Source organism: Danio aesculapii, chromosome 16 (assembly GCF_903798145.1).
Source record: "Danio aesculapii chromosome 16, fDanAes4.1, whole genome shotgun sequence".
NCBI lineage: Eukaryota > Metazoa > Chordata > Actinopteri > Cypriniformes > Danionidae > Danio > Danio aesculapii.
The window spans coordinates 35,557,462-35,680,081 of record NC_079450.1 but is presented as its reverse complement, the minus strand read 5'-3'; the positions used below and the strand labels follow the sequence as shown (position 1 = coordinate 35,680,081).

Here is a 122,620-nt window from a genome sequence, read left to right as displayed (position 1 = left end):
CAAAGGTTATTAAGGGTATGGTTAGCGAATTTTAGCCATTGTTGTAAATCATAATTATCTGTCATAGTTTCTCAGTTATGGTTGGTATTGTCTTCTAATCTCTAGCCTTTTTGACTTCAGGTGTTCTCAATATTGTGCCCTGTTTTATTTTCATAATACATATTATTGCAGTTAGGGTCTATCATGTTGAATGATGCTGTTGGACTTGTGTTTGTCTCTTTTCATCACAATAAATTATATTTTTTAACTGATTAACATGTTTTAAACTATTTAATTTAGGCAGATTTGGGAAAAGAGTTGAGTTCAGGTTAGAGCCCCACAAGATCTATTTTCCTGTTTTCAAAAATGTTTCCCTTATTTTAATACAGCATTTATACAATGGTTTCTTGTCAGACCTGCATGTCTTTACAGTTTATTGAATCTGAGTGAATACAGGGTTGATTATGGGGTACATGCTTGATATCTTTTAGCTGGTAAGGAATTTCTTTTAAGGGTTCACGAGTTGTTCATCAAATGTGACTCAGACCTCCAGGTGCTTGTTCACAAGAACATCCATCATGTTTCTTCCATGACAAAATTGCAGCATAATATGTTATTAGATGTAAGAATGGATGATTTATTTCTTTTAAGGTCTAGTGAAATCTGATCTTTCGGATTCATGTGGAACGTTTGGTCTTGGACCAAATATCTGCGCTTTGAACTGAAGTGAATTGTAAATGTGATACGTTAAAAGTAAGGATGAATTGTGTGAGGGCTTACCACAGTTTGAATTACAAAAGTGACATTGAAATTCAGTAAAATAATCTCTTTCTTTTTCCCAAATTGCACGCAGCCCTTATCACAGATCTTGACAGTTCTCAGCAAATGAGAAATACTGTCAACATTTCTTTTACACTTCATTTCTAAAAGTCTGTCCGGCAAGTTGAGGCATTATCAGACGTGACTTTAGAGACTCAGATATCAGAGCTTTGTCATATAAATACTGAAACTCTACATCTGAACACCACTTAAAAGCCTACTTTTCGACAGTGTTTCTCATTTTGATTCTGAGTGTCGCTGAAAATCATGAACTTCCAGATACTGGTGCTGGCTTTTGCTGTGGTGACTGTCACTAACCTCCAGTGTCAAGGTAAATATTTTTGCTGAATTTATATGAATTTTATGTCATACTGTGTGCATTTTTAATGTAAAAGTTTGGAAAAAAATATTATTATGTAATAAATGTTAATAAATAAATAAATAAATGTTTTTAAAGAAGTCCCTCTGCTTATCAAGGATACATTTATGTGATAAAACATTATTGTGAAATATTATTTCAGTTTAAAATAACTCAAAACTGATTAAAAATGAAAATTTGTGCATCAATAATCGAGTGTTTAGTGTCAGATAAGTATTCAGAAAATGCTCAATAAACAAATAAAATAATTTAAATAAATTAAAAATAGATTTTTTGTACGTAGATTATAAGATTATAATATTGACTATATATGTGTTTAGTCAACATTCAGAATGTGACAAATGTTAATGAGAAAAAAACAAACATTTTGAAAGTATATTTTTTGCTTCAGCTTTCTTACATGCTAAAACAAGAAAAATTTTATTTAACTTTATAATTTATATAAATCATATATTTGTAGTATACTTTGCATATTTTACATTATATTATATATCTATTTATGTATATCTATCTATGTTCTATATCTATTTACTTTTTCAAGACACTTCTATACTACTTAAGTGACATTTAAAGGCTTAACTAGGTTAATTAGGTTAACTAGGCAGGTTAGGGTAATTAGGCAAGTTATTGTATTATTATGGTTTGTTCTGTAGACTATCGAAAAAATATATAGCTTATAGGGGCTAATAATTTGCTCTTTTCCAGCTGATATTTGTGCTCTTCCAGAATTTTAAGAGAATTATTATTGAAGATTTAGGACCAGTAAAAACAAAATAGCAGCAAATCAGCATATTACAATGAATTCTGAAGGAGCATATCATAATCATATTGGGTTATGCACAGTTATTAGTTAACGTAAACGTTGTACAAAAATAATCTGAAATAAGGTTGAAATATGTGAGCAACTTAAGTTTCTTTTTGTTTTTTACAGTGCTCAGCATAGTGGAGTAGACCTCATATTGAAAGTGAATATTTTTATCAATTTTTCAGTGAATATAGGCAATGTATTTTGTTGCATTTAAGCAGAACAGATTTATTGAACAGATAAATTTATTCAAATAATATTTTAGTCACCAAACATATTTAGAAATGGAAAAATAATACAATTTAATTCAAGAAAATTTCCTTTTTTTTATTTTGTTTTAAATATTTTTCTTTAACATATAAATTTGATTGTATAAGTTTTTGGACTGTTATTGTAAGTTACTTTGTTAGATATGCTCCAGATTTGGCTTTAGTACTGACTAATCTAATGTATATGCACAATTATAATATTGTATAATTTCCTATTAAAAATATGAATCTAAAAGAGAGATTTGTGAGGGGTGTACTTATATATGCTCAGCACTGTATTGTAGATACCAAAGAAATATTTCCAATTTTCAGAATATTCATATTAATCATAATTCATTATTATTTTTATTTTTTCTAATACAATTACTGAATGTTTTTTGCAGCACGACCCCAAGTAGAAAACTCAGACAAATCTGCAGAGGTCAAAGGCCATGCCACGCCCAGGAAATGCAACTGCCGAGGTACGTGGTGAAGTACTTTCTCCCGTCATCAAAAAAGAAAACAAGAAGCCCTAATGTGCTGCTTAAAGTGTTGTGAGATGTTCAAGTGCTTATAATGTAAAATGAAAGAGTCCTTTCTTTCTGATTGATGTATTGTTTTGTGTAGGGAGGGGAACGGCTCTGGATCAGAACTGTGTCTGTGAGATGCCACCAAAATCTAGTGAGTCAAATCTTTAACAAGATATCTGTCTGTTTGGTGTGTAAATGCACAACAAACAGCCTTTTAAAAATATGTGTAAAAGCAGGCCTGTGAAAATCTTTTTTTTTCTTAAAAAGTGGACTTTTTTTGCAGTTATTCGCATCATTTTGTATGTAATTCATTCATTCATTTAATTTCTTTTCGGCTTAGTCCCTTTAATAATCCGGGGTTGCCACAGCGGAATGAACCACCAACTTATCCAGCACGTTTTTACGCACCAGATGGCCTTTCAGCCGTAACCCATCTCTGGGAAACATCCACACACACTCATTCACTACGGACAATTAAGCCTACCCAATTCACCTGTACCTGCATGTCTTTGGACTGTGGGGGAAACTGACCCAGCCGAGGCTCGAACCAGCGACCTTCTTGCTGTGAGGCGACAGCACTACCTAGTGTGCCACTGCATCACCCCTTGTATGTAATTATGAGGTTTAAATACTCTATTTAGTAACATTTTAAGCACTATTTTTAGCTAGATTATCTTGTTGGATGGTCATCAAACCAAACCAGAAAGATTTAGAATCAAGAAAAATGAAAAAAAAAAAAAAAGTAAATACATATTACATCATTTATCATTCAGGCTCCGGTTTCCCCCACAGTCCAAAGACATGCGCTAAAGGTGAACTGAATAAGCTAAATCGGCCGTAGTGTATGTATGTGAAAGAGTGTGTATGGTTGTTTCCTAGTGTTGAGTTGCGGCTGGAAGGGCATGAGCCACACCTGTCAACCCTCCCGTTTTTCCCGGGATTCTCCCGTATTTTACAGTTCTATCCCGCTATCATCCCGTAAAGGTATTTTCCCGTATCTCTCCCGTATTTTCAGTCTTTTTTGAAGGGTGGCAAATAAACATTAAAGAGCCAAGCCACCCTATACGCAACCCATACCGCCGAACCACTAGGGGCCGTCCTTGATTTATAATAGACTAAGCTGAAAAGAAAATGAATGAATGAATGTATTATATCATTCAGAAAAAACAATTGTATGTATTGCCATTTATTAGGCAAATAACAAACTGGCCAGCACAATCAGCTTTCCTCAGTCAGAATTTGTCCAGTTGAATAAGAATAAAAATTTAAATCATAATATTAATAATGTAGAACTTCATGATTTTTTCTAGATTCTCTTGTAAAAAAGTACATTTGAAAATTCATGGAGAACAACCAAAGCCTAATTAGTATTAACATTAACTTTAATATAGGCCGCTTTTGGTGCTTTGCATCTTTTCACTGATCTTTTTTTTTGTCTTTTAAGAATAAGGTCCAAGATTTTGAACAAAAGTTCCTTGTAAAATGTTTTCTGTATTTAACAATACAGTAGGTCAGTAGTGAAAGTTGACTTCACTTACATCTAATTATGCATGGTCTTAAAGCCTTTGATAGGTTTTTCCACAATTGATTAAGGCATAGCAGTCAAAATAGGACAAATGAGCTCATGTATGGGGCAAAATCTTGGACCTTTGTCAGTGCGAGGTGGGTCTTTTGAACCACCCGAAACCCACTGGCTATGGGCCTGAAAAGGAAAATGATGCATTAAATGGTCACTTGCTTTCCTGGTTATGTTTACTATGATGCTTTAAGGTCACGTATAAATAATCATTATTTATTATACAGACAAATGTGATTTGTGAATATTTTGATGATTGATTTTTTACCCAGTTGAAAGCAGGTTAGTCATTTTACTATTCTCATTGAATAAAGGTCAGTATAACTAAAACTGATATTTCTGTTAAGTCACATTGAGTTGTACCTTTTAGTACAGCTCAGTAATAAGGACTGAACAAGTGATTTTTGATTTCTAATTCAAGTTTTTGGCCTATAATAACCTGTATTTTAATAAATAAGGTTACCATTACCAAAAATAAATTAAATTCACAATTCTCAATTAGTTTTCCAATTCAACACTACTTGCCTAACTAATACAGTTTTCACATTTTATTAAACAATTATTGGGAGAATAAGAATAAATAAACCAGTTGCAAATGATGCTATATTAATAATAAAGGTTCCGTCTTTGCTCTGTTAAAACTTTTAATTGCAAAAAAAGGTTCTTTATAATAAAAAAGGGCATAGGTTATTCAAATCTTCACATATTTTTGAATCCACACGGATAAGCTGAGAGTTCTTCTATTGCGACATTGCAATAAATAAATCCGTTTATCTTTGTGTTTATGGGTGTTATTATGAAATAACCAGCCAATATTCAAATAAGATTTTTATTTATTAATTTATCTTTATTTTCAGGACAAACCCTCAGCCCAGAGCAGAAAAACATGTGCTTAAAGAAGAGGACTAGGACATTCAGAAAATGCCAACAGCTGATTGGTGCAAACAAGAAGAGCGCCAAAGCCATTAGTATGCCGATATAAAACCCTCTGGCATTCACTGTCACAAAGAAAGTTATATATTTTTTACACAGTATCTACAGCAGAGTATACTGATGTAGTGTATACTCAACTATTTTTGTATCTGTATTATTATGTAACATTTATTCAGTCCAGTTTTCTAAGTTCAGATTTTAAAAAGTTATATATTGGATGAAAATGATCAAGTCAATTAACAATAAAACATGCTGGTAAAAAAAGAGCAGTTCATTTGAATAATGTGCTTTTATTTATTTATTAATGAAAATATATGACATTTCACATGTGATCTTCGGAATAATCATTTACATTTTGCATATACTCACACACTTTGCATTATATTTCTTTGAGGAAAGATTTTTTGATTTCAAGATATGAGAAACAACTGTGAAGCAGAAAGGTAGTTTGGATAGTTGCTCATTCAGATAAGTCATTTGCCTGTATTTGCTTAAATCAGATGGCAGCTTTTCTAAACAAAAAACTACAAACTGAAATAAGCCAGCCTCTCTAAAGTTCAGCTTTGCACAAGTAAATAAAATTAGAATAGCAAGTTAAATAACTGATCATATATAAAGTTCTTAGAACTAAATAAATAGAAAAATAGCAGTATGTTGGTTCATAGTTGCCCAATGTGTTCAGTAATAATGACTCTGCATGTCTGTAAATAATGTTAAATTTTTTGGAATTAAGATGCAGTTCAGCTAATCTGAACTATGATTGCCTCATAGGTTAGGGTAATTAATTTATTTTTCCACTGTTAAGGGATAAATGTACCTACAAGCCTCATTCAGACAGTTAGTCCTCATATATAGGCCTGGAAGCAGTCTTAGAATTACAGCCATTCCTGTAGTAAAGAGAACAGCAGAACGAGGAGGGCAATCAGCATATCACTGGCCTGGAATCTGACAGCAAGCGTTGGGATCTGCGGTAAAGACAGAGAACATTGTGATTCATTACCATATCTGACAGAAGTTTCATTTTTCAAGTTCAAGTTTTCATCTCTGAATGATTGCAAACAATGGACACTGTAAGCATTGTGTTCATTATACCATGTCATTTCGAGACTGAATCGGATTGAAAGACTTGGTCCGTCTTAGACAAGTTGAAAAGTAAACATGCAGCTTGTTTATAAATTGTAAATTTTATTTATTAATTATAAACCAAGGGGCCTCATAGCAAGAAGGTCGCTGGTTCAAGCCCCGGTTGGGTCAGTTGGCAAAGACATGCGCTATAGGTGAATTGAATAAGCTAAATTGGCTGGTGTAAGTGTGTAAAAGAGTGTGTATGGGTGTTTCCCAGTGTTGGATGCGGCTGGAAACACATCCTCTGCATAAATCATATGCTGGATAAATGGCGGTTCATTCAGCTGTGGCGACCCCTGATTGAAGCTGCGGTCACTCTGGGCTTTTCCTCCCATAGACTTCCATTCATACGCACGCGAATGCATCAGACCGGAAACGCAGGGTCATGCGTCCAGTTTCGCAGGTTGCTGCGGTGCGAAGTTCAAGCTTGGTGAACTCTGACCTGCGAAATCTCATCACTTGACTGCGTGAGACCAATCGAGGATCAAAACAGGACCTCTCTGGACAGAAATTTAAAGCATGGAGCAATCGCTCGCTTTTTTAAATGTCTAATCATCTTGTTTAATCCCGCCCCTTTTCGCAGCGCCGCATGACAGAATTTCGCACACACAAAGCCCAGTGTGACCGCACCTTAATAAAGTAACTAAGCCGAAAATAAAATGAATGAATGAAATTACTGTATAACCAGCTTTATCTTTACGTGTGATCTCCTCTGAGTAATCTATGGACTTCGCCTTCTTCTTATCCTTTTTTGTAAACGTTTAGCAAAGCGATTGATGATGGTTCCTTTCATTTTTCTGCTTTTGATCCTGGCATGCAATCTGTGCTCAGATTTAACTTTACAAGCTAACAGAAAAGTCAACAGCGGAATCGATTAGTTTTATATATGAAAGGAACATCCCAGAAAGAGTGTGCAAACTGCTTTGTAAGCAGCAGCTCATTAGCATATAAAGAGACATGACGCAAAATGGCTCACTGTGGTCTGGGGTGTTTTTGACTGTAAAGCTGTTTATTTATAAGGTAGTTATATACTTTTTTATTAAGACCCTAAAAAAATATTTTAACTTGTGAAAAATGGACATCCAATGTGACTTTTAAAGGTGCAGTAATTGTATTCAGAAACATTTTTTGTTGCGCTGGTTGAAAGTTTCTTCACATTCCATAGTAATGATTAAAGTAAAGTATCTAAATGTATTTATATGCATTTTTATATTCTGGGTAAAGCATAAAACTAAAAAATGTTTATCCACTTAAAATTTGTCTGGCTGATAATCTGTCAACAAATGTAGATTTGTACATCTGCGCAGCCCTGTTCACACAGATCCACCGTTTGCACATGCACCACATTCACGAGAGAGAGAGAGAGAGAGAGAGAGAGAGAGAGAGAGAGGGAGAGGGAGAGGGAGAGGGAGAGGGAGAGAGAGAGAGAGAGAGAGAGAGAGAGAGAGAGGAGAGAGAGAGAGAGAGAGAGAGAGAGAGAGAGAGAGAGGAGAGAGAGAGAGAGAGAGAGAGATGCTGAACCAAAACTTTTTAAAATCCTGAATCAATATTGGAGTTAGTTTTGCACGCTGGAGGAAAGATGACACCATTGCTGAAGTATTTATTTTAGACAGGTAATCTTCTGTTTTAAAAGTATTTAGTCACACAAAGCTTATAGATTTTGTTGTTAAGATTGGGCTATATGCAAAGACGTGTTGTTCAGCCAATAAAATCTTTAACTGAAAAACTAATGTGACTATTTTCTATTTCATAAGGTACGCTTTACAGCATCAATAATGTAGATTTGTATTTAGTTTAACAACAAAACAGCAGGAAATAGTGCTATTTCGCCTAGCCTGCTTTACTGAGGTGAAGTTAGTTTTCATATCACATTGGTTCATTTTTAAACAATGACAACCTGTGATGCGCTCCCTATATTGTTTACCATGCTACTTTAAATTTTCAGTCTGAAATAGCATGCAAGTATGGCTCAGTAATAAGTGTAATTCCTGCATGTCGCCGGCCTAGCACTAAGCATTTACTAGCCGCTTTAGGACAGCGCCTAGACCAGCGATCCTTGCATGAAATATTGCTCATTATGACAAGTTTCGCTTGCTACAGACAACTGAAAACATTCTAGATATAATGCAGTTTTTTATTCAGAACTGTAGTATTATAAAGTACTATAAAGATTTCAAACTGGCGAATCACATGATCTAATGGGATGTCTACTGTCATCTTCAAGGTGCGTGTTCTTGATTTGAGGAGGTGTGGCTTTGGATGGCAGGCGAGGGACTGTGTTTTCAAAGCTATTATGCTAACGGTTAGCATTTTGGCAGATCACTACTGCAACTTTAAGCTCTAAATGGTGCATATTTAAAGTTTAAAAATCATTCAAGTAGAAGATTGACTTCGCATCTACAGTAACTATATAGTTTTTAGTCTCGTGTCTTGACAATGAATGCAACCGTAAAAAGGACAGGCTGACATTACACACGTGTTTTGGATTTACATAGATACATTACACTAATGATACTGGAATCCCTGACGACTCGTTTCAGAATCAATTCAACTTTACATCAACTCTTTTTACCATGCCTTTTGCACACCTTACATGCATAACCTATGGAAGGTAATATCTGAAAGGCATCAAATGAGCACTTTAAAAACTATTTGGCATGTTAACTGCTGTATGTGTATGTGGGGTAATGCTCACAGCTGACGACTTGGCTGATGGAGAGTGTCAAGTTGGTCAGAGGGTTTTTGGCCACACAGGTGTAGTTGCTGCCCAGGACAGATGTGATAGGAATCGTAATGGTAGCTTGATCCCCCACAACTGTGTTGTTGTCGAGTATCCAGTAATACACAGAGGGTGGCTGAGACACCGCTAGACATGTCAGGACTGGAGGAATCCCAGGATGCAAAGTGATCTGCACGCTCTGTGGTCCATCTGCAAACACACACAGGTTGAGGTTAGGCAAAATAACAGCTCGTTTGAAGTCAGATTTATTTCAAAGAAATTAAAATATGGCTTATGTTACTCACAGATGACCATAAGATCATATGGATTACTGACGTGATGTCTTATTGCATTGGCGGCGACACACTGGTAACTCCCATCATCAGTGGTTTGCAAAGAACTGAAGGTTACTGTGGTGTTGTCTGCAGAAAACGTAATTCTGTTTGATGGCAAGAAATTCTTGTTGTTTCGAAGCCAGTGAAGACTGATGTAGGGTCCATTCACATTACAGGTGAGCTGCAGGCTTTTAGAAACCAGAGGAATGAGGTGACTGGCCGTCACGTCCACTGTGGTAATGGCGTCTGTGGAGGGGACAGAGTTTTTGTTTAGTTCAGGTTGCTTTGTGCTGATTGTGAATCAGAAACATACAACATGAGTAATTTAGTCTGATTGCCACAACAAATGATTCCCATAAGCTGAATCTTTTTGGTCAATCAGAAATGTAATGTGTGACAAACGTAGACTGATTTCCAGATATAATTTTTTTAGTAAATCAAAGACTCACATAAGGCGATTCTTGTTGAATTCAAAACATGCTGTATAATTCAACACAAATCAGCGTTGTCTGATTCACAGAACTTTATTACCTCTACTACAAGTGTAGTCTGATTACTTATTTCTGTACTCCATTATTTTTGTGGATTAGGATTTTTTTAAAGGTACAGGAAATATTCCTTAGAGATTTTGGTCTATATTGAAATGATAGCATCACACAGTTGCTGCAGATTTGTCGGCTGCACATCCATTATGCAAATTTCCCATTTCACCACATCCCAAAGATGCTCTATTGGATTGAGGTCTGGTGACTGTGGAGGCCATTTGAGTACAGTGAATTGCCATGCTCAAAAAACAGTCTGAGATGATTTGCGCTATATGACATGGCTAGTTATCCTGCTGGAAGTAGCCATCAGAAAATGGATATACTGTGGTCATATAGGGATGGACATGGTCAGATACAATACTCAGGTAGGCTGTAGCATTGACACAATGCTCAATTGGTAGTAATGGGCCCAAAGTGTGCCAAGAAACACCATTACACTACCACCAGCAGCCTAAACCCATGATACAAGGTAGGATGGATCCATACTTTCATGTTGTTGACGCCAAATTCTGACCCTACCCTCTGAATGTCGCAGCAGAAATCGAAACTCATCAAACCAGGTAACGTTTTTCCAATCTTCTATTGTTCTATTTTAGTGAACCTGTGCAAACTGTAGCCTCCGTTTCCTGTTCTTAGCTGACAGGAGTGGCACCCACTGTGATTTTCTGCTGCTGTAGTCCATCTGACTCAAGGTTGGATGTGTTGTGCATTCAGAGATGCTCTTCTGCATACCTCAGGTGTAACAAGTGGTTATTTGAGTTACTGTTGCCTTTCTATCAGTTCGAACCAGTCTGGCCATTTTCCTCTGACCTCTGGCATTAACAAGGCGTTTGCGCCTACAGAACTGCCCCTCACAGGATATTTTCTCTTTTTCAGACTATTCTCTGTAAAGCCTAGAGATGGTTGTGCATGAAAATCCCAGTAGATCAGCAGTTTTTGAAATACTCAGACCAGCCCATTTTGCACCAACAACTATGAAACGACCTTTCTTCCCCATTCTGATGGTCGGTTTGAACTGCAGCAGATCATCTTGACCATGTCTACATGCCTAAATGCATTAAGTTGCTGCCATGTGATTGGCTGATTAAAATTTGCATTAACGAGCAGTTGGAAAGGTGTACCTAATAAAGTGACCGGTGTATATATGTAGGGATAACCAATTATACACTAATGTAAAAGTAATTATACATTTTAATTTTATGCAAAAAAAACATTAGAATATTAAAGACAATTTCTGAATTTTCCCCCATAATTTTATCAAAACTTAATTTTTATGTAGTAAAATGTATTGCTAAGAAGCTAATTTGGACAATATGCTTAATATTTAGATTTTTTTCAAACCATGAGTAGAAAACCTTATCGAACCTTATGGTTTTGTGGTCCTGGGTCACATTTATCTCACAAGTAAAATTATGTCATTCTTAGATTTATTTATACACTTAAAGCTATAATTTTACTCTTGGCAGCATATGGTCCGAGATGTAGAAATGATGCTTACCAATTACAGTTAACTGCACAGCTGAAGAGCTGCTGTTGATGCCTGTTATGGCATTGAAGGCCATGCAAGTGTACTGTCCAGTACTGTTGTGTGACAGAGGTGCAGTCACATACACTGGACCTTTTCCCACCCATGAGCTGTTAAAGAACCAGCTGAACTGACTTGCAGGAAGAGAATCAGCAGTGCAGCTGAAAGTCACACTGGATCCTGTTTCTCCCATGCTTGGGCCATTAATTGTTACCTTCCATGGACCATCTGAAAGATACCATATTCAGTACAAATGATTTCTATGAAAACTGATTAAAAAAAACAATTTACTCACAGTTGACCATCAGGTCATATGTAGAGCTGGTCATATTGCTGATATCGTTACTTGCTTCACACTGATAATGTCCGTTATCACTGAGAGTGAGATTATTGAAGCTCAAGGTTGAGTTGTCACTAGAGAAAGTGATTCCATCGTGTGGAAGAAGGCCTGTGCCGTTCAACATCCAATGAATGTAATCAACATTTCCACTGGCAGTGCAGGTTAGTGTGAATGGTTGATTATAGATTGGTTGCTGATTGCTCACATTCACAACAACATTACTAACTGGATCTGTAATTTAGACAAAAAGAAATTACTTTATTTAAACAAGTAATCTGCCAAAAATAGATATTTAATCATTGTTTATTCACCCTTATGTCATTCAAAACAACTACAGTATTGGATTTTCATTTTTAATTTATTATCTGTAGTGCGCAAAACAAGTTATTTAGAAAAGAAAAAAATATTTTGTGCACACATTGAAAGTCAGTGTGGTCTAATGTTCAATTCCGAATTTCACTGTATGTAAAAAATGCCCTTTTTACAAAAAACATACAATCCAACCAGTGTAATCAAATTCGCCGAGCTAATGATTCTTATTTAATGGTTTTTTTTAGTTAATCAAACATATAAACTAGCAAAGTCTCATTTGCGTAATTAATTACTCTTGCAAACTGGTTGTGTAATTTAAATTTGAACTAATACACAGTTAGCATAAAGGGTTAGTTCAGCCCAAAATGAAAAGCATGTTATAAATTGCTTAGCCTCATGTTGTTACAAATCCTTGAGACCTTTGTTCTTTTTCTGAATACAAATGATTATATTTTTCATTAAACTTGAGAGCTCCCTCAGCCTCCACAAAGAGCAATGGTCCAGACTCGATAAAAGTGCAGAAGTATACCAAAAAACCTCCTCAAAACAGACCATATACAATGGTTCGGAGTGTGGTTCCATGACCAATATCAGTGGTTCAGAATATTATCAAGCTATGAGAATACTTTTGTTCACACATAAAATAAAACTAAAAACAATTCAACAGTTTCTTCTCCTCCGTGTCAGTAGAGGGTGCATGTTCACTAGTGTTGTGCTGCTAATGTACACTACCTGGAAAAAGTGTTGTTGCCTATCCATGTTTTAGGAACAACAAATATTAACTTGACTTCTAGTTGATCATTGGGTATCAGAAGTGGCTTATTTGAAAGGCAAAGACCTCTAGATTACGCTTATTTTACTAACAAAATATGATCATGCCTTTTAAATTATTTAATTAAGACAGTAAGGTCTGACTTTGCTTAGACACACGTCTTCTCACTTAACAGAAATAATATACAGTATAGAATATAAAGTCATGGTGCAGTGGAAAAAGAATTAATATTGTGTATGACTCCAATGAGCTTGGAGGACTGCATCCATACATCTCTGCAATGACTCTTTTTTAAAAAAGTTATCTGGAATAGCAAAGAAAGCGTTCTTGCAGGACTCCCAGAGTTCATCAAGATTCTTTGGATTCATCTTCAATGCCTCCTCCATCTTACCCCAGATGCTCAATAATGTTCATGTCTGGTGACTGGGCTGGCCAATCCTGGAGCACCTTGACCTTCTTTGCTTTCACGACCTTTGATGTGGAGGCTGAAGTATGAGAAAAGGAGCGCTATCCTGCTGAAGAATTTGCCCTCTCCTGTGGTTTGTAATGTATTGGGCAGCACAAATGTCCTGATACCTCAGGCTGTTGATCTTGCCATTCACTCAGCCGATCTCTCGCACGCCCACATACTGAATGTAACTCCAAACCATGATTTTTTCGTTACCAAACTGATTTGTGTGAGAATCTTGGGTCCATGTGGGTTCCAATAAGTTTTCTGCAGTATTTGTGATGATTGGGATGCAGTTCAACAGATGATTCATCTGAAAAATCTACCTTCTGCCACTTTTTTCAAATGATCAACTAAAAGTCAAGTTATTCGTTGTAGCCCTTACAACTGGGATCGACGACAAGACTTTTGTCAAGTAGTGTATACCTTAGACGCACATGTGCTTCATTTTAAACATAAGAAGTTCTGCACGGGCATCTGGGCTGTACATCAGTGCACAGTAATTGTGAATGCACCCTGTACTGACACTGAGAAGAAACTATTGAATTAAATAGTTTTTTGTTTTATGTGCACACAAAAGTATTCTTGTAGCTTGATAATATTCCCATTGAACCACTGAAGACACGTACTGTTTGAGAATGTTTTTTTAAATACTTTTCTGGACTTTTTTTAAGTAGTCGGACAGTTGCTGCCTTTCAAGTTAGATTTCAAGTTAGAGTTAGATTTCAAGAAATCTAAAATATCTTATTTTTGTTTCAAAGATCAACAAAGGTCTCATGGGTTTCGGAAGGACACGAGGGTGAGTAATTAATCATTTTATTATTGAGTGAACCAACCGTTTTTAGAAAAAGAGAGAATTTCTTAATTAAGAAAAATATACAATTACTTTAAATATGAATATTTAAAAGACAATTTTGCCGCAGAGATTCATCTTACCAATTACAGTTAACTGCACAGCTGAAGAGCTGCTGTTGATGCCTGTTATGGCATTGAAGGCCATGCAAGTGTACTGTCCACTGCTGTTGTGTGACAGAGGTGCAGTCACATACACTTGACCATTTCCCACCCAGGAGCTGTTGAAGAACCAGCTGAACTGACTTGCTGGATAAGAATCCGCAGTGCAGCTGAAAGTCACACTGGATCCAGCTTTTGCCATGTGTGGGCCATTAACTGTTACGTTCCATGGACCATCTGAAAGATACCATATGTGCAGTATATTGAAAATGGTTTCAATGAACAGTGATTCAAATGGACATGGATGAAAATGTTACTTACAGTTGACCATCAAGTCATAGGCTGTGCTGGTCATATTGCTGATATCGTTACTTGCTTCACACTGATAATTTCCGTTATCACTGAGTGTGAGATTATTGAATCTTAAGGTTGAGTTGTCACTAGAGAAAGTGATTCCATCTTGAGGATAAAGGACTGCACCATTCAACATCCACTGAGTGTAAGCGACATTTCCACTGGCAGTGCAGGTTAATGTAAATGGGTTACTGAAGATTGGTTGCTGTCCATCGCTTATATTCACCATAACATTGCTCACAGGAACTACATTTCATACCAAAACAAAAACCATAATCACAACAATTTCAGATTTAAAAAGAAAATTGTTAAGTGATGTACTGATTTGAATGTCTTACCGAGGACGGTTAACGTCATTGAATTGTTGTTGGTTTTGCCTGTGATACTATTAAAGGCCATGCAGGTGTACGGTCCACTTTGGTTTTGTAGGAGAGCTGCAGTTACGTACACTGGGCCGTTGAACACATTAAAGCCATTGAAATACCAGCTGTACTGACTTTGGGGACGAGAGTCAGAGGAACAGCCGAAGGTCACGCTATCTCCCACTGCTGCTACAAATGGACCAGAGACCGCTGTGTTGATTGGGCCATCTACAAAATACAGAAACTCTGTTATAATTGTATGATTCATGTTATACTAGTGCACTCCTATTTTTTAACAGACAATGTACAAGACAAACAGATTTGACCATCCCTTGCCATTCATATATAGGCAAGACCTGTCCAGCATAAAATTAGTAAAGCAGAGTTCATAAAAACATGTTATCATAACACTAATTAATAATTAAAAAATTAGTATTATTAATAATAAATAAATGTAAAATAATTATTATAAATGTCTCAGGAATTTTAAATGTCTCAGGGCTTAGTAACATATATTGCAATATTATTATTATTAATTATTATTATTATTATTATTGTTATTATTATTATTATCATTATTATTGTTATTATTATAATTAATAATATTATAATAATTATTATTATTAGTATTATTATTCATGTATTGTAGTTGTAGGTGTAATAAGTGTTGGGGAAAGTTACTTTTGAAAGTCGATACATTACAATATTGAGTTACTTCCCCAAGAAAGTAACTAATTACGTTACTTTCTTTACATTTTATGGAAAATAATGCGTTATATTACTTTTGGATTACTTTTGTGTTACTTTTCCTTACCTGGCTGAGGTTTGATCTCTTTCAGAACTTGCAGTTGTTTTTTCATCTTTTTTATAGAATAGCTCTGCATTTAACAACCACCAACACCTTGATTTTCCTTTAAAAATGTTGGATAAAATTATATTTTGAGAACTTTCTGAGCCCACAGCTATACATGCTGTAAATACAGAGTAATGACAGCATGTAAAGTAATGTGTTTGCTACTTTTGTACGTTTTGTGCTATTATTCAGGTAAATTCACTGTCAATTGAGATAAAGATTGAGAAGTACTAACATAAGAAATAATTTATTAAGGCAAAAACAGATTTTAAACCTTTAAAATGTTTAATAACAAAATTCATGATAAAAACATCCCCAAATCTAAATAAATATTTGAGCTTTATACATTGAATAAATAGCTTCACGTTAACAAATGTGTAAATCATTTTTCAAAAGAGAAAAAAGCTTACTATGTTACAAAACGTAGTTGCTTTAGACAGTGGCAGTATCTCCTCAACAATAAAAGCAACAACTATTTTTTAGTTTAGTCGAATTCATTGTTTTACCTGGAGACCGTGAACTGCTGTTAATCATAGCTGAAGGTGAGGTATATAATACAGATCAATAGTATTGTAGTTAAAAATTAGCATAAAACACTCTCAAAAATAAAGGTACAAAATCTGCCAGTGGGGTGGTACCTTTTCAAACGGTGAATCTCATTAAATAATAATGATCAAATATTAAACAGAATTTCAATTAAATTGGAATTATATCCATTTTCTTATACACGACCAATCTGTTCTTCATCCACTGAATGGAGTCCGTGGCTCCCACAACATTACATCTTAGATTAAAAGAAACATTTAAAATGTAAATCTGATTAAATAATAATAATGATCAAATATTAATTAGATTGGAATTATATGCAGTTTTATTATATCAATTTGTTCTGCCTGTTGTTAATGAAGTAACGCACATGCACTTTTATGGCAAATAAAGTGATTCTTTAAAAGAGTACTAGAATAAGAAGCCTCCTGGATCACAAGTACCAACTAGATTAATATGTCATATGCGTCTAATATCTATTAAATCTTTTATTATTGTGAATTATTTATACAAATCTTATTTATTTGTTCAGTTCTATTTAGTTCAGCATCTGAACCAATACTGGTTTTGCATATTCCTAGAGCATCATTCCTGGGAAGTGACAGGCGAAATATATATATATTTTTAAAAGGTGAATAATCATACACTCTGGATGTGACAGAAAATGACAGAATTTTTAGTTTAGAATGTCCAAGAAAAAAAATCATACAGTATTTTTTATAAGGGGAAAAAGCATGTCCAGGTCATTTCAATTATACTTACAGTTGACAGTCAGGTTATAGGCCTGGGTCATGTTGCTCACTGCATTACTAGCTGTGCACTGGTACAGTCCGTCATCACTAAGAACGAGTTGTTTAAAGCTTAGGGTTGAGTTGTCACTAGAGAGAGTGGTTGTGTTGTCAGTATACAGGTACAGTCCGTCCTTCATCCACTGAATGGAGTCCACTGGTCCCACAACATTACATCTTAGATTAAAAGGTAAATTTTCAACTGGGAAGCTTGTTGAATTCACTACCACTTCTGCTATTGGATCTAAATAAACAAACAAAAATGTATTTAGAGATAAAAATTATATGTATAATCAGAAGGAAATTTAGAAGACCATATTTTGAGTGTGTTCTTACCAACTATACGAATAGTTTTTGTCACTGCAGCATATCTGAGTGTTACTGCGTTTTGGGCACCGCAGGTGTACACTCCCGACTGGTTTTGAGTAGCCTTTGTAAATACGTAACTCGGACCATTGACATTCAGAAGATTGCCATTCAACATCCAGTTGAAAGTAGCTGTCGGTTTGGAGTCAGCAGAGCATGACAGAGAAAAGTTTGAACCAGAAATGTATACTGTTTTCTCTGGCAAGGCAGTAAGTGTCAGGTTTCCAGGCCCATCTAAACACACAAAAACAATTCATTTATGACCACTGAGCTTTTGAAGCACGGACTGCCCACTTATTGTCAGCTGCTCATCCTTCACCATGCTTCTTTGAAAGGATCAAAATGGGACAATTGTAACATTTTTTCCCCATTTTCTTTCATAACCAACAGGTTACTTAAAATATAATAATGATCTTTGTATAGAATATGCTAAATTAATATGCTATAATTAATAAAAGAACTGTATTAAACAAAAGACCCATCTCATTTTATAGATCTTTACAGATCTTAACATCTACATTTACATTTACATTTAGTCATTTAGCAGACGCTTTTATCCAAAGCAACTTACAAATGAGGACAAGGAAGCAATTTACACTATAAGAGCAACAGTGAATACGTGCTATAGGCAAGTTTCAGGTGTGTAAAGTCTAAGAAGCAAAGCATTAGTAATGTAAGTTTTTTTTTTTGAGAGAGAGAGTATAGTTAGTGGTATAGCCAGAGAGGCAATTGCAGATTAGGAAGGAAAGTGGAGACTAAATAGTTGAGTTTTTAGTCGTTTCTTGAAGACAGCAAGTGACTCTGCCATTCTGATGCAGTTAGGCAGTTCATTCCACCAACTGGGCAGATTGAATGCGAGAGTTCGGGAAAGTGATTTCTTCCCTCTTAGGGATGGAACCACAAGGCAACGTTCATTCACAGAACGCAAGTTTCTGGAGGGCACATAAATCTGCAGAAGTGAGAGCAGATAAGAAGGAGCAAAGCCAGAGGTTGCTTTGTAAGCAAACATCAGAGCAGTTCTAGAAATGTGGTCAGAGAATTTTAGTTGGTCATCAATCGTTACTTCAAGGCTTTTTACCATTTTGGATACATCTAATCATTTTACTGCTGCATGCTAGTGTCTATTAATGTTACTTGATTTTTTATAATTTTTGTAAATGGGGAATATGCACATTGACTTCTAATTTCAGTCAGCCAGCCCCAGGGCTTCCGGTGAATTGTCGCCCCATACAAAATCACTGCGTTCAAGATCTTCACTGCCTGGCTGAGATACGTGGGGTATCAGACCAAACAAGAAGCACTGCATTAAATTATATTTTTCCGTGCCATGTCTTTAAAATATGGAAATTAATTTTACCCCAGTGTTTTCAATGGAATTTCTGCACTTTTCTGCTGTCTTTCATCTCTTTTTATGCTTTAACAACCAAATGGATGCTTAAGTCTATTTAACAGATTATATTTGAACTACATTACAACATCAATGCTGCAAAAGGAACCTTATGAAATTGAAAATAGTCACATAAAGCATTCACCGGAAGTTTATCATTGGCTAAGAAACACTAGCGGTGCTTATTGTCCATTGTTTAAGTTCTTTCAGATCTCAGGCATGCACTTAAGAAGCAAAAGTCTCTATTTAGTGCTATTTTGATTTTAATCGTATATACTGTATATATATATATATATATATATATATATATATATATATATATATATATATATATATATATATATATATATATATATATATATATATATATATATTCCATTAATCAGCTCAGTTAATCAGAGTCAGTTTTTAACCAAAAGTTAAAGATGTTTATGTTTTGTCTGTAGCCTACAATAGCCACTCGGTTTCCCCAACAGCATGTATTGAAACATTTATTTCGTGTCATACTTACAGCTTATATTGAGTTTCATTTCAACACTCTGCTGGCTGCTGATGTTGTTTACCACAACACACTTGAACGGTCCTTCATCGTATCGCGTCACTCCGTTGATGACAAGATTTTGTCCACTGTTTTGGAGTTGAACTCTCCCGCCATCTTTGACCGCAGAGCTGCCGTTTAGCCACGAAAACCACACCGGCGAAGTTGTAACCGAGCAGGTGAAGAACACGGTGTCGTTCAGCTCCACCAGGTTTGTTGCATTTACGGTTGTAGATACGTTACCGACGGGTTCTATAAATTAAAAGAAGATTAAGTTTTCACAGGGGTAGAGATTGAGTTTTACAAATGCCAGGTAACTATTTACATCAGATTATTCTTTGGCATTGATTGATTAATAGATCTTCACTGACCAATAGCCTACATATTGTGTGTTGACACCATGTCCTAGACATGGGTAATGCTGGTTAATGTTAAATGTAATTGTAGCCTACTAAAGATTTTATATATGAAGAGTTCAGATGCAAATGGTCTGAAATTTTCTTTTAAAATGAGCATTTTCTCAGCCTCCTGTGTTTATCTTCAGTTATTTTACCACAAAGGCAATGCAATTAATCTCTCCTTTGTCATAAAATTAAAATGACTGAAACTACACACAGGAGCCTAAGAATAATGCTCATTTTAGAAGGAAAATTCAGATGGCATTTAGGTTTTTTGCATTTGAACTCTTCATATACAGGTTTTTATGTTTAAATTCCTGTAATTATTATTATTATTATTATTTTTATTATTTGTCTGCTCGATGAAGTAATTACATAGAAAATATTAAGTGTTACTTTTTTTTCCCACAGAAATGCACTATGCACTTGGCTATACAGAAACTGACTTGTATTGTGCTGTATTTTGCAAGCGTGAACTAGATCAGGATTAAGTAAACAGTCATACCATCCATATCAAACAACTCAGCATCAGCACCAGGGACAGCATCATGCAACGTTGTAAGTAAAAAAGTATATGAGCAGCCTCTAGGTATAGTTTGAGAAACACACCTAGAAATGGTATACCTTTACTTAAGATGTACATTTAAAGTCTTAGTATAGCCTACTAAAAGTCAGCTACTGTATATTGGGAATTGTAGCCCTGGTTACTTTTGCTTCTGGAAGCTGATTCCAGCAGGGTGGAATAGTATCTGAAAGCAGAATCGCCAGGCGTTGAGTAAATTTCTTATTTATGCAATCATAATGATCTGAGTGATCTCTTAGATTTGTATAAACAAGCAAAGATACTTTAAAATCTATCCTGAATGTAACTGATTGTAATCTTCACTAAAATAACCTAAAACATCAAAATCAATGGATAATTTAAATAACTTTTTAAAAAATAATTCAGTGAATACATAAAATTAACCCTTTTACAATACATAAAACATAGATTAGTGAAGTATTTTGTACATGAAAATATCAGTCTATTCAGTCAATTTTAGTCTACTGCTTTTACCTGCTTTGATGTGTAATTAATTAAGAAACTCACTTGCAATATCTGTATGAAAATTATATCTATTCAATAATTTTTTCTGTGTGTGGATGAATTCTTCCAATATTTCATTTAGTCTACTACTGTACAGTAAGAAACTCCACTTACCTTGGACTTCTAATGTAATCTCTGATCTGATCCGATTGGGTTTATATACATCCAGCACATACACGCCAGAACTCTGCAGGGTTACCGCCGATAAGGTGAGCTGATATGTAGAGCTGTTAAAATATACTCCCGGTTGGAGGCTATTACCCGGCATAATGTCCCCCATGTACCACATGAACAATGTACTAGGCCCAAACAACCAGAGCCCAACTGTAATGGGCATGGATGAATTCACATTTAGGGTGACATTGCTCCCGACTGCCACTGGGTTTTTTGATGGAACCACATTCAGTTGACAAAGACCTAAGGGGAGGCAGAAGAGCCGGTCAGAGCCATACTGCAGATATGAAAGTAAGAAACTCTTAAATGGAAATAGGTCTACTGATTTACATGTGGCTTTTGCATTGCATATTCGTTGCTTGTTTTCAGTAGTTGTATTTATATATTTTTTTCTTTATATGTAGTGTGTTTGATCTTGAAGAAGTTAAAAAGACAAAGAAGAATAGCAAAGTGATCATCCATTCAGGTGAGTACAGACTATTATAATGAACAGCATATATTAAATTATATTAAAAGTTATTGTTAACTTTAGGAGTAATCTGGACACTGTATATACAGTTGAAGTTAGAGTTATTAGTCCCGCTGTTTATTTTTTCCCCCATTTTCTGTTTAAAAGAGAGAAGATTTTTTCAACACATTTCTAAACATAATAGTTTGAATAACTCGTTTCTAATAACTGATTCATTTTATCTTTGCCAATACAGTAAATAATATTTGACTAGATATTTTTCAAGACACTTCTACACAGCGTAAAGTGACATTCAAAGGCTTAACTAGGTTAATTAGGTTAACTAGGCAGGTTAGGGTAATTAGGCAAGTTATTATATAGTGATGGTTTGTTCTGTAGACAATCGAAAAAATATATAGCTTAAAGGGGCTAATAATTTTAAAAACTGCTTAAATAAAATAATAAAGTCAAATAACTGTTATTATACAATATTAATTTCATAATATTTTTTTAAAATATGTATAAAAACATGAAAACATGCAACGTAAAAAGCTATTTGTTACTAAATATTGCTAATATCATACAGTAGTAATATTGATCTAATCCTATGTCATAGATGGAACATTACAAGTAAAATCTGTGCCATAATCCAGACTGATATATTTAGACATGGACAAAATGAATCCATTGAAGAAAAAAATTACAGTGGTCACTGAAATGCCAACTGAAAAATCAACTAACTAATGAATAAACTAATGAAAATCAGATATTGCTTTAGAATTTTGATTCAACAGAAGCGTTAAAAAGGCAAAGTAATGAAATTGGCCTGGACTAAATATTTATATATGAAATTACAATCTTCTAAATGTCCAGCAACATTCAAACAGTTCTCCCCTCTACATTGTTGTTCATAAAAAAAGAATACAAAGTTTGAAATAGTTGAAAAAACAATTAAATGAAAGGAAAATAAATACCTGGTGTACAGAATAAGACGAAGAAGGCAAGTACTTTATATCCCATTTTGGAAATCCTAACTAGAGTATCCCTGACTTCTTCCTCAGACCTCAGACGTGTCCGAAACTAATCATCGCTATACTTTCATACTGCTAATATTTACCTTGCTATACCGATGACAAGGATCTCCAATGAGTAAGCTCAAAAAAAGGTGCACCTTTTGTCCTCATCACACACACATTCACATTGAGTGAAGGGTGTGTTTGTTGTGGTTGGCTGTAATCTGGAAGCGGACTGCTGGTACCCAGTTGACATGCTATAGTCAAACTGAAGGTCAAGCAATACCTATTTCAGTAGATCCTGTTGTGGTAGGAAAAGAGCTGTGGTTAGTAAAAACTGTGGACTATCAACACTAAGAGTTGATATTACCATGGAGTGACGTATGATGATGGTTCATGATTGATGTTTTCTTTCACAGCATTTAGCGTCACTCCTGGTTTCGGGCTGTGGATGTTATAGTGTCTTTTCATAGTATATTGAGTGGTTTTATCTTAGGATGTAAACCGAACATGGGTTTGATGTCTTTGAAAACCATGTTTGACATCGTTTTATTTGCCTTCTGAAAGATTACTTCAGATTGACATCATTTTTAATGGAAGTGTTTTATGAATCACTGTTTGTTTTCTGATTACTTAAAGGTATATATAGAGACTTTTGTCTGGCTTTTATCGTCAGCGCTGACGCACAAAAGAATGACTTTTTTTACACTTTAATAAAGATGTTTAAAAATGACAAATGAAATGTACTCATTCGTTTGATCCAAAATGAATCATAATCAGACATAATCAAGAAAGACACTGGACAAAACTTTAGTGACGTAAGATATCTACAGTATTAATCCACTATATTGTCCTTTGCTGGGTCACACACATCTCAGGATTTTATTATGAGGTGACACTAATAAACCCCATTAATAATCATTAGTATATCTTTGAAGAGACATCAATTTACAGTTGTCATATATTTGTGATGAAAATATGCCCCCAGGCTGATACAGTATGCATGTTTGTTTATACTTTGTTCTTTAGCATAAGACAGGGTAAGATGACCCCCAAGATCATGCCACAACATTCTTTTTTCTAGTGTTGCCATTTCATGTCATTCATTGTTTTTGAGGTATTGTTAGTCAAAACTGTTTTGATTAGTCGAATTTTCTTCATCTGGAAGCTAGTATTATATGACAAGTTATTATTTTGATTATTCAAATATTTAGAGATCGGAATAAGAATAAATAATTAAATTTAGCACAAATAAATATAACAATGCAACTTTATTTAGGTTTATGCTATCAAAAATTAGGAAACTTATGGTTAACCATACATTTCTTACCATAAAAAAAGATTCTTATCAAATTTAGATCAGGAATCAGAAACGGCTTTACCTGTTTTGCTGGGGCTTATTGTCCTGCATGAAAATAACTGGGTGATAGGGTGCAATGAATGTGGCTGAAGAAGAATCTAATAGTTTACCAAAATATTTTAAATGTACTCATCATTTAACTTAGGTTCCGACCCTTCATGAGTTTCCTTCTTCTGTTGAACACAAAAGAAGATATTTTGAAAAATGTTGAAAACTATTAACTATTTACCTCCATTAAAAGGTTAGTTAACCCAAAAATCTAATTTCTGTCATTAATTATTCACCCACATATCCTTCCAAACCTGCAACATCTTTGTTCACCTTCAGAACAGAAATCAAAACATTTTTGATGAAATCTGAGAGCTCGCTGGCCATCATTAGACAGCAAGGGTCCTGATTCAATCAAATCCCAGTAAGTCAAGCCATCTTTATTTATATGAACCCTTTTTACAAGATTGTTAAGACACATTTAACGACCATCAGCATCTTAAATCTTTAAAAAAGTTTTTAATATTTTAATTTAAAAAATTATATTTACATGTTTTTACAAATGTATTAAATCATCTTTGTATCAAATTACAAAAGATGGATTACCGCTATTACCAGCATTTCTAATGCAGCGTCATATGGGTGGAACAAAAAATTTGATGTTGTTCTCTATTCTGGGTGCTGTTATCAGTCTCACACATTTTTTTCTGAAAGTCTTGATAACACTATATTGTGGAGTTTTTCTTTATTAATTTAAGCAAATAGGATACTAAAAAGATATTTGTTGTACTCTCCTATTCACTGCGTTCTAAGTTTACTCAACTATGACACCTTCCACTGCTGAGAAACCTGGAAATGTAAAAAGGCGGGTCCATAGAACTTTTAATGTAGATTGTGTCAAAGCAGCTTAGATAAAGAGATGAGAATAAAAGGGCATACCATATTTCTTCTGGATAACAGCTGTCAGAAACTTTCAATCAATTTAACATGGCTCACCATCTTACAGATTCAGTAAAACTGGAAAGTATAGCTGCCGGTTCAGTAGGATTTGTCAGATAATTAAAGAAATGACCACCAGCTGCAGATTAACACTTAAAATGAGAGGATCTGAAAATATTCTGTTATTTTGATCAGTGTTTTTTTTTTCCAGATATCTTATTTTGTATTACACTGTGCTTCAGAATATACTGTATGTGACTGATTAAACATGCTTAAAACTATGTTTTACTTTTATGCTCTTAATAGTGGCATCTTACATATACAGTTGAAGTCAGAATTATTAGCCCTCCTTTGATTTTTTTTTTTCTTTGTTAAATATTTCCCAAATCATGTTTAACAGAGCAAGAAAATTTTCACAGTATGTCTGATAATATTTTTTCTTCTGGAAAAAGTCTTATTTGTTTTATTTCGGCTAGAATAAAAGCAGTTTTTAATTTTTCAAAACCCATTTTAGGGTCAAAATTATTAGCCCCTTTAAGCTATATTTATAAGCTATATATAAAAGCATCATTATGCAATAACTTGCCTAATTACCCTAACTTGCCCGGTTAACCTAATTAAGCCTTTAAATGTCACTTTAAGCTGTATAGAAGTATCTTGAAAAATATCTAGTAGAACATTATTTACTGTCATCATGGCAAAGATAAAATAAATCAGTTATTAGAAATGAGTTATTAAAACTATTATGTTTTGCTCTGTTAAACAGAAATTAGGGGATGGTAATAATTCAGGGGGGCTAATAATTCTGACTTCAACTGTATATCCCTATAAACTTACATATATATAACAATAACTTACATCTATAGATATGTTACATTTCAAAAGTACAAACACTGTTCTTAATTGTGGAATTTCCCCCACCTTGTACTTCAGATCTTAGCTGTAAATTCTCAGAAAAAAATGGTAGTTGTTGGGGCAATATTGTCCAAATAAACCTCTTACAGTACATACAGTAGAGGTTGCATATCAACATTTATACTATGGGGCTGTTGAATGTTTGATCAGTGGATTGATAAGATAATGTTAATTATTAATTAATAAGATAAATATGGAAGATTTTTACCCTGTTTCTCTTTGAAATTGCTTTATTTATGAAAAGCACACATACACTGAAAAAATACTAATTTACCCTTCACTTGTTTCAAATCATTTTGAGTTTCTTTCTGCTATTAAAAATGTTAGAAACTTGTAACCGTTGACTTTCATAGTAGGTGTTTTTCCCACTTTGGAAGTCAGTGGTTACAGGTTTTCAGCTTTCCTCAGAATACGTTCTTTTGTTTTCAACAGAAGAAAGAAACTACCAATGGATCCATTTGAGCATGAGTAAATGGTGAGTAAATTTCCATTTTTGGGTGAACTATTGCTTTAAGTAAATTCTGTTATGCAAAGATAACATTGTTTGTTGAGTAATTTGACTTGCTTATTAGAAATTTACTTTGCGATACTCTGTATCAGCTACTAGATACTTTCTCTTTGTAAGTATGTTTTTCTCAACGTAGCACTGAAGTAAACCATGCTTTTATACTAAAACATTTTAGCAGTCTTAACTGTAACATAGCTACACAACCACAACTGTCTTATAAAGGCATACTGTACAGACACCTCAATGCTTGGTAGACAGTATACATTGTATACATTGTGTAGAAAACAAAATGTTGTCAAATGACCCAGAGTATGATGAAAGCGCCATTAAAAATTGTTAAATTGACAAAGAATAATTGCGTACAAATATGAAAATTCACATCATTGAAAGGCTGTGTAGAAATCAGCTGTAGAAGGGAAGTGGAACAAGTGTATGATAAAACTCTGTCACATGATCTTGCCGTCTAGACAGGGGAGGACTCGCAACAGAGAAACTTGCAACAGAGATTTTAATCATAAAACTGATGGGATTTAAGCATTTCTTAGGTGTGCTTGTGTGTTAAATACTTGGTTGTTGAATTTTTCAACTGTGCCTACCTTGGTAACTCAAGGTAACTCATGTCAGATACCCTGATTTGAGATTAAGCAAACATCATGTATCTGGTGCACCTAGGTCAGGTTATTAAAATACATTTCTGTTTTTAAAAAAAATCAGTTTTCTGATGGGATAAAATGGGATATTTGGGAACAGAACCAAAAATAACTACTGTTAAACAACTATTTAGGTAGTGCTGTCACCTAACAGCAAGAAGGTTGCTGGTTCGAGCCTTGGCTCGGTCAGAACATGCAGTTCTGTGTGAAGTTTGCATGTTCTCCCTGCGTTCGCGTGGGTTTCCTCCGAGTGTTCCGGTTTCCCCCACAGTCCAAAGACATGCGGTACAGGTGAATTGGGTAGGCTAAATTGTTAGTGTATGGATGTTTCCCAGAGATGTGTTGCAGCTGGAAGGGCATTAGCTGCACAAAACATGTGCTGGATAAGTTGGTGGTTCATTCCCCTGTGGCAACCCCGGATTAATAAAGGGACTAAGCTGAAAAAAAAAGGTGAATGAATGAATGACTAAGAATATAAGAACTAGTTAGGTAAGTCATCCCTCCTGCTATACACCTTGGGTAAATATCTGATATTTTCTCAGACAAGTGTTTTGGTGTTCTTGTGTTTTATCTGGTCTTCTCTCATATTTTACTAGTGTTAAACCAATAATTAAAGTTTTAATTACTGTAATATTTGTAAATAGTGTAATAAGCAAGAAATTAATATAGTAACATTTACATGAAATTGTGTTTTTAATGTCATTCCTGAAAAAAACACTGGGAAAATTTGTTGATTTAAAAGATATCCCCCCAAAATTAAACACATCTGTTAAATCAAATAAAATCATTCTCTCACCATCAATCCAATCATTTTTTTTTTTTTTGTCTTTTGTAAAATCAACTGTATGGTGAGTACCCTATTTAGGTCTGTAAAATATATATATATATATTTTTTAATTATTAAAGATTAAAGATTTTTAAACATAATTACAAACAATCAGTATAGAAAATATATAACGCTGGCTACTGCACTTTGAGTATGGGGACCTGTAAAAAGTCAGTAATAAAGCCAGTAATAAGACACCAAAAGAGGTACAATTATATCTTCAACGAGTGATCAGAAAACAAATAATACACCAAAGCCTCGTTATTCTGACTGAGGTGGAATAACCTTTAATGTTACAATGCACTTGTCTGGAAATATTTGTCTGGTGATGTATGTTTGCGTTTATGTCGCAAGACTGCATCTGAGACAAAGGCAAATGTTGGTTTTATTAATCTGTAGGCCAAACCTCAGGACAGACGCACAGAATGTGATGCTGTCTGTGTGGAGGGTAAAATGTTTGCTCTGTAATGCAAATACAAGCAACCGTGCAAACGAACACAATGATGGATAAGTATGTGGTGTCTGACTGGCTTCTGGATTTCTCGATAGTGATTGAATCACTCAATCGGGAAATCTGAAACCGCTGCTTTCACATTCATACAAACGCAACTGGCGCCATCTTGCGCCTGATTGACAAAAATCTTGAGGAAAATGTTAGTAAAATATCACAGTAGATATTAGCCTGTACAGTGTTCACATTCTTAAACTGATTTTCTTACACAGATGATTTAATTAAATAATAATATTTTAATACTTCCTATATGAAAAATAAAAATAAAAGGTAGTAAAATGTAGTTGTTTTGGAACCATACTGTGGTAGTAAAGTAGCATACTTGAATTATTCTGTAAGCAATTCTATAATTGCTGTGGTAGCCTAATGCAACAACTATAAAAATAAACAAATTACCCAGTACTGTGTTTTCTACAACTATACAATACAATATACCATATTTTACTGCAGTAAAAAAGCAAATAGTTTATCAGTTCACTATAGTGAATACTACAGTATGCTGTAGAATTTATTAAAGAGTTGTTAATTCTGTAATATATAATCCATATTATTTAGGGTTTAAAAACATACAGTCACTATAAATTACTATAGTATATTTATGTGATTAAAAAGAAAAAGGACTGAATTATGTCAAAAGTTTCCACAACATGTCATTTTTTTGCCTCTGCACTACTGTAAATTGTAATTTTGACAGTCAAAAGCAGGCAACGGTGTGCAGAATTTATGTAAAAATCCTCTCGCAGGGTGGGGTTATTAGTTAAAATCATAATTATTCAACGCCCTTTAAAATATTTTTTCTTTTTAAAATATTTTCCCAAATGATGTTTAACAGAGCTAGAAAATTTTCACAGTATGTCTGATAATATTTTTTCTTCTGGAGAAAGTCTTATTTGTTTTATTTTGGCTATTATAAAAGCAGTTTTTAAATTTTGTAGGTCAAAATGATTAGCCCCTGTAAGCTATATTTTTTTCAATAGTCTACAGAAGAAACCATCATTATACAGTAACTTGCCTAATTACCCTAACCTGCCTAGTTAACCTAATTAACATAGTTAAGCTTTTGAATGTCACTCTAAGCTGTATAGAAGTGTCTTGAAAAATATCTAGTCAAATATTATTTACTGTCATCATGACAAAGATAAAATAAATCAGTTATTAGAAATGAGTTATTAAAACTATTATGATTGGAAATGTGTTGAAAACATCTTCTGTTAAACAGAAATTGGGGAAAAAAAAATAATCAGGGGGCTAATAATTCAGGGGATTTAATAATTCTGACTTTAACTGTAGGTGTACATACTTAGCTTAGTAATGAAATTAGATACTAGAATGTCATAATATTCGAATGATAGAAAAATATCAGATATTAATATCATAAAGATAAAAAGCAAGACAACATGCTTTTTAAAACATACTTTAATATGTTAAATTCAACTTTGTTTTTTAGGTTACATAAATTTGAAATTGTTTAATGTCTGCTTAATGTAAGTTGAAGTGACTTATAAGGTTACTTTGATTCAACTTTAAAAATTCAGGGCAGCAACAATTTTTTAAAGTGTAGTTGCTGTCTTAAATTTTAGTTGACCTAAGTTAACAGTTAAAGTCATTTTAACAGATTAACCTGACAAGCCTGTCTTGAATATTTAATTAAATAAAATAATTCTATTGACTTGATTCATCACATAAATTCACAGTGTTGCAACTTGCTTCTATGGATTTTGTGATCAGGGGCGGACTAAGTGATTTAGGGGCCCTAAGCAATACCAGGTATGGGGCCCTAACATTGAAACTCAAAACACTCTCTTTCTATATATTTTTTCTCTCTAGATTACAGTAAATTGCATGTTAAAAATACAATTTAATTGGAACCTTTATCTTCTTAATGTAAAATTAAATACAATAAATGCACGAATAAAAAGCTGCACAAACTATGTTCAGTTCATTAGCCATATTTGTGATTAGATTTTAATATTTGCATGTGCAGTACGGAAGGAACATTCCACTATTCCACTGATTTTGAAAAGAAGTAATAATGCTAAACTCTTCATGGTTATAGACAGATTTTACAACATATGATAGAAAATTTATAAAAGAGCTATATGATTAAAATAGGCTACTTGGCATTGTCGGGGACCCCTTATTCCCCGAAGCTTTCTTTATTTACAAATAGGTAGATTAATATTGGAATTATTGTGATAGTAGCTGTTTTTTATGCCTAAAATGTTATCATTTTGTCTTCAAAGGCAACAGGTAAACTTTAACAGAAAATGTTTGTTGTATTCGTAAACGTGCAGTCGTCATTAAACATATACTCTTAATAAACAACAGGGGGCAGCAGACGAGAATCTGTCCTGCAGCTCAAAGACTCAAAATAGTCTTTAATTCAAAGCAATTTGTCTGTGTCCTTGTACCAGGGCACCAGCAATAAAACAACACCCTATCAGTTTGATTTATAGGAACTCTATAATAATCACATCATTGTTGTTTATCTATGTTTATAGGCTAGTGCAGACACAGGGAATGCAAGTTCCTTAAAAGATAGCAATGAATTTAGAAGAAATGAGAATATAAAATGAACATTTTTCATGGTTAAAGGAAGGAAGATTCTATCACATATTTCTCATGGGGGAAAAAGAGGAAGAAACAAATGTGGTCAGAGCATATGTCAACATTTCCATTTTTTTAAGATTACAGAATTTGAAAAACGTTCACAATGTCCTTATATGAAAATTACTTTCTTAATCGACCTTCCTTCCTTCCTTCCTTTTTTAGTCTTAATGTGAAACATAGACTCACTAAAAACGTATAAGTATTATGTTTATTTTTTTTTTTTTGCCCATTGTGCACATTGTTTTTAGGTCACTTGGCATCATAAAACCCACCATTAAAGTTAAAGTTTAACTCATTACATCTGCCTTGATAAAAGCTTATCAGCTGTGGTTCTGTGTTATCACACCATGAAGAAAAAATACAGTATGTGACCTAATAAAAACACAAACGAGTTGAAAAAAGAAGAAGCAGAAGCTGGACTGAACAACAAATGAACTCTTTATTTAGAGCAGATAAAATTCTTATGACAAAGTCACCATGAATCATAAATAACAATCAGATAGAAACAACATCCACATAAAATTGTCCAGAAAAACATACTGTTTACGACCAGAACAGAATGCTGCTTCCTTATTTCATCTCCGTGAGTGATGTGTTCAGGTCTAAAGGTGATTTTAGACATGAATGTAAACTATTTTTCATTACCAGCTATCACACATTTATCTTCTTTTACTTGCCCATGCGGGAAGGAAAGAATGAAAATCGATCTGATGATTTCCGACAATCTGTTTGATGTACTGTATCAGTCTATAAATATTACACATTATTTGGTAAACAAATTGTCTAAAGATAAGAATGAACTATTACATTTGATTTTGAAATGTGGAAAATAAGAGAAATAATTAGATAAACAGTACATCAGGATGCAGATAATAGATATTTAAAACATTTAATACACACATGCTGTATACACATTTGTTGCAGTTTCATTCTGAATGATCTGATAATGAAAACTGTCCAGTGTGAAACAAGTTACAATTAAAAGCTTGTGGTTATGTAGAACAAATGATGGATATTTTATAAAGGAATGTGTGATAAAAATATGCTAGAAGGGAGACCAGAGACTTCATTTATAAAACATGTATGCCCAAATATAATCCTAAAGTGTGCATATACTAAGTTCCATACCAACAGTTTGTTTTTAAACAAGTACCCCACATTTTCCTAATGCTGTATACAATATCACATACATCCCTGACATATTGTGTGTGCAAAACAGTATATTAGTTTGTTAGTATATATAAATTCTTAATATTTATGTAAAAAAGTAACCGGATGATCTACTAAAGCCAAGTTTCTAAAATTGCATTAAACAGAGATTTCGCTAACTCAACTTCGCTGATTAGGCTATTATTGTTTATGAATAGAAGTGAAAACAATGCAAATAGCAACAACATGGGACATAAAGTACATTCATTCCATATATACTATTTTACTGATCATGAATTAAGTTAAGACCTAATGAAGTATCTAACCAGACATTTTGGTTGCACTGTAAGCAATTCTTGCTGCTCACTATCCTTAAGCAAAGGATTTGCATGCTAACCCGCTGAGTAAGTTTGAAATTAAACTTTATTTTATTATTATGTAAATTTTACATGCATAAATCAAAGTTTGACAAAAGCAAACCTTTCTTCATGGTGCTAGAAAAAGAGATTCAAATGTATATAAAAGTGATTTCTAAGTCTAAAAATAGAAAAGCTATTAAAACAGTTAATATTTGCTCCTCCTTTAACATTTTTGCATAAAAGCGTATATGCATTTCCTGTAGTAAAAGTGCATTTAATAACTCTTGTTAATAACTAAAATTGTAAAAATGTGTGTAATATATTTTTATGTAATTTGATAAACCCTCTCCTCTGTTTTTATTATTTATTTTTAATTTAATTTCTTCTTCTCATTTAAAAGGAATGTGAAGTGATTTTGTTGTATTATAAAACTGTACATGCTGGTTCTCGTTAATAAAGAAAAAAAAGTTTGAGATTAAAACCATTTGCTTAACAAAATTTCAAGATCATTTGGATTTTACCTCTGGCATACTCATGTATTTTTGTGCATACACTTTCAGTAATAAAGGTACGCGAGTTGTCACTGGGGTGGTACCTTTTCAAGGTACACATTTGTACGTATAGGGTCTATATTCGTACCTCCAAAGTATATATTACTAACTAAAAGAGGAACACTTGTATTTTTTATGCACTAATATGTACCCTTGAGGTATTAATATGGACCTTTAAGGTACAAATGTGTAGCTTTTGAAAAGGTACCACCCCAATGACAACTCGCAAATTATTTCTGAGAGTGTACTTTAGTTTATCTAAACCATGTTTGCACATTCGAGAAGAGATCTTAGATCAAATGAAGGATTTTTAGGCAACATTTTATAAATGAGGCCTCAATGGTTGTATCAAGGTGTGGGTTGTAATACAGTAATTTTATGTGCTCATAAATGGAGTAGAGGGATGAAATCATACATGAGCACCATCCTCTTGAGGTGACAGTAGAGGTCTGTGTGAAAATATAAAGAATTTATAGGACAAAAAACAGATTTGAGAGATTTGAAAAATCAACATTTTGTTTCTGAGTTCCATTGTTGTTTCAGTTTTATGTATGTACACTGACAGGTTCAGTTTCATCTTAATCAGCTGAACAGGATTTAAAACTTGGTTCAAAGTTGCCATTAATATAACAACAAAAATTTATATCATCTCTGAGTAGGGAAGGGTTGTAAAAAGCTGAGGTTGGAGAGCGAAAGGCTGTTTTTTCCAGTTAATTTTATTAAAAATAAATGCATCCGCAGAATTTATAAATAATTCTATAAGGTTTTTAATGTTGTTGATACCTTATCTACTGTTACTCGAGTAGGTGATATGTTGTAACAACAGTTTGTGTTCATCATCATTCTTTTACACTACAGATTTCAAAATATCATCAGTTCCTATCAGATAAACGTGGGAGAATTGTTTCAAAATGTTAAATAAATAGCACTGAGCAATAGCGGTTAAAGCAAAAAGTTACAACCCTTCCTGTTTCTTACTTGTGAAAAATGACAAGCCTGAATCTTTCATTCCAAACCATAATTAATTAATGATTTACATTTCATTTACACAAATATATTCAGAGAAATAAACAAGATTCAATAGAACACAAAATGTGTGAAATGTGCAATGTGCAGGAAGACTCAGTGCAGTAGAAGTTTCATTGTCTTCACTTCCTCACCTGCGCACAGGAGGAGGGTTCGATACCTGAATGAAGACATTATACAAACATGTCATAAAAGAAACCAACCAAAGAACCTATTGTTTTACTGCAGGACAGAATAAATAGCAGTTACGCTATTCTGTGATGCAGTAAAATTTTACTGCAGCCAAAGTGCACATATGGTAGGTTGTGCTACATTTACTATATGAAACGACTAACCTGACTTCCATAAGGAGGTGGAGCAGCCCTCAACTTTGATCCACGTTTTACTTCTGCATACTCTGTCCTTGGTTCATTCATGTCTCCCAGAACCACTCTCTCTCCACTATTCTTCTGGAAATGGCTGATGTCTGCATAGTTCAGCTCCTACAGATAATTATTTGTTTTTATTAAATTATAATAACATTTTTAGACACAATGATAATGTCATGAGTAAAAATGTTAATTTTTTTTTTGCATAAATTGGTAAAAAAAAAAAGCTTACTTAATAAACCGTAATTAAAAATGTTTATAATGAATGATTATATGTTGATAGCTATAGTTTAGTTTCTATTTTCATAGCATGTCTTTGTGGAGTAATATGTGAAAGATTAAAGTCCATTTGAGCTGATGGTAAAATAAACTCATTTGTCCTGCTATAAAAAAGTCATAAACTGAATTACTTCTATGAGATAAAAGATTCAAGAGACAGAAGAGAGTGAAGAACTGAATCTAATTTAATATATCACTCAAAATGCTTTTCCTGTGTGTTTTGTAATGTGTGATTTGACATCATATTTACAGTTTTTAGTTAGGTATTCATATAATAAAAGGCTAAATTGGTTGTGTGGAGAAGAAAATTAACAGGAGACTCACAGCATCTTGTCCTCTTTGTGCTGCTGTTTAAACAAAGAAACAAATATATCATACTGTATGTACACATGAAAACTATCATAGAATGATTATTTTAACTCTTGCTATGTAAGCAGTAATTTGGAATCAACTTGATCATTCTCATGCTAATATTATAAATAACTAATAGCAATAAAATAAAGAAGACATACCTCCACTTGCTTGACCATTTGAGCGGTGGCTTAGTTTTGGGCTGTAGCATAAAGACAAACATTTTGTCACAAACAGTTGGTCACCACATTTGTGTCCTGCCAATAGGTATTTCATTAGTTTTTTTTTTGTCTACAATCATTTTGTTCTGACATTCTGGCTACATACTAATTAAAAGAACAAGCTACTTATTAGTGGTGCCAGATTAGAAGACAAGGAATAAGGACAAGCCAATGATAGACTTTAAACCAAACACTTTATCTTGAAAATAAATGTGTCACAAAATATTGCATCCTGCAGCAGTCTACTATTTAGGAACCAAAAAAAGATGTTGAGGAGGTTGTGAAAGTGACTAGAACTAGGCTATATGGACAACATAGCCCCTTCGGAAAAAAAAATCGATCTTTGTGCATGTTGTTGAATTCACATTCATTAAAAGGCCTAAATAAATGTCTATCCCAGCTAGCAATATTCATGTGGCTCACATCCGGCCCACACCAGACACTTGCATCCGGCCCACATACCGCATGGAATGATGGCACTTGGGCGGTCCACTACTGTTTGCCAGATCTGGGCCACAATTAAGCCAGAGCAATATATCAGCCAGAATTCAACCAAATGAACCAGACCTGACCCTATTCTGGGCCACAATTTGCTTTTATTCTGGCCCAGATCTGACCTACACCTTACACTTGCTGGTTGTGGCAAAGTACAGAAATCCCATCATGCATTGCAGTATGAATACATTCTATAGCTTATTGATGCTGCAGTTTTCATTATTTGCTTTTGATTCTGCTGTTTATGTTGACGTTGTTGATTTTGTCACTTTTAGTCTCCTGTTTGTGATGTTTGTGAGTTTTGTTCATTTTGTTACATACTAATTGAGTACTAATTGACAATAAATCACTGATTATTGTCTCTGTGAGCAGAAGTTGAACCATAGAATCTTTTTTAGCTTTTAAACCTTCATAATTCTGTGGCATGTGCAAGCATGTTGTTACATTACCTCTAATAATGGATTGAAAATAGGTTAACATCAGTGAATTATATGATTTCATCACAGGTTATAACTAACCTAATTATATTGTTTTTTTTATTGTTTTTTTTTTTACTTGCCTTGTTTGCTGTAATGAATAAACTTTTCAAGCAAAGTTCTTAAAAGTTACAGCAGCCCAAAAGAAAATTTATATTAAGAGGTTCAGGGCTATGAGCCCAACTAAAGCAAACACTTTTCTCCATGATGGTGAATTAGTCTATGTGGCCCACATATGTTTTAAGATAACTGGGCCACATTTGCCATATCTTCACTGGGCCGCTTTAGGCTCACAGCCACATTAGCCAGAGCTAACTGTGCCAAAAATCTGCCAAAAGTGGCCCACGTTTGTTTTAGGATAACTGGGCCACATTTTCCATATCTTCTCTGGGCCACTATAGGCTTATGGCTGCATTAGCCAGAGTTTACTGTGCTGGATATTTGCCAAAAGTGGCCCACATATGTTTTAAAATAACTGGGCCACATTTGCCATATTTTCTCTGGGCCACATTAGGCTCACAGCTGCAATAGCCAGAGCTTACTGCGCCAAATATTTGCCAAAAGTAGCCCACATATGTCTTAAGATAACTGAGCCACATTTACACATGTGAGCCACTTTAGGTTTAGACCCAGATTACTCTTAAATGACTGTGCCACAATTTTGCCAACTGTGACCCACGTTTGTCCTCCATCATCTAGGCCAAATTGATCATTTTTTACATGGGCCACATTAGGCTCACATTCAGATTACATTTTGCCATAAGTGCCAAATCTTTGCCTTAACTCTCCTGTCGTGTTCACATCCTGCCCCTTACTTTAGTGTTCCCGGTCAAAATCGACTGGTCTGTTTTAACTGCTCTTATATTAGCACAAAAATCAATTTTCCCCACTAAATTTTTATTTAACATTCTTTAGCTGTGAATAAATGTCTCAAAGTAGTGTTTAACATGAATTTACATAATTAGACATGATATAACTGCAATAAAAATAAAAATAGGCATGAAAATATATTACAAAATGAACAATAGATGACAGAAATCAAAATACTTTGTTTCATTACTAATAAACAGCTGGCTAAAATAACTATCACAGGTCTGACCAAAGAAATTGAAATTTTAATCCATCTGAATGATTTATCAACCAGCAAAGCACAAACAAAATGCTATCCTTTCCTGTGTTCAGAGTGATTAAATTTTCAGTCCTTCAAGGTGTACTAATATAGGGAATAATGACTGAGGGTATATAGGGTTAGCATAGACACAGAACTAGCACTAGTTATACTTTGGTCATTTTTGAGCGAGATAATAATGGTCTAATATAATAAAATAATTGTTGCTAAGCTAAGCTAAAAGTGCTCCTGCTAGACTCAGAGATTGGCTGAACAAAGAAGAAAGAAAGGAAAGAAAGAAAGAAAGAAAGAAAGAATTGGAAGAAAGAAAGAAAGAAAGAAAAAAAGAAAGACACACACAGATGGATTCACATATGAATATGGATATATATGCATCAAAATATGATACACTGTTTTATCAGGAAGTTGATTCACGTTGGAGGATCCAACACTTTATGGCAATTCATAACTTATTGGTTAACTTATTAAAAATCATACAATTTTGTATGACTGAACTCGTATGAATTAGCCACTAAACTGACAAGACGTAAAATAGTTTTGTTTCCTTGTGAGATCAGGCTAGAGGGTCAGCACAGAAGCGCGTAAAAGAGATACGTACCTGCAAAAGATATTGTTCCGTCTGAAATGAGGGAGTGAGTGAGTGAGTGAGTGAGTGAGTGAGTGAGTGAGTGAGTGGGAGAGTGAGTGAGTTGGGATAGTGTGTGTGGGGATGTTCTCTGTCTGATGAATAATTATAAGCTGGATACTCATTCATTTCCTATGGCGGTCACTTTTGAGCGGAAACACCACAGGTGTAACAAGGTTGATTAAAACACTCAAAATTCAATGAAAGAGGTGATCATCACTTTTATTTGTTCAAATGCATAGTGTGGAGGATCAGGCCTTGAGTCAATCACATGTAAAACACAATATTTATGAGTGATTTAAGGTGTAAATCGGTCAGATTTGACCCGAACACGACAGGAAGGTTAAATGGCCCATATATGAATTTGAATCTTTGGCCCCCCTTTGCCATGGTACAGGTGGGCCACTTCAGCCTCACATTTATTTTGTCTGGGCCAAAGGAATACCAACAGTGCCGCGTAACTGCCTAAAGTGGCCCACATTCGTAAGCTATCTGGGATTACTCATTCTGTAAGCTCACATAATCAACAAAGAAAATGTAAGTGAAAACAAAGCTTATTTATTGGCTTTTTAGTCCTATAACTTTAAAATAACAAATCATGTGCACATCTCTCTATATTTAGGCTAAAACACTGCTTTATTCATTTATGATTGTTCTTTCATTTTAGTTGTGTTTTATGTGTTTTGTTTTGATTTCCAACATTAATCCTCAGTGCAATTAACATGTTTATAATAATATTAAATCTTGTTAAAAAGTTTTTAATGATTTATGAATTATAATGCTTTATTGTTTCATTATTTCAGCCTCTTTTATTGAGGGCTATTTTTCTGTCCGTTAACATCCTTTCGTTTTGTGCCCACAAGCGGCAGTGTTGTAAACGGCTGATACACTTAAAACCCTTTTTATTAATCCCTTTGTCTCATGGTGATGGCCAGGGGTGTTACATTACAAATTACAAATACTCAAATTACTGTAATTGAGTAGTTTTATCAGGAATTGCAAATTACTAAGTAGTTTTAAAAATGTGTACTTTGACTTTCTCTTGAGTACATTTTTAGTGCAATATCTGTACTTTTACTCCAATACTTTTCTTCAATCACTACATTATTTTTTCCTGTCCATGGGGATTTGAAAAATCAGTCCTGTGATTCATCCAATCAAATTGCACACTGAAGGAAAATTGCAACTGAACTACCTCAAGACATGGGCAATTTATAAATGCAGCAAACGTTTGGAAGCATTAAAAGTGTCCCAAAAAGATGTCCAAAATCTTTACACGCATTGACCCAGAGATTGTTTAGATGCATGTCACTGATGAGAAGAGGAAGGATGCTTACTGCATAATGACCTTAAACACCCAGCAGGCACAGAAGTCAACATGACGTCAGATTGAAGTTGTACCCCAACGTCATGGGGACATTGCATTTTTTTGTAAATGAAAATAGAGTTGATGTCAGAACTCAATGTCAGGCCGTCGAAGTCAATTTCCAACATCAAACCTAAAATCAATCAAATGTCAATGTCTAATGATGTTACAGCTTGACGTTTTGTGGACGTTATTACTATGATGTCTATCAGACGTTGGATTTTGGTTGTCATAACTGATGAATAAAAGTCAGTATTTGAAGTCAATATGACGCTAGTTTAAGATGTTGGATCAATATTGGATTTGGATCACTTTCCAACACAACCTAAAATTAACCAAAAATCAACATCATTTGACGCCATTATTGAACATCAAAATAACATTGTCCTTAGACGCTGACTAGACATTGAATTTTGGTCACCGGACGTCACGACCTACATCTAACCTAATATAAACGTCTTATGAAGTTGTGTGCCTGCTAGGCAATAACTAAAGGCAAAAACGTTTACACACATCCACAAATTACATGTACTGTAAACACATCAGCTTTTTACAGCGTAATACTCACTACTGACTACTTAGTACACTCAGTAATACTAATAATACGTAGTACGAACTCATAATACTCAGTACTCACAGTTTTTTTAAATGGCCTACTTTTCACTCATACTTTGAGTAATATTTTTATACTTTGAGTAATAATAGTAATAAAACAGATACTTTTACTTGCACTACATTTTTAGGCAAGTAATGGGGCTTTTACTTATGATTTTTCAGTACTCTTTCCACCACTGGTGATGGCACATGCTGCGGTAATGGTCATTTTGAACTATGACATACTTTACATAAGTTTAGTCAGTACCGAAGTCCAAACTGAAAAAAAAAAAAAATGTTAATATCACAATGTAGTATACCCAAATTATTATATTAAGTAAAAATATAAAAATACAAAATTTCTTTGAAATTGTGTTGTTTGTAATTTTACTTTAATAACGTTTTTACAATTTGAATCTTGTTGTAATGTAATGTTTTATTACCAAACTCTTATTTTAATGCCTATAACTGCACTGTAAATATGTACTTTCTGAAAAATTGTGGAAACTGAAAATAAAATATTAACACATTACTTTCCAATAATTAGCTCCAAACAAAAAACATTTGTGTATATGCTTATTCCATATCAGTCTCAAATTCTGCTTGCTCTAATATAACTTAAGGAAGTAACTTTATGTAGTAGCTTTATTGAGTGCTGCCATGTGCCGCGGCCATGCTGTCAGTTAACCCATGAAGAGTTTCTCAAGTTCACATTGTTTTATGTTCCCAGTAAGTTAGTTATCAGTTCTACTGTAGATTTATACATTTACTATAACATAAACAATTATGTTTATGTTATAGTAAATACACTGCTTCCTGCTTCGCTACTGTTCGGACGTCTTTGCCTACTGCTCCGCTCTCTGCTCACTTGCTTTTATATCTTAAACCCTAATTTTAACTTGAGCCTATCAGCACAGTGCTCAAACGACACAACTTGATGATCAGCATCGATTCTACAAACTTTCTGGAATATAGCTTTACTAACAAGAGGGGAATTATCGTCTAAACAATCCTCCCGCTACCAGCTATCAGCTGCTCACATTCCTGAGACGGGAAAACACGGCTGTGAAAATGCCTCTGGATCGGATTAATTCAGATTCTCACTGCTGTACAAACTGCCACAAACTTCTACAAAAGATTGCAGTTCTTGAAACAAAGTTACTTGCGATCCAACCAGAACTGCAGCGTCATTGTGGACGCTCACAGCAAATAGCCGGTGAGTCCCATAAATCTATTCCTACCACTATTCCGAGCACTGAAAAACAGATTAAAGCTGTTGAAAATGAGCATTGGCATAAACAAGGTGCGAGACCAAAGGGTACTCACGGGGTCAGATCATACGCTGCCGCATTAGCGTCCTCTACCCCAAATACAGCTCGGACTCAAATACAGCTTCAGAACAGATATGAAGTATTGAGTAATATGGGTGAAGAATCCCCAAATGCAGTCAGACAGAGATCGCATGACTCAGCAGCTAACTCTGCATGGAACAGAGGCTCAAGGCCGACTAGACAGCGGCATTCTGCTCCGATCGCACCTGAGATAAGAACACTAGTTGTAGGAGATTCAATAATCAGGAATTTTAGGAGCAAATCTACAATGACATACTGCTTCCCTCATGCAACAGTTTCTGATGTAAACAAAGAACTTAAGGAAATTCTGAAGAAGCACAAGACTGCAAAACGGATTATCATCCATGTGGGGAAGAATGATATTCGAAAGGAACAGTCAGAACTGCTCAAGAGAGATTTCTGTGAGCTCTTGGAAACAGTTGAAAGAGTGAAAATTCAGCCGTTCATCAGTGGACCACTCCCTGCAAGAGGGACAAACATGTTTTCACGGCTGCTTGGTCTAAATGTATGGCTGCAGAAAGCATGTAACAGGAAAGGACTGAATTTTATTGACAACTTCAATCTCTTCTGGAACCAAAGACAACTGTTGACATCAGAGGGTTGTTCTTAAAGGGATAGTTCACAAAAAAAAAAATACTATTAATTACTCAGCCTCTCTTGTTCCAAACCTGTTTGACTTTCTTTCTTCTGTTGAACACAAAAGAATATATTTTGAAGAAAGCTGGAAACCTGTAAACATTTACTTTCACAGTACTAAAATCAAATAATTGAGGTCATTGGTTACAGGTTTCCAGCTTTCTTCAGAATATCATTCATTCATTTTCTTTTCGGCTTAGTCACTTTATTAATCCGGGGTCGCCACAGCGGAATGAACCACCAACTTATCCAGCACATGTTTTACGCAGCGGGTGCCCTTCCAGCTGCAACCCATCTCTGGAAAACATCCATACACACTCATTCACACTCACCATACACTATGGACAATTTAGCCTACCCAATTCACCTATACCACATGTCTTTGGACAGTGGGGGAAACCGGAGGACCCGGAGAAAACCCACGCGGACGCGGGGAGAACATGCAAACTCCACACAGAAACGCCAACTGACCCAGCCAGGGATCGAACCAGCGACCTTCTTAATTACTATACTGTTACTATGCTAATAATTATGTGAACATTCACATTCTGTATATTAATGGTATGGAGACATTGAAGGTTTTGATATATGTAGACTTAGTATTGACATTGTTATTTTATATTTTATTCACAGGGCCACTGGAAACCAACTACAATGAAGATGCAAATTTCTTCACTGTACAATTTTGCTTGAAAAAACAGCTTGATTGTACAGTAAAATTCTGGGTTTTTTTTTTCCCACTAAAACAGTGATATTCTGTAATAAGGCCTTGTTCACTATTGCACACACTAGTTCACTGATATACTAGTGAGGGAATTCAGACACCGATGAACGCCTGCTGTTAATAATTACAATAACTAAAGGAAAGAGAAACAAGAAACACAAGCAGTTACTTAAGTTACAGCATTAAATAAAATCAACTAAAATAAAACACCTTCAGTCTCAGAAGAGGATCATTAAATAACTCCACAAACAGCTTCAGCAGATTCACTTATTACTGACCACTTTAATTTCTATCCAGTTCTCATTGAGAATTTATTGAGAACAGAGGTTTAGGTGTTATTTTGTTTGGTGTCACCATATTGGAGGTCAGTGCCTGCTTTAATAGGTCTCTTCACCCTTGCCTTACTAACTTTTGAATTTCTCTGGGTGTTATTACTCAGAGTTTATAAAATAATTTTCTAATAATGTGTGTTAATAAGTCTTGCACTGACTGGGCTAGGATTATTAAATGCCTAGTTGTGGCATTGATTATATGAAATATTTAGCTGTTTTTCACTGTTTCATATCTTTATATCATCAACTTCATGTAGACGTAAAAAGCATCCAGTGCATATTCCAGTTAACAGAGTAAAAAAAAAGCTGCTATGAAGACAAACTCAGACCTCAAAAATCCAATTAAAATTAGAACACTTATAAATAAATAAAAAAAGCTAATTTTTTTGCTTATAAATCTTTATAATTCTGTGGCACATGAAAACGTGTTATGTTACTTTTAATAATAGATTAAACATTGGATAACATCGGTGAATTATATAATTTCAGGACAGGTTCTGCCAAACTAAAAACAAAATCAGCTTCTCCAGATACTTTATTGTTAATTTTTATTTGATTTTGCTTGGCTTGTTTGCCGTAACAAATTAACTTTTCAAAAAAAGCAGTTTAGCTTAGTTTAGTTGAGCTCTTAAACCTTTACTCTTCGATCTTAATGTTTCTCTGGCTGTTATAACTGTGTTTCTGAAACTCATCAGTTATAGTAAGAAATACAATGAGAAACTATACTGTGTCTACTTGATCATTACAGATATAGTTCCTAGTATTTTATAAGTTAAGCCATAGACAATAGTTTCATTTAATATTGTTTGGGGTATGTTACAGCTTCTCATGGAGGATCAACAAACAATTATCAAAGAATTGTTAAGTAATTTGAATTTAATTAATCTCATGCATAAAGCACAAACCCTAGAGATCTCCAGATGCATATGAAGACACACAGACATCAATAATCAGGATATGAAACTCAACCAGGGTTGCTAAAAAAAAAAAGCACATCCAGCACGTTTTACGCAGCGGGTGCCCTTCCAGCTGCAACCCATCTCTGGGAAACATCCATACACACTCATTCACACTCACCATACACTATGGACAATTTAGCCTAGCCAATTCACCTATACCACATGTCTTTGGACAGTGGGGGAAACCGGAGGACCCGGAGAAAACCCACGCGGACGCAGGGAGAACATGCAAACTCCACACAGAAACGCCAACTGACCCAGCCAGGGATCGAACCAGCGAACTTCTTAATTACTATACTGTTACACAAACTGAAAAATCACATGTGCATAAGTATTCACTCAATACTTGCTCAATATTGCTCAATACTTTGTTGATGCACCTTTGGCAGCAATTACAGCCTCAAGTATTTTTGAATATGATGCCACAAGCTTGGCACACCTGTCTTTGCCCATTCCTCTTTGCAGTACCTCTCAAGCTCTATCAGGTTGGATGGAAAGTGACGGTGTACAGCTATTTTCAGATCTCTCCAGAGATGTTCAATATGATTTAGGTCTGGGCTCTGGCTGGGCCACTCAAGGACATCCACTGAGTTGTTGTGAAGCCACTCCATTGATATTTTGGTGGTTTGGGTCATTGTCCTGCTGGAAGATGAACTGTCAGCCCAGTCTGAGGTCAAGAGCACTCTGAAGCAGGTTTTCATTCAGGATGTCTCTGTACATTGCTGAATTCATCTTTCCCTCTATCCTCACTAGTCTTCCAGTTCCTGCTGCTGAAAAACATCCCCACAGCATGATGCTGCCACCACCATGCTTCACTGTAGGGATGGTATTAGCCTGGTGATGTGCGGAGCCTGGTTTTCTCAAAACATAGCGCCTGGCATTCAGTCCAAAGAGTTCAATTTTAGTCTCATCAGACCAGAGAATTTTGTTTCTTATGGTCTGAGAGTCCTTCAGATGTCTTTTGGCAAATTCCAGGCGGGGAGTGGCTTCCGTCTGGCCACTCTACCATACAGGCCTGATTGGTGGATTGCTGCACAGATCGTTGTCCTTCTGTAAGAGTGACCATCGGGTTATTAATCACCTCCCTGACTAAGGCCCTTCTCCCCCGATCACTCAGCTTAGATGGCCGGCCAAGAGGAATCTTGGTGGTTCCAAACATCTTCCACTTACGGATGATGGAGGCCACTGTGCTCATTGGAACTTTCAGACCCTGAAACTTTCAGACTCATGGGAACCTTCCCCAGCCCTGTGCCTCGAGACAATCCTGTCTTGGAGGTCTACAGACAATTCCTTTGTCTTCATGCTTGGTTTGTGCTTTGACATGCACTGTCAACCCTGGGGCCTTATATAGACAGGTGTATGCCTTTTCAAATCATGTCCAATCAACTGAATTTACCACAGGTGAACTCCAATTAAGCTGCTGAAACATCTCAAAAATGATCAGTGGAAACAATGTACCTGAGCTCAATATAGAGCTTCACGGCAAAGGCTGTGAATACTTATGCTCTTTTTTTAAAACGTTTTTTTTAATACTTTTTTTATAAATTTGCAACAATTTAATTTTTTTTTCCACATTGTCATTATGGGTTATTGTGTGTAGAATTTTGAGGAAATAAATGAATTTAATTCATTTTGGAATAAGGCTGTAACATTAAAAAAATGTGAAAAAGGTGAAGCGCTACGAATACTTTCCGGATGCACTGTACATGATCATTTCCATCACTTTCAATTAGTTTTTTTTGTTTCTAACGATATATGTATATACATGTATGTATGTTTATACAGTGCTCAACATAAATGAGCACACACCCTTTTGAAAAGGAATATTTTTATCTACAGTGAATATAAACAATATATTTTGGTGTATTTAAACAAAAGAGTTTTATTAAACAGTTATATCCATTAAAATAAAAGTTTAGTCATTGAATATCTTTAGGAATAGACAGATAATACATTTAAATTCAAATTAGTTATTGAAAAAAGAAATTTAAAAACTAAAATTCCAACTAACTTTTAGATTTTTATGTTTCTTTTGACTTATTCTGTTTATTAATATTTTATTAAATATTTTTCCTTAACATTGGTGTACTAATTTTTGGACTCTGATCTTAAGTTGCTGTTGTTGTTGTTGTTGTTGTTTTTAAAGATTAGTTCAAGTTTTATCTGACTAATCTACGTATATACACCTGATATACACATGTATTATTGTAAAGCATCCTATATAAAATATATATTTAAAAGACATGTCTGTGAGGGGTGTAGTCATTTATGCTAAGCACTGTATATATATTTTTTTCTCTAATCATTTATCTATTTTATATATATATATATATATATATATATATATATATATATATATATATATATATATATATATATATATATATATATATATATATATATATATCCCTATCCCTATTAGGCCATGCATTCAAATATTCTTCTCTCTTGTTTTCCTATGATCATGACAATAGTTTACAGAGTATTTTTTTTCTGCTTATTTTAGGATGTTAGACATGCATTTTGCATAATTTGCAGCTTTCACTTTTCCAAGTTATTGTAAATAACTTATGTAAAAGACGCATTATAGCAAAATCAAAATGGAACATAAAACAAAAACTTATTATAATCTAATTCATACATGCAACAATTTATTTTGCGAAATCAATTCATACAGACAACAACTTATTTTGAAAAGCCCAGCTTAATCTCTTATCTTGCTTTTGTGCAATACCCTTCAGTGTCTGAATTCACTCGTTGTGTTAATTAACTGTCAAGTGAACTATATTAGTGAACTATTGTACATAGTAGTGAATGAGGGCACAAAGTGTGATTTCAAACGCAGACTTTAAATATCGATTCTGAGCTCTGTCCATTCAGAGTTTACTCCTGTTGGTTATTTTCAAGAAAATGAAAATATTATCCAGAATGCACATTAGTGAAAAAAACTGTATTTACAGTAAAATGTGATCTTTTTTTAACAGCAATCTCTTTACAGTGTCGAACTGCTGCATCAATATTGACATTTTCAAGGAAAGTCACAATAATTGCACATAATTCAAAAATAGGTTGATTTACTTACATTTTCTTGGTTTTTGTTAAATAGACAATAAGACCACAGATTCCTCCAACTGCCACTAAAACCCCAATGACAATCCCAGCTATTGCTCCTGCTGACAGTCCTCCTCCTCCTCTGCCATCAGCCTCTATGACAAATATACAAGACAACAGATCATATAGTGTGCACAGCACAAACTGTACTGCATTTAAACCTATATCAATTTTTAAATGTCATTGTAAAAGATGTATTTTATTCAAAACGCTATGCTGTAACAGACAATAAAACCACTTTTATAAAATAAAACCACAATAAAACCACATTTTATAAAGTAACATAACATGTAACAGGGCTGATATAAAAAAACAAACATGGATTTTTGAAATTATTAATTATTTTCAAGGATAGATCTGCAGGTTGTGCTGGTGGATCACAATTACTGTAATATTACATTTTCATCTTTTGTCATTTTTTTGTCTGTTTACTGTTCCATGTACACTGGTGTGTAACTGTGTTTACAAAATAAAAGTTTAGTTTAGTTTAGTTAGCTGTAACTGCTTACCTTGAACTATTAAAGCATGTGTTTTAAATTCTTTTTTGTTTGTGACTCTATTAAAGGCTGTACAGATGTATTCTCCACTGTCTGTGAAATCAGTCTTATCAATGGTGAATTTGTCTGTGGTCACACCAGTGTCTGACCCATTAAACATCCAGCTGAATGAAGCAACAGGTTCAGAATTTGCAGAGCAAGACAGAGACACTTGAACCCCTAAATTCACCACATCTGGAGCCCTAATAGAAACACCATCTGGTCCATCTAGAACACAGACAAGAGACTCACTGTTAAGAGGAACAAACTGAGAGCTGAAGAATGTCTAGAATTTATCAGGTCACATGTTGAAATGTTTCACACTCACAGTTGATGGTCAGGGTGAGTTTTGCCGTCTCAGAGCTGACAGGGTTACTGTATGTACACTGATATTCTCCAGCGTCTGATCTCTGCACTGGACTGATGGACACTGATCTGTTATCAGATGAAAAGATGATGCTGCCGCTAGGAGACAGAGGACTGTTATCTTTCATCCACTGCACAGAGGTGATGGTGCCGCTTCCCTCAGATGTGATGTTAGCAGATGTTTCACCCTCGATTAATGATTCTTCTGGTTCAATGAGCCTCACATTATTTATGCCATCTGAGTGAATAAAAAAAGTGAACAAAAAGGGGTTTTCTAATTTAGCAAAAACAATAATAAAACAATGCTCTGTCAACTCTTATTAACCCAGAAGTGCAGAAAGTATGGTACAGCAAAACCCATTGAAAATGGAGCTTGCTGCTCACAACCAGGTCCACAAGATGGCCATCTTCAGTCTATCAGCTCACCAAATAGCAGCCTTCAGTTTTTCAATGCACAAGATGGCCACCGCCAGTCCATTCGCTCACAAAATGGGCATAGCCAGTTCACCAGCTTACAAGATGATCACAGCCAGTTAGCGCCAGCTCAAAAGATCAAAAGTCTCTTCCTGTTGAAAGTCTCTTCCTGTCATGGTTTCCGATGCGGAGTCGCTGTCGACTGAGCTTCAAGAATGGCTGTCACCACCTGAGTTGCCAAAGCTGCTGCCACCACCAGAGCTATTACTGCCAGAGATGCCACCACCACTGTCAAGCCTGGTTTATACTTCTGCGTCAAGTGATCGGCGTGACCTACGGCGCAAGTCTTGCACGTAGCTGCTGCGTGCTGTTTCTGTTGCTCTGCAATAACACTTCCGAAACGCTAGCGGCAGTAGGTGTCTATGTTTCTCTATGTCAAGTTCCTTCGCAAGTGTTTTGTTTATTCTGAATGCTTCCTTAATGTACAAGTGGCTCAAATTCGCTTATGTTGAGGTGGGAATCGATGGATGTGTAACAACTTTAATCATAAGGGGAACACAAAACAGCAGTCTCCATCCGGAGCTCCTTCACGGGACTCCACACTTGTAAACATTCGCTGCATCAGGCTTGCGTGGCTCTCACCGGCGCCCACACTCATCAGTGCAACCAAGCCAACCAATCACAGAGCTTGAGCTAAGCGTATGCGTTACATTTTTTGAGAGGTGTGCGTCAGCGACACCGACGGCCACAGTGAGGGGCTTTGCATCCACGCGTAGGCTGCGCCGTAGCATACGGGTGCACTTGACGCAGAAGTATAAATCAGCCTTCAGAGGCAGAATTGTCACAACTGACAGAACCACCACTACCAGAACCGCCAAAGCCGCCGCCACTCCTAGAGCTACCACTGTTGCCAGAGCTACCACCTTCACTGCTACCACTGCCAGAGACACCGTTGTGCCCAGAGCTGCCATCATTGCCAGACCTGCCACAATCTTTGATGCTACAGCCTGATCCAACAGTGCCTGCTGGCTGCCTTTTTGGATTACTCGATTTCTTCTTTTGTACCATTTGCTCCTGTTAACCATGCCTGTCTTACCATTGCTTTGTTTTAATCAAGATGCATTTAGAACATACTTCATTGTCAGCACACTTCTTTATATGTTGATGGCAAGCATGAAGTCTTTATTGAGCTTGTGTCTGTAAAATGTTGGTCTGTGTAAGAAAAATGTAATTTATGTATATTATTAATTTCTACACATATCTAACAAGATATTCAAGGAGTGTGGTTAAATGGTTTTAACAATATGAACACACAATTAACCTAGTTTGACTAATCCTTTTGTTTAATTTTGTTTTTCATGCTACAAAAACAGTGGAAGTAATTATAGCAATTAAAAACTAATGTTAAAGGGCACATAGGTTACCCCTTTTTTCATATTTAATATGAAGTCTTTTGTGTCCCCAGAATGTGTCTGTAAACTTTCAGCTCAAAACACCCATCAGATTATTTATTATAGCTGTTTGAAGTGTCTATATTATAGCTGGAAAAAAGTTGTAGCTGTTTTTTTGTACTGGGTCTTTAAGGCTAGTCCTCCCCGCCCACCGTTCCCACATGCCTGTCAGCAATTGTCGCCCTTGGCTGCCTCAGGAAGCAGATCTCACGTAACGTGTGTGAGAAATACTACAGTAAGAACTTTAACAATCAGTATTTGATGCATTTTTTTCGTGTAGTTGCAACAATGAGTCACACACAATGTCATTACAAAGTTCACGCACACAGACAGCGAGGACACACACACATAGCGCAGACACATGCACACACACGCACACACACACACACATAGCGTAGACACACACACATAGCGCAGACACACACACACACACACACACACACACACACACACACACACACACACACACAGAGACAGCATGTTAAGCTTTGCATTCGTTTTGCACGTAAATGTGACATGATACTGGTAATCTCCACTGCTGTATGGATATCTGTTATGTTAATGTATAAAATAAACCTGATTTAACGTCCACAAACCGGGATTGAAGCGTCTTCTGTTATAATTGTTCTGACACGTGGCTGTGCTAATTAAGTGAATCGCTGTACTTCATTACACACATGCTCTGTTTTAAAACATTTTAAACATGTAAATCTCACTCTTGATCCCGTTTGATGATGATTGATGATCCTAGCGCGAACTGAACAGATCTTTTATTCCCGGTTGCTTTGCACAAGTGCTGTCTTGTTGATATGATTTTACACGTGACTAGCGGACATGTAATTTGCGCTCAGCTGTCAATCAATGTAGGTAAAGTTGCGTTCGATCTGAAAACCGATCCAATTGGTCCACCGTTTTTATGTTGTTAAATTTGAAAAAAAAGGATTGGGTGTGTTTATACACTATACTTACACACATTTCTGTCCAAACAGCTTGTAAAGTAGATTTTTCACCATAGGTGCCCTTTAAAATAAGCAGTTGAAGAGCCCAAACAAAAGCAGACACTGATCTTCATCATGGTGAATGAGCAAAAAAAAAATAAATAGTTGAAATACTTTTGTTTACATAACAGAAACAAAGTCAAAGGTTAGAAATAAGTGAAGCTGCTGATGTTTGTATAGTTGTTTAATGATCCTCTGCTGCGATCTTGAGAGATTAAATGTGTTTTATATTTAGTTGATATTTAGTTTGACTATAAATTGGATTATTCATTGATTCATTCATTCATTCATTTTCTTTTCGGCTTAGTCCCTTTATTAATCTGGGGTTGCCACACCGAATGAACCGCCAACTTTTCCAGCATATGTTTCACGCAGCAGATGCCCTTCCAGCTGCAACTCATCACTGGGAAACATCCATACACACTCATTCACACACATACACTACAGTCAATTTTAGCATACCCAATTCACAATTCAAAATATGCAACCATCGCTCGCTTTTTTAATGTCTAATCATCTTGTTTATTCCCACTCCTTTTCGCAGCACTGTATGACAGAATTTCGCATGCTCCAAATAGTGTGACCGCGGCATTAGTGTTCAACCCTCTGTAGTGAGGACCATAGTGAGGATTTTGCTCAGGGATTTAATGGGTTAAATGTGTTCAATGTATTTTTTACTGAAAGAGTCAGGGTGCATGTGAAGCAGTCAGTGAGTAGTGTCTGTGTGCGGACTGCGGCGTAACATGAAGGGACCTTAGAGACGTAACTTGTAGTACGTTAGAGGCGTAACTTGAAGTTATGAAGACATGTCAAAACTTTGTTGCTGGAAAGATGGCGCTGTACATCAGTTATTAACATCTACACCTACTCCACACCTGAACCCAAACATCACAGTTATTAACGTCTACACCTACACAAACCCTCAACCCAACCATCACAGTTTTTAACAGTTACGCCCCTTTATGTTACGCCCCCGGCTTGCAGTATGCAGACACACACACACACACACTGGGCTCTATTTTAACAGTCTAGGCGCAAAGTCCAAAGCGCAGGGCGCAAAAGCTTTAATAATACCAATCAGAGTCTCATCTCCTATTCCCTTTAAGAGTCGGTTGCGTTGCGCCATAGCGCATTTGCTATTTACATGGCAGACTTTGTAAGTGTAAAAACTAAACCCTTTACCAGAGAGAAAACAGTTAAACAGAGCACAAGAATGAGAGATGAGCCTCCTCATTCTTTACTTTCACATTCACTCTGATGGATAAAGAAATGTGTTGTACGCACAGACATCCATTACCCTGTCCATACTTAAATTTGTTTGTTAAGCGCAAAGATTTGTTTCAAAACTCAAATTCTAAATTCAGTTCTAATTTCCAGCAAATGAATAAATGAACAATAATAACGATGTGTGTTCAAAAAACTTATATCCAAATACACATGTTTTGCCCCATATGGTCTAAATCCTGCAATCTAAATTTGTTTTAAATAAAAATGCAAATAAAAATATGCAAATAACAAATAATACTAGGCAAGGCAAGTTTATTTATATAGCACATTTCATACACAGTGGCAATTCAAAGTGCTTTACATAAACAAGAATAAAAAAAGACAATTATAAGAGAAAAAATAAATAAATAAATAAAATGATTAAAAACAGATTAAAATGTGTTAAAGCAAGTTATAAAAGAATTTTTTTTAAAAAGAAAAGAAAGACATAATAGTGCGAACTGTCGGACATAGAACAGTGCTCATTCAGTAAAGGCACAGCTAAACAGATGTGTTTTCAGTCTTGATTTGAATGTGCCTAATGTTGGAGCACATCTGATCATTTCTGGAAGCTGATTCCAGCAGTGAGGGGCGTAGTAGCTGAAAGCCGATTCACCCTGCTTTGATGGAACTCTTGGAATTTCTAGTTTATTTGATCCTAAAGATCTGAGTGATCTATTAGGTGTGTATTCAGTGATATCTGTAACATATTAAGCTCCTAGGCCATTTAGTGATTTATAGACAAGTAATAATCCTTTAAAATCTATTCTGAATGTAATTGGGAGCCAGTGTAAAGACCTGAGGACAGGTGTGATGTGCTCTGATTTTCTGGTTCTGGTCAGAAATCTGGCCGCAGCGTTCTGGATGAGCTGTAACTGTCTGACTGTCTTTTTGAGAAGGCCAGTGAGGAGGCCGTTACAGTAATCCACCCTGCTGCTGATAAAAGCATGAATAAGTTTCTCTAAGTCTTCACAAAGCATCTGATTCTTGCAATGTTTTTGAGATTATAGTGTGCTGATTTACTGACTGCTCTGACATGACTATTGAAACTCAGATCTGACTCCAGAGTCACACCAAGATTCTTGACCTTATTTTTTGTTGTTTGACCCTTAGAGCCAAGGTATGCATTTACCTTAAGAACCTCATTTCTGTTCCCATACGCAATGACTTCAGTTTTCTCTTTGTTTAACTGAAGAAAGTTTTGGCACATCCAATTGTTAATTTCATCAATGCATTGGCAGAGAGTGTCAATGGGGCTGTAGTCAATAGGTAGTAAGGCTAAGTAGATCTGAGTGTCATCAGCATAGCTGTGGTAAGAAATTTGGTTCTTTCTCGTTATTTGGCATCATTAGGTACACTGTAAAATAATTCTGTAAAATTTACGGAAAAATACTGGCAGCTGTGGTTGTCAGAACTTTTTTTGGAAAAAATACAGAATTTTTCAGAAAAATTGTTTTTACAGAAAAATTTTGTATTTTTAAGAGAAAAAATGTATTCATTAACCGATGCAATGATAATTTACAAACCTTTGAGTTAATAATTTATATTTGCAGAAAGCAACTACATTCTAATTGGCATTTAGTGGCATTAAAATCAATATTTTAATTGTCTGAGTAACATATCTGAGCATATTGATATTGAGAACCATTGTACATCAGTTCACTACAAAAACTTTCAAACAACGTAAAGTCATTAAATACATTATTGTGTGACTGAAACTAACAAACAGACATTCACTTCATTAGTTACTACACAGTTACATTTAAACAAAAGAAGATTTAGCATAACATCTGATTCTCTTTGTCATTCATCTTGGACTTGCTCACAGACGCTACTATCCTCCACAATGGTGACACAAAAATGATTAACTGTAACAAACAGGACTGACAACCACTCATCCAGCCAGCAGAGGGAGCCCTCACCTGAATTCTGACTGCCAGTTCTTCATTGGTTACTTCCTGTTTGGCGGCCATATTAACCTGGCCATACCAAACACTAGGTGCAAAGTATTGCCATTATCTGCTGCCTTACCTAGCGGTTTCTTACTGTTTTGTTCTGCCTTTTTGTTATGACCTTTGAGCCTGTTTTTGTTGACTACTGATTTTTGGATTACTGTTTTTGCCTTGGTTCCCTTGAAGGACTTTCTGTTTGTTACTCTGAACTTGCATGCTTACTGACTCCGATTTAGCCTGGTGATTTGGATTTGTTTGCTGAGAGCTATTTAAACTTCTTGCACTTGGATCTAATCTGTTTCCATGTTGTCACCACCGCCATTGTCACAGAATACTTCGCCTAACATGGATCCAGCAGAAGTTTCTCAGATGCAAGCTGCATTTGCTCATCAAAGTGATGTACTAAGGGGATATCAGGATCAACTGCAGCAATTGTCGAACATCAACGATCATCTCACTCAATACATCCGTTCACTTCCTGCTCCTCAAAGCTCTTCGGTAAGACTAGCTTTGCATAACAAATTTGATGGCTCGCCTGAGCAATGTCGTGGGTTTGTTCGCCAATGTAAGATATTCTTTTCTAGCCAACCTGACACTTATGCACTAGATACTCAGAAGTGTGCAGTGTTAATGTCGTTGCTAACCGGACGAGCCCTAGATTGGGCTTCGGCGGTTTGGGAAAGCGATTCTGCAATACAAACGTCCTTTAATCATTTCACATCCCAACTGCATGAAGTGTTTGCTTCTCCTGAAGGGGGACAGGATATTTCTGAACAACTCTTAAATTTAAAGCAAGGATCACGCACGGCAGCTGATTATGCTATTGAATTTAGAACACTTGCAGACCAGAGTGGATGGAATGACGTTGTACTCAAAGCAGCATTCAAACAAGGATTAAATACAAGAATTCAAACTGAACTAGCCTGCAAAGCAGTGGATTTGACGTACAGTGAATTCATAACCCTGGCCATTAAGATAGATAACTTACTACGTAGCAACCCACGCCTTTCTAAACAACGAGCAACCAACCTGGAACAAGCCCAGACATGCCCGGACACTCCAGAACCCATGCAAATAGCTGCCACTCGTCTCTCTACTGAGGAAAGAGATCGTCGTCAACGTGAAAACCTGTGCTTCTACTGTGGAGAAGAGGATCATCACACAACTTCCTGTCTCCACAAAGCCAAGAAATCTTCCCGAACCAAATACAGTGTGAGTACCATTGAATTTCCCACCTTTTCTAACCACAGTTTCCTTCTGAATTGTGAGTTAAGTTACGATACTGCTACTCAATGTGTTTCAGCGATAGTGGATTCTGGATCAGCAGTTAATGTTATTAGCCAGGAACTCACTGACATATTAAAAATCCCAACATCCCCTTGTATTCCAGTCATCAATATAACCACAATTGACAATGGTATCATCGGCTCAGGGATAAAAGCCATCACACCACCTGTATCACTTTGCATTGAACTGTTCCATAAGGAAACCATCACATTCTATGTGGTCCCATCATGTAAATATGAAGTTATCTTGGGTCACCCATGGCTTACCATCCACGACCCAACCATTTCCTGGAATCAAGGTGAACTTGCACACTGGTCTACTCAGTGTCAGCAACGCTGCTTTTCCAATATATTGTCTCTACCATGCTCATCCACCAGCATTGAAAGCCCAGAAATCCATTCACAAGTAACAGCCCTATATGGAATTTGCAGAGGTGTTCAACAAATCTAACGCAGCCCAACTACCGCCTCAACATACATCGAGGAGGCCCTATCTTCTGGTTACATTCGACCCTCTACTTCCCCAGCAGCAGCAGGATTTTTCTTCATAGAGAAGAAGGATGGAGGCCTCCGTCCATGTATTGACTACCAAGGATTGAATAACATCACTGTCAAGTATCGCTACCCTCTTCCCTTGGTTCCTCCTGCCCTTGAACAATTACGTGAAGCCCGTATCTACACTAAACTTGACCTCCGAAGTGCTTATAAGCTTATCCGTATTCGGGAGGGTGACAAGTGGAAAACAGCATTCCTGACCACTAGAGGGCACTATGAATACCTAGTTATGCCTTAAGGCCTTGCTAACTCACCGGCGGTCTTCCAGTCATTCATAAATTACATATTCAAAGACTTGCTAAACAAATGTGTCATTGCTTATATGGACGACATTTTGATTATTTTGATTTCAGCCCCCCTCACATCACTGCTAAAGGGTAAGCCATCTAAACTGAAATGGAATCCAGAGACAGTAAAGTCGTTTGAAAAACTTAAGACCAGCTTCACCACTGCACTGATTCTGAAACACCCCAACCCAGAGCTACCGACTGGATTACTTCAACCTCTACCCATCCCTCATCGCCCATGGTCACACTTATCGGTAGATTTTGTCACTGATCTACCCAACTCCAATAACTACACCACAATACTCGTCATCATAGACCGCTTTTCTAAAGACTGCAGACTAATTCCACTCAAGGGACCACCCACAGCCATGGAAACTGCCCTTGAATTATTCCAACACGTATTCAGAGTGTATGGTATCCCAGAAGACATAGTATCTGACAGAGGCCCCCAGTTCACTTCCAAAGTATGGAAAGCATTTTGCAAACAACTCGACATCAACGTCAGCCTCACTTCAGGTTATCATCCTGAATCTAATGGCCAAGTGGAGAGATTAAACCAGGAAATTGGATGCTACCTCAGAACCTACTGCAGAGAGCAAAACAAATGGAGCAACTTCCTCCCTTGGGCAGAATATGCTCAAAACTCCCTCACACATTCATCCACGGGACTGACTCCGTTTCAATGCATCCTAGGCTACCAACCCTGGTCTGGTGAACCCTCTATGGTGCCATCAGTGGACGACTGGGTCAAACGTAGTGAAGGAGTATGGAACAACGCTCATGTGAGACTTCAAAGAGCTATTCGAACCCAAAGAATCAACGCAGACCAAAGACGACGTCCACACCCCAACTATCAACCTGCCCAGAGAGTCTGGCTATCAACCCAAAACCTCAGACTACAACTACCTTGCAGGAAGCTCTCACCAAGGTATGTAGGACCCTTCAAAATTCTAAAGCAAATTAACAATGTTACATACCGTTTAGAGCTTCCTGCTGATTACCGCATCTCCCCTTCCTTTCATGTTTCCCTCCTAAAACCGGTCCACCCAACGTTTGACCCCGGCACATCGAACCCTGAACCCCCTCTGCCTTTGGAAATTGATGGAGCACCTGCATATGCCGTCAACAAGATTTTGGACTCTCGCCGCAGAAGGGGTCAGTTGCAATACTTGTTGGACTGGGAAGGCTATGGACCAGAGGAGAGGTCTTGGGTTCCGTCAAGGGATATACTGGACCCATCTCTCACCCAGGACTTTCACCGGAGGTACCCCAATCGCCCAGCACCACGACCCAGAGGTAGACCTAGAAGAAGTAAACCCGGAGGTGTTCCTAGAGGAGGGGAATCTGTAACAAACAGGACTGACAACCACTCATCCAGCCAGCAGAGGGAGCCCTCACCTGAATTCTGACTGCCAGTTCTTCGTTGATTACTTCCTGTTTGGTGGCCATATTAACCTGGGCACACCAAACACTCGGTGCGAAGTATTGCCATTATCTGCTGCCTTACCGAGCGTTTTTCTCACTGTTTTGTTCTGCCTTTCTGTTATCACATTTGAGCCTGTTTTTGTTGACTACTGATTTTTGGATTACTGTTTTTGCCTTGGTTGCCTTGGAGGACTTTCTGTTTGTTACTCTGAACTTGCATGCTTACCGACTTCGATTTAGCCTGGTGATTTGGATTTGTTTGCTGAGAGCTATTAAACTTCTTGCACTTGGATCTAATCTGTTTCCATGTCGTCACCACCGCCATTGTCACATTAACAGTATTTTGCTGTTGTTTTTCTTGATTTTACAAAAAAATACTGGCAGCTGTGGTCGTCATTAATGTACTGTTTTTAACATTTCACATTCGTAAATTCAGTTTACAGAATATTTCTGTTAAAAATACATTCCACAGTCTGTATTTTTCATCAAACACATTTAACCCCTCAAATCCCAGAGCAAAATCCTCACTAGTGTCCTCACTACAGAGGGTTGAACACTCAGACAGGGATGAAGTTAATGAGATAATTAAGTGTCTAATTAAAGGAGTATTGAGAATTATTGATAAACAACTGTTAACAAACAGAATCACTGACGGAAAGAACAACAAGACCAAATAACACAAATTACAGCCAAAACGAAGATAAAATCAACTGAGAATAAAACTCTAAAACTTTTATTTCTCAAGATCTCAGCAGAGCTCATTAAACAACTCCACAAACATCAGGAGCGTCACTTATTACTGACCTTTGACTTATTTGTCACATGAACAAAAGCTCTTAATGAAAATTCTGTTGTTAATTTAAAGTCACCACGATGGAGGACAGAGTCTGCTTTAGTCGGGATCTTGAACCTCTTTCTTCAAGGAGGTCTTTGAATTGGTTGCTGATATTAATTGTGTTAATTACATTATTTGAATAGCATGAAAAGCTAAAATAAAAAGTAAGATTACTTGTGGAGAGTTTAACTATCATATCAAAGCCATCCTTGCCTTTTTGTTGAATATCATGTTAAGTGTGAGAATTGAATAATATGTGTAAGTGAAACCACTGAAGATTCAGCAATCAATGACAGTTTAACAGCTCTAAATACACTATTCACAATGAGAATGTTTGACCTATGGCAGAACTTGAAAACACAGACTTCAACAATTAGTCTTTGAATCTCAATAATGGTGACAAATAAAAAACAACCCAGAACAATACAAAACACTCTACTAAAATATTAAACCCCAAAAACAAAAATAAAGGCAAAGAAAGAAATGTTAAGAGCATAAAGCTGCATAATTTATTCATGCTGGGAGTTTTGTACTATGCTGGTACCCAGCATGCATTGCAGAATGAATGAATAAAGCTTCGGTCACACAGGGTTTTTCCTCCCATAGACTTCCATTCATACGCACGCGAATGCGTCAGACCGGAAACGAAGGGTCATGCGTCAAGTTTCGCATGTTGCTGCAGTGCAGTTCAAGCTTGGTGAACTCTGACCTGCGAAATCGCATCACTTGACTGCGTGAGACCAATCGAGGATCAAAACATGACCTCTCTGGACAGAAATTTAAAACATGGAGCAATCGCTCGCTTTTTTTAATGTCTAATAATCTTATTTAATCCCGCCCCTTTTCGCAGCGACGTTCGATAGAATTTCGCACACACAAACTCCAGTGTGACCGTAGCTTTATGCAGCTTTTTTTTTTTTTTAGCAACCATGGTTGAGGTTCATATCCTGATTCTTGATGTCTGTGTGTCTTAAGTGAGGTTAAATTGCTAGGTTTTCTGCATAAAACTCTAATTATTAATTCCTTTATAATTGTTTGTTGACCCTTCTGGAAATGATACTACTGTCCCAAAAAACATCACTTCAATAAAATAATGTGCAATTATTTGTGACTTATAAGAGAAATTCTGTAATAAGTACACAAAGGTTTTCATTTTCTTTCTTGCTATAATTGATGAGTTCCAGAAATACAGTTATAACAACCAGAGGAAGATTAAAGTGTTAAGGTTCAAGACCTCAACTAAAACTGCCTCTGATCTCCATGATGGTGAGGTCAAATCAAACATTTGAAATAAAATTATAAACCTCTGTTAATTATTATCAAATATTCTTGCAGATATGAGAGCATTTAAGTCAAACTGTAATCAGTGAAGCTGCTAATGCTGTTATTTAATGGAGTTGTTTAATTCTCGGTTTTAATTCAGTTGGTTTGGTGCGAGGCTGTGTCTGTAGTTTTATTTCTTGTTCTTTCCTTCAGTGATTGTGCGTGTTAACAGCAGGTGTTCATCATTCAGTTATTTGTGGTTATAAAAGCTGCAGTCACACTTGACTTTTCTTCCCATAGACTTCCATTCATACGCAAGCGAATGCGTCAGACCGGAAACGCAGGGTCATGCGTCAAGTTACGCATGTAGTTGTGGTGCAAAGTTCAAGCTTGGTGAACTCTGACCTGCAAAATTGCATCACTTGACTGCGTGAGACCAATCGAGGATCAAAACAGGACCTCTCTGGACAGAAATTTAAAACATGGAGCAATCGCTCGCTTTTTTGAAATATCTAATAAACTTGTTTAATCCCGCCCCTTTTCGCAGCGCAATACGACAGAATTTCGCACACACAAAGCCCAGTGTGACCATAGCTTCACTCTGTCTAGTGGACTAAACTAATTGACTAATTTAGGGACTAGTGAATGAGGGTGTATGGTGAGATTTCAGACACTCTGATTAGTTTCTTGAAAACAAAGGTTAGATCTGTTACAGTTATTTTCCGTATTTTGTACTGAAATGAGCTGTTAATCATTTAACAGGTTTTCACTGTAGATTGTACAGACTTTTACTGTTAAAATCACAGACATTTTTTACAGTGTAGCATATAAAGGTTGAACAGGAGAGGTGCCAGAATCGAGCCTTGTGGGACTCCACATGTCATGGGTGTCCATCTTGACCTATGGTCACCTATACTGACATAGTAACCTCTCCCTTCAAGGTAAGATCTGAACCATTTGAGGACCGTGCCAGACAGTCCAACCCAGTTTTCCAGCCTATCCAGAAGTATGCTGTGATCGACAGTGTCAAATGCGGCACTGAGCTCGAGCAGTACCAGCACTGTTAGTTTGCCTGAATCTGTATTTAGGCGGATGTCATTGATTATCTTTATAAAGGCGCTCTCTGTACTGTGATGTGGTCTGAAACCAGATTGAAAATTGTCTAAACACCCCTTAAGTTTAAGAACTCGTTAACCTGGTTAAAAACAACTTTTACATTGATTTTGCCAAAGAAGGGGAGATTTGAGATTGGCCTGTAATTGCTCAATAGGGTGTTATCCAGGTTGCTTTTTCAAGAGGGGTTTAACAATTGCAGTTTTAAGTGAGTTAGGAAAAATCCCAGAGAGAAGCATTTACCACTTTTAGAAGATCAGTTTCTAAACAGGTAAACACAGTTTTGAAGAATGATGTGGGGAGCGTGTCAAGACTGCAGGTTGATGTTTTCATAACTTGCACGATCTCTTCTAAGACTTTACCATTAATTGCCATAAAATCAGACATAATGTCTGATTTCTTAAGTTGTGGATGAGCTTGTCTATAGTCGACACAACTTGGCTGATTGTATGAGATGATTGTCTTTCTGATATTATTGAACTTGTCAGTAAAGAAATGAGCAAACTCATTACATTTGCTTTCAGAGAGTAGCTCACTGCAAATCCTACTGGGGGGGGGGGGGGTGTGAGTCTTTCTACTGTTGCAAAGAGTGTACAAGCATTATTTAAGTTGCTGTATATAAGATTTGAAAAGAAAGTCTGCCTAGCACTCTTTAGTTCCACATTAAAATCATGAAGACTGTCTTTAAGGATAGACTTATAGACTACTAGTTTCGTCTTCCTCCACATACGCTCAGTTTTTCTGCACTGACTTTTCATCATTTGAATTGCTGTTGCGTTTCTCCAAGGGGCTCTCTGTCTGCTAGTCATCTTCCTGACTTCAACAGGAGCAATGGCATCTATGACATTCTTAATTTTAGAGTTAAACAAATCAAGGAGAGAATCAGCAGAGTCTGCAGATATACTTGGTGCTAGCGATATGGCCTTCATAAACAGCTCATTAGTGTTCTCATTTATGCATCTCTTTCTGACAGAGACAGATCTGTCTTTAATAGCTGGAGTGATCAATATATCAAAGAAAATACAGAAATGATCAGATAGTGCAACATCCTTAACAACAGTTGATGAAATGTGTAAACCCTTAGTTATAAGTAGATCAAGAGTGTGTCCACGATTCTGTGTGGGTCCTTGAATATGCTGAGTCAGATCAAAAGTGTTGAAAACAGTCATGAGTTCTTTTTCACCATTGATTTCTGGATTATCAATGTGAATATTAAAATCCCCAGCGATGGTAAAATAGTCAAATTCATAGGTTACTATTGATAACAGCTCTTTAAAATCATCAATAAAAGTTGGAGAATATTTTGGAGGTCTGTAGATAATGATCAGTAAGATACGTGGAGGACCTTTCAGTGCTATACTCAGATATTCAAAAGACAAATAGTCACCAAATGACACTTGTTTACACTCATAGACATTTTTAAACAGGGCAGCGATGCCTCCACCTCTCCTATTAACCCTGCAAACACTCAAAAAATCAAAATTTTAAAGGAGCTGTTTTAATTAGAACTGCTGCGCTACAGCTGTCATCTAGCCAAGTTTCATTTTAAAGCATAAAATTAAGGCAACTTGTATTGATAAAATCATTGACTAAAACTGACTTATTATTAAGTGATCGGATGTTTAAAAGTGCTAACTTAACAGTTTTAACAGTTTTCTCTACAGTAGTCTCACGTTTATATTTAATAGTCAACAGATTTGAATGATTTGCTATACGGCTTGAAGAAGTCTTTGATTTTCTGTCAAGTAATAAGACACATATCTGCGTAGAGAAAGGTTCCTCTCTTCCTCTCCACTAGGTTCCTGCTTGTTCTGTAAACATCTGATAAAGACACTGTCATCTAAGCAGGCACCCGAGCCACATCAATGGCAGTTTTTAAGTTTACCAGTTAAAGATTAGGTGTTTTTTGAGACCTGGCGCTGTCGCAAAGACCTGAGGCCTCTCCTAGGTGTAGGGCGAGGTGGGCTCAGAGATGGGTGTGAGGCTTGCTGATTTTTGGTTGCAAACTGGGGGCTAGCAGCAATAGAGTGTAAGAGTTTAGTTCCAGCAAACACCAGTTTGAAAAAAAAAAACTTTTTGAAAAATCCAAGAGAGGCAAGCAAGGTGACAATGAGAACGTGTCTGGTGGAAGAGGCTGTGGGTCTGGGGTTTCTGGCTGTTGAGATATGTCTACCTGGCTGTTTTCCTGGAGATCATCCATGAGTGCTGAGACTTGACGCTGTTCTGATGCATCACAGTCTGCCTGTGTTGAGCTCAGTGTGCAGGGCACAGACTGCAGTTTGTCCGTTATCAGTGGTTGTTGTGACTGCGTGGTGTTATCGCTGTCCTTGTAGGATGCATCAGTCACATTACCCACTCAGGAGCTGATTTGAAGTCCTGTGGTCATTCGGGCATTTTGATAGGTGTGTGTGTGCGTGCCAATCAGTTCAGTGGCATACACAGCTGATGGATGATGGAGGGAGAAGTAGATGTTGGCTTTTAGCACTTTTGCACCAAGCTTGTTTGGATGAAGACCGTCTGATGTCAACAGTTGTCTTTGGTTCCAGAAGAGATTGAAGTTGTCGATGAAATTCAGTCCTTTCATGTTACATGTTATCTGCAGCCATGCATTTAGACCAAGGAGCCTTGAAAACATATTTGTCCCTCTTGCAGGGAGCGGGCCACTGATGAACGGCTGAATTTTCAATCTTTTAAATGTTTCCAATAGCAGTCAGCAGTTCTGACTTCTCCTTCCGAATATTATTCTTCCCCACATGGATGATAATCCATTTTGCAGTCTCATGTTTCCTTAATATGTTCTCAAGTTCTTTGTTTATATCAGAAACTGTTCCATGAGGGAAGCAGTATGTCTTGGTAGCTCTGCTTCTAAAATTTTTGATTATTGAATCTCCAACAATCAATGTTCTTATCTCGGCTGCGATCGGAGCAGAATGCCGTTGTCTAGTCGGCCTTGAGCCTCTGTTCCGTGCAGAGTTAGCTGCTGAGTCATGCGATCTCTGTCTGACTGTATTTGGGGATTCTTCACCCATATTACTGAAAACTTCATATCTGTTCTGAAGCTGTATTTGAGTCTGAGCTGTATTTGGGGTAGAGAATGCTAATGCAGCAGAATATGATCTTCGTGATCTGACCCCGCAAGTACCCTTTGGTCTCGCACCTTGTTTATGCCATTGTTCACGCTGATTTTCAACAGTTTCATTCTGTTTTTCTGTTTTAAAAACAGTAGCTGGAGTAGATTTATAGGACTCACCAGCTGTGTGCTTTGAGGGTCCACAATAAACCGGGCCTGTGTAATTTGGCAGTTCTGGTCGGATCGCAAGTAACTTTGTTTCAAGAACTGCAATCTTTTGTAGAAGGGAGATTCCAAATCAATATGATCCAGAGCCATTTTCACAGCCGTGTTTTCCCATCTCAGGAATGTAGGCAGCTGGTAGCGGGAGAATTGTTTAAACCATGATTCCCCTCTTGTTGGTTGAGCTGTATTCCAGAAAGTTTGTAGATTCAATGTTGATTTTCAAGCTGTGTTATTTGAGCACTGTGCTGATAGGCTCATTTAAATTAGAGTATAAAATATAAAAGCAAGAGTGAGAGGAGCGGAGCAGTGGCAAAGACTTACGAACAGTAGCACAGCAGTAAGTAGTATGCTTTTTTGAATTTACCAGTAAGGTCGTTCCGGTACTAATGATAATAATAACATTATACAAAAGCATATTGTCATGAACTGAAAAAGCCCCCCGAGATGAAGAAGGCATGAAAGCAGTGGTTTTTATATTTATGTAGGCTAGAAAACAATCCTTTTTGTAATATTTTAATCCTTTAATTCTTTTTCATTTGTAAAGATATTTATGTATTGCTGTACATCCTGTGTGTATTAAGCAACGTTTAAGCGAGGCGCACAACTAACGGGCTCTGCGCTAGACTTTAGACCTCTCAGCTGGTCTGTTGAACAGTCTTTTTTAGTTCCTCAAATTGCGCCTTAACACGCCTCCTTTTTAAGACCAGAACGCCTATGGGCGCAAAACTTTAAAATTACATCTTGCATTGAGCTGAAACTAGCAAACAACAATTGCGTCGCGCCTTGCACCGCATTGCGCCGGGTGTATTATAGGGCCCACTATGTACATCGACATGTGAAAGAGTCCCTCCATATGTTTTCATCGAAGTTGTTCATAATACTTATCCATCCACAGATTCATAATGTAGTTAAATGTTTAAATTTTGCTGTGGTTCGCGCTTCTGCCTTTAGGTGTCTCTGGGACAAAAGCATGAATGCTAAAGCATTAAATAAATGCAAAGCCATGAACAAAAGCCCGACCCCTTCTATGAGTACAAATACAAGCGTAGCCGTTTGTAGGGCATTTCTGGTTAATGATGTCAGAATTTACCGGTATTCTGATTGAATACCGGTATCCATTTTGAAATGGATGTGTGAATGGTCTTTTCTGGAAAAATTCCAGAACGTCCTCGCCTGTGTGTCCTTGTTTTTTTAATTTACCAGTAAAGTCGTTCCGGAAATTTTTCGGATATTTACCATTATTGCTGCGTGAAAAGGGGTTGTTGTAAAAGCAAATGACAGTTTGTTAATTTAGGTGTAGTCAGTTTTAGCCAATATCTTAAATTTTAGTAAATTACATTGTATCAGTAATCAGTTAATGAAATACAGTTATTGTCTGTAAATTCAAACAGTTCTATAAATGTTCCATATTTTTTTACAGTAAACTTCTGGCAGCCATAGCTGCCAGTATTTTTCCGTAACAGATTTCTTTTAACTATATATGGGCAGCACGGTGGCTGGGTCAGCTGGCGTTTCTGTGTGGAGTTTGCATGTTCTCCCCATGTTTGCATGGGTTTCCACCGGGTGCTCCGGTTTCTCCCACAGTCCAAAGACATGTGCTACAGGTAAATTAAGCTAAATTGGCCATAGTTTATGTGTGTGAATGAGAGAATGTGTGGGTATTTCCTAGTGCTGGGTTGGGGCTGGAAGGACATCTGCTATGTAAAAAATAAGTTGGTGGTTCATTCCACTGTGACGACATCTTATTAATAAAGGGATTAAGCCGAAGGAAAATGAAATGAAATATGTATAAAGCTAATATGTCCTTGATGGTCTTTGTGTAATTTGTGGGAGTTTCAGTGGAAAGTCATTGAGACATTCTAGAATAAATGCACACCAGTTTGTTGTGGGGAAATTCCAAACATTGCTGACAATGAAAATTGATAAAATTGACTTAGCACTGGCTTTCTAAGCACACACACTGATGCATTTTGAAATCTGCATGTTGAAACGGTCTTAAAAGTGTAGACAGGTAAACACTGAGCATTGTTTTTTAACACTGGTGATTTTGTTGGGTTTCTAAGTAAAAATAATAATAGTAATAATAATAAAAATTTTATAGAAAGTTTTATAAGGTATGTTTGGGTATATTTCATATTGGCCAGCTTATGTTTTGCTATTGCATGTTTACTCCGTGTCCACAAGTGTTTCCTCCGCGTGCTCCGGTTTCCACCAGTTCAAAGACATGCAGTATAAGAATGATTATTAATATTATAATAATAATAGTAATAATAATAATAATAATAATAATAATAATAATAATAATGTTATATTTAATTAATTATTTCATTATATAATGATTATTTGCCCACTGGCCTCTGTCCATCATGGCCTCCTAACCATCTCCATGTCATAATTGAGTTCATTACTCTGTCTCCTCTACACTAATCAGCTGGTGTGTGGTGTGCGGTCTGGCGCAATATGGCTGGCGCCAACTGCACTGTAAAAAAAATCTGTAAAAAAACGAAGAATGTACTGGCAGAAAATTAGCAGCTAATTCTCTGTTTTATTTACGGAATTTCCTTCTTTTAGTAAACGGAAAATTCTGTAAAACTTCTGTACAAAAGCAGAAAAATGTACTGGTAATTTTCTGCCAGTACATTCTCAGTTTTTTTAACAGAATTTCCTTCTTTAAAAAAAAATGAAAATTCCAGTAATTTACAGTAAATCCTCAGTACAATTTACTTTTTTGTTAAATGATTATAGAGAAACTTCAGTAAACTTTAGTAATCTTTACATAGCTTTAAATATTAAACATACATTTGTAAAAACACTTTAGCCATAAAAATTTGCTAAAGAACATTAAAATATCATTATAAGGCCAATTTAGCTTTCCAAACATACACTGTAAAAAATGTCTGTGATTTTAACAGTAAAAGCCTGTACAATCTACAGTGAAAACCTGTTAAATGATTAACAGCTCATTTCAGAACAAAATACGGAAAAAACTGTAACAGATCTAACCTTTGTTTTCGAGAAACTAATCAGAGTGTCTGAAATCTCACCATACACCCTCATTCACTACTCCCTAAATTAGTCAATTAGTTTAGTCCACTAGACAGAGTGACTGACCACAAATAACTGAATGATGAACACCTGCTGTTAACAAGCACAATCACTGAAGGGAAGAACAAGAAATAAAACTACAGACACAGCCTCACACCAAACCAACTGAATTAAAACCGAGAATTAAACAACTCCATTAAATAACAGCATTAGCAGCTTCACTGATTACAGTTTGACTTAAATTCTTTCATATCTGCAAGAATATTTGATAATTAACAGAGGTTTATATTTTTATTGAAAATGTTTGATTTGACCTCACCATCATGGAGATCAGAGGCTGCATTTGTTGGGGTCTTGAACCTTTACTCTTCTATCATAATGTTTCTCTGGCTTATTTGATTTTTATTTGTCACCATTATTGAGATTCAAAGACTAATTAGTGATTTCTGTGTGTTTTTGATTTCTGCCATAGATCACATAGATGTTCTCATAATGACTGGTGTATTTAGATCTGTTAAACTGTCTTTGATTGCTGTAGCTTCAGTGGTTTCGTTTACGTACTTTATTCAATTCTCACACTAAAGATAATATTCAACAAGAATGCAAAGGTGGCTTTGACATGATAGTTATTCACATCACTCTTAATTTTATATTTATTTTGGCTTTTCATGCTATACAATTAGTGAGTTTAACACAATTAATTACAACAACTAAAATAAAAACTACTTAAAAACAAAAAAGTTGAAGATCCCGACTAAAACAGGCTCTGTTCTCCATCATGGTGACTTCAAATGAACAACAGAAATTTCTTTGAGCTTTTGTTCATGTGACAGAAATAAAGTCAAAGGTCAGTAATAAGCGAAGCTCCTGATGTTTGTAGAGTTGGTTAATGATCTCTGCTGAGATCTTGAGAAATAAAAGTTTTATTGTGTAATTATTTTTATTAATTATTATTTTTATAATTATTTTAGTTTTATTTTCAGTTGATTTCATCTTTGATTTTGGCTGTAATTTGTGTTATTTGGTCTTGTTGTTCTTTCCTTCAGTGATTCTGTTTGTTAACACTTGTTAATCAATAATTATTAATCCTCCTTTAATTAGACACTTAATTATCTCATTAACTTCATCCCTGTCTGAGTGTTCAACCCTCTGTAGTGAGGACACTAGTGAGGATTTTGCTCTGGGATTTGAGGGGTTAAATATGTTAGATGAAAAATACAGACTGTGGAATGTATTTTTAACAGAAAAATTCTGTAGATTGAATTTACGAATGTAAAATGTTAAAAACAGTAGATTACTGGCAACCACAGCTGCCAGAATTTTTTTGTAAAATCAAGAAAAACAACAGCAAAATACTGTAAAACATGTTTTCTCCTGTGGAGGATAGTAGCATCTGTGTGCAAGGTCAAGATGAAATAAACGAAGCTGTTGTTATTCTGCATCATCTTTTGTTTAAATGTAGTTGTGTAGTTACTAATGCAGTGAAAGTCTGTTTGTTAATTAGTCACGCATAAACACAATAATGCATTTAATGACTTTATTAAAAAAGTTTTTTGTAGTGAACTGATGTACAATGGTGCTCAATATCAATATGCTCAGATATATTACTTAGACATTTAAAATGTTGATATTAATGCCAGTAAATGCCAATTAAAATGTAGTTGCTTTCTGCAAATATAAATAATTAACTCAAAGGTTTGTAAATGATCATTGCATCAGTTGCATCAGTAAAATTTTCTCTTGTTAAAAATACAAAATTTTTCTGTAAAAACAATTTTACAGAAAAATTCTGTATTTTTTACAAAAAAGTTCTGGCAACCATAGCTGCCAGTATTTTTCCGTAAATTTTACAGAATTTTTTTTACAGTGTAGTACAACAAATGAAGCACATTGTACACAAAACTATTTATTTTTTTTAACATTGCATTCAGTAATTTATTACAAAAGAAGAAAACTATAAGCACTGAAAATGAAACAAATTACACAATAAAAATGTAATTTCTCAAGATCTCAGCAGAGATCATTAAACAACACAATAATCAGGAGCTTCCCTTATCACTGACCTTTGACTTTATTTCTGTCACATGAACAAAAGCTCTTAATGACATTTTTGTTGTTCATTTGAAGTCACCATGATGGAGGACAGAGCCTGCTTTAGTGGGGATCTTGACCCAGCATGCATTGCAGCATGAATTAATTAAACAGCTTTTTTTTTTTAGCAACCATGGTTGAGGTTCATATCCTGATTCTTGATGTCTGTGTGTCTTAAAGAGCAGTTGGAGATAACAAGGTTTTGTACATGAAATTAATTAACTTATTTATTACTTACTATACTTTGGTAATTGTTTAATTAATAATATTTGACATACTGACGTATTTTTTAATGTTTTTACCCTTTTAATAATACTCACCAAACACCTGTAGTGAAGTTTCTGCTGTAAATATCATACCAGGACCAGGTACTACCTCCAGTTTGTATATTCCAGAATCACTCTGTTTCAGGTTCCAGAGCTCCAGCGCAAGAGTGTTTGAGTCGAACCTGACTCTTCCTTCATAGTCAGGGTGTACTATAACTGCACCAGAGGCTGCTGTAATTATAGAAGGACCTGTGTTGTAAATCCATGTAGTTTGACGCCATGTCAATGGTGGGTTTACTGGGGTGAAAGTCACGCTTTGGCCTTCTACTAATGGAGGCAGCTCAGGAAGCTGTAGATCTTGACCAAAATATTGTCCTATGAGAAAATAAAAATAGAGTTCTAGATTAAACGACTTGCATGTTTCTGCAGATCAAATGTCTAACTAGCATTAAACAGTAAAGTTTCAGCACTGTTTACTTAAAAAGTCTCACCAAAACACACAAATATACACAGGGTCCTGTATAAACCATGAGAAACCATCTTGATTGAGCTTTCATCTGTCAGCAGCTCGAATTGTTTAAACTATTAAAATGAAATATCAGTTAATGAGAAACATGTTGTTACAGAAAGAAGAGCTCATTGCGCCAAGTAGTGCTCCATCGAGTGTTTAAACTGTACTGTGGTCTTCTGAGGAGCCCACTTTTTGGGATTTGTGGTTGTTTGGAGTTTGGGGTTGTACTGTACCGTGGGGGGCACTTTGGCCTTGAGCATCCCTTGCCACAATGATGTAGGCTATAACACACTTACGAGATTCCTGTCCATAAATGGCAAAATATAAACCAAAAATATTAATATAAAACAAATATTCATTTTATTGTAACTAATATTACAAAATAGGCTAAATGAATAAAACACCAGGGTGACAGGGTGGCACAGTGAATAGTGCTCTCGCCTCACAGCAAGAAGGTCGCTGGTTCGAGCCTCGGCTGGGTCAATTGGCATTTCTGTGTGGAGTTTGCATGTTCTCCCCGTGATCGTGTGGTTTCTTATGGGTGCTCCAGTTTCCCCCACAAGTCCATAGACATGTTCTATAATGGATAGGTGGTACAGGTGAATTGGGTAAGCTAAATTGTATGTGTGTGAATGAGAATATATGGGTGTTTCCCAGTGATGGGTTGCAGCTGGAAGGGCATCCGCTGCATAAAACTTATGCTGGATAAGTTGGTGGTTCATTCTGCTGTGGCGACCCCAGATTAATAAAGGGACTAAGCCGAAAAGGAAATGAATGATGAACAAAACACCTCAGAAATTTCAGATCACTTTCTCTATAAAAGCGCTTGTTCTCACATGAATGACATTCTTTAACCCTTGAAAATATCTTTTGAGGGATTTATTTTTACATGCACAAAAACAGCAGCCTAAACAACAGAACATTGTTGGCTAATTTTACCTGAAGTTAGGCCTTTCACAATAATCAATATATCGACTTATCGCACAAAACATAGACATGACCTCGATAATTTTTGGTGATGCAATATATATTTCCCATACATAAAAAACAATTGTGCAACATCTCTATCTTTTCTGGAGGTGTCAGTGTCAGTATGGTTAAAACAACACTACACTGAGGGTGCTTTCACACCTAGACTTTTGTTTTGGAACATGTCTCGTTTGCCCAGTTAGCGCGATTCAGATCAATCGGTCAGAGATCACCTGAATGAGGTGGTCTCGGCTCAATTGAAACAAACTCTGGTGTGGATTGATTGTAGCTAGAAAGCAAAATGATCCGAGTTCGGCTAAAACACAGTGTATTATGGATATGTAATATATGGCTATAAGAAGAGAGAATTATGAGTAGGGCGGGATGTATGAAAGTGAAAGCATGCTAAACTATTAACGAGAGCTGTTTATCCGTTAGGAACATTAACCAAACAATTTAGCCAAGAGCTATGCATGAGAGAGTCTTACTCAAAATTAAAGCTCAGCTTTCCACTTATAATGTCTTATTGCTCATCGCCATAAATTAAAATAAGAACGCATGACAGCCGAGCAAGACTCTGCAAAATAAACCATGAAACTCTGACCAATGTAAGGAGAGTTTACTCACACGTGACTTGTTTTAGCTCTTTTGGTCCGTTTAGAAACTTTGCCATGGAAAGCGAACCGCACCAAGAACAAAGAGCAACATTGTAACAATTTTAATCCCTGTTTCGGAACAACTGAATCGATTCACAGGTGTGAAAGCACCCTAAAAATTGCTCTTTAAACTAACAGTAAACTATTCATTCATTTGTTTTCGGCTTAGTCCCTTTATTAATCTGGGGTCGCCACAGCGGAATGAACCGCCAACTTATTCCAATAGTAATGGTTAAAGTAAATGATCTAAATATGTATTTTTATATTCTGGGTAAGGCATAAAACAAAAAAAGTTCATCCAATTAAAAACTGTCGAGCTGGCAATTTCCATAACTCTGATAAGTAGCTGTTTGTCAACAAATGCAGATTTGTACAACTGCTCATCTTCTGTAACAGCAATATAGGTGTCAACAGTAGATGTTATCAATCTCACTTGACGTTCACTTGTTGGAGACAGCAATTCCTGGAGTTTTCCGGGAGATGGGTCTGAAATACGGGAGACTCCCGGGAAAAACAGGAGTGTTGGCAGGTATAAGTATGAAGGACTCGAAGACTCATAAGGAACATCCATGGAAGAAGGGGAAAAGACAAAGGAGTGAAGATGAGGACAACCATCCGACTTCAATACCAGCCTGAGACTGAGAGGACAAGGTGGGTCCTTATAGTGACCTTGATTAGGAGGAACAGGTGCAGATGATTGGAGAGGGAGAACGGTGATTGGGAGAGTATGAACGAGCCGTGGGTGTGAAACACTACACAGTTTCCATTTAAATAAAAGAAGATACAGCATAACATCAGACATTCTCAGTTCATCTTGGACTTGCACACAGACACTACTATCTTGCTCATGGCTGATGTACAAAGCTTTTACAGTATTTTGGTGTTTTTTTTATTTTATAGAAAAATGTCAGCAGCTGTGGTTTGCAGTAATCTAAACTACTTTTTAACATATTACATTCGTAAGTTCAACTCTTCAACTATTTTATACTGTCTTTTGTTTTGGTTCTTGAATCTACAACAATCAATGACTGTTTAACAAGCCTACACCATTAATACTGAAAATGTTTGAACAACAGTACAAGTTAAAAATATACAGACATCAACAATTAGTCTTTTATTCTCAACATTGGTGACAATCAAAAAATCAACCCATAATAATACAAAACAATCTACTGAAATATTAACCCCAAGAACAACTTAAAATAAAGAAAAAGAAAAAATTGTAGAAACATTAAGCTGCATAATTTAATCATGCTGTAATGCATGCTGGGAGTTGTGTATTATGCTGGCACCCAGCATGAATACATTTTGCAGCTTTTTTTTTTTAGCAACCCTGGTTTAGGTTCATATCCTCATTCTTGATGTCTTTGTGATTGAAATGGGCTGCCAGAGCTCTCAACATTTATTACATGAAATTTTAATTAGAAACTTTTATTAATTCCTTTGTAATTATTTGTTGACATCCTGTTGAAAAGCTGTAGTATTGTCCCATACAACTCACGTTGAATAATTTAGCAATTTTTTATGACTTAACCAGAAATTATATCTGTAATAATAAAGTACACAAATTCTCTGTGCATTTCTTGTCATAATTGATGAGCTTTATAAAAACACTTATAACAGTCAGAGAAACATTAAGGTAAAGGATCAAGAATTCAACTAAAGCTGCCTCTGATTAAATGAAACATTTTTAATAAGAAATATAAACCTCTGTAAATATTTAAGTTGAAATTATTTAATTCTGTTTTAATTCAGTTGTTTCGTTGTAAAGCTGCGGTCACACTGGGCTTTTCTCCCCATAGACTTCCATTCATACACACGCGTCAGACCGGAAATGCAGGGTCATGCTTCAAGTTTCGCATGTTGCTGTGGTGCAAAGTTCAAGCTTGGTGAACTCTGACATGCGAAATCGCATCACTTGACTGCATGAGACCAATCAAGGATCAAAACAGGACCTCTCTAGGCAAAAATGTAAAACATGGAGCAATCGCTCGCTTTTTTAATGTCTAATCATCTTGTTTAATCCCGCCCCTGTTCGCAGCGCCGCACAACAGCATTTCGCACACACAAAGCCCAGTGTGACTGTAGCTTAAAGCTGCGGTCACACTTGACTTTTCCTCCCATAGACTTCCATTCATACGCACGCGAATGCGTCAGACCGGAAATGCAAGGTCATGCGTTAAGTTTCGCAGATTGCTGCGGTGCAAAGTTCAAGCTTGGTGAACTCTAACCTGCTAAATCGCATCACTTGACTGCATGAGACCAATCGAGGATCAAAAAAGGACCTCTCTGGGCAAAAATGTAAAATATGGAGCAATCGCTCGCTTTTTTAAATGTCTAATCATCTTGTTTAATCCCGCCCCTTTTCGCAGCGCCGCACGACAGAGTTTTCACACACAAAGCCCGGTGTGACCGTAGCTTTATGCTGTTGCTGTATAGTTTTATTTCTTGTTCTGTCCTTCAGTGATTGTGCTTGTTAGCTGCAGGTGTTCACCAATTCACTCACTTGTGGTCATTCACTCTGTCTCAAGCTGCGGAGTTTTACTTTTAGTTGATTTCATCTTTGGTTTTGGCTGTTTTTTTGTGTTTTTCTTTCCTTCAGTGATTCTGCTTGTTAACAGTTGTTCATCAATAATTAATAATCCTCCTTTAAGCTACGGTCACACTGGAGTTTGTGTGTGCGAAATTCTGTCGTACGGCGCTCCGAAAAGGGGCGGGATTAAATAAGATTATTAGACATTAAAAAAAGCGATTGCTCCATGTTTTAAATTTTTGTCCAGAGAGGTCCTGTTTTGATCCTCGATTGGTCTCATGCAGTCAAGTGATGCGATTTCGCAGGTCAGAGTTCACCAAGCTTGAACTTTGAACCACAGCTACATGCGAAAATTGACGCATGACCCTGCGTTTACGGTCTGACGCATTCGCGTGCGTATGAATGGAAGTCTATGGGAGGAAAAGCCCAGTGTGACCGCAGCTTCATTTAGACACTTATTTATCTCATTAACTTCATCACTGTCTGAGTGTTCAACCCTCTGTAGTGAGGACACTAGTGAGGATTTTGCTCTGCAATTTAAGGGGTTAAATGTGTTCGATGAACAATACAGACTGTGGAATGTATTTTTAACAGAAATATTCTGTAGATTGAATTTACGAATGTAAAATGTTAAAAACAGTAGATTACTGGCAACCACAGCTGCCAGAATTTTTTTGTAAAATCAAGAAAAACAACAGCAAAATACTGTAAAACATTTTTGTGTCACCATTGTGGAGGATAGTAGCATCTGTGTGCAAGGTCAAGACGAACTTATGGAACTTAATAATATGATGCATCTTCTTTTGTTTAAAGGTAATTGTGTAGTTACTAATGCAGTGAAAGTCTGTTTGTTAATTACAGTCACACATGAACACAATAATGCATTTAATAACTTCACTTTATTAAAAAAGTTTTTTGTAGTGAACTGATGTACAATGGTGCTCAATATCAATATGCTCAGATATATTACTTAGACATTTAAAATATTGATTTTAATGCCAGTAAATGCCAATTAAAATGTAGTTGCTTTCTGCAAATATAAATAATTAACTCAAAGGTTTGTAAATGATCATTGCATCAGTTGCATCAGTAAAATTTTCTCTTGTTAAAAATACAACATTTTTCTGTAAAAACAATTTTACAGAAAAATTCTGTATTTTTTACAAAAAAGTTCTGGCAACCATTCCGCAAATTTTACAGAATTTTTTTTACAGTGATATATATATATATATATATATATATATATATATATATATATATATATATATATATATATATATATATATATATATATATTTATATATATATATATATATATATATATATATATATATATATATATATATATATATATATATATATATATATATAAAATGATGGTATTTTTTAATAAAATATTTTATCGGTCACTTAATATTGGTCACAGATTATTTATAATGTTGTGGTACTGCTTTTCACTTTACTGTTCAATCACAGTTTAATCACAGATATTTTTCTATTTTTCACAGTGTATAATTATATATATATATATATATATATATATATATATATATATATATATATATATATATATATATATATATATATAATAATGGTATTTTTCAATGATATATGTTATCGGTCACTTAATATCGGTCACAGGTTATTTATAATGTTGTGGTACTGCTTTTCACTTTACTGATAATAAATGTCCTGTTGTTGGAAAAGTAAAGGAAAAACCTGCAGAGCTTTGAAACACATTGATCATCTCAACCATCTTACTCTACATCTGAACACAAACATATTTAGTCAATTTTAATCAAAGCGTTTGAATCACCTTATTCTGGCAAAATAATACAAATATATATGTTATTATGTCTTTAATGGCGACCTGGATAATTAATCGTTTGCTAAAAAACGTTGAGAGCAACTGTTCAGCAGTAACAAAACGACTATAAAAATGCACCTATCCACCATATGAATAGTTATTTTTATTTCAAATTCAATAATTAGATGAACAAGAAAAAGACTCACCAAAACAGGCCAACATCCAGAGACTCCCTAATATACCACGAGAAGCCATCATGATTAAGCCTCATCTGTTAGAAACCGCAGCTCAAGTCCTCTGAACTATTTACATCAGTTTCAGTTAATGATAAACTGCTAATACAGAATGAAGACAGAAAAATCACTGCGCCATCTAGCGCTGATGTAAAGAAATTATTTTTATCCATTAATTTTTTTGGATCACGAAATACTAATATAGTATTAGTATTAAATATTTAAATAACTAAAATTATTTATTAACTATTCCTGCATTCGCCTGTTTATTTTGTCAGAAAATCCCTTCAACAGTTAAAAATGAATTTATTCAGATTCACAATAAAACCAATGTTCATTCATTTTCTTTTAGGTTTAGTCCCTTTATTAATCTGGGGTTGCCACAGCGGAATGAACCTCCAGTAAAACCAATGTCAAAATCCAAAATATATTTTCATTATTTTAAACTGTTTTAAACTATGCTTGAATAAGTTTAAAGTGCACTGAGTTAAACATAGACAAGTGAGTGAATATTTCAGCAATAACAGCAAACAACAATTATGTCTTCCTAATTATTGTATTCAGATTTTAATAATTAAGCATACACTGTAAAACCCAATAAGTTAAGTTAACTCAAACCATTTGAGGGAACCAATTGCGACAAACCTATTAAGTTCAAAAACTAATCCTAATGAGTACTGTGAACTTAATCCATTTGAGTACACAAAACAATTTGCGCACAGTAAAACCCTATAAATAAAGAGAACTCAATTGTACTGTACTGTAAAACTCAATAAGTTAAGGCAACTCAAATAGTTTGAAGAAACTGATGCCTACAAACTATTTTAGTTAAAACACTAATCTATATGAGTACTGTGAACTTACTCCATTTAAATTGAAGTAATGAGGTTTTTAAGGGATTAAGTGTTGATTTGAGTATTAATGATGAATACCTGCTGTTAACAAGCAGAATCATTTAAGAGAAACACAAAACTACAGCTCACTTCAGTAGAAATAATTCATAAGAAATAATTTTCTTAGACATCAACACTGATGGTCATGGTCATGAGCTTTGGGTCATGACCGAAAGGAAAAGATCTCGGATACAAGCGGCCAAAATTAGTTTCCTTCGAAGGGTAGCAGCTAGGGCGCACTCTTATGGATAGGGTGAGGAGCTCTGACACCCGGGAGGGAGAAGCTGGAGGAAGTGTCTGGGGAGAGGGAAGTTTGGGGTTCTCTCCTGAGACTGCTGCCCCCGCGACCCGGCCCCGGAAAAGCGGCAGAAAATGAATGAATGAATTTTTTTGAATTTGCTCTTTGATTTCATTCCTGATGTTAGTTTTTCTTTGGCTTAACGTGACGTAACTGTGTTGTGTCATGGTGGTGCAAGTAGCACGATTGCCTCACAGCAAGAAGGTCGCTGATTTGAGCCCCGGCTGGGTCAGTTGGCATTTCTGTGTGGAGTTTGCATGTTCTCCCTGTGTTAGCGTGGGCTGCTCCTCACCGACAGTGTTCTTTCTGCAGTTTTAAGATCTGCTCCACTGCCACAGCCTATACCACTGATTGCACCAAGCCCCCTGAAGCCCCTGCTCCGGTTTTCCCCACAGGCCAAAGACATGCACTATATAGGTGAATTGAATAAGCTAAATTGGCCGTAGTGTATGTGTGTGAATGCAAAAGTGTATGGGTGTTTTCCAGTGATGGGTTGTGGCTGGAAGGGCATCCGCTGAGTAAAACATATGGCGGATAAGTTGATGCTTCATTCCGCTGTGGCGACCCCTGATTAATAAAGGGACTAAGCTGAAAAAAAAATGTATATATATATATATATATATATATATATATATATGTTATATGCACACACACGGCTTGATTTGTGCCGGAACACCACTGAAATCTGATCCGGCACCTCATTTTACTGATCCCCCTTCTCAATGTAAACAGCTTATTGCTTGAGGAAGAGCATAACTTTATGTTCACACTCTGATGAATATTAAAGACATTTCTGTGCAGCACAAATGAATATATTATATGATTCATAATGTAGAATAAAAACACTGCTTTGTAACAAACAATTGTTGACGTATTTTGGAATTTGAAATTTGATGTGGATATGGATTCAGGTTCAAAAAGCTTTACTAAACCTTGTGTTTTTTTGTAGTTAATGATTTTTTTTAAAAATGTTAAAATATTTGGCATTTTAAATTCATGTGCATGTGAATTCATGTGAATTGTTTAAAATATTTTACCTTGAGGTAATTTGGAGAAACTTAAAACCTCAGGCAACCCATGTACATGAAACAAATAGTTTTGGATGCAGATTATTTGTATTTAGTTTTGTATGATCTCTTGAAATTTTAGTTTAGGTAAAGTGTATTTACAAAGTGTAATGTGCTGAACAATTTTAATGGAACAAAAAATAAAGCTAATACAACATTGACCTGTTTGTTTTTATGTGGTTAATGATTTTAAAAGAAAGCTAAAAATTACATTTGAAAATATAACCTATTTATTAAATCAAATTAACCTACTATTTAAGTAAAAATAACCAAATATTGGGTAGAAAAAACAACCCATTTGTGGGGTTAAAAATAATAACCCAATTACTTGGGTTAATTTAACTCATGGTGTGTTCTGTCCTATATTTACCCAGCAGTAGGGTTAAAAACAACCCAATTTGGGTAGTTTTAACCCTGTTTTTTTGTTTTGTTTTTTGCTTGACATTATTTTTTTTAAGTGGTTAAAATGTGTAGCCAAGAAACATTTAGTTATTTGTTTATTTATTTTTGGTCTGGCCAGAGAAAAATTTGTTAAATCCTTAAGTTGAGTACTGAAAAGTCATTTGAAATAAAAACTAATTCCAATGCAACACCGTGAAAACACAACCCATTTGCTCATGCTCATTGTCAAGCTCATACACAACACACACAAAAAAAAGTTAAATGAATGAGGAGGGATGTTTAAGTTTAAATCAAGCAATTTTAACATGCCTAAGTCAAATTTATGCATATAAAACATACTTTCCCAACAACAAAATTGTGGCTAGTGAAAATAGCGAGTGGCAAGTTGAGTTGAAAAACTACTAGTGGTGGGTGATTAAAAAGTTAATGTCAAGCCCTGTATGTGTGTGTCTGTATATATAATCTTATGGTACAACTTTTCAACTGTTAATAATTCCCCATGTTGTTTAACAAAAGAAAATTCAGCAGATCTTTGTAAAACGTTAAATCTTTACATTAATATAAACACACATACATCAAGAATCAGTCTGAATCTCAACAATGGTAACATATTTCTTGCTGCAGTGCATGCTGGGAGCCATGGAGGAGTTTTTAATTATTCTCCCAGCATGCACTGCTGCATGAAATGTGTCTCCATCAATGAGACTAATTTTTTGATTCTTGATGTCTGTCTCTCGAAAGGAATTGATATAAAGATATATTTATGTCTGTGTGTTTAGAAATCCTTATTGAAGTATAAACTAAGTATTTACTTTGTTCAACATCCAAAACCACATCATCAACTTGAAACATTGATTGTGATTCTGCAGTTTTGTTATTTCACCTGATTACATTTGTACTCTTATCTTTTAATGACATTCTTTTTTTATAATGTTAAATATTATTAAACATTTAAAGAGAAACTAACATGAACAATGAAGTCAAAGAGCCCTAGTAAAGCAACTGCTGTTATTTCCAGTAAATCTTGATAAGGGCTTTTGTTGACAACTGACAGTAATAGATGAAGCTCTTGATACTGTTTGTGGAGTTGTTTAATGATCCTCTGTTTAGATTTTAAGAGATTGAATGGTTTATTTCTGTTAAAGCTGCGGTCACACTGGGCTTTTCTCCCCATAGACTTCCATTCATACGCACGCAAATGCGTCAGACCGGAAACGCAAGGTCATGCGTCAAGTTTCGCAGGTTGCTGCGATGCAAAATTCAAGCTTGGTGAACTCTGACCTGCGAAACCGTGTCACTTGACAGCGTGAGACAAATCAAGAATCAAAACAGGACCTCTCTGGACAGAAATTTTTAAAACATGGAACAATCGCTCGCTTTTTTAATGTCTAAAGCCCTGGTCACACTAGAGTTTGTTTGTGCGAAATGTCGTATGGCGCTGTGAAATGGGGCGGGATTAAACAAGATGATTAGACATTAAAAAACCGAGCGATTGCGCCATGCTTTAAATTTCTGTCCAGAGAGGTCATGTTTTGATCCTCGATTGGTCTCACGCAGTTAAGTGATGCGATTTTGCAAGTCAGAGTTCACCAAGCTTGAACTTTGCACCGCAGCAACCTGCGAAACTGGACGCATGACCTTGTGTTTCCAGTCTGACGCATTTGTGTGCGTATGAATGAAAGTCTATTGGTAGAAAAGTCCAGTTTGACCGCAGCTTAATCATCTTGTTTAATCCTTTTCGCAGCACCGTACGACAGAATTTCACAAGCTCAAACTCTAGTGTGACCGCAGCTTAAAGCGATTTCGCAGGTCAGAGTTCACCAAGCTTGAACTTTGCACCACAGCAACATGCGAAACTTGATGCATGACCTTGCTTTTCCGGTCTGACGCATTCTTGTGCGTATGAATGGAAGTCTATGGAGAAAAAAGCCCAGTGTGACCGCAGCTGTAATTTTAAGCTGCGGTCACACTGGAGTTTGTGTGTGCGAAATTCTGTCATACGGCGCTGCGAAAAGGGGCAGGACTAAACAAGATGATGAGACATAAAAAAACGCAAGCGATTGCTCTATATTTTACATGTCCAAAGAGTCATGTTTTGATCCTTGATTGGTCTCACGCAGTCAAGTGACGCGATTTTGCAGGTCAGAGTTCACCAAGCTTGAACTTTGCACCGCCGCAACCTGCGAAATTTGATGCATGACCTTGCGTTTCTGGTCTGACGCATTTGCGTGCATATGAATGGAAGTCTATGGGGAAAAAAGCCCAGTGTGACCGCAGCTAAAGGCTGTGACTGAAGTCAGCTGTAGTTTTGACTGTTCAGTGATTCTGCTTGTTAACTGCCGGTGTACAATATTAATGCTCAATCAACATTTACTTAATCACTTAATTAACTCAATTGACTTCAACACTGGATTCAAAACTCTTTTCAAATGAGTAGTATTAACTTCCAGCAAATTTTGAGTTAACTGCACTCATTTGATTTGATAAATTTGACTGTTGGGTTATACAGACAAACACTTTAAAAATCCAGTTTTTACAATGTCTGGAGCATGTATTTAAAAAATGATAATACAAAGCAAATGTTATTGCGTAAATAAGTTTACATACATTTATTATGTAACACTGCATTAACGCTGTATTTATATCAATGACATTGTTTGATAACGATGATGAACATGATTGGAAATAAGACAATGCAACTCCTACATTAATAACAGTCACACAGCATTTCTTTAGCAAGACTCATATTTTACACATTAGCAGGAGCATAGTGTGAATCTGATGATGATTGCCATTTTCTGTGATGAATTATGTAGATGATCTGGAGAATGGATTTAGTGATGCTCAATGTGAGCTAAACCAAAGTTTTAAGGTTACAATACAGTTGTTGAAGTACTGGAAATATGAACATCAATGATGGAAAATGTAAAAAAAAAAAACTTTGTAAAGAATGGGTATTAAAATTGCTTTCCTGAGCTCTGCCTTCACAGATTCTCTGTGGACCTGAAAATAGACACTTCGATACCAGTTCGGTGAATAAACTGCTGAAATAAGACAATACATGTAATTTGCAGTAGATGTTTCAGTGTCTACTTCTTCATCTGCGTACAGGAGGAGGGTTTGAAACCTGATAAGAGAAATTATGCAAATATGTTAAGAATAACATGAGAATAAGGATTTTCTAATTGCAGAGCTACATCTAGGACAGATTAAATAAGACTTATTTTATGACCACAAATACTCTATGACATTCTGATGACTACAGTACTAGATTAATTATTATAAACCTGCTCACCTGAGGTTGAGGGGCCCGTGGCTGGTTTAAAACTCCATGTTTTAGATTTTCATATTCATTTTTATATGCAACATTCTCATATGTTTGAGCTTCATTGATCTTCTCCAGGTTTATTGTATTTTCTCTGGCTGAATCAGGGATTTCTTCATAGTGCAAGTCCTACAAACAGTAAGTTTTGGTTAAATTACAATATCAGATTGGATTTAAAATAGCATGCTAATATTTAGATCATGAAACAAAACTGACTATTGTGTGGGGGTGTAATGTAATGAATCTGAAACTAAACAATGTGTGACAATATCTATAGTTTTGTTTTTGATTTAACATATTTTTGAACAGTAATTTGAGAAATAAATAGTCTGTTTGAGCTGACCGCAAAATACACTCATTTGTCATGCTATAAAAGTCATAAACTCTTTAATTATCTTTATGACATAAAATACTAATAAGAGAAATTACATCTCAGGTACAACAACTGAAAGTTTCTTTTCCTGTAAGTGATTATAATATTTCATTTGACATCAGATTTACAATACAGGTGTTAATTTGATAAATAGTAGACCTTGTTGTGTTGAGAAAAAACCCCACATAAAATGTCAAAGTTACTCACAGGCTCCTGTCCTCTTTGTGCTGCTGTTTAAAGAAAGTAAAAAAGATTAATACTAACAGAAATATGACTGAATCAACGTTAAATATGAATTGATCATTTGAAATCTTTTATTGGATAGTTGATAAGATTCTGGCTGCAGACCAACATGTGCACTCGCAGACATGTCAGGCACATGCACTTTAAACATGTTCACTTAACCCCGCCCTCACAGTTATTATCCATGAGGACCAAAGACTTCACATCTGCTGCTGCCCAGATTGTGTCTTATATGGTCACACTCGCTACCACAGCACATCTATGAGATCAAATGAAATCATTATTTTGCCCCCCCAAGACTTAAATACTGGTCATAATCCTTCTGATGATACCTCAAACTGCATTTTCTTCCTTCAAATCTTGATCATGACAATATACTACATAGGCTACACTTTGTAGCATATTACTTTTTATATTATAATTAAAAATATATACAGGTGAAGTCAGAATTATAAACACCCCCCTGAATTATTAGCCCCCCTGTTTATTTTTTTCCACAATTTCTGTTTAACGGAGAGAAGATTTTAACACATTTAATAACTCATTACTAATAACTGATTTCTTTTATCTTTGCCATGATGACATGGCAAACATAAACATAAAACATGGTTTGTTTGTGTGACATTTGTGCTTATCTTGTTCTCTGGTTCGTTTTAAAGAGTTTTTGTGAGTTGTACATCTGTTCAGAACGTCCCATACTAAACTTGCTTAAATTTACTAAAAGGGAAGTGACAGTGAAGTATGTCACGTGACTTACATTTTTACACACACGTAGTTGATTCTCTGTTAATCCACTAGGTTCGAAGCGGGTGTAATTCTGTGTATGTTTGTTCTAGTGAGTGCAGTTGAGTAGGGAGTGTGTGACCCCAAGTGTGTTTTTTCCTATTTACATATTTTTCTTTATTTATTTGGACGTTGGGGAGGGTTAGTTAGTGGGTGTTTAATTTGGTATTTTCTTTGATTTGGCACCGCTTATTTTCCTTACCTCTATCAGGTTTGTTTGTTTACTTCATTTTGCATTGATTGTACACATTTGTAAATATATTTTGGGTGATTTAAATATTTTCCTTCGTCTTTATTGTAATAAAACAAACCACTTTTTTTGCTACATTGTTGTCTGTGTCGATTCATAGCAGCTAATGTCTCAGGGGAATTCTTAAAACATTGGGTGGTCATAATTATGTTAAGCCCTTTTCATCCTTCGAGCCACACGGCGTGTAACAGACAGTAAATAATATTTAACTAGATATTTTTCTAGACACTTCTATACAGCTTTATGTCACATTTAAAGGCTTAACTAGGTTAATTAGGTTAACTAGGCAGGTAATTAGGCAAGTTATTGTATAACGATGGTTCGTTCTGTAGACTATCGAAAAAAAATTGCCTAAAGGGGCTAATAATTTTGTCCTTAAAATGGTGTTTAAAAAATTTTAAACGGCTTTTATTCTCAACAACAACAAAATAAAATAAAACAAATATGACTTTCTCCAAAAGAAAAAAATATTATCAGACATACTGTGAAAATTTCCTGAATCTGTTAAACATGATTTGGGAAATATTTAAAAAAGAAAAAAAAAAATCAAAGGGGGGCTAATAATTCAAAAATAGAACAAAAGAGACATAAACATCACAGGCGGAATTGAGTAGACCCAAGTTAATCACTTACTCACTTCCATTTGGGTTATTCTCTGCTTTATCATGGGTCGTCACAGCAGAATGAACCGACAATTGACAACAGAATGAACCAAAAAAACACTGGCATGTTTTACACTGCAGATGCCTTTCTAGTACAATGCTCAGTGCTGGAAAATTTGCACACACTCTCCCATTCTCACACTATGTCAAATTTAGTTCAATTCACCTATACCACATGGCTTTGGACTGTGGGGGAAACAGGAGCACCCAGAGGAAACCCACGCAGACATTTTAAAAATATGTTTGCCACGTGGCAGTGGTACACACAGCAGTAGTTGTCATTTCCTATGTGCAACAATTGGAACAACAACAACTATAATGTCTCGGGGATTCCCCAGAGAGGAAGTTCACAAGCAGGTCAAAAAGCAGAGTGGAATGCAGCCCTATAGTGACCCTAAGACTTTGACTTTAAAAGTTACTTTTTACAAAGCGCTTGACATACAAATCAAGACAACAACAATAAAGATACAACGATGATAAAAGATAACAGATTAATAAATTTTTTATGAACAACAATAAACATACCTCTTGCTTGTTCTTTCTGTTGAAGGCTTAGGTTTGGGCTATAAAGACAAAGATGTTTAGTTAAAGCTACCACATTTTTATCTTGCAAAAAGCCAGCTTTTAACATCTGTGTTAAATGTGTTAAAGCTTTGATGAATTTAACTTAATCACATTTTGTTGGTTTTTGTTAAATAGACAATAAGACCACAGATTCCTCCAACTGCCACTAAAACCCCAATGACAATCCCAGCTATTGCTCCTGCTGACAGTCCTCCTCCTCTGCCATCAGCCTCTATGACAAATATACAAAACAACATATTATATAGTGTACTGTACAAACTGTAATGGATGTTAACCTTTAATTTAGTTTAAACTTTAGTTTAGTTTAGTTAGCTGTAACTGCTTACCTTGAACTATTAAAGCATGTGTTTTAAATTCTCTTTTGTTTGTGACTCTATTAAAGGCTGTACAGATGTATTCTCCACTGTCTGTGAAGTCAGTCTTATCAATGGTGAATTTGTCTGTGGTCACACCAGTGTCTGACCCATTAAACGTCCAGCTGAATGAAGCAGAAGGTTCAGAATTTGCAGAGCAAGACAAAAACACTTGAACCCCTGAATCCACCACATCTGGACCCCTAATAGAAACACCATCTGGTCCATCTAGAAAACAGACAAGAGACTCACTGTTAGAGGAACAAACTGAGAGCTGAAGAATGTCTAGAATTTATCAGGTCACATGTTGAAATGTTTCACACTCACAGTTGATGGTCAGGGTGAGTTTTGCCATCTCAGAGCTGACAGGGTTACTGTATGTACACTGATATTCTCCAGCGTCTGATCTCTGCACTGGACTGATGGACACTGATCTGTTATCAGATGAGAAGATGATTCTGTTGCTAGAAGACAGAGGACTGTTATCTTTCATCCACTGCACAGAGGTGATGGTGCCGCTTCCCTCAGAGGTGATGTTAGCAGATGATTCACCCTCAATTAATGTTTCTTCTGGACCAATGAGCATGACGTGATATATTGTTTCTGTGTTGGCAAAATATAAAGAACCAATAAACAGTATAAAATATTCAGTACGTATGGAGCATAAAAAATGCCAAATCAAACTGAATTTGAATTGTGTAATTTGAATTATTAACGATTGTAATTTAAAAATACTAAATATTATATGCCATTTAAAATAGTTTTGAATTTGAATTTCTTAACTTGAATATTTAACGTCTAAAATTTAAGACAGAATTTTAAAGTTTTTTTAAGGCAGATTTTATAGACATTTTTCAAACTTAATAGACTGCAGATATCCAGTTTGTAAAACTACAGTTGTAAGTTTTCAAGATAATGAAATTCAGAACATCAAATTCAATATTTTAAAAGTAAAAAAACAGAAATTCAGATTGTGAAATTCAGAGAGAGTAGATGATCACCGAAAAGTTAAATCAAGCATTTTGGCAAATTACAGATTTGCGTGAGACATGGGCGGATGGGGGTATACTTCAAAAACAAAGATAAGGATAGTAGGATGAATGGGCTTATTTATTAGAGGCTAGAAATCATCTGATTGGTCTAGCAATGATATCTGATTGGTCTAGCAATGATATCTGATTGGTCTAGCAATGATATCTGATTGGACTAGCAATGATTAATGATGCGAGTCCAGCCACAAACAATCATATCACATGATAAACCAACATATCCAATGCATGGTGCTAAATCTCAAGCTGCGTGTCAAATTGCACACTATACACAAATGCGCTATGTACTTATGGACTTACACACTCAACAGCATAGTATATGTATGTAGTGTCGTCCCAAGTGGAACACTAATGTTTTTTTACTAAGCGGAAATTCAAACCGTTTCCCTGATGACTTTTGACGGTTGCCAAATTAGTGAAATAAATGACCAAAGCATCAAATAATACCTGTAATGAATATTACTGCATTCTCCATCGGGAGGCACTATAATCACTCTCATAGGAGAATTTCGCTTTCACAATCCAAAATAAATAAAGTTATCCAACATGTGCGCCTGGACTTCGGGCAAGATGGCGGACAGGGTGCATCCATTGACTGTAAAATATATGGATGTAGTATCCGTGATGTCATCTATAGGTTTCTGAACACTGCAAAAGAAGCCACAAGTAGGCGCGGCCAACCGTTGCCATTTTTCACACGTCATCGCACCCACGGCGGGATAGCAAACAAGAACAAATAGGCACTACAGACACCTGCTGGCATTTTGCTTGGACCTGGCTTAAGGTGCGGTCACACCGGGCTTTGTGTGTGCGAAATTCTGTCGTGCTGCGCTGCGAAAAGGGGCGGGATTAAACAAGCTTATTAGACATTAAAAAAGCGAGCGATCGCTCCATGTTTTAAATTTCTGTCCAGAGAGGCCCTGTTTTGATCCTCGATTGGTCTCATGCAGCCAAGTGATGCGATTTCGCAGGTTAGAGTTCACCAAGCTTGAACTTTGCAATGCAGCAACATGCGAAGCTTGACGCATGACCCCGCGTTTCCGGTCTGAAGCTACGGTCACACCAGGCTTTGTGTGTGCGAAATTCTGTCGTACGGCGCTGCGAAAAGGGGCGGGATTAAACAAGATAATTAGACACTTAAAAAAGCGAGCGATTGCTCAATATTTAAAATTTCTGTCCAGAGAGGTTGTGTTTTAATCCTCAATTGGTCTCACGCAGCCAAGTGATGCGATTTCGCAGGTCAGAGTTCACCAAGCTTGAACTTTGCACAGCAGCAACCTGCGAAACTCGACTCATGACCCTGCGTTTCCGGTCTGACGCATTCGCGTGCGTATGAATGGAAGTCTATGGAAGGAAAAGTCAAGTGTGACCGCACCTTGACGCATTCGCGTGCGTATGAATGGAAGTCTATGGGAAGAAAAGTCAAGTGTGACCGCACCTTTAAGCTGCGGTCACACTTGACTTTTCTTCCCATAGACTTCCATTCATAAGCACGCGAATGCGTCAGACCGGAAACACGGGGTCATGCGTAAAGTTTCGCAGGTCGCTGCGGTGCAAAGTTCAAGCTTGGTGAACTCTAACCTGCTAAATCGCATCACTTGACTGCATGAGACCAATCAAGGATCAAAACAGGACCTCTCTAGGCAAAAATGTAAAACATAGAGCAATCGCTCGCTTTTTTAAATGTCTAATAAGCTTGTTTAATCCCGCCCCCTTTCGCAGCACCGCACGACAGAATTTCGCACACACAAAGCCTGGTGTGACCGTAGCTTTAAGGTGCGGTCACACTTGGCTTTTCCTCCCATAGACTTCCATTCATACGCTCACGAATACGTCAGACCGGAAACGCGGGGTCATGCGTTAAGTTTCGCAGGTTGCAGCAGTGCAAAGTTCAAGCTTGGTGAACTCTGACCTGCGAAATCTCGCCACTTGACTGCGTGAGACCAATCGAGGATCAAAACAGCACCTCTCTGGACAGAAATTTAAAACATGGACCGATGGCTGGCTTTTTTAAATGTCTAATCATCATGTTTAATTCCGCCCCTTTTCGCAGCGCAGTACGACAGAATTTCGCACACACAAAGCCCAGTGTGACCGTAGCTTCAAGCTGCGGTCACACTGGGTTTTTGTGTGCGAAATTCTGTCGTATGACGCTGCAGATGAAAAGTTTTTTTTAAAAGTGTATTTGTACACTGTTAAAAAGATTCTGTAAAATTTACGGGAAAATACTGGCAGCTGGTTGCCAGAACTTTTTTGTAAAAAATACAGAATTTTTCTGTAAACTTGTTTTTACAGAAAATGTTGCATTTTTAACAAGAGAAAATTTTATTCTTTAACTGATGCGATGATCATTTACAAACCTTTGAGTTAATTATTTATATTTGCAGAAAGCAACTATGTTTTACTTGGCATTTACTGGCATTAGAATCAATATTTTAAATGTCTAAGTAATATATATTAAATAAAGTCATTAAATGCATTATTGTGTTCATGTGTGACTAATTAACAAACAGACTTTCACTGCATTAATAACTACACAGTTACCTTTAAACAAAAGGAGATGCCGAATAACATCAGAGTTCATCTTGGAATTGCACACAGATGCTACTATCCTCCACAATGGTGAAACAAAAATGTTTTACAGTATTTTGCTGTTGTTTTTCTTAATTTTACAAAAAAACACTGGCAGCTGTGGTTGCCAGTAATCTACTGTTTTTAACATTTTACATTCGTAAATTCAATCTACAGATTATTTCTGTTAAAAATACATTCCACAGTCTTTTTCATCGAACACATTTAACCCCTCAAATCCCAGAGCAAAATCCTCACTAGTGTCCTCACTACAGAGGGTTGAACACTCAGACAGGGATTAAGTTAATGAGATAATTAAGTGTCTAATTAAAGGAGGATTAATAATTATTGATGAACAAGCGTTAACTAGCAGAATCACTGAAGGCAGGGGCGTTGCGAGGGGGGGGCTTTGGGGGCTTAAGCCCCTGATGTATTGTCAAAAGCCCCTGATCTTTTTGAAAATGTTGCATTTAAAAAAAATTGTTGTATATAATATTTATTTTGTTATCTAAGTACTTAAAATAATCACATACATCACGCACATTCCGCTCAATGCCAACGGAGCGTTTGTGACGGGTAATTAGTCAGCTGTTCAGCAGTACCGGTTTCTACCAGCAGGTGGGAGTGGCACTGTTGGCAAACGGCAAGTGTTAAAAAAAATCCCGCCACTGCACCATCCATTGATTCAGTCATCATTCATTATTATGAGGAGCTGAAGCTGATGAGGTAATATTACAACTTTTTAGCGAAACTGAATAGTTCTAACTACTGATAAAGCTTAGTAATTGTTTTTGCTATAAAACATGTGTGTAGTTTTGTTGAAAGAAAATAACTTATCATTAAAATGTGCGTCATAAATGTAAATACATGCAAGTTAGTCAGAAAAACGTAAATTGTAGCTTTCTAGATATGATATAGATATCTAGACATTTTTATCTAGATGATATAGCCAGTAATATCTCACATTCTGTAGTTAAATCACAGTGAGTTCATGCATCAAGCTTATTATTTTTATAGCTAACGTTACTGTAATATGCTATGCCAGTTAGCATCAGATTATAAATCCACTTTATTCCTATGAAAATACCTAATATGGCTGGAAGAACACATATAAACCGTTTATTGTCGCAATAGTGAAAATGATCTGTTAAAGCCATTTTATGTTTATTCAGATCTTATTTTCATGCATTCAACTACAGCAATAGCTGGATGCCTTCATCCATATCAGGGATTTCTTACTACTTTTGTGAGGCATATATGGAATTTCTGCTCAAGCATGAATGAAAAACAGGCATTACATGCATTTAAAATGCCACAATGCCCACATCATCCTATTTTGAGAAAGACTGGAAAATAACTCCCTTCAAAGAAGTTTGAAGTAAAGATATTTCTAGCATATAGATCTTTATTTTAATATTTTTTTTTCTATTTTTGATGCAATTTTATTATATTAAAATAGCCATTGATTATCAGTATTTTGCAAGGTATTGAATTTAGAAATTCCAGTATCTTGACAACCCTACACCTCAGTTAATCACTCTGTCCAAATGTACATGTTTGGAGCTTTGTATCACATTGGATAACAACTCACTCTATAAAATAAATCAGATTTGAAGACATGCAGAAAATTACAACATTTTTCAAAAAACAAACAGACACTGCAAATCAGGAGGAAACAGGTGGCTCAAGAGGTACAGTATGATATGACTCATGACAGACTAGTAAATGAGAAGTGGGTTAATTTATCAATGTTGTTTTTCTTTTCTTTTTTGGTGTTACAAGTCACAGAGCTTCACAGTTTATTGTTAAAGCATTGTCAACTCAAAAACCTTTTATTTATTATTAAATTCTTTATAATCATATTATTAGGATTAGAGTACCTTTTGAAAGTGATCCTCTAAACGTGACTGGAATGCTACTATTAAAAGTTACTACTGAAAAATAAATTGTTTAATAAATGGGTTGAAATATATGAAGGACAAAGAACATGTATATAGTTCATACAGAGTGATAAAAGTTCAATAAATGCACTGTTCAATAAACGCATTGTTATTCATTCATTTATCATTTATAAAGTAATGTAACTGTCTTGCAACTAATTCATTTGGTGGTGGGGGTGGTGGTGGGGGGGGGGTTGACTTCTTTGGGGCTAAGCCCCTTATCCCTTTCAACCCTAGCAATGCCCCTGACTGAAGGAAAGAACAACAAGACCAAATAACACAAATTACAGCCAAAATCAAAGATGAAATCAACTGAAAATAAAACTAAATAAAATAATAATTAATAAAAATAAAAATAATTACACAATAAAACTTTTATTTCTCAATATCTCAGTAGAGATCATTAAACAACTCTACAAACATCAGGAGCTTCACTTATTACTGAGCTTTGACTTTATTTCTGTCACATGAACAAAAGCTCTTAATGAAATTGTTGTTCATTTGAAGTCACCATGATGGAGGACAGAGACTGCTTTAGTCGAGATCTTCAACTTCTTATTTACACTGGTTTATACTTTGGTTGCAATAGTCAACTGAGATAATCACGCTAATTGCATAACATGAAAAGCCAGAGCAAACATAAATTTAAGAGTGATGAGATTAACTATAATATCAAAGCTACCCTTGCAGTCTTGTTGAATATCATTTTAAGACAAACAAAAAATAAAAATTAAATAAAAAAACAACCAAGAACAACACAAAACACTCTACTGAAATATTACACCCCAAAAACTAAATAAATTAAAGGCAAAGAAAGAACTGTTAAGAGCATAAAGCTGCATAATTTAATCATGCTGCAATGCATGCTGGGAGTTTTTTTTTTGTACTATGCTGCCACCCAGCATGCATTGCAGATGAATGAATTAAGCAGCTTTTTTTTCCATGGTTGAGGTTCATATCCTGATTCTTGATGTCTGTGTGTCTTACATGACTCGTTTAAGCGGTTTAGGTTTTCTGAATAAAATTCTAATGATTTATTCCATCATAATTGTTAGTTGATCTTTCTGGACGCTGTACTATTGTCTTAGATACCATTGAATAAATTAAATGCAGTTGATTCCAACATTTTTTGTGACTTATTACAATCAATTTTAAGAAGTGAAATATATAAAAAAAAAATGAATAAAAGTTTTCATCTCTTGTTTTGCTGTAACTGATGATCTTCAGAAACACAGTTATAACCGTCTGAATGTGTTTGGAGCTCAACTAATGCAGCCTCTGATCTCCATGATGGTGAGGTCAAATCAAACATTTTCAATAAAAATATAAACCTCTGTTAATTATCAAATATTCTTGCAGATATGAGAGAATTAAAGTCAATCTGTAATCAGTGAAGCTGCTAATGCTGTTATTTAATGAAGTTGTTTAATCCTCTGTTTTAATTCAGTTGGTTTGGTGTGAGGCTGTGTCTGTAGTTTTATTTCTTGTTCTTTCCTTCAGTGATTGTGCTTGTTAACAGCAGGTGTTCATCAATTCACTTATTTGTGGTCATTCACTCTGTCTAGTGGACTAAACTAATTGACTAATTTAGGGACTAGTGAATGAGTGTGTGTGGTGAGATTTAAGACACTCTGATTAGTTTCTCGAAAACAAAGGTTAGATCTGTAACAGTTATTGTCCTTATTTTGTTCAGAAATGAGCTGTTAATCATTTAACAGGTTTTCACTGTAGATTGTACAGACTTTTACTGTTAAAATCATGGACATTTTTTACAGTGTAGACATCTCTTTAACAACATTATATATCCTCTAACAGTTTATAGAAACTAAATTTCGCATAAATTCTCTAAAATTACCATTGAAATACTTAGAACTAAATAAAGTTTCCTCTGTCTCCAAAAACTAAAGAAGTTCATTTAAAATTTTTAAGTATTATATCCATCAAGTGAATTTTTCAAAATTAGATTTGGATTTGAGTCTAATAAATGTTTGTTTTGAGATGATATTGAAACAACAGATCATTTGTTTTTTCACTGTATGTTTGTGGATGCATTATGGTCAAATGTTTATGACTGGCTTTACCCAAAGATTCCACACTTAAGGATCTTTAATGTGAATGATATCATTTATGGACTGATAATGGACAGTAAAGAAGATGCCTTCCTAATCAACAACATCCTTATGCTTGGAAAATTTTACATAGGTAAATCAAAATATTTGAAGGTGAAACCAATTTTTTTGTGCTTTTTATAATGAGATTCTTTCTTATATAAAATCCCTTGAGATAATGAAAACAAAAAGTGCAATTAGTCTTCTTTCTTTAATAGAAAAATATAAATTACAGGAAAAGTTCCTTTTATTTATTTATTATTTATTTTTATCTATTTTGCTTTTTAAGATTCAGTTATGTGTATTATTTTATTAAAAAGTATTTTCTGTAACATTTTATGTGTTCTTTATTTGCACCCATTTCCTTTTCTTGTAATGTAAAGGTGTACATATACAGGTGTATATATATATATATATATATATATATATATATATATATATATATATATATATATATATATATATATTTGATAAAAATTAATAGTAGCAGTTCTGCTACTAAAGAAAAACTGCCATCGTGGAGTGTGTGGAGTGTCCAACATTACACATTTCATTTTACCCGCTGAATGAGTGCATCATCTGGGTAATTAAAGTGCACAATTTATACTACAAAATGGCATGGAATAGTGCATAAGTATGCGATTTGGGATGCACCTTTAGTCTTCATCACTGAATTGTTCATTCAGATTCATTCAAAAAGGCTCATTTATAAATGAATAAAGTCACTTACTATGAATGACTCGCTCAAAGATTTCTTGTTAACCTCATTTGTTAAGTGCTTCCTCAATGATAACAGGTTCAAAATTTTGATTTAAATAGTAATAGCATAAGAGGTGGTACAGTAATAACATAATGTTTGTTTTATGTGACCCGAAACAGAAAGCAGCCTTCCCCATACTTAAAGCCAAACATTCTTTCTGCATAGGCTACTTACACGAGAACATTCTGAGATTTGAGGCTGCTTTTATAAATATAGCTTTTAACTTCAAGACAGTGATCGTGAAGCAACGTTTACACATTTCGCCCCCACTGCTTTAAAATGACAGATAATAGTGCTGCCATGCAGATACGCAACAGCCACATGAGTCAGCGAGGTTAAAATTTTATGCAAAAGAAAAAATGTATTTTTACATTTTATTTAAATAGGTAACTATCTGAAAAAAGAAAGAATTATGAAAGCAAAATATTTCTATTTTTAATCAGTTTTAAGCCCTTTTTCTGAAATCTAAGCACTTTTAAAACCTTTAGATTAAAATTTAAGCATTTCTGAGGATTTCCAGATCCCATTCGCACCTGGCAGACACGTGATTCTCGAAGAAGACCTATTTGTATATATATATATATATATATATATATATATATATATATATATATATAATGGCTAATTTCTCCAAACATTGAGAAGTAGTCTTTTAAATAAAAGTATTATCATGAAATATTGTGCTGTTAACTTCCATGTGCAGTGGCTGTTAAAATAAATTTTGTAGTAATTGTAGATGAAAACACTCATTTTCACCCACCCACTAAACACAAATGAGTTCAAATTATGTCTTTTAGATGTTTCTTTTGGACAATTAGATGTTGAAATTACATCCCCTAAGGGTGCAGAATGAAAGTTTTTGTGATGTCGTTTTTGGACTTGATATGATAAGGCTTGACAGCCTTAGATGAAATCAACTAAAACATGAAATCTCTCAAAATCTCAGCAGAGGATCAATAAAAAAAAACTCAACAGCATCGGCAGCTTCACTTACTACTAACCTGCTTGACTTTATTACTGTCAGATGTCTTCAAATGTCCCCCATCACATTTATTAAAAATGAAATGCTTTAGTTGTTTTATTGAAAATACAAGTTTACAGAATCACCATTACAGTGAAGCGTGGCTGCTTTACTTTGGGTCACTGTTTTAAAGATAGCAAAATTATGTGTCTGTTGCTATAACAAGATATCCTAGAAGCAGTTTGTTAACGATGCTGGGTTAATTAAAAGTTTAATTTACTGACCTTGTTTAGTTAGTGACTTTTAATGTTGTGTAATAGTAGCACTGTGGTGTTAATTACACTGATAACACATTTAGAGACAGCAGTGCATTGCTCAGGTTTTAAAAGCACAGTGAACATCTAAGGCACTAAAAATATCCATCAAGAATCAGCGTATGCATCTCAATATGGTGAAACATTTCCATACAGTCATAGACAATCGGTGTATGATTCTCCCAGCATGTACTGCAGCATGAAATGTGTCATCATCATTGAGAAGCATATGATTCTTGATGTCTGCTTTTTTGATTTGCTCAGATGTTCAAGGTGTTATTAAAAACCTGAGCAATGCACTGCTGACTTTCAACATACAGAACCACATGATTTTTTACTAACAGCTCAGTGAAATCTACACCACTTTATCATCAATGTACAAGATTAAAATTACTGACACATCAGTGAATCAAACTTTTAAAGGAAAATGCAGCAATCGCTTTTGTCCTGCAATATGTTTTGACATAATATATTGCTTCAACAAACAAAGAGAAGTTGACATGAAACACCCCAAGTAAAGCAACCACTCTTCACTGCTGTGGTGACTTATTTCCAATAAAACATTTAAAACTTTGTAAAAAAATTTCAATAATTGTGACTGAGAACTTGGGTAGATGTCTAACAGTAATAAAGCCAAACAGATTAATTACAAGTAAAGCTGCTGATGCTGTTTGTAGAGGTGCAAAATTATCTTTTGCTGAGATTTTGAGAGATTTAATGTTTTAGTTGATTTCATCTAAGGCTGTGTCTAAGTCCAAAAAGGACATGAGAAAAACTTTCATTCTGCACCCTTAAGAGACGTCATTTTAATGTCTAATTTATTTTTAAAGAAATGTCTAAAAGAAGTCGTTTGAACACAATTGTGTTTTGTGGGTATTTTCAGTTTCTGCATTAGAATGGATAATAATTGAAGGATAGCATTTTTTATTGTTAGATTTTGCTAAACATTTACTAATAAATTTACTAGGGTGGAGGCCTGCTGCTTATAACAGATACCAGGAAGAGGAATATCTGGTTGCTGAATGATCAAACTGTCAAGACAACACCATATAAGTCAATAAGGTTAAGGGTTAGAGAGTGTGTGAGAGACAGTATAAAAAGCATGAAAGACAGTATTATGGGCAGAGACTGATACAGTAGTACATCTCTCCTGCGCAGAAATTGTACTCTCTAACTTCTTGCATTCAAAATAAAACTTGTTAATTTTCAATTCAGATCTGCGTCAATTTTTGAACATGCAATGGACCATTTGAGTCCTACATAATACATTACACACATACAAAAATGTCTTAAGGACATTTTTAACAATCTGAAAATGTCCTGATATAGGATGCATTTTAGTAGTTTGAAATTATTTATTCACTGAGTTGGTTATGTTTGTTGTGCAAAACCCTGGACCATGAGCTGCAGTTCTTTATTTTGATATATGAAGGATTCACTTCTAAGAGTGTACAGCTCTCTAGCAGTTGTTTGGTTAATTAAATAGTACATTTAAAGCATAATAAATTGCCTAATTTAAAATCTTTCACATATTATATTAGTAAATTATTATAATAAAGAATGTGTTATAAAAATAAAGAATTATTATAATTATCTTTTAGACATGTTTTGTCATTGCACGTTCGCCTCACAACAAGAAAGTTGCTGGTTCGAGCCTCAGCTGGGTCAGTTGGTGTTTCTGTGTGGAGTTTGCATGTTCTCCCCATGTTGGCGTGTTTCCTACGGGTCCTCCGGTTTTCCCCACAAGTACTAAGACATGTGGTACAGGTGAATTGGGTAGGCTAAATTGTCCATAGTGTATGTGTGTGAATGAAAGCGTATGAATGTTTCCCAGTGATGGGTTGCAGCTTCAAGGGCATCCGTTGTGTAAAACATATGCTGGATTAGTTGGCGTTTTATTCTGCTGTGGCGACCCCGGATTAATAAAGGGACTAAGCCGAAAAAAAAATGAATGAACACATTTTGTCACTTTTAACCCTTTTAGTAATACTCACCAAACACCTGTAGTGAAGTTTCTGCTGTAATTGACGCTCCAGGACTAGTTACTACACTCAGTTTGTATTTTCCAGAATCATTTAGTTTCAGGTTCCTGAGCTCCAGCGCAAGAGTGTTTGAGTCAAAACTGACTCTTCTTTCATAGTCTGGGTTTACTAAAACTGCACCAGAGGCTGCTGTAATTATGGAAGTATCTATATTGTAAGTCCATGTAGTTTGACGCCATGTTGATGGTGGGTTTTCTGGGGTGAAAGTCACGCTTTGGCCTTCTTCAAATGAAGGCAGCTCAGGAAGCTGTAGATCTTGACCAAAATATTGTCCTATGAGAAAATAAAAATAAAGTTCTAGATTAAAAGACTTGCATGTTTCTGCAGATCAAATGCCTAACTAGCATTAAACAGTAAAGTTTCACCAAAACACACAAATATACACAGGGTCCAGTAAAAACCATGAGAAACCATCTTGATTGAGCTCAGTGTCAGTGGATCAAATTTCAGATAATGAAAAACATGTGACAGACAGAGAAGCTCACTGCACTGTTAAAAAAATATCCGTTAAATTTACTGAAAAACACTAGCAGCGGTGGTTACCAGCATATTTCCGCAAAAAATACAGAAGTTTTATAGAACTGTTAAATTCACGGAAAATATCTGAATTTCATGAACTGATACAATGTTCAGTTTACAAAAAATGTAGCTTGATGCACGAAAATGTAAAGCCACTAAATGCATTAATGTGTTCATGTGTGTAATTAGCAAACATATCTTTACTCACTACATTAGTATTTACACAGTTACATTTCAATAAAAGACAATGCAACATCCTCTCAAATGCTCTTAGTTCATCTTGGACTTGCACACGGATGCTACTATCCTCCGCAATGGTGACACAAAGAACGTTTTACAGTATTTTGCTGTTTTTTTTTTCTTTTCTTTTTTTTCTTGTGGTTACCAGTAACCTACTGCTTTTAACAATTTACATTCGTAAATTCAGATTACAGATTATTTCTGTTAAAAATACATTCCACAGTCTGTATTTTTCATCCAACATATTTAACCCCTCAAATCCCAGAGCAAAATCCTCACTAGTGTCCTCACTATAGAGGGTTGAACACTCAGACAGGCCTGAAAGTTATTGAGATAATTAAGTGTCTAATTAAAGGAGGATTGAGAATTATTAATAAACAATTGTTAACAAGCAGAATCACTGAAGAAAAGAAAAACAAATTACAGCCAAAAGCAAGGATGAAATCAGCTGAAAATAAAACTTTAAATAAAAGAATAATTAATTAAAATAAAACAAATTACACAATAAAAATGTGATTTCTCAAGATCTCAGCAGAGATCATTAACCAACTCTACAAACATCAGGAGCTTCGAGATATATCCAGCTGCAGAACCGCAGAACACACGTTTCAGGCACACACAATCTAGCACACACGATTTAGGCAAACCATATATGGTAACTAACTAACTAACTAACTAACTCTTTAGCATTATCGCCACCTATTGAATTTACAAATATGGTTTCCCATTTCAGTCATTATTATTATTATATCGTAACGATCATTTTAACATCTCTGCAGTTTCTGAACTCAAACTATGTAAATAAAATTAATTGGTTAAAGACACATGACTTTATTCATGTGTCCACATACACAAAGAAAACATAATAGACCGTCTAATTGTAGGATTAAGTGTAATAAACTAATTCAGGATCTTAATATTATCATACTTGGTTAAAATCACTTTGTTGTAAAATATAAAAAACAAACAATAATGTGTCACATTAAAATGAATTACTATAATTAATCATTCAAACGATGTATAATATAGTTATAAACTGATTATCTTAACTGATTACCTGATTATAAACTACTATCTTTTACTAAACTGTCACAGATGTTATATATATATTATGTATATAGATTTACAGAGAGATTAAAAACTCTTAGAAAACCGAAAACTTAGAGTTTTCGGTTGCAGAATAGCGGATCTGAGTTAGGTCAATCAACTTTGAGTAGACCAACTCAAAGTTAAGCGGTCACACCGCGACTATATAAAGGCATTATCAATGGAGCACTGATATGACGAGTGACTATGGCAACATCTGAAAAAGAGATCACCATTTCTTTCTCCAGCTGAACTTGATGTGCTCATGCAAAGTTATAGCTAATATGACCATATATTTAAAAAAGCAACACCACTGCATCAGTGAAACGTTCACACGTTCCCACTTTTATACACGTTGAAAGTGCACTTGTGTGTCTGCCTTTTTTATTGATCAAATGATAGAGGTTTAACTAAACAATAGTTTTTGGAAAAAATTATAATCCCATTAATCAAGTCCCTGCTGAAAAATCCAGCTTAAACCAGCCTAGGCTGGTTGGCTGGTTTTAGCTGGTTGACCAGCCTGGTTTTAGAGGGGTTTTGGCCATTTCCAGGCTGGTTACCAGCCTTTTCCAGCCTGGTCTTAGCTGGTCAGGCTGGAAAATGACCAGCTAAATCCAGCTAAAACCAGCTTGACCAGCCTGGTTTAAGATGGACATAGCTGGTTTTAGCTGGGCTCCCAGCCTGGCTAGGTGGTCAAGCTGGTTTTAGCTGGTCATTTTCCAGCCTGACCAGCTAAGACCAGGCTGGAAATGGCTGGAATCCAGCCTGGAAATGGCCAAAACCCCTCTAAAACCAGGCTGGTCAACCAGCTAAAACCAGCCAACCAGCCTAGGCTGGTTTAAGCTGGATTTTTCAGTAGGGGTAACAGTACATGTCTCTGTTGAAAGTCAGTGAATTTAAGCTAATTATTTATTAAAAAAGGACAAGCCCTTCTCGTATGTGACTTTGTTCTTTGTGTGACTGAAATGTAGGCAATAGCTATGTTTTCATCCAAATATATTAAATTTATGGGCAAAACTGGAATAACGCATATACGATGTGCGAATAAAACAGCGTTTCCTCCAAGAGTCAAAAACAAAATCGTCACTTCCTTTTTAACTGGCGCCAAATATCAACAGTAAAAACAGAATTTACTGCGGTAGAAGAAGCTACATTAATCTTTTCTTTATTTAATAAATGTACTTGCACCTCAGAAGACAATGCTGACACACAATGAACGCGTGGGGGCGTTTGAAGCCATGAGACGCGGAGAACAGATGCTCTTAACACGCTCTAGAGGTCGTTAATAATAATGACATTAATATTGAAACGGTTTAAGCTGCGGTCACATTGGGCTTTGTGTGTGCGAAATTCTGTTGTACGGCGCTGCGAAAAGGGGCGGGATTAAACAAGATGATTAGACATTAAAAAAGCGAGCGATTGCTCCATGTTTAAAATTTCTGTCCAGAGAGGTCCTGTTTTGATCTTCCATTGGTCTCATGCAGTCAAGTGATGCGGTTTCGCAGGCCAGAGTTCACCAAGCTTGAAATTTGCACCGCAGCGAACTGCGGAACTTAACGCATGACCCTGCGTTTCCGGTCTGATGCATTCGCGTGCGTATGAATGGAAGTCTATGAGAGGAAAAGCCCAGTGTGACCGCAGCTTAAGGCATTTTAGAATGAATGACCAAAACAACATTTGAGATGTGTTACAGTGTGCTCGGCCTGCTGGTTTGTCTATTCACACATTTTCATCATCATATGATCTCTTATAACAATACTGTAATTTGTTCAGTAAATGTGTTTTCATCGTAGTTTAGGCGCATCTTTTCTATCGAATAAAGGTTTATCCTACTCAGTTATGCGCGTGTTTTTTAATGCGTATTTTCAAAAGTTATGTGCATCATGACGTTTTCACGAATCGTTTTAAGCTGCGGTCACACTGAGCTTTTCCCTACCATAGACTTCCATTCATACGCACGCGAATGTGTCAGACCGGAAACGCAGGGTCATGTTTCGCAGTTCGCTGCGGTGCAAAGTTCAAGCTTGGTGAACTCTCTGACCTGCGAAATCGCATCGCTTGACTGCGTGAGACCAATCGAGGATCAAAACAGGACCTCTCTGGACAGAAATTTAAAACGTGGAGCAATCGCTCGCTTTTTTAAATGTCTAATCGTCTTGTTTAATCCCGCCCCTTTTCGCAGCGCCACACGACAGAATTTCGCACACACAAAGCCCGGTGTGACCGTAGCTTTAATATAGGCCCCTGTTTGTTCCTGCTTATCAACGACAGGTGTTCATCATTAGTACAAAATCATCACTTAATTAATCCTTTCATTGTCTCTTTAACTTTTACTCTGCTGCTGAGTAACTTTAACTAAATTTAGAAAAATGCAAAAAATGTATAAAAAAAATTACATTTACAAAAATCCAGCTGTGATGACGCGTTAAAGTATTGACTAACAAGAAGAAAGAACATTGACTAACAAGCTACGAGTGTCCTGCAGTTTCTGCTACAAGCCTAGATCATGCAGCACTGATAGAATACAATTTGTGCATGTGTATGAGAACATTTAATGCATTATTAAGTTATTATTTAAGGCCATTTGGTGATTTCAGTCTTCATCCTTCATCTTCTTATCAGTCTGACATGCAGTCTTTCTCTCCATGCGTGTAATGATTTTGCATCCCCTTGGAGAATTTTAATGCTTCCTCACTCTACTGTACATGTTTGCTGCATTTATAAATCTTCCAGGTCTTAAGATCGGTCTGTCTGATGCATTTTTTTTTATGCCCGATTTCATTGGACAGGAATCATGAGCCCATGGACAAGAAAAAATAAATAGTGACTGCAGGTTGAAGGACAACTGTGAAGTGAAAGTACAGATGCAGCACTAAAAATGCAGCACTAAAAAAGTAACATTTTAAAAACTGCTTAGTAAGGTACAATTCCCGAGAAATACTACTCAATTACAGTAATTTGAGTGTCTGTAATTAATTAATTTATATCACTGAAAATTTATTTGAACTAATGATTCTACAAGTGAAAAGGATGTTTTTATACAGCATAAATGCCCAATCCAGTGTTTTGCAATTTGGATACCCTGCTTGACTTTTCTCAGTTTTGTTTTTAGAGTTCCATCAATTCCATAAATTCCATCAAGTTTTAAAATTAAGGATGATGTTTTTTCAAGTTTGTAATGTTTTAGTCAAAAGAAGTCTCATACACCATGGATGCACAATTTATTTGACTGAAATGTACAGTAAAACAGCAACTAGTGAAAAAAATGTAAAAGAATTTTAAACATATTTTTTCTACAATTATCAACAGTATCAACTGAAAAAATAATCATCCACCATTTGAGTAGTAAAAAAAATAGACAAATTCGATACATAACATTATTAAATCCATAAAAAGACTTACCAAAACACGCCAACGTCCAGAGAGTCCAGTATAAACCACGAGGAGCCATCATGATCAAGTCTCACCTCCGAAGTCTCATATCCGAAGCTCAACTCATCCCAACTCTTAGTTTAGTTAATGATAAACAGCTGATACAGAATGAGGACAGAAATATTACTGCGCCATCTAGTGCTGATGTTAACACAAGAGAACACCATGGAAGCACAAAAATATTTATTTACCCTTGCTTCATTAAGAAAGGTACTGCATTCTCTATTTTACTGTAAACAGCACGAAACATTTTAGTCTGTAAACCACAACTGTAAAAGTGACTCAGGGTCATTGATATGGTCTATACCAGTGTTTCCCAACCCTGTTCCTGAAGGCACACCAACAGTACACATTTTCAACCTCTCCCTAATCAAACACACCTGAATCAACTTATCATAACATCAGAAGAGACTCCAACACCTGAAGTTCAGGTCAGAAAAGGGAGACATCCAAAATATGTACTGTTGGTGTGCCTCCAGGAACAGGGTTGGGAAACACTGGTCTATACAGTATAGGGATTGTGAGGGCTGCTTTAAAAGTTGTATGTTTAAACTGAAAAATTTGTACTATTATATGTAACTGCTTTAAGCTGCGGTCACACTTGGCTTTTCCTCCCATAGACTTCCATTCATACGCACACGAATACGTCAGAATGGAAACGCAGGGTCATGCGTTAAGTTTCGCAGGTTGCTGCGGTGCAAAGTTCAAGCTTGGTGAACTCTGACCTGCGAAATCGCATCACTTGGCTGCATGAGACCAATCAAGGATCAAAACAGCACCAAATATAAAACATGAAGCAATCGCTCGCTTTTTTAAATGTCTAATGAGCTTGTTAAATCCCACCCCTTTTCGCAGCGCCGGACGACAGAATTTCGCACACACAAAGCCGAGTGTGACCGTAGCTTTATGATCTCCATAATTCGTCTACATGCTCTCCTGTGCATCTGCTGTGGATTATATATTTTTTCTTTCTTTTCAATGTACCTTGTATTCCGATTTTACTTATAAAGCATAAAACACAGACAACTACTTTTTAAAAAGCTAAATAAAATCTGAGAGAAGTGAGTTTTTGCAATGTCACACTCAAGCATGTTCTATTTATCCAGAGCAAACTAACATAAAGCAAATATCACTGGAGTTTAGATGTTGATTCATTATTGTGTTGATGTAATTCAGTTGATTCATATTATATGTTGATGTAAGTTTATTATTTTATGATATACAAAGTATATACACAGTTTCTTTACTATTTTCTGGAAATTCACATATTTTGTCATTATTCCTGTCAAAAAAATGAGATTTCTTGTGTGTATGTGTGATTGTACATGTGTAATGAGTTGTGTGGCAACAGAGATGAGGATCAATTACAGCTTTATTTTGGGATGGTGGTATAGGCAAGGTCAAGGATTCCAGACGCTCCAAAAAGTTCAGGAGGAAGGTGGAGTGGAGGCGGAACAGGGGGAGAGATGGAGGGCCAGGTGGCACTGGCAGTTCAGACAACCCCTCAGGAGGCTAAAGCTGCGGTCACACTTGGCTTTTCCTCCCATAGACTTCCATTCATACGCACACGAATACGTCAGACCGGAAACGCAGGGTCATGCGTTAAGTTTCGCAGGTTGCTGCAGTGCAAAGTTCAAGCTTGGTGAACTCTAACCTGCGAAATTGCATCACTTGACTGCATGAGACCAATCGAGGATCAAAACAGGACCTCTCTGGACAGAAATTTAAAACATGGAGCAATCGCTGGCTTTTTAAATATCTAATCATCTTGTTTATACCCGCCCCTTTTCGCAGCGCCGCACGACAGAATTTCGCACACACAAAGCCCGGTGTGACCGTAGCTTTAAGCTGCGGGCACACTGGACTTCTCTACCAACAGACTTTCATTCATATGCACACGAATGCGTCAGACTGGAAACGCAAGGTCGTGCGACAAGTTTCGCAGTTCGCTGCATTGCAAAGTTCAAGCTTGGTGAACTCTGACCTGAGAAATCGCATCACTTGACTGCGTGAGACCAATCTAAGATCAAAACATGACCTCTCTGGACAGGAATTTAAAATATAGACCAATTGCTCGCTTTTTTAAATGTCTAATCCTCCAGTTTATTCCCGCCCCTTTTCACTATGCCGTACTACCGAATGTCGCAAGCTCAAACTCTAGTGTGACTGCAGCTTGAAGCTGCGGTCACACTGGCCTTTTCCTCCCATAGACTTCCATTCATACGCACCCGAATGTGTCAGACCGGAAACGCAGGGTCATGCGTTAAGTTTCGCAGTTCGCTGCGGTGCAAAGTTCAAGCTTGGTGAACTCTCTGACCTGCGAAATTGCATCGCTTGACTGCGTGAGACCAATCAAGGATCAAAACATGACCTCTCTGGACAGAAATTTAAAACATGGAGCAATCCCTGGCTTTTTTTAATGTCTAATAATCTTGTTGACAGAATTTCGCACACACAAACTAGTGTGACCGCAGCTTCAATGAACACAAATGAGTGAATTCAGACACTGATGAACACCTGCTGTTAATAATCACAATCATGGAAGAAAAGAGAATCAATAAACACAAGCAGAGACTTCAGTTACAGCATTAAATAAAATCAACAAAAAAAATAAAACACTCAAGCTGCTTTAATCATTTGTACTTCAGCTTTCATTACAAAGCTGTGACTGAATGAGTAGTTTTTGTTACTTTATGTTCTGTTCTTGTTTTTTCCATTCAGTATTTCTTCATTTGTTCATCGCTAGTCATTTAATTCATTCATTTACTTCAGCTTTGCTTCATGTTTATTGAACACTCAGTAGTGTGGACACTTGGAAGTGTTCATTTAAAACTGAGGAATTTGCTGTGGGGTTTAGTGTGAGACGTAAAAACACAGTGTAAAAATGTATTTTAACAGTAATATAATGTTAATTTAAACTACAAATAGACTTTAAATAAACAGTAGATTGCTGGCAACTACTGTAATACCTGAAGTAAATTTCATCTGTCCCTTCTGTGTGTCACCCTTGTGGAGGAGAGTGAAGCCAGTGTTTGAGTCAAAGATGAAAAAAAAAACACTGATGTTATTCTACATGTCCTGTTAAAAATTGTCCCGTTAAAAAACAGTAAGTAACCCGCAGAATCACACACGTTTCAGGCACACACAATTTAGCGCAAACGTTCTAGGCAAACCATATATGGTAACTAACTCATTAGGACCATTATCGCCAAATATTAAATTTCACAAATATGGTCCCTTTCTCATTATTCTATCGTAACAATCATTTTAACATCTGTGCAGTTTCTGAACTCAAATTATGTAAATAAAAATAATTGGTTAAACACTTATGACTTTATTCACGTGTCCACGTACACAAAGAAAACATAATAGACCGTCTAATTGTAGGATTAAGTGTAATAAACTAATTTAGGGTCTTAATATTATCATACTTGGCTTTGTTGTAAAATATAAAAGCAAACAATGTTGTGTCACATTAAAATTAATTACTATATTTAATCATTTAAACAATATATAATATTGCTATGAACTGATTATCTTAACTGATTACCTGATTATAAACTACTATCTTTAAAATTATAAACTACTAAACTGTCATAGCTGTTATATATATTATGTATATATATATATAGATTTACAGAGAGATTAAAAACTCAGAGATTTGGTTTCAGAATAGCAGATCTAAGGTCAATCAACTTTGAGTAGACCAACTCAAAGTTAAGCGTGCACACCGCGACTATATACTTATAAACTACTATATTTAGCTAAACTGTAGAAACTGTTATTTATATATATATATATATATATATATATATATATATATATATATATATATATATATATATATATATATATATATATATATATATATATAAATTATTTATTAATTATTAACAGTTAATTTGTTTGTATTGCTTATTTAATTGCAACTATATTTACAACAAATTACCAGTACTTTATTTTTTAAAAACAATATATTGCTTACTATAAATTACTAGAGTATTTAATGTGGGAATTGGGAAATCATTAATAAAAAATTATTAGAAAATTAAGCAAATAAATACTATCATTCTATCGCTTGAGTAAAATATTAATATATGCTATATATATATATATATTTTTTATTACATATAAAGATGTATTATTGCCTATATTAACTTGCTATCATTTCCTTCATTATAAATGAATCCATTATGTAAATTAAACCTGTCCAATTCAGATCGTTCAGCAAGGCCAGCAAACGAGTCTCTGCTATATTGACTCTGTCAGTTAATAATGACTGATCATCTATGATGACTGACAGAAAACTGTTCAGACTATTATATTGAATGGCGATCGGAAACAACGCTCCCTATTCGCCTGTCTAGATCGCAATATTTGTGAAATAGTAAACACTATTGTGTGCAATATTTATCAACAGTATATATAAAAACATATTGATGACCATGTCCGAGAAGACGTTAATAACATTAACATCCATCGTAACCATATGGTTTGCCTAGATCGTGTGTGCTGGATTGAGTGTGCCTGAAACGTGTGTGGTTCTGCGGGCCTGCAGCTGGATATTATTGGCTGCAGCTGCCAGCATTTTACTGTTAATTTAAAGAGCAACAGCTAGATGCTGTTAATTTAACAGTAACGTGCTGACAACCTTGCTGCCAGTTACTTACTGTTTTTTTTAATGGGGCTTTTTTAACAGTGTACCTGGGTGTTTATAACCTGGGACTTCGTGAACTGTGCCCAGAAGGAGCTGGCGCCAGGAGAATGGAACGAAGACCTTTCCTTCTGGGCATCCTTGCAGAGCAACCTCCTGGAGTTTGACATTCTTCAATAATAATCAATAGCATTCTTCATTGTCAACTTCAATATCAGTGACAATATTGCTTCAATTTATTTAATGTCACCATTCTTCCAGGAGCCAGGAGCTCTTTATTGCTGATATTATAATTTTGCTCTGCCAGGGACAGTTTTCTAGAAATGTATGTGCCAATATGTAGGCATAGAGGATCAGACTGCTGGGACTACACTACTACTACACCAGCAGTAGAAGCATTTAAATAAGACAAATCTTTCTGGTAGGAATAAAAAGAAAAAAGAGAAGAAAACAGGAAGAGAAAAAAAGGACAAGAAAAAGGTAACCTGATAAAATTAACAATTGAGATATGTTGCAAGTTAATAAGTAAAGTTAATATTTGATAAAACATTCGCAAATAGGTTTGCAATCTTAATATAGACATATTATAATACGATGTATTATTAAACTGGTTTAGATTAAAGTTTTTGCCTTCTGTGCAAAATAATTTTATTGGATATACATTTCTGTAATAAAAATAAGTTTATAAATAATTAAATTACACTTTAACATTATTCCATGGTTGGCTGCAACAGATCATCTTGAGGCAGTGAATATACATTCATATTTTATGCTTATCTTTTGAGCAGCTGTTCTTAATTGTTTGTCATATGTCGCACGTTTCCAGCTTCAGGTAAATATTGTATTCTTTTAACTTCTGGAAGATCTGCATGACATGCTGGCAATGTTAAGCCTGGTTCCGGGAGTAGACAAGGATGTCAACAAAACGATAATGAAGTGATGGAACACCTCGTTCATGAAGTTCTGGAAGATGGCTGTAGAGATGGGCAGTCGTTATATGACTTGGTACTTGTAGTGGCCTGCAGGAGTGATGGAAGCATTCTTTCACTCATCACCTTTCACCTTTTCAGGTTTTATTTACGAGGTCCACATTTGAAGGTTTATTGTCCATGGTCTTTGTTTCTTTGCAGAGCCGATTTGAGGTAACTAAATGAATAAATAAAAACGCAGTGTTGTCTGTGCATATTTTCACAGCAAAAAAAGGCACAAACATTGTCTATATTTTTGAGAAAAGCTGCTGCAAAATCAGTAATTTCATTTTTTTTATGTTGTTATTCAGTCATTCTTGTTAGGTTCTAAAGAATTTTTTTTAGGGTTTGTATAAGATATTATATTTGAGTTTTGTGTGAGTTGATGTAAAGAGAGTCACCATAGACATTGAATGAATTGTTTTAAAGTGATTAAAATGGATGATGATAATGTTTCATGTTATTTGTTTGTTTTAACCAGAGAAATGAACAATGTATGGACCAGAATAATCAACTTTAAAAGTGCGCATATATATGTATATATATATAGCTTCTTGTCTTTACATCTGTTCCATAAGCAAATGTGTCAGAACCAAAACCAAGCAAACGCCTACAATATTAATAAATGAATGAGCAATTAATATAACTCCCATATAAATATCAGCCATATAGATTTGTTTACCAAGTCTCACTATTTATGACCTGAACAAAATGCCACTTCCTTGTTTCTTTTCCTCAAATGACACTGTATTCCAGTCCAAAGGTGACTTGCTCATGAATGTAACTTCTTTTTTTATTATTATTATCCCAATCAGTTTTATCTTTGCTTTTAATTGCTCTGTGCAGGAGAGAAGTTTAGAATTAGTCTTGTGATTTCACATCGATGTGATAGTATTTAAGTATGTTATATAAAATATCATTTTACAAACATTTGCATAAGAAATCACAATGAAAAGTGTCTGTGATGAGAGCAGGCTCTACTCATCACAATGCTAATTGCAGTTAAAAAAAAAACAGTATTTAAGAAATTAATTCAAATAGTTTTTATGCATACACATTAAACTCAAATCTTTATGCTGAGTGTGAATAACAGGCTAGGACTTGCTAGTTTAACAATGAATAATATTATACAGTATATATTAAACATGTCAGTAAATATAACATTTAAATTTTGCAGCCAAAACATTTTTCTTTTCACGAAACTGCTGACCCTACAAAACAAAAATCTATGTAAATCCAAACACAACATAACACTAAATACTACAATTTGTCTCCTTTCACTTTTGTGATAAAAAAAAACTTTATTTCAACCTTTAATTTTTGATAAACAAATCGAGCGGTTCAAGTTCAGGTTAAAACATTGCATTTTATTTCATTCAACTTATCTGTTAACCACAATAAACTTGAGTTAATATTTGATTTAAATGATTTTTACAGGTTTTATAGTGAAGACACACAAATAAACATTTAATACCAACAATGTATTGTAAAGTAATTACAGAAATATTAATATCTGTGTGAACAGGTAATATGCAGGAACATTAAATGCAGTAGCTGTTCGTGTCTCACTTCCTCGCCTGCACACAGAAAAAGAGGTTCACACCTTAAGTGATGAAATGATGAAATAATTTTCTCAGTGTTTTACTGTCAGCGTGCCAGCAAAAAAGGATGGATTTAAATATTAAGAAATTTCTCACCTGAAGTGGGGGAGCCGTTGAGCAGGAGGGCCTGTTTGGAGCTTGACTTTCTAAATTTTCATAGATCATTTGATCCCGATTTTCATATATAGCTTCATCTTTAGTATTCGAGAAATTATTAGTTTCTTCAAAGCTTATATCCTACAAAAAAGTTTTCTGACATTACAACATAATATTACATGAAAGAAAGTCTGACAGTAAAAATACACTCATGGATCATACCTGTCAACCCTCCCGTTTTTCCCGGGATTCTCCCGTATTTTACAGTTCTATCCCGCTATCATCCCGTAAAAGTATTTTCCCGTATTTTCAGCCTTTCTCTGAAGGGTGGCAAATAAACATTAACCCTCCTGTCGTGTTCACATCCTGCCCCTTACTTTAGTGTTGTCTGTTTTAACTGCTCTTATATTAGCACAAAAATAATTTTTCTCCACCAAATTTTTATTTAACATTTTTTAGTTGTAAATAATGTCTCAAAGTAGTGTTTAACATGAATTTACAGAATTAGACATAAAATAACTGCAATGAAAATAAAAATAGTAGTGAAAATTTATTACAAAATGAACAATAGATGACAGAAATCAAAATACTTTGTTTCATTACTGATAGACAGCTGGCTAAAATAACTATCACAGGTCTGACCAAAGAAATTGAAATTTTAATCCATTTGAATGATTTATCAACCAGCAAAGCACACACAAAATGCTTTCCTTTCCTGTGTTCAGAGTGATTCAATTTTCAGTCCTTCAAGTGTACTAAAATAGGGAATAGTGACTGAGGGTATATAGGTTGAGCATGGACACAGAACTAGCACTAGTTATACTTTGGTCATTTTTGAGCGAGATAATAATGGTCTAATATAATAAAATAATTGTTGCTAAGCTAAAAGTGCTCCTGCTAGACTCAGAGATTGGCTGAACAAAGATTGGCAGAAAGAAAGAAACAAAGAAACAAAGAAAGAAACAAAGAAAGAAAGAGAAGAAGATTCCTTCTTTGTAATAAATAAATAAAACAAAAAGAATAAAATAGGAAAAGAAAGAAAGAAAGACACACACAGATGGATTCACATAACAGACACCTAGTCTGTGTGAAGATATGATACACTGTTTTATCAGGAAGTTGATTCATGTTGGAGGATCCAACACTTTTCATGGCAATTCATAATTTATTGGGTTAGTAGCTAATCCATATGAATTTGTATAATCTGATTCATACAGTTTTCTACAATTTGCTTATCCCCAATGATGATTTGGTTTAAGTGGGTCGGGTGCCAGTCTCCTTTTAAAAATCCTACAATTTTGTACGACTGAACTCGTATAAATTAGCCACTAAACTGACACAACGTAAAATAGTTTTGTTTCCTTGTGAGATCAGGCTGAAGGATCAGCACATAAGCAGGTAAAAGAGATGTGTACCTGCAAAAGACATTTTCAGTCTGAAATGAGGGAGTGAGTGAGTGAGTGAGTGAGTGAGTGAGTGAGAGTGAGAGAGTGAGTGAGTTTAGGTAGTGTGTGTGGTGATGTTTTCTGTCTGATGAACGAATATGGCCTGGATACCCATAAATTTCCTATGGCAGGCACTTTTGAGCGGGAACACCACAGGTGTAACAAGGTTGATTAAAACACTCAAAATTCAATGAAAGAGGTGATCATCAGTTTTATATGTTCAAATGCATAGTGTGGAGGATATCATAAGGCCTTGAAGCAATCAGATGTAAAACACAATATTTATGAGTCATTTAAGCTGTAAATCGGTCAGATTTGACCAGAACACAACAGGAAGGTTAAAGAGCAGAGCCTCCCTATACGCAACCCATACCACCGAACCACCAGGGTCCGCCCTTTGCTCTTAAATGTGAGTCTGTTCTGTGCTTTTGCTTTGTTTAGGCTTGAAAACACTAAAAAAAAATTTTTTAAAACAGCGGAATTCCCTTTCCTTTTTATTACAGGTGCCGTCTCCCCTTAATATGCAATTCCCAAAACAGTCATATAGAGGTGCATGACTGTATGGATTCTTTACACGTGAAAGTCTGGGTTTTGGGTGTGTGTTTAAACAGACATATACACATAATTAATAATAATAACAACAACAACATCTAAAGATGTCGATCTTGGTGGGGGTTTTTTCAAACACAACTAATTTCATCGTAAATGAGCATAAAAAGTTAAAAAAGCAATCGAAAGCTTCCATTAGAACATTAGATGTGTGCAGTTTTAAAGTGACACCTGTTAATTAATGTAATGAAAAGAAAAAAAAATCTAAATAAATAAGAGATTCATTCATTGCTCTTTAATCAGAATGTGTATGTTATACAGTGAAGAAACGGCTAATGAGATTTGATAACTTGATTCTATTTAATTATAATAGCTATTAATTTTAATAAGTTGAACAGTTTGCTAAATGTATTTGCTGCTAATGTATACTATTTACATTTTCTTCTGTAAATAATAATAAAAAAAACATTACTGACCATTTAACTGTTTATTTACAATGAAACAGCTCCAAAATAACATATTTAGGGATTTGGGGATTAAAAAAAAAGTGAGGGGTGGGGGAATGCCTTATTATGGTGGGCATATCCCTTATTTTCACATCCCAATGTTGACAGGTATGGATCCTTCAATACAACGAATACACCCCAATCAGATAAAAAAAGAAGACAAAACAAAGAGACCCTTACATGTAAAGCATGTGTTTGTAATGTGTCACTTGAAATCAGACTCAACCATTTAAATTTTTTTTTTTTATATAATAAAAGATTAAACTGGCTTTTCCAAAAAACAAACAAAAAAAAAAAACAATGGAAAGTTACTCACAAGCTCCTGTCCTCTTTGTGCTGCAGCTTAAATGACAAAAAAACAGTGCGTTCAGACCGAGAGAAATATGACTGAATCATCTATGATGTGAATAGATCATCTGAAATCTTGTGTACAGTAAGATGGCCATTATCAAGTTCAGTCATGTTTAAAGGGCACCTAGGTTACCCCTTTTTCCAGATTTAAGTTAAGCCTTTTGTGTCCCCAGAATGTGTCTGTAAAGTTTCAGCTTAAAACACCCATCAGAATATTTATTATGGCTGTCTGAAGTTTCTGTTTTATAGCTGGTAAAAGCTTGTTGCTGTTTTTTTGTACTGCGGCTTTAAGGCTTGTCCTCCCCGCCCTCCGTTCCCACGTGCCTGTCAGCAGCATGTCTCAATCACTGCCCTCGGCTGCCTCAGGAAGCAGATCTCTGATAACATTTTTGAGAAATACTACAGTAAGAACTTTACCAATCAGTATTTGATGCATTTGTTGTGGAGTTGCAACGATGAGTCACACACAATGTCATTACAAAGTTTACACACACACACACAGCGAGGACATACACACAGAGCAGACACACAAACACATTGCGCAGACACACACACAGACAGACAGCGCGCGTTTAGCTTTGCACACTTTTTGCACGCAAATGTGACAGGATACAGGTTAATCTTCACTGCTGTATGGATATCTGTTAGGTTAATGTACAAAATAAACCTGATTTAACATCCACAAACTGGGATTGAAGCATCTTCTTTTATAATTGTTCTGACACGCGGCTGTGCTGATGAAGTGAATCTGAAGCAAGTCACTGTAATTTATTACACACATGCACTGTTTTTAAACATTTTAAACTTGTAAAACTCACTCTTGATCAATAAGGGTTGGTCTGAAAACTGCTCCAATTGGTCCACTGTTTTTATGTTGTTAAATTTGAAAAAAAAAAAAAAAGGACGGAGTGTGTTTATACCACCCCAATATGATGGTCTATACACAATACCTACACATTTGTCTGTCCAAACAACTTTAAAAGAAGAATTTGTACCATAGGTGCCCTTTAATGTAATGTAGACAGTTGTTATTCAGTTAAATTATAATCAAGAATTATACAATGAAGAACAAACATACCTCCACTTGATCTATCCTTTTTCTGAAAGTTTAGTTTTGGACTGTTGTGAAAAAACAAAGATATTTTGTTACAATTATGTCAAAAATAAAGAGCTTATAACAGATCTTATAACATCTTCTCAAAGATAACAATATTTTATTATTTATTTAATAATGGTCACAAAAAAACATATTTAACATGTTCATTATTGATGAGTTGGCATAGGTGCTAATGGGTGTTGCAACAAAGTGAACTCCTTTGAGGGCAACCCAGTTTATCTAGATATTGCTCTTAGGGCTCCACAAAACTTTCCTGTTTTGGGGATTGAGCAACATATTCTGGTGTCTGTGAAATGTGGAATGAGGTTAATAATTATTAGGACTGACTAATAACTAAAGATTTTCTTAGTCAACCAGTAGCTGTTCATTAAAGCAAGTCAACTATTAAATTAATTTAACTAGGCCTACTTAAGCGAATATGTGGGTAAACTGTTCGAGTTTAAGGGTTGAGAAAGAATGTCATTTGTAAGATTTTTACGCTGTACAGAAATACTATATTGGGCGACTTGGTGGCCCAGAGGTTAGCACTGTCGCCTTACACCGAGAAGGTCGCTGGTTTGAGTCCTGGCTGGGTCAGTTGGCATTTCTGTGTGGAGTCTGCATGTTCTCCACATGTTGGCGTGGGTTTCCTCTGGGTGTTCTGGTTTATCCCACAGTCCAAAGACATGTGGCATAGGTGAATTGATTAAACTAAATTGGCCGTAGTGTACAGTATGTGTGTAAATGAGAGTGTGTATAGATGTGTACTGGGTGCAGCTGGAAGGGCATCAGCTGTGTGAAACGCTAGATAAATTGGTGGTTCATTCCACTGTGGAGACTCCTGAGGGACTAAGCCGAAGGAAAATGAATGAATGAAATACTATATTAATAAGCATTCAATTTTGACATTAAGAACTTGCTCATGCATAAAATAGCACCAACAAATAATATGATTATGAATGTGTCGGGCAAAACGGCATGGAGCTTTGATGAATATTCATAATATATTTATGAAATAAAAGGCTGAATTTGAAATAAATTACTATTTATGAACTTGCTAAGAATAAAGCACATCTTTTGATAAATAAACTGAAACCAATAAATATACTGTACCACAAAGTGCATAGCCTAGGCCTTTGAGGAAATGCTTTATAAATTGACAAAAAACTAATTATGTCATTAAAATATCAATAGAATAGTCAAAAAGTCTTTCCTTAGTTATTAAATATTTGTGTCAAATATATAAATAAAGTAAATTAAATGCAATGAATATCCAGAAAGCCTAAAAGGCTTAAGAGAAATGATGTTGAAAACTGCAAACGCAGTCAGCCTGAAGGGCGAGCTTTAAAAATAAACATCGCCGAGCCTTAAAATGAATCACTGAATGAAAAAAAAAAAGTTTTTGTATTAATACGTTGCCAAACAAAAAACATTAAACAAAATGAATAAATAGATTATACAGTAATAGCACACTGAAAGATTACAAAAACGTGGAAATTATAAATGAACATCTCTGTTGTCGTTTCCATTCAATTTTTTTTTTATGAGAAAGCAACACAAGTTTGTCTACACTTTTTGGGAAGAAGTGAGCTCCGTTTATCCATGTCTTATTCACAATGAACCTGGCCTTAAAGGAAATGTGCTCAAATGGATTGAATGATCCCACAGTTCCAGTTTTCTTACTGACATTATCTATCAACCTAATCTAAAGGGTTAATAATGCCAACTGATAATTAACAGTAAAAATGACTAATTTAACCTGTTTCCCAGAAGGAAAACCCCCAACAATCAAGAATGTATGACTATATGGTGTCATGGCTTTGCAATCAAAAAATGTCATTATGATGGAAGTCAATGGGGCAAAACAGTCATAAACATAAAAAAGGCTAGTACATTTAAATAATATACAAGAGTAAAATGACTCACAATGTGTTGTTTTTTGTAAAATAGACAATCAGACCACATATGCCTGAAACTGCCACTGAAACACCAATGGCAATCCCAACTACCGCTCCGGTTGATAGCCCTCCACCTCCAACTATGGATACAAAAAAAAAACAACAGGCAAGGTCACACAATACTAACTGCAATGCACCTTGTTCTTTATTAAAACTTTCATCAAAAGAAATATAAAAGTTAAAACAGCTCAAGGTTATTAAATAGAATATTTTTAAAGTGAAGGAAAACAGCAAAATCCTCAGATTAAAATTTACTCTGTTCAGAGAATAGTTGGTCCCTCTCTAAAGCCGCGGTCACATTAGGCTTTTCCTCCCATTGACTTCTATTCATACGCACACGAATGCGTCAGACCGGAAACGCAGGGTCATGCGTCAATATTCGCATGTCGCTGCGGTGCAAAGTTCAAGCTTGGTGAACTCTGACCTGCAAAATTGCATCACTTGACTGCGTGAGACCAATCGAGGATCAAAACACGACCTCTCTGGACAGAAATTTAAGGCATGGAGCAATCGCTCGCTTTTTTAAAATATCTGAAGCTACGGTCACACTGGGCTTTGTGTGTGCGAAATTCTGTCGTACGGCGCTGCGAAAAGGAGCGGGATTAAACAAGATGATTAGACATTAAAAAAAGCCAACGATTGCTCAATATTTTAAATTTCTGTCCAGAGAGGTCCTGTTTTAATCCTCAATTGGTCTCACGCAGTCAAGTGATGCGATTTTGTAGGTCAGAGTTCACCAAGCTTGAACTTTGCACCGCAGCGACCTGTGAAACGTGACGCATAACCTTGCGTTTCCGGTCCGACGCATTCGCGTGCGTATGAATGAAGTCTATGGGAGGAAAAGCCCAGTGTGACCGCAGCTTAATAAGCTTGTTTAATTCCGCCCATTTTCGCCAGCTGCAGTATGACAGAATTTCGCACACACAAAGCCTGGTGTGACCGTAGCTTTACCTCTCTGGACAGAAATTATGACGTGGACCAAACGCTTTTTTTAATGTCTTATCATCTTTTTGAATCCTGCCCCTTTTCGCAGCGCTGTACAACAGAATTTTGCACACACGAAACTTGACGCATGACCTTGTTTCTGGTCTGACGCATTCGCGTGCGTATGAATGGAAGTCTATGGGAGGAAAAGCCCAGTGTGACCACAGCTTAAAGCTAAAGTTGATGAAAGTTGATGAAAGCTTAAAGCTATGGTCACACTGGGCTTTTCCTCCCATAGACTTGCATTCATACGCACGCGAATGCGTCAGACCTGAAACGCAGGGTCATGCGTTAAGTTTCGCATGTCGCTGCGGTGCAAAGTTCAAGCTTGGTGAACTCTGACCTGCAAATCGCATCACTTGACTGCAGTGAGGACCAATCGAGGATCAAAACATGACCTCTCTGGACAGAAATTTAAAACATGGAGCAATCGCTCGCTTTTTTAATGTCTAATCATCTTGTTTAATCCCGCCCCTTTTCGCAGCGCCGTACGACAGAATTTCACACACACAAAGCCCAGTGTGACCGTAGCTTTAGAGCAGGGGTGGGCAAACTCGGTCCTGGAGGGCGTGTATCCTGCACAGTTTAGCTCCAACTCTGATCAAACACACCTGATAGATAGTTAGTGATCTGAAGACACTGATTAGCATGTTCAGGTGTGTTTGAGTAGAGTTGAAGCTAAACTATTCAGGACACCGGCCCTCCAGGACCGAGTTTGCCCACCCCTGCTTTAGAGTCACTGAATAGGAGATTATGTTTGACATTGCAAATTATATCTACATGATGGTTTTTCATCTAAGAAACAAAATTCAGTCTTATACAGAGAATGAACTTCAGCTGTAGTCTGAAATATTTTTTTAAAACACATTGAGCATCTGAATCACTTTAGAGACAAAGACATCAATAATCAGTGTATCTATCTCAACAGTGGTTAGAGATTTTTTTTTGTGTGTGGCTGTAGCGCAAGCTAAGAGAATCAAACAACATGACCCCCCCCCCACCCCTCCAACAACTCACCATAGTTGAGAAGCATACAATGATTCTTTATATATGTGTGTTTTGAGTCATTAATGATCTGATAAATGTTTTGCTGAGTTCCATTTTCTTGATACAGTGCTCCTTTTGTGATACAACATTCAATATAAGATCAAAACCAATTATACTGATTTGACCAGTGACTAAATCACTGCAGAATCAATTATCCAGAGCTCAATAGCTCTCTTTATTCAATAATTGCCATAATACACTATTTAGCAAACAAAGAGAAGCTAACATTAGAAATCAAGTCAGATTCCAAGTAAAGCAACAACTGTCTCCTCAATGGTGACAACTTAAACACAAAAAGTGGTGTTTTTTTTAATTGTTGTTGTAAAAAATAATTTAGTTAATTGTTAATAATATTCACTTTATGGAATTTTGTAGATTGTGGCAGAAATGAGGCCCAAACAGGTTGTTAATAAGTAAAAGCTGTTTGTGGAGTTGCTTAATGATGCTCTGCTGAAATTTTGAGAGATTTGATATGTTTTATTTCAGTTTATTTCATTTACAGCTGTGATTGAAGTCAGTTGTAGTTTTGTGTTTCTCTTCTGCGTTTCTGTATTTTAACAGCCGATGTTCATCATCAGTGCTCAATCATCACTTAACTAACCCCATCATTGTCTCATTAACTTTAAGCTGTTGAGTCAATTTTACTCAATTTAGAGAGGAACCAAATATTCTCTGAACTGTGTAAATTTTACTTCAATGATTTGCTGTGAACTGTTGGTACAGTAAGTAGTTTCTGTCTACCTTGAATGCGTTAAAACATGTCTTATTGATTCTCTTCTGTTTGTGACTTTGTTAAAGGCTGTGTACAGATGTATTCTCCACTGTCTGTGAAGTCAGTCTTATCAATGGTGTATTTGTCTGTGGTCACACCAGTGTCTGACCCATTAAACATCCAGCTGAATGAGGCGGAAGGTTCAGAATTTGCCGAGCAAGACAAAAACATTTGAACACCTAAATCCATCTCATCTGGACCCTTAATAGAAACACCATCTGGTCCATCTACAAAACAGACAAGAGGACTCAATGTTAGAGGAACAAACTGAGAGCTGAAGAATGTCTTGATTTTATCAGATCACATGTTGAAATGTTTCACACTCACAGTTGATGGTCAGGGTGAGTTTTGCCGTCTCAGAGCTGACAGGGTTACTGTATGTACACTGATATTCTCCAGCGTCTGATCTCTGCACTGGATTGATGGACACTGATCTATTATCAGATGAAAAGATGATGCTGTTGTTAGGAGACAGAGGACTGTTATCTTTCATCCACTGCACAGAGGTGATGGTGCCGCTTCCTTCAGAGGTGATGTTAGCAGATGATTCATCCTCAATTAAGGTTTCTTCTGGATCAGTAAGCTTCACATTTGTTATGTTTTCTGTGAGAGGGAGAGGAATTCACAAAAAAATTATACACACAAAAAAGTAAGAGATAATAATCTCATAATAATAATAAAGTAAAGAAAATAATAGCAAGAATTTTCTAATTGCTTAAGGCACCGCAGTAGCACTCTTGCGTTAAGCAGATTACACACTGGAAGTGCCGCTCGGCGCCGCAACATGGCGCACACATGACAGCTAAAGTATCACACACCAGACGCGGACATTCGCATGCTATTTAACATGAACATGAATCAGATGGCGCTCTGTGGCGTGGCAGAGAAATTAACAGTGTCCTGAGTCGTGGCTGGACAGCTTAAAATGCAAAAAGTGGTGTTTTTTTTTATTGTTGTTGTAAAAAATTTAAAAACTATTTCAAAAAAGGTAGAATCATTTGTGAAAATACTCTATTATACCATAAAATACCATATTAAAATGTTTTACAAAGCGCAAGGGCACAAATTTTAAAGAATTGTTTTTCTAACCACCCCGGTGACGTCAGATCAGGGACTTATTTGACAGACGCGCACTGTTTACAGTGAGACAGAGTAGCATATAGCAGAAATGGTTGTTAGTTTTTATGGGGTTCCATTTGTGCCAAAATTCACCTTGCCTGCTTTCTGCTTTGTACTTCACATTTGTCTTCGTCTACTCTCATTGCCCACATGTTCAGGAAAATCAACATTGTTTACGTACATGTTCACTGTTGATGTCGTCTTAATCTGTCGTCCTGTTGGTTTTTTCTGTTTTGTACTGTCATATTCTATGGGGTATTCTGTCATCTGATCTGTTGTCCTTATTGTTGTCTATTCATCTTTACTGTCATCCTTACCATTGTATATGCTGTCGTCCTTATGGTTATCTGTTCTGTCATCCTAACCGTCATCTATGCTGTCGTTTCTTCTGTCATCCTTACCCTCGTCTTTGCTGACATTTGTTCTGTCATCCATACTGTCGTCTATGCTGTCGTTTATACTGTCATCCTTACTGTCATCTATACTGTCATCCTCACTGTTGTCTATGCTGTCGTCTATACTGTCATTCTTACTGTCGTTTATGCTTTTGTTTATGCTGTCATTACCATCGTCTATGCTGCCATCCATGCTGCAGTTTATTCTGTCATCCTTATGGTTGTTTACTGTTATCCTTACTGTCGTCGATATATATTTGTTTTGAGGCATTACAGGTTTCAAGGGAGCATTTTGAGTAGAGACACCATTTTGACATAGAAGGGCGGCTTAAGGATGACAGTATAAACGACAGCATAGATGACAGTAAAGATTACAGTATAGACGACAGCATAGACGACAGTAAGGATGACAGTATAAATGACAGCATAGTTGTCAGCACAGACGACCATAAGGATGACCGCATATACAGCGGTAAGGATGACAGTAAAGATGAATAGACAACAATAAGGACAACAGATCAGATGACAGAATACCCCATAGAATATGACAGTACAAAACAGAAAAACTGACAGGTTGACAGATTAAGACGACATCAACAGACAACATGTACATAAACAATGCTGATTTGCCTGAACATCTGGGCAATGAGAGTAGATGAAGACAAATGTGAAGTACAAAGCAGAAAGCAGGCAAGGGAATTTTGGCACAAATGGAACCCTATTCAATGTATGCTGGGTTTTTGTACTATGCTGGCACCCAGCATGCATTGCAGCATGAATGAATTAAACGGCTTTTTTTAGCAACCATAGTTGAGGTTCATATCCTGATTCTTGATGTCTGTGTGTCATAACGTGCTGCTGGAGGTTTCAAGGTCTTGTGCATGAAACTAGTAAGATTTGAATTTCTTATTTATTCCTTGATAATTGTTTGTTGAACCTCCATGGGAAGCTGTAATATATCCCAAACAATATCAAATGAAACTATTTTCTATGGATTAACTTATAATATGCTATAATAATCTGTAATGATTAAGTACACACAGTCTAGTTTTTCATTGCTTTTCTTGCTATAGCTGATGAGTTTCAGAAAGTTCCTTCACAATTATACGGTAGTTTTCCCTGTATTTTTACAGATTTTGTTTACAGTGCATGTTTTTGAACACTCAGTAATGTGGACACTTGGAAGTGTTCTATTAAATTGAGGTATTTGCTCTGCGGTTTAAAGGGTTAAAGGTGTGAGAGGTAAAAACACAGCGTAAAACTATATTTTAACAGTAATATAATGCGATCAAACAGCGATCAAAGAGAAAACAGTATTGTACTGTAAAACCTGAAGCACATTTCTTCTGTGTGTCACCGATGTGGAGGAGAGTAGAGCCAGTGTTTGAGTCAAAGAAGAACAATGAACTGCTGGTGTTATTCTGCATGTTACTTTACATAAAGACAGAGGCTGTGCAGTTTCTGATGCAGTAAAGATCTCTCTGGTAATTCCAGGCTTACATGTATGTGTGCTGCTGTGAAATTTAAAACATTAGGTAGTGATGGTGAAATGAAGCTTTCTGAACCAATGAATTGCTTGACTCAATTGTATCTGAAAAAGATTCGTTACTTGAAGCTTTCTAAATCACTGCTTGATGAGGACTTCTTCTGGGTAGAAAGTGGGAAAGCACTGTGTTGCAATAATGTCAAATGTTCACAACTGACCAACTCATTCATGTAGTACAACAACAGTAATATAAACAAATTACTCTAGATTTTACACATAAGGTTTGTACATTACACGACAGATGACTGGAGTTAAATCCAAGGTATTCAAAAGTATTTACATTTAACATATTACAACTAGTCCCGTTCCAAGTGGGGATTGAACCAGCAATTCCTGCATGGGAGGCAAATGCTCTAAGGAGGCTATGTGGGTAATGCATTCAGGTTGCATTTGCCAGCTGGCCCCCATTAAACACTATACTACGATATGCAGTGGTTTTCTTTAAAGATAGTTGTAAAACAATACGCTAATACACTTTAATATGCTTCAAAACCTTTTTTACTATAAATTACTATTGTATTTTAGTTTAATTACTGGTGTATGGGACCGGTGCAGTGCTTTGAAACAGTAGAAATGTATGTAATCAATGCCTAATCTCTCTCTATACACTTTACTAACCCATGGGGATGATTAAACCTTTGAATCAAAATTCGAAGCAGTCACGTGGGTATAGGCGAAAATGAAGCTTCGGACGTCACTGATCCCGTGATGATGGCAAAACGAATTAAGCTCCGGTACACTGCTTCACTGCAAGAAGTATCGTTTTTTTGATACATACTTCGAAGCCTCGGTGCACAACGTCACATCACTAACATTTGGGTTAAACTGAACTTTTCTAATGAACTAAAATAAGCTATCATATGCTTCTAAGCATATATAGCACATTACTTCATAACTCATACAGCAGTTGGCCAATTTGAGGCAGTCGCTTTCAGTGAACAAAATAAGTTCCCTTGAGTATTGTGTATATCAATGTAGTCCATGTATTTTTACAGCAACATACTGTAAAAAAACAGTACATTGCTGGCAACTGCAGCTGCCAGCATTTTACTGTTA

General features: G+C 35.8%; 5 protein-coding genes across 6 annotated transcripts in view; 1 reads left to right on the top strand and 4 right to left on the bottom strand.

Annotated features, from left to right (window-relative positions):
- The first annotated feature begins 938 nt into the window (after window positions 1-938).
- Window positions 939-5,471, top strand: zgc:158701 (uncharacterized protein LOC100151367 homolog). The gene is made up of 4 exons (XM_056474668.1): window positions 939-1,129; window positions 2,635-2,712; window positions 2,858-2,911; window positions 5,194-5,471. Exons 1-4 carry the CDS (start codon window positions 1,066-1,068, stop codon window positions 5,316-5,318), a joined length of 321 nt encoding a protein of 106 aa, XP_056330643.1. The 5' UTR covers window positions 939-1,065; the 3' UTR covers window positions 5,319-5,471.
- Window positions 5,472-5,589: 118 nt separating this feature from the next.
- On the bottom strand, window positions 5,590-22,933 carry ceacam1 (CEA cell adhesion molecule 1). Its single transcript, XM_056474664.1, has 13 exons — window positions 22,620-22,933; window positions 21,138-21,440; window positions 19,512-19,790; window positions 17,584-17,847; window positions 17,222-17,491; window positions 15,037-15,288; window positions 14,666-14,944; window positions 14,327-14,581; window positions 11,814-12,089; window positions 11,492-11,746; window positions 9,419-9,694; window positions 9,090-9,323; window positions 5,590-6,234 (listed from the first exon to the last, which is right to left on the bottom strand). The coding sequence occupies exons 1-13, from the start codon at window positions 22,663-22,665 to the stop codon at window positions 6,200-6,202; spliced, it is 3,024 nt and encodes a 1,007-aa protein (XP_056330639.1). The 5' UTR covers window positions 22,666-22,933; the 3' UTR covers window positions 5,590-6,199.
- An 8,452-nt stretch (window positions 22,934-31,385) lies between these two features.
- Window positions 31,386-76,282, bottom strand: LOC130242764 (carcinoembryonic antigen-related cell adhesion molecule 20). Its single transcript, XM_056474665.1, has 10 exons — window positions 76,195-76,282; window positions 69,567-69,887; window positions 47,933-48,208; window positions 47,578-47,832; window positions 47,040-47,163; window positions 35,210-35,250; window positions 35,022-35,044; window positions 34,386-34,532; window positions 34,185-34,210; window positions 31,386-33,473 (listed from the first exon to the last, which is right to left on the bottom strand). The coding sequence occupies exons 1-10, from the start codon at window positions 76,244-76,246 to the stop codon at window positions 33,434-33,436; spliced, it is 1,305 nt and encodes a 434-aa protein (XP_056330640.1). The 5' UTR covers window positions 76,247-76,282; the 3' UTR covers window positions 31,386-33,433.
- Window positions 76,283-81,475: 5,193 nt separating this feature from the next.
- LOC130242766 (carcinoembryonic antigen-related cell adhesion molecule 20-like) lies at window positions 81,476-102,528 on the bottom strand. 2 transcript variants are annotated; one of them, XM_056474666.1, is made up of 9 exons: window positions 102,448-102,528; window positions 97,153-97,473; window positions 85,783-86,058; window positions 85,429-85,683; window positions 85,193-85,313; window positions 85,043-85,080; window positions 82,787-82,809; window positions 82,177-82,335; window positions 81,476-82,008 (listed from the first exon to the last, which is right to left on the bottom strand). In XM_056474666.1, exons 1-9 carry the CDS (start codon window positions 102,497-102,499, stop codon window positions 81,979-81,981), a joined length of 1,275 nt encoding a protein of 424 aa, XP_056330641.1. In that variant the 5' UTR covers window positions 102,500-102,528; the 3' UTR covers window positions 81,476-81,978. The 2 variants fall into 2 exon arrangements, with proteins under 2 accessions (XP_056330641.1, XP_056330642.1); XM_056474667.1 differs by having other exon boundaries at window positions 82,787-82,806.
- A 15,926-nt stretch (window positions 102,529-118,454) lies between these two features.
- LOC130242726 (carcinoembryonic antigen-related cell adhesion molecule 1-like) overlaps window positions 118,455-122,620 on the bottom strand; it is a 16,221-nt gene continuing 12,055 nt past the window's right edge. The window contains exons 4-5 of the mRNA XM_056474605.1: window positions 118,832-119,107; window positions 118,455-118,731 (exon numbers count right to left, since the gene is read on the bottom strand). Of these exons, the coding sequence (XP_056330580.1) occupies window positions 118,496-118,731; window positions 118,832-119,107 (512 nt within the window). The 3' untranslated portion in view covers window positions 118,455-118,495. The remainder of the gene's footprint in view (window positions 118,732-118,831; window positions 119,108-122,620) is intronic.

Excerpts from the sequence above, each read along its gene's own strand:
- LOC130242764 (XM_056474665.1), bottom strand. The coding sequence starts at position 76,246 with ATGATGGCTTCTCGTGGTATATTAGGGAGTCTCTGGATGTTGGCCTGT. Across the intron at positions 48,209-69,566 it reads AACTTCACTACAGGTGTTTG|ATGGCATAAATAATGTGAGG; the intron begins GTGAGTATTATT and ends TTATTCACTCAG. Across the intron at positions 34,533-35,021 it reads CACAAAGAGGACAAGATGCT|GAGCTGAACTATGCAGACAT; the intron begins GTGAGTCTCCTG and ends AATTATCTGTAG.
- ceacam1 (XM_056474664.1), bottom strand. The coding sequence starts at position 22,665 with ATGGGATATAAAGTACTTGCCTTCTTCGTCTTATTCTGTACACCAG. Across the intron at positions 19,791-21,137 it reads GATTACATTAGAAGTCCAAG|AACCCGTCGGTAACGTATCT; the intron begins GTAAGTGGAGTT and ends TTTAATTTATAG. Across the intron at positions 17,848-19,511 it reads AATGAAACTCAATATAAGCT|ATGGGCCTGGAAACCTGACA; the intron begins GTAAGTATGACA and ends TTGTGTGTTTAG.
- LOC130242766 (XM_056474666.1), bottom strand. The coding sequence starts at position 102,499 with ATGATGGCTCCTCGTGGTTTATACTGGACTCTCTGGACGTTGGCGTGT. Across the intron at positions 85,314-85,428 it reads ACATGCTTTAATAGTTCAAG|AGGCTGATGGCAGAGGAGGA; the intron begins GTAAGCAGTTAC and ends TATTTGTCATAG. Across the intron at positions 82,336-82,786 it reads CACAAAGAGGACAGGAGCCT|GACTTGCACTATGAAGAAAT; the intron begins GTGAGTAACTTT and ends TACTGTTTGTAG.
- zgc:158701 (XM_056474668.1), top strand. The coding sequence starts at position 1,066 with ATGAACTTCCAGATACTGGTGCTGGCTTTTGCTGTGGTGACTGTCACT. Across the intron at positions 2,713-2,857 it reads CAGGAAATGCAACTGCCGAG|GGAGGGGAACGGCTCTGGAT; the intron begins GTACGTGGTGAA and ends TGTTTTGTGTAG. Across the intron at positions 2,912-5,193 it reads TGAGATGCCACCAAAATCTA|GACAAACCCTCAGCCCAGAG; the intron begins GTGAGTCAAATC and ends CTTTATTTTCAG.